This window comes from Harmonia axyridis, chromosome 3 (assembly GCF_914767665.1).
Source record: "Harmonia axyridis chromosome 3, icHarAxyr1.1, whole genome shotgun sequence".
In the NCBI taxonomy this organism is placed as follows: Eukaryota; Metazoa; Arthropoda; class Insecta; order Coleoptera; family Coccinellidae; genus Harmonia; species Harmonia axyridis.
This window is the reverse complement of record NC_059503.1, coordinates 60,967,106-61,111,284: the sequence shown is the minus strand read 5'-3', so window position 1 is coordinate 61,111,284 and position 144,179 is coordinate 60,967,106. Positions and strand designations below refer to the sequence as shown.

Genomic DNA, 144,179 nt, shown 5'->3' with positions numbered 1-144,179 from the left:
GGAGCCCTGTCCTCTTATGTTATGTTTTGATTTTTCAGCTTGTTTGAGCTTTAGGAGAACAATAGACAGGAAGGCTCTTCTAAATAGATTTGGCTCCTTCTGAAGTATTCTGTCTCACGTCTATGTGAGATAAGTCCGCACTGGACGAACATACTATTACCAACATATACAAGATCTTATTCTCAAATACCCTCAGAATGAAAACTGAACTATTTATCCTTTTCTATTAGGGGATGCCTGCATGAATGATCCATCGAAGAGCTATATTATGTTTTGAAACTTCGTTATTAGAATTAAGCATGTTGAAGCCTAAGGATATTATATTCACAACAAATTATTAACTTAGAGCGAATAGATATAAATCGTTACTCAATACGTCTCGGGCTTGGCGCACAGACGGCACAGCCACTGCCATACCACGTTTACTCGTTAGTTTTATTTTATTTAGCGTCTGGTTATCTAGACACAAAAAAAATCATCAGGGTCGCTAAAAGGAAGGTCTATCATTATATGATATCAGACATGTTGGTCTTTAACTTTTAACGTTTTGAGTCTAGTTTGGTCTGAGCTGTGTGTCCTTTATCTTTGGGTTCTCTGGATATCGCTACTACATGTGAAGCAACAGCGTTTGTGCTGACAGTTGTATATTGTCTTTGTTTGGGAGCCCTGCTTCCTAGTTTCCTTAATAGTACCCACCCTTGTCTGCTCGATATCTGGAAGAAAGCTATCCACTGTTCCTGTTTACTTTTGCTGTCTAGCCTCATTTGGGCTATAGAGTAGCTCGTCTGCTGTCTCTTGATCATCAATGTCAAGAAAATTTTGGTGAAGTTTGTGACTGTTTTGCAAACGTTCCGAAATGTATCATTTTGGGTAGCCTCTTGGTATTTTTCAGCACTCCTTATTACGGCGCCAACAAATCTTTTTATAGTGTTTGCTGGTAGAGGGTATGCTGCCTAAGAATCTAGTCTAGTTTCGTGGAGAACCTTGTCCAGTAGGCCAATTTGAAGTTCCACCCTCAGTTATGGAAATATGTAATAAGGGGGATTTCTGTTCCTATTTATATCAGGACTGAACTACGCTGGCTGTGCGGGAAATTGGAAAGAACAGTCCGTAGAACTAGAGGCTGAAATCTGTTGTCTCAAATATGAATTGGTCTTTAGCATCTAACACAAGGATGAGGTGTTCATCTTCTGAACATTTTACAATTGCTATGCCATTTGGGTGACAGTCTTTGTACTTTCATTGTTCATGATGGCTGCTATGATCTCCCACGTATATAGTATGATGGGTGTGTGTTTGGATCACTTTGGATGGCCACAACGCAGCTGACGGCTTGTAAGTGTTGTAGATGTTGATGCTTCCTATTTTATGACGACCTTATGGATGAGCTTCCTGTATAGCAACTAGATTGAAGTTGTAATGAAGGTGTTTTGATACTCGTAGAAACTGGCTCTTCGAGTTACTCATAGTTTCACTTTCTTCGTTCTAGGTTGAAAATTCGAACAGAGGTTTCGAATTATCTAGTCCACAGATCCTGAACAGAATGGTTAGTTCTATCTGGTAGCATGTCTTCCTTTGAAGGTGATGCAGAATGTAAAATGTGATATGTAGAAATGTGTCTTATGGTCAGGAGATCGACTTTATCTGACTGCCAGTTTTTCCAGCTCATTTGGTGTACCAGCTTAACACCTCGTTAGTAGTTAAGTTAAGTCTAGATCGATATATTGAAGGTTCAGTGACGCTACATTGGTGCCGAGCTTGCCCACTACTGATCAAAAGCTGTTTGAAACTATTCAACCGGTATAAACAGTATTTATTGCGTCGATATGGAACATGGACTCTTTACTACACTTCTGAGTCCTGGGAAAGAAATTTTCCCCAATGAAGAAGTGATTGCCGAGGTTGAAGCCGATTGCGAAAGTAAAGACAAATATGTTTACGATAAACGTATTACAGAATTGGAGTACATGCTTGAAGATGTTATGAATGCATTTATACAGAAATTAATTTATTCTTACTTGTTAGGCTAGAGAATTGTTGAGTGACGTGTAAGTTTTTTCAGCTGAAAACAATGCTGACAGAACATTAATTGTTGATGAACTGATGAGTTCTGATGTCGATTATTTTGAAACGAAAACATTTTATTATTTTAGAATTCCAATATAATAATATCATCAGTGCACAATGTTCGTGAAAGGAATTTAGTGAAGGAAGCCTTCGAAGAGGCAGGAATTTGCTTGAAAGAAGAAGATATAACAATTTCTGGACAACAAGGTTTCTGTGATAAAGCCTGTGTAACTGATATTCCTTACGAAACCAGCGATAAGAGCATGCAGGAAAGTTTGGAGAAGGTGGGTGAACTCAAAATATCGATTGAGGACAAATCAGTGGAAGCATTAAAGTTTCCATATTCGTCATCCATATTCCCTTCTTCTTCTTCTTTATGTGCCGTCTCCTTTAAGAAGGTTGGCTATCATCATGGCGATTTTTACCCTTGAAGTTGCGGATCTGAACAATTCAACAGAGCTACTGTTGTACCACTGCCTTAGGTTGTTCAACCAGGAGATGCGTCTTCTTCCTATACTTCTTTTACCCATATTCCCTATTCGTCCAAAACTGACTATATTTGAACAATAAACCTAATATTCAATATCAGTATATTTTAGAATTCAATTGAATTACAGAAGAGTAAACCTCCTATGATTCAATTGAATTTTTGAATATAGTAATACGTGAATATTAGGTTAGTTGTTCAAATATAGAGGATAAACGCCAAATCCATTTATTTTATGTTGTAGAACATTTCGTTTCAATTTTCCCAAGAGCAAATATTCAAAATGAGGCTTGACGAGAATGCCAAACAGAAACTAGGGAAAATTCAATCATTTATTGAATTCGAGGACCTTTTGGAAGCTCGACATTTCTTCTGTACCTGTGAAAAAGAAAGGAAAGAAAACGAAGAAAAGGAAATAGATTATCCTGACGATGAATCGATATTTTCAAATCCTGATCACATCAGTTTCAAGGTGAGAAAAATTTCAAAGGAGTGAATAAAACAACCGAGATTCTCTTGGATTCACCAATTTTTTCTCTCGAGAAAATAGATACACAAATAAGTTTTTCTGAGTGCAATTTCAAAGTTATACTTACCATAACAATGAAGAATAAACTGTATCATAGTTCAAGACTATAAGATAAGATTCAAGACATAAAATATTTTCATTTCTTATGAACAGAAGACATAGAGATGAAGATATTTTTTCATGCTTTTCTTTTTTTGAGATTCGTTCATAATATAATTGAATTTTAATTTATTTTCAGAACTTTACAGTCGGTAAGATCTACTACAAAAAATTGGTCCTGCGAAATAAGACTGGGAGTCCAGTGAAAATAAGGTTCTTCAAATTTTACTTCGAGGATATAAAATATAAAATTTACTTCGAGGTTTGTAATGATTATTTTATTCCAAAATATTGTAGTGACAGTACTCAGCGCACGAGCTCGAATTATTTTTGACTCTAAAGACTGACCCGAAAGTGGTGAAACAATATACCACCCTGTTCTTCAAACGAGATTGTCCGATTTTCATATCATACTCATAATCTCCATGAAATTCTGATTCATCACTTGTCATCATTTATTTGTGGTACTTTTCGACGTAGGTCACTTTTTTCCGAAAATTCGATGGATATAAAGGTTTGAATTGAAGATCATATCTTGAAAAACTTCAGAAATAATCGTACGATTTTTTTAATGAATTCCCGAAAAGTTTTTGAGTTTTCTGCAAATTTAAGTATCACCATCATATAAATTCCAAATATGCATTCACTTGAATGGCAGGCACTAATTTTTTTTACCTGTCGGATACCCAAGTAAGAAGTCTTCACTTTTTGTCGAGACATGTGTCTCAAATGAATAGTTTTTAGAGATCTCCTAGCTGCAACCAACTTTTGGACCCTGGGTCACCAGTCACTGAACATGTGATGCATAAATAGATTAATGAATTCAGATGTTTCCTTTGATAATTCTTCAGATTGACCCCGACGAAATGAAGATTGCACTTCCTGGTTTACCAGTGAACTTGATAGTGAAATTTCGGGCCATCAAAACTTCTGACGTTATACGTGGCAAACTGGTCTTCCTGACTTGTTACAAGTCCACCTATTATAGGTTTATAATAACCATTGAATGCATTCCTGCAACTTCTGATGTAATATTAGAACCACGAACAGTATCTTTTGGAAGAATACCTTTATGGAAATTCCACAAGAGCATACCTCAAATAACCAGACTCATTAAGGTGAATATACGAATATTCGACTTTTGATTCTTAAATAATAACAACCTTGTGAGTTGAAATAGGTGATTTCGATTACAGGTCAAATGTCTGGACAAAAGCCCACATAAAATCAGTATAAAAAGAGTGGAAGATCCCCTAGATCTTGACACTCTTAAGTACGATCTATCTTCTTCAACCTCCGAAGAGTCAGATGAAGGGAAGAAGTCCCCCGATCAGTTAGAAATGGAATTAATTATAAGAGATATCCTTAAAGAGGTAGACAGCCGATTTCGCTTTGACAGGCTATTCATGGTCCTTGATCGCCAATCTGGGGAAAAACATCTTAAGATCTCGCTGACCCAAATTCAGCATCCCGGGTTTTACTTCGAGAAGTACCAGATGGACGTGTATAAGGTACTTGAGGAAGAAGATGAATACGAAGGGATGCAGGTAACGAGTGGTTGCCTTATTTTCTATCAAATCTCCACTGTCTTACTGTATTCAAGATACATATAAATACATGCGTATCTTTTATCTGATATGCTTGCAGTAGTATCTCATTGAGATCTCTAGATATTGGATGGCTAAAAGAAAACCTTCCGCTCCTGGATACATTCCACCTGATTTGGGCCAATATTTCGACGCTTGCAATGTCAACATGATTCTGGTTCAACTGGTTATTTTTTTTCTTTCGTTGAAAGCATCGACTGCTACGGTCATTAGCCTCTAACCTAACAATCTCCAGACATGTACAACATCCATGACCTAGCTAATAATAAGCCTTTATTTCCAACAGGATACCCAATTACAGGAAATCAAAAACAACAATCAATACTAATTTAACAAGAAAAAAAAAATTATTAATGCTATATCATGAACATAATCCAATAAAATCATGAAAATTAAGAGATAAACAACCCATACACACCCCAAAATACAGTTTTCAGGCCCCGGAAAATAAAAACAAAATACAATAAATAAATGGAAATCGAATACAATATAATGTCATGCGTGTTCCCCTCAACTTCAGATGTTTTCATTCAAATACAAATCACATATATGAACCAGAGATTGAGAATGCAGATCACATCTATCCGCTAGAGAGTTAACAACGGAACAAGCAAATCTCAGTGGTGACTGCAACAGCAAATTAGTTCTTGGTGTACTTATGTAGAAAAAATATCTAGTTCTAGCATTCGGGCGAGGTACGAAAAAATCTAGCTTACTCAGCAATTCAACGCAGTCAATTCTACCACCCAGAAGACCATGAAGGAATTTGATGGCATGCAAACCTCTTCTGCATTCGAGGCTTTTTGAATTAAATCTTGATAATAAGATACTATGATCGTATCCCCTAGGTGGGTATAGTCCATCCTCACGATATGAAAGCCACTTCAAAAACCTTCTTTGTACAGTCTCCAGATGGTGAGCATGACAGTTATAGATTGGGCGCCAAATTAGGCAACCATACTCGAGCTTACTTCTGACCAACGCGTTAAATAAGTGAATTATTGTTGACGAATTCTCAAACAATCTCGCGTTTCGTACAATGAAACCATATATTCTACATGCCGATAAGGTTAACTGAGTAATATGTGGTATGAAAGAAAACCTTTGATCAAATACCAAACCCAGGTCCTTGATTTCAGTAAGCCGAGAGAGATTTATACCTCTGATATTGTAGTCAAATAGATGCACTTCCTTCCTCCGTGTGTAAGACACTACGCTACATTTCGATACATTTAAATGAAACCTATTGCAGCTACACCACCTATTCACAACATCTATGTCTTCCTGCAAACTCAAACAGTCATCAGCAGATGAAATTTCCGCATAAATTTTGAAATCATCAGCATAGGCTAACTTCAAATTCTTAATTATCTGTAGAAGGTCATTAATAAACAAGATAAATAATAGCGGTCCTAGGTTAGACCCCTGAGGTACTCCCGAAGTAACGGTAATCTCTCTAGATCTACAATTTTCTATTTGAACAAATTGACGACGATCGCTCAAATAGGATTTAACGAGATCAGCTAATGCACACGAAAAACCAGAAAGTCTTTTAATTTTCGCGGTAAGAATTTCATGATTGATCTTATCGAAAGCCTTTTGAAAATCAGTGTATATAACATCAACCTGTCCTCCCAAATCTAATTTCTCATATACGAACTGCGAAAACGTAATCAAGCTAGTTGAACATGATCTTTTTTTCATGAAACCATGCTGTTCCGCTGCAACACTACTTCTAACTCTAGGATATATGGCGTTAAACAAAATTATCTCAAATAATTTAGAAAAATTACACAATATTGATATAGGTCTATAATTACTTATGATGGAGGAGTCGCCTTTCTTGAGTACTGGAATGATTTTTGCAGCCTTCCACCTGGTCGGAAATGTGCTGGTTTTCAAAATCAAATCATAAATATGTTTGAGTGTGAGCACCAAAACACCAATGCAGTCCTTCACAACGAAGCTAGGAATCAAATCTGGCCCGGCCGTCAATTTGTTACTAAGTTTTCGCGCCGCCAACCTAACCTCACCATCCGATACACTTTCAACTGAAATAAAATTCTGATCACATATTTCCTCAATTCCATCACTATTAACACAGTCATCAGCTGCATAAACCGACCCGAAAAAATCAGCGAATGCACCAACAACTCCAGCCGGACTGCTGTAAGATATGTTGCCATCCTTCACAACACCAGGAATCCTCGTGTATCCCTTTCTGTCCTGAATAAAAGCCCAAAAACTTCTCGGATCATCACTTATTGAGCGTTCCGCCGATGATATGAAATTTCTGTAGAGTATTTTAGTTCTTGACTTAATAATTGATCTGAGAGATCGGAATTGATCAAAATCATTGGCTCTATTATAGCGTTTATACCTTTGATGACAGCGCTCCTTCATGCGAATTAGCTTGATAAGCTCTGACGTATACCAATGCGGAAATCTTCGGGTCCTCAACTTCTTGTAAGGAACAGTGGCAATGAAAATTGTATTCAAGACTGAATAAAGAGCATCGCAAGCCTCATCAGGGTGAGCAGCACCCATCACTCCAGACCAGTCTTGGGCACCTATCATCTCATACATCATCCTAAAGTCCGCTTTCTTGAAATTAAATTCTTTATGGGAATCATGAACTCCAAAATTATGAGGTCTAGGGGATTTAACACCGAAGTATATCAGGAGAGGGGGATGGTATGGATCAACATCAACTAAACCGGCTGCATTCTCCGGTGGTGACAAATATAAATTTGTCAATACAAGATCCAGCATTCTACTGTTACAATTAACGATATCATTAAATTGCTTAAGTTCTAAGATTTCAGAAAACGTTGATACTGTAATGGACCTATCATCAGTACTATGACCGCTGCTGTACAAAGGAGCATTGAAGTCGCCAACAAACAATAAGTCTCTATCCTGCATTAAATCCAGAGAGACAAGAGCATCAAAAAAATGTCCATATATGATATTGTTCACGTTAGGGGGGATATAAATCACAAAAACGAACAAACACATAAATCCCGTAAATAATTTGCAGCCCACTATATCTATGGAAGGAGCCAAGCTACGTAACACCGACAGATCTAAAGTTTCAGAACGATACTTCCTATCAATGGCAAGCAGCACACCTCCTCCCGTGGAAGACTTACACAAAGCCAGATTCCTGTCACAGCGATATACACAATAATTATCGGTAAAAAGTTCTGAATCATACACACTCTCTTGCAACCATGTTTCACTTAGGCAAATAATATCATAATCGGAGGCTGAGATGGAACAGTAAAAATCATGAGTTTTAGAATTCAAACCCCTAACATTCTGATAGAAGCAAGAGAGCTTATTATGCGTGTAATCGGGTATCATCAGTTTAAAGGCTTAATTGTGGGAACACCTCTAACAAATCTCATCTGCACACTTTCACCATCATTTTTTCTGCGCTCGAATTCAGCTTTTACTCGTTTAAAGTATTCATTTTGCCTAGGGGTACAATCGGAGGAAAGAAATAGGTTTGGATGTTTCCTATATTTTTTAAGTTGTCCGGATCTACTCAAGAGCTGCCGCACAGGAGCATCGGAATTCAGAGTTATCTTTAATGGACGCGGTTTGCCAGTAGATGCATAAGATTTTCCAACCCTAAACACCTTCTTAATGTCCAGCTGAACATCAGGATTTACAAATTTCAGTGCTTCTTCCACACTTTTAATATCTGTCTGAGCTCTAACCTCCGCAGCTATATCTTGGGAAGGCTCTGCCAAACCATAAAGCATGATGTTGTTCCTGCGCTGCATTCGATCTTCCAACTCTTGAACGATTTCTTCAAAAGATTCGAACCTGGTACCTTTGGCACCACAGGCGTCTTTTCAGTCCACTGCACTACCGTGGCAGTCTCAACTGGTTATTATTATTACCTTTCAAATATTTACTTCAATGTTCATTGAGGTGTATCGTACCATCTATTCTCTTTGTCCCGATGAAATAACTGACTACAATGATATAGGAAAAAAAAACATATCATTATGTATTACAATTCTTTGATCTCCAAAAGTGCCAGACAGAGAATAGAGTTAAAAATCCCACTTTACACCAATACTTTTCTCATTTCTGTCAATTGATCACCAGATCAGAAATGAAACAATTAGAAATTTTCTGTAGGAAATCAACATCACACTTGAAGTGGAAGATCATTTCATCAAATGTGATCCTGTATGTATAGATTTTGGGATATGCTTTTATGGTACTGCATATCAGGCTGCATTCAACATCAGCAATACATCCACAAGTTCAAAATTTGTCACTGTGAGGATTCCTAGTTTGATAAACTATTACGTTTCATTGAATGACAGCAACATCGTTCTGAAATCTGGAGAGACTAGAAGAGTGGCTATCAAGCTATTACCCAGGTAACATGATGATATATCAAACTGTATGTAGACTCAGTTGAACTTCTGATTGGAACTATCCACTGTAGAACAAGGTTGGGAAAAATTTTGATATTTGCTTTTCTATAATATTTGGTTATTAGACTAAAGAGTTGCCATGATTACTGGTCTTTCAGAAAATTTCCAGTTATATGTTCAAATTCAATGTGATTTGGAAATTCTGTTATTTATTGTGTTCTTTCAAACTGAAACTTTCATCTACAGCCATGACCTCGTGTTGGAAAAATGCAAGTACTTCGATTCCGACACCTTCATCCTGTATTTTCCAATTGAAATCAAATTGAATGATAGGAAGTACCTGAGCGCGCCATCTATCATGGAACATTGTTACGCCATTGTGAACGACTGCTCTGATTTGACTGTAGATCCGCCCAGAGAGCACTATGAGATGTTTGATGGACATATGGTACTTGACATGGGGACATGCTCTGTGAGCGAAGCAGTTGTCGCTCAGATTATTGTTAGAAACTCGTCATACTCCAAGAGATACTACGGATTCACGAATTTGCCAAGGGTAAGTTGTAAGAGGAAATATTAATTTTTATTTTGATTCCGAATTATGGATTGCCAAGACAATCGTATCAATTGAATACTGAATTACCAGGGCAAACTAAAACGGCGACAAATTGAACACCCTTAATTCGAAGACCATGGTGTAAAAGTCGAAGAAATTATTCGCTTCAAATAATGAATTGATCTACTTGCAAATTCTCAACTTGATCCGTCCAGCGGTTACTGAATTATTCAATTATTTTTTCTGTCAATTGCTTTGATTTTTATGGTTCCGCTGACGCTATTAATACTTAATTTCGCAAAACAATTATTCCATATAGATATACGATATATGTAGGATCCAGTCATTGTTCCCTGTAAATAATTGAGATGGTCAACAGGATGCTTGGAGACCTATTAGTTTCTTCAAGTGTCGAGGGCATGACAGTTTCAATGAATTTACAGGGAATTAATTGTTATTGTAAATATAATGTAAAAGGGATGTGTTATTCTTCGAGGTGTCGAAGATATGTCATGGAGTTGTAAATCTTGAAGAGATTTACTGGGGGGTTGGGAAAGTTCGAAGACAACACGGTTATACCAGATGTGTCACATCTGTGTATCAGGTTCTAGTCCTTCGAGAATATTCGATTTCCAGGAATCCGCGAAGATCTTTTTGGGCTGTACGGCAAAACTCTTATTGGACTAAGGGATGGTACTTTCCCTAAGGGTGTGGTCAAGCCGGAAGGAGGGAAGGATATTCAGAGTGGACGGGGTAAGTTACGGCCAGGGGACAAAAAGTTCGGGTCGAGAGTGAGTTCAAGTCAAGTCTAAGACGGGAGACAGAACAAGTTCGGTCGGTCAACTTAAGACGTACGACGTAAAGACGGTTCGCGGACTAGATTAAGACGAGTCACGAACAAGTTAGAGACGAGACGACCGAAAACTTGAAGTACGACGAAAACGTGATAATCGAAGACGTTTCGAGTAATTAACACTCGAGCTAAAGACGAAATTCAGTGCCGTAGTGAGAAACTTGTAAATTAAGACGTAATTAAGATCTTCTCAGTACTGAGTTTGTACTGTATAAGTGTGGCTTTGTAAATAGATGTAAATAATTCAAAAGAGTTTGATTATTACAAATTCAACAAAGTCACGGAGAAGAAGACGAAAGGCCAGGTAATCGAATCATACCTCTAGACGATCGATTAACCAAGCCTACATATATTCCGTACTCAAAGAAATATTGGATATTTTTTCCAATATTTTTCTTGTATTTTCTATGATCACGTGGTCTTCATGAAATATTTCATGTTTCAATTTTCTGTGGTCCTGATAAAATGATCAGATTGATATTTTGCACGTAGCTTTAAATTGGGCGCGTTCAGCACACTCAACAGTTGTGGAACAGTTGTCAATAATCTATGAATTTTCTGCTGAACGCATTCTACCTATATATCAGTTTCCGCTACGGAGCGTATGCTACGGAGCATACGCTCTATCAGACACAACAGGAACAGAAAATATATTTACCTGTGAGTGAAATTATTGTATTAAACTTCCAAATGTTCTGAAAACTTCGGTACTCTCAAAAAATGAAAAAATTATTAATCATTTCCTCAATTTTATGTCATTTCCCACTTCATTTCAGTTCATAACCATCATGCCTAACTATGGCTTCGGATGTATCAACGCATTTCAAGAAATCATACTCAACATTTTCATCCATCCCCAAGTTGTTGATATCGAAACTTCGCTTAAAAACAAAGACAAATTTTTCCTCGCTAGAGAGTGCACCATCGTAGTCGACACAGTTGCAAATCTAGGAAAATACAGAAGGGTGAGACCATTCACCTACTACACATCCTAGTGCTTCTATGAATATCAAATATTTCAATTTTATCTATCTATAGAAACCTAGCATGAACCGTCTTTTGAAACTGATGAGACTCATGATCCAAGAGATGAGACGACTAACAGACATCGAACTTCTAGAGGATATCTTCGAAACCAAGTCAATTATTCGCCAAGAAATTAATCTGTGTACTTGTTCTAATGCCCAACTGGTGAAATCTCAATCTAATGTGACAGTGGAACTATTGGGAGAAGATACAGAATTGAAGAAAGAAGAATCTGAAGCAAGTGAGTAGCTGAATTTATGGTAACACCAATCAAACTTATAATTTCGAAGAACGTTAAGACGAGTTAATTTTTATTTGTAGTGGGGGGCATTTTATGTTTGCAACTTTGTAGGTCATCTCCTTAAGCTGAGGTACATCCTCCCCAGAAATCTTGCATGGCAATAGGGGTATTATTTTTTTTTTTTTATTTGAACTGGGGTCGTTTTGGTTCGGTAAGCCTTCCAGGAACTGCGACCATGCAGATCTTTTGTTCTCTACCCTACTCATTCATAGAAACCCAGGGAGGTCGTCAATGACGTTAATAAAATTGACAATCTCCTTAGGGGCCTTGGCCGTTACCTCTCTGGTATCCAGGACCGGCTTACCCATGTGAATGGTTCTTAGGCCAGCCCGCTCCGGACACTTGCATATCAAGTGTTCGGCTGTTACTGCTTCCGATCCACAGAGCCTGCAAATCTCGTCTGCTGACTTTCCCACACGGTACAAATGATGTTTGTACCTATAGTGCCCTGTCAGCAGTCCCACCATCACCCGAAGCTCGGCTCGCGACAGCTTCAGGAGCTTTTTGGCGTAGATTGGTGAAATCTTCACGAATTTCTTTGCCTAAAGAAGTCTAGGAGTGTTAGTCCAGTGAATTGTCCTGCTGTTCAACTCCCATAGCTGGACCGCAGCTTTATATTGGTCTTTTCCTATCCCACAGAAAAGCTCAGGTCCAGCAGGTGTTAACCTTGATGCACTTTTCGCAAGTTCATCAGCTCTTACATTTCCTTCAGCCCCACAGTGCCCTGGTACCCATAGTAGAGTCACCTTATTTCCTCTGGCCAGTTGCTTTATGGTGTTACGGCACTCTCAAGTCAGCAAAGACCCCTGACAACACGATTCCAGGGATCTCAGCGTGGTTTGGCTGTCCGTGGTGATGTAGAAATGCGCCTCCTTGAGGTTCATTTTGAGATACTCCTCGCCCTCTATGTTACATCTCTGTTAATGTTATAATAGAAGGTGCAAGTAATATTTATTTCCAGATTCTAATTTGAACCTTCAAGAGTCTCAAACTCACGGCAGTAAAACAAGTCATCACCATCACAAAAAGAAACTTAATCATACTACGAGCAAAGAACTCATCAAACAACATAGTGATTACCAGGATCTTGGTGTCGAGAATCCAATTGGTAGTATCCATTCTGGAACTAAACACCTTCGTAGATCGTTGAAGAGTAAGATCTCATCTGAGTTATCGCTGACTCAAATCCCCGAAGAAGTCCCGAAGGAACCGACTGAAATCGATCTGGAGCAGAGGCCTTCTCTACTCCAGAAAAAGGCGGTGAATCAATTCGATCTGGAACCCCGAATTACGGTGCCAATGAATTCTCTGGTGAACTTAGCAGAAACCTTGTCCAGGGAGTTGCGTTTGAGGATGGTTTTCGTGAAACCCTTGTACGAATTTTCCTTCAACTACTTGGAGTTTCCTGTTACACCAGGTGGATCTTATTCGATTACAACAACTGAGCTACGTCCTCTTAAGTACGACAGAAAAGGTTGCAGTCCAGATAAAGATGAGAAAGCACCAAATTACAGAGCAACGTTCAGGATAGCTGGCAGTACTGAAGAGATGAAGATAGAGCCAATGTACGGCATCCTGAAATCTGGGGAGGTGAGAATTAAGTTTATGTATCATATAATATACAGGGTGTCCACTATTATAGGTTACAAAGAGCAAGTAAGTACTTGAAATAGGGAACTCAAGTCAAGAGCTTTTGAGCGAACTTTCATTTATAGTGAATGAAGGAGTGAATGAATAGTCTTGCAAGGAAACTGTTCTTTATTCAATAGGTCGACTATTTGGTCATCGAGTTGGGACTTTCGGTCGGTACTGAGTGATATTATCTCTTGCACCTGTTTTGAAGACTGTTGATTTATTCAGAGCTTGAGTATTTCATGTATCAATTGTGCCCTTGTAGATTACATAATTATATATTTCTGGGCACTTGATAGTTTTGAAATTAGCAGGAAAACAAAGTTTTGAACGACAACATTTACGGAACCTCTGGTCGTAATTTGTCCATTTTAGGACCGGTGTTATGAAAGTACGATTGGACCGAAGGATGGACCGCTAATTGAGATTCAACCGTTATACAGCAGTGTAGCCAACCTAACTATCTGAATTGAACTAACAAGTTCAATTCTGATAGTTTTCTCTTAAATTCCCTAGTTTGAACACAAAAAGAAAAAATCTGATAATTCTATATGCCTCAATGTTTTATAACCTCAAAATTCTGCCTTACTTTCAACCTAATAATATTCAATTCTTATGAGCGATAAATCGAAATGTCTATATTAGAATATGGGACTTGGTTTGTGTGATTAGAAAATATTCTTTATCTCAGATTTTACGAAGTAAAAAAATTAGATAACGTCCTAATCAAACATAATTGAGCTATCATAAATTCTCGGATATGAAATAGTCCCCCAAAGTGTAGAGTTAAAAAGATACAATCCATATACAGTTAATACATACATATTCCATGATATGAATACATAACCAAGAAAAAATACTGGAACGCTATAATTTTATTTCGAAGATTACATTTAATTCAGGTGAAGTAAGTTCAAAAAATATGAAATGAAGTCCTACCGTAAATTATACTCTTCCCCATTTGCAAAATTGATTTGCTCCAAAATTTCAACACTTATATTTGGATCATCCTTTGGATTTAATTCTTTCATTTCTATTCTAAAATTATCCAATATACCACATGCCACAATGAGCAATGTTTCTAGTTCCAATTCCTAATGCAAGTTTTGTTCATTTCCAGTTTTAAGACATCATCTTGATATGAACAATAAATATAGAAAGTAAGGTTATATCCTTATCTTCCTCAAGGGTCAATACTTTCAAGTGTCGGTTAGAGGCAAAACATCTACTCCTTCCACCAGCTGATCAATTTCCAGTTGAGTCCGAGCTCAACCTACGTTTTTACATTTATAATACGCATTTTGATAGTTGACGCTCGGTTGAACCGACGGTCAACCATCCTTTATAACACCGGCCCTTAATAAACTCAATTGCAGCATTCGGAATCTGAATAAACTCTAAAGATTCCGTTCGGTAAATCGACAGAACATTTTAAAATTACATACATTTCGTCAAGAAATTTTACAGTAATCTGCTCCGAGATCGAGTGCTGAAAAAACAACGAAAGTTTGTACTGTCTTCAGAAGGGACTATCGAATGTTATCAGCCTCTTGTGTAAAGCCGTATATTCAGTGACACCTTGTATATTACATATATAACGAGTAAACATTTACAAACAAGCTCCCATCAGTTCGTATTCTGTTTTCACCTAGTCTATAAAACTGACTCTGGTAGCAACACCGAAAATGAACGAAGAAGTAATTGCTGCCTGTGCTTATGAAGATAAGAAGAAAATGTTGTACGAAGCAAAAATGATTGAAGAATTGAGAAAGAGAGAAGAGGCTTTAGCACGTAAAACTAAGAAGTCTAAAACTAAAGTGGGACCTAAAACTGGAAAAAAGAAAGAGAAGAGTATGATGGAAGTCGAAGCAACAAAAGGTTTGTTATCGAAACTTACTTTAGTTCAAACTTCAAATCTATATCTTTTTCGACATTCTGACTGAGCTTTAAAATGAAGGTATTAGGCCAATTAAGTGAAATACTTATATTACCTCTTTTTTTCATACTTCACATTCTTTGTTTGTCAAAATTTCTAATAACTTCTTCTACATGGAACATTACATTCATCAAATATTTCTATCCGTGGATCTTGAAACTAAATAGTTGATCTACGTGTTTGAAGGAAAAGGTGGACGTCCCATGACGTCTGTAATACTTAGAAATTTTAATTTTCAAGTATGTATTTTCGAAAGTGGGCAAGTTCATACCCACGCATTACAGTCGAGAATACTCAAAATAATGAATGAAGTTGGTATTTTCAGTTGTGCATATTTGTGGAGAAAATTTTTTCTATGAGGGCGTTTCAAGTGAGAGTTACGGATACAGTACTAACTTTCCCACTGTAAAATCAATACCTGGTGTATTATACAATATTTTCCAATTAGAGAAAAGTAGGATTCATAAGTGAACAACATATTTTTATGGATTCGTTATTTTCTAGAATTATCTCCTCTCATAACCTCACAAAATTTTATAAGTCAGATACAATCTTCTGGAAAAATTTCTTGGATAGTTTTCAATTTATAGAATTCACAACATATACTTATATCGGGTGTCCCAAGGTGAGTGGCCTATTAGATTATTATGGAAACTATTGATGGTGAAGATTTCAAATTTTGTGGATAGATATTTGGCCATGTGAGGTACATTTTTAAAATAATTTCACATTTCCAGTGTTGCCGGATGTACGACAATTTGGCAACAACTTTGTTATTTTGAATAGGACATCCGGTATTTCTATTTTTTTTATGATACTCCATAAAATATCGAATCTATTCACTCTTACTTGTCCATCCCTATCTTCAACGGTTTTTGAGTTATTAATTATTTTTCGAAATTTTTGATCAAATTGGCGTATTACGAAAATGACTCTAGTTCGTTCAATATTTGAGATTTAAGTCAGAAATTTTGCAACTCGTTAGATATTGATCTGATCTGTGTCACTGCTCTTGAATTATGGTTGTCAATAATACAGGACGGACCAAAAAAATTCATCATTTGCCAAGTTACAAAATTATGAAAAAGTCTATTTTTTCAAATTAGACACCTAGTATATTTTTCAATTTTTGGAATCAGTACAACACACTCTACAATTTTCCTATTCACGTCCCTATACCTATCTCAACTGGATTCCGAGTTATATGCGTTATATGTGTATATCTTCTTGAGCCATTGTATATAGAAAAACCTCGGAACAAAACACCTGTTAGGCAATTATTGTTTATTTTGACATTTATGGATTGAACTGATTCATTGATATATCGATCTATGAACCACATAGAGAACATAACAATACAAAAGATATTAACACTTATTGAATCAATGTGAAATCTAATGAACGCATATAACTCGGAATCCAGTTGAGATAGGTATAGGGACGTGAATAGAAAAATTGTAGAGTGTGTTGTACTGATTCCAAAAATTAAAAAATATACTAGATGTCTAATTTGAAAAAATAGACTTTTTCACAATTTTGTAACTTGGCAAGTGATGAATTTTTTTGGTCCGTCCTGTATTATTGACAACCATAATTCAAGAGCAGTGACACAGATCAGATCAATATCTAACGAGTTGCAAAATTTCTGACTTAAATCTCAAATATTGAACGAACTAGAGTCATTTTCGTAATACGCCAATTTGATCAAAAATTTCGAAAAATAATTAATAACCCAAAAACCGTTTAAGATAGGGATGGACAAGTAAGAGTGAATAGATTCAATATTTTATGGAGTATTATAAAAAAAATAGAAATACCGGATGTCCTATTCAAAATAACAAAGTTGTTGCCAAATTGTCGTACATCCGGCAACACTGGAAATGTGAAATTATTTTAAAAATGTACCTTACATGGCCAAATATCTATCCACAAAATTTGAAATCTTTACCATCAATAGTTTCCATAATAATCTAATAGGCCACTCACCTTGGGACACCCGATATACTTATACCAAAATATATGACAGCTGAAATTTTTAATTTTATAGCTTTCTGCTTGTGTACTCTCAGTAGGTGCTGAGAGTTTTAGAATAAAAAGAAGTTGAACAGAAAGTTTTAAAATTCAAAATCTCAGCTCAAATATTATGACGAAATAAAAACAACAGGGCCGTATTTTAAAAAAATTGACATAAAATATAAATTAATTCGTTTTTTTTTTTTTTCTCTTGAGAAAAAAGTATTCCTCTGAAAGGTGTAAAAAATTTAATCTGGAAGTCTAAAAAAAATCTCAATAATCTGTGTACCGCCCTGGAAATCTTATAAGCCCATGAAACTTTTTGAGGATTTGTATGAAGTGAACAAACCTACAAAATTTAATCAAAATCGCACTGCTTATTTTCAAGTTATGGATACCAGAAGGTCAATTTTCATAAATCACCCTGTATCTCCGAAACGAACAGTCTTAGGATACAAAACAAGTTATTTTTCTGAAAGACTTGGATGACCTGCATTCACCATTACCAACCACTCATGTTAGGCCTTATAGATATTCATTTCACCATATTCAATCTCATCAAACGTTCTCTACCGAATTCTATTTCAGTTATTCAATTTGAAAAAAGTGAATTTACCTTTCAGTTGAAGATGAAGAAATAAACATAGAAATATCCTCTGAGGAAGTGCAGGTAGAATATTCAGACCTCTATCCAGCGGAACTGACTCTATGGCGTAGTATTGAGCCTTATATACTCGAAAATAACTTCGTTTGCCACGTCGAATATGAGATGGATGAACCATGGTAAGGACAATGTGACTTTTCGTCCTTCTATTATAGTAATTCTGAACGCTTTTGATTTCAGGTCCCATGAGCCAGATACATTTTCTCTGAAGGCTGTGTGCAAAGTTATCAGTCCTGATTTCATACACGATCAGAATTCTCAACGTTTGGACTTTGGACATGTGGCTTTAGGCGATAGCAGAAAAAAGATCATAACAATTCAAAACTTAAGATGTAGGTATTCTCTTTGTATACGATTTTCTCTTCACATAAGACTATTTTTGAAATTGTAACGTTATTAACTTTTTCCCAAGAGTTTCCTGAAAGCAAGAAATAAGTGCACCGTTTATAAGAGAAAGGTGAAAATCTATATCAATCCAAATACCCCAACAAATTCCATCAATATCGTATGTTTATGTCTATGTCTATGTTAATGTTTATGTTTATGTTTATTTTTGTTTTTATTTTTATGTTTATGTTTATGTTTATTTTTGTTTTTATTTTTATGTTTATGTTTATGTCTATGTCTATGTCTATGTCTATGTCTATGTCTATGTCTATGTCTATGTTTATGTTTATGTTTATGTTTATGTTCATGTTCATGTTTATGTTTATGTTTATGTTTATGTTTATGTTTATGTTTATATTTATGTTTATGTTTATGTTTATGTTCATGTTTATGTGTATTATTATGTTTATGTTTATGTTTGATAGTCCATCAATGCTCAAAAGTAAAAATATGAGCAATGAAATATTTCAGATCCTGGAAACATATACAGGTTGAATAAATGTTTCAAATTTCCGTATTTGAATTAATTATTTATCAAACAGATCTCAGCTGTCTCAGATCATTTCAAGCAATCATTTGAAACTTTAATCATATCAATATATGTTTTTCAGATCATGATATAAACGTAACAACCAGTATACTCAGACCTGAAGGAGGTTTCTTCTGTCCGAATTTTGATTCTGTGCAGTTACCAAGCGAATGTTTCTTGAAAATTCCCATAACCTATAAACCTCAGGAAGAAGAATCGGTGAGTATTTTTCAATTCAAATTAAATCATGAATTATAAATGTATTTGGGAATTCAATAGATTCTTGTTTGGCTTGAGCCAATATATGAATCTCAAGCAAGAATTTCGAATTCTCTGGATAGAGTTCAAGGTCACTTGATCCAAACAGGAAAAAAACCTGTGAGTAATAATTGAAGTTGGACAATACCAAGGAATCACAAACTGTCCTTTTTACCTCAACAGGCAAAATAGAGCGGTGAGGATAGATAAGCCTCAAGGCATACAGCGAGCGCCTAATACAGCCTGCGATATGTAACCTGAAACGAAAAGAATTGTCCATTATCAAACCCTGGTTACGAACACTCTTTACAATAGGAATCTCATCACCACCAATGGAAAAATGGATATTCTCACTTAACCTATCACATACAGACTCATTGCCGAAAAGTATTGCACAAGATTTACTGAGGTTAATCGAAAGGTTGTGTTGCTCAGATATGTCCTGGATGGTCGCAAGGTCATGATTCAACTTCCTGACCCCTTCGTCAACATCATCATTATCAAAACTGAGATAGAACTGAGTGTCATCAGCATAAAAATGGGCATTACAGAATTGAAGGAACCTCCAAAACATGTGAGTATAGATGATGAAAAGCAGAGGACCCAGAAGGGACACCTTTGGCACCCCTATGAATATAGGCAAAGGATCAGACAGAGAACCATTGATTTTGACACGCTGACTTCTGAAAGAAAGGTAGCTCCGAAACAATGCTACTGCATCATCAGAGAATCCTACGAAAGACAACACGGCGAGTAATAACTTATGAGAGATCATATCAAATGCCAATAATCTAACAAGACTAAAGCTGTTACAAGTCCATTATCAGAATTCTTTATAATATCATCACTTAGTTTTAGAAGAGCAGTCATGCGACTGAATCCACTACGAAAACCTGACTGACATTCCGGAAGTACTTCAAACTCATTTAGATGTTCAATAATCTGGTAATATAAAACCTTCTCGAATATTTTAGAGGCAGCAGGCAAAATGCTAATTTGACATAGATCACTAAAATGTTCAACATTCCGCCTCTTAGGTATTGGTAAAACTATAGAATTTTTCCAAGCCAAAGGATAATATCTACTCAAGATGCAGCTATTCATTATATTCACAAGATACTTCAGAATGAAAGGACAACACAACTTTAGCAATGAAATGCTCAAATTATCCGAACCCGAAGCATTCGACCTGATATCATGTAAATATTTATCAATCAATGCCTCGTCGACCAATGAAAAAGATGTTTTCTCCTCAAATTCGCAAAAAGTGTCAGAAGAGTAGTACCTGAGAAATCTATCCGATGAATTTTTCAGATCATCTGGTATGGAATGAACAAAAAAGTTATTCAATTTATCAGGATCAGAGAGACTACACGGAATCTCAGTACTAGGTTTTCTACCCACATTCATACATCTGAGTTGCAATGGAATAATCAATAAAGATGACTTTCTCCACGTCAAATATATTTCAATTCGGATTCATCAAAGATCAAAAATCGGCATAAGATTCCGGTTTGTTGAAGAATTTCCTCTCTAATTTGCTCAGGAACATCCAAGAAGGTGTGTTTCTTTTCCTGCATGAGGGTGGCTTGATGTAGTATCTCCCTGGACCAGGGTGAATGGGCCACGGGGTCGGAGGTCGTTGATTCATATTTGACGATCCAAATGGATAAATCGTTTGCTCCTCATGTTTGAAGCTGCAGAAAGAAGAAGATTTCATCATTAGAGCACGTATTCCACTGAAAAGTTAGAAGTCGGGTTCATGTAAACCTTCTTTGAAATCGATGATCATATTAAAATCATTACAAATAGCGCTTTATGGTTAATTTTTTATAGGATCAAATCATAAGTTTCTTTAAATCAAATACGTGCAACTGAAACAACTTCATTTTTATATGATTCTAACTATTGGCCAGTCGATTCCCTTGTTATTGTCCTATGTTTCCAAAAATATATCACCACCTTGAATCATTTATAGTGATTTCAGAAAGTTCATGAGCTCTCATGTAGAGTTGAAAACTGAGGTAGTCACGAAACTCATTTTAAGGGACGCATTTTGGACGAAATATATTATAAGTGTAGGATGCAGTTATTGTTCCCTGTAAATAATTGAGGATGCTTGGAGACCTATTAATTTCTTCAAGTGTCGAGGGCATGACAGTTTCAATGAATTCACAGGGAACGAATGGTTATTGTATATATAATGTAAAAAGGAAGTGTTAATTTCTCGGGGTGTCGAAGATGTGTCTTGTCAGTTGTAAAACTTGAGAGATTTACTGAGGTTAGGAAAGATCGAAGACAAGACGATTGTACCAGATGTGTCACATCTGTGTATCAGGTTCTAGTCCTTCGAGAATATTCGATTCCCAGGAATCCGCGAAGAGCTTTGTGGGCGATACGGCAAAACTCTCATTAGACTAGGGGATGTGACTTTCCCTAAGGGTGTGGTCAAGCCGAAAGGAGGGAAAGATATTCAGAGTGGAAGGGGTAAGTTGCAGTTTGGGGACGAATTAAGTTCGAGTCGAGGGTCAGTTCGAATTAAGTCGAAGACGGGTAAAGTTCAAGTTCGGTCTAAGTCGAAGTAAGAGTTAGTTCAGTCGGTTGAAACTTAAGACGAAAAGACGGTTCGCGGACTAGATTGAGACGAGTCGCGAACAAGTTAGAGACGAGACGACCGAAAACTTAAAGTACGACGAAGACGTGATAATCGAAGACGTTTCGAGTAATTAACACTCGAGTTGAAGACGAAATTCAGTACCGTAGTGAGAAACTTGTAATTAAGACGTAATTGAGATCTTCTCAATACTGAGTTTGTACTGTATAAGTGTGGCTTTGTAAATAGATCTAAATAATTCGAAAGAGTTTAATTATTACAAATCCGACAAAGTCACGGAGACAAAAAAAAAGCCAGGTAATCGAATCATACCTCTAGACGATCGATTAACCAAGCCTACATAAGGTTATAGTATACATATAAGTATATGTATCTCAGTATATACAGGGTGAGTCTTTGACTTGTACATATATTTTAACCGTAGATTCTTGAGGTCAAAAGAAACGCTTTTTTCATTTACCATTTTTTCCGATTCGGCTCGGTTGAAAAGATATGGCCATTTTAAGTTTTCATAATGAGCTATGCCGAACCTGGAAATCAGCCCACTGAAGTTTTCCCAAGCATAAATTTATACCATTTGAACTTTGAAAATGGGTTACTATATTAGCAAAACAAGCATAAACTCACTTTTTCCATTCCCTTTGGTGACCGAAGTATAATTTTCAATATAAGTAATAAATGAGTTATAGCAATTTCGTGGGAGATAAATATGTTGATTATTTTTCTCTTGATTTCTATTCGATCATAATAAAAAATTCAGCTTGCAACCACCCATATTAAATCTGATATTCATATCCAATAATTTATTTTCGCTTTTTCACTTCGTTTCATAAAAGAGTTACCTATTCATATAACCTTTCATTTTCATATTGGTAAATAAACATACATGATAATCATCTGTGGACTTCCCACGTTGCCAAGTTTACAATCACAAAACACTATAATGACAAAAAACCTACAGAATAATAAGCTAAATCTATGTACCTATGAATACCAATCATCTCGCATCTGTAATGTTATGTTTAAAGGTTATGTTATGTTTTGTCAATAAAATTCAAGAAACCCAACAAACGGTTGAAGTTTTGTACATTACTAGAAATTTGGGCTAATTGAGTATATTTTGTTATCTAGAGGTCAGCAAAAAAGTGTCCAATTTGAATTCTTATTATCATGGAATCAGTGAGAAAAGTTTTAAATTTTTAGGGTAGCAAGAAGTGTAAGAACGCTTGCATTTAGGATTGAATGAACCCAGAATACTTTATCTAAGTACCTACACAATAACTTAGCTCGAAAATGAAAAGGCAGTTTCATGAATGGATTTATGTGGAAGATGGAATCACCTCTGTATCACACAGAGGTAATTTTGTGATGGAAAAATTCCGATTTTATCTTGTTAAAAATAACAGTAGTATGAGGAGGAATAAATAATTTCCAGAAGGAATTGAATTTTTTTCCTTTCTCATCCTAGAAGCTTATAATTTTCATGAATCTTCAATATTCCATCATTGATTAATTATTGATCTTGATTTTTGTATTAAAAATGAAATGGTGGTATTCAATATGAATATCCACTATTGAATATTCTGCTTCTTTCAACTCACTGAAGTTTTTTATTTATTTTCACGTTAAAACAATTTTGGCCCTCTTAAAAGTATGTCAATCAAATGTTCTAGGATGAAATTATCGAATAGCAAATGTATAGAAGTATTCAATCACGTAAAAATGAAATTTTAGGATGTATTGTTATGTATCGATGAAAGCTCAGAAGACTGGAAGAAGATTATAGTAATGTTTGGTAGCAGCCGTTATTAATGGGATTTCAGATCTTGATAGGTGTTATTTTATAAGGAGCCTAGTTTATGAAAATTCACTTGAAAATGAGTTTCGATCAGAATTATTCAAAGTAGAATATTAACTTTAATGAAATATCCTCATATTATAGGGCTGTGCCAAAGCTCAGTAATTTGTTATCATGAAAATATTTGAAATCCTTTTCTTCTTAGTGTTCATTAATGCCAATATTCTGTCTGAAAATTTGATACCCAATAGGTAACTCCAAAAATAAAGAATTTTCATTACTGAAACAAAAAAATGCATATCAAAAAACAGGAATTGAAGTAGAAACTACCATAATAATAAATTGTCTTTATTTTCATTTAATTTATAAATAACCAGGTTTAACATTTTTTACTCTTATACTTCTTACGTAGATTCATTTAGCCTCAGATGGATTGTGCGAAATAAAAATCATTCAATAATTATTAAATTAGGCCTGCCATTATTCGAATTAATTCTCAATGATTCCTGATCTCAGATGTATTCATTATATTATTATAATAATATAAACCACGGACAGTAACTACAAACCATGTATATGCCTTAAAATATCAATAGCTATTGATTCTGAAACATATGGATTGGATCAGTACATGTACTAGATAATAGGATAGGATCTGCGTTAATGGTGAAATCAGTGACTTTTAAATTATTTTTCAGTACATCGATGAGTATGAAGTTTGAATAAATATTCATTACAGAACTAGGGCTTCACTTATTCAAGTAGTTGAATTTATCAACAGAATCATTGTATTGTAGATTTTTAGATTTTTGGTTATTTCAATTAATCAATTTACTTTTCCATTCATTATATGGAAAAATTATCCTTATGAAATCATGAACACCTCACAGCAAACTGTTTCCGGTTGGATTTAATTTGAAGGGGTTCAAGATTCTCTTTAAATACAGGTCTATCTATCTGTATCTAGTGGGCAATCATCTTCACGTAGGAAAATCGTCGTCCAATTAAATTCATTGTGGTGTTTTTCTGAATGATTCGATGAATTATTAGGAGATCTGAAAAAATACAATAACTATTCAATATATTATTTATATTATATAACTTAGTAACTTACTTACGCCGAACTATGTTGTTTCTTATTGAAACATAAAATATTTTCGAATCATATATCGAATTGTTCCATTTGTTTGCCAAACATAACCACAATTCTTCGAGATTTCTCAAATTTTCAGTTTGGCCATGCGCATAGAGTAATAAACTCTGAGGCCATGCGCAATAGTTCGAATCGTTCATAACATACACATACGGTAATCTAGCATATTATGACTTATTTTACTATACAAAATTCGATTTAACATTTCGGATGATACTAATTATTACATTTAATGAAATTCATAATGAAATAAATTTATTAATTCATAAATTTGATGGTTTGTTTAAACAATTATTCCAGATTCTTCTATGTCGATCGGTCATGCGCATAGAATGATCCGAAAACAATTGAAATTCGAATTTATGGTATTTTGATTTCTGTTGCTTTGTTTAATGTAAATGATAAGTATTAAGTGTATTTAGTTTGTTAAGTGTTACCTAAGTGCGTTCAACTTGTTAAGTGTTAAGTGTGTTTAGCTTGTTTAGTGTAAGGTGTTTGTTTAGTGTAAAGTGTTTGTTTGTGAAGTTCTTTAAGTGTGTTAAGTGGAAATTAGCAGAATGTATTCTAACCAGAAGATGATGGTAGATATGTTGGAATGCTATTTCACAAATGGAAAAATAGCGAGAAGAGCTAAAGAAGCTTATGGATGTTTCCAAATAGGAGACAGCCAAATGAGAGAACTTTCGTAAGGATTGAATTTTCTCAATGGGTGAGCTTATTCAAATCACTTTATTTTCAAACTAAGTCGGCTGGTTCCCTCACTTGTCAATGCAAATTCAGTGTTTCAATCCATGATTTTTGACCTGACAACGTAGCAAATATTCATTTCTGTGAGTCTTTTCTATCAGAGTTGCAATTAGCCAAAGTACCCAATTTTTTGAATTTCACAGATTTTTTTTTTTTTTTAAACACATATTACTCGAAAACGGCTCAATATACGAGAAAATATGAAGAATGCTTTTATTTTTCAAATTAGCTAAATATCCTTCAATGAACGTCCTAGTTACTTTTAAGAGTTCGGTTCTTTGAATTTCTGGTATTTTTATGGGATGAAGTGTTCATAATGAAGAAACGGGGAGATGTGGATAAAATTTTGTGTACGGAGAAGATTCATCACATACATGAAAAACTATATCCCGAAATTCATTTTTTTCTATACAACCATTTCCGAGATATAACGGAAAATGACATTTTTTTATCGATTTTCAACAGCCTGTATCTTTTTAACCGGGCCGAATCGGAAAAAATGGTAAATGAAAAAAGGGTTTCTATTGACCTCAGGAATCTTCGGTTGAAATATATGTACAAGTCAAAGACTCACCCTGTATATATATGAATCTATACATATTTATCTAAAAGCATCTGATGGGCTTCATCAATTTTTTTTCATAATATTCATCGATATTCGAATTTAATTGAACATACCTGAACTCTCTCGACAAATCATAGTGGCCAGGTCCTGGTTCTTCTGGATCTTTATAGCACATCGTCAAATCTGCCAATTGCATTCTCGATGTAGGTTTCTTCGGGAATCTCTCCTCTTGGAAAAACTTTCCATATCTGAATAACAAAAAAGTGTTAAACAAATAGTGGGTTGCATAAAACTTTTATCTTGGTGATTTGCATGATCAATTCAGTTCTATGTGTATGTGTGTATGTGTGTCATGAAATTCCTAGAAGTAGATATGGATAAAACATTTTGCAAACTTACTAAACACTATCAATGAATTAAGTATTTAAGGAAACAAGAAACAAACTGCCTATAGTCTAATATAACATAAATGGTCTACGAGCCCGCAGGCATAAACTAGAACATATTATATCTGAAAAGCAATTTGGCTATAGAAGAGACAAGACTATCTTTCAAGAATAAGATCTCATTTTGGACTTCTCCCTCTTTTGCAGTCAGGTGGTTTGCGTTTCACTGCTACAACTCAGTGTTGTTCACCTCAGGTGAAATATTGAGTCCTGCTCTAACCAGTAGCTGACGCCAGAAATAATTGTCATGTATTTTATGATTATAGTCTCTTTGCCAGCCGATATTTGAAATAACGTCTTAACACGGCCTTCCCGAGGAAATGCCATCTGCGGTCTCTTGTATTTCCCCGAGACTTCTCCATCGTAATCACAAGCCTTCCTTATAAGGGGAATTGCGTGCTTTTTCTTCTTATTCAAAATCATTTAATTCTGTTAGATGTTCGCCAAGGAATGATATTTGCAGATCTTCATGAGTCCGTTCGTTACTAACGAACCATGATGCATTTACAGCTCGTTTCAGGATTGTATTATGCAAAAAGTCTCTGGAAATAGCAACTTATCTCCAAGACGTGCATAAGTAAGTCATCACAGACCAGATGGTGGACTTGTACAGAAGAAACTTTTGCGCGAAAAAGTGGTTGTAGTGATATCGCTGTTGTCTTTCCTCAGCCACTACTGAGAAGAGCTACATTCTCCTCAGGGTTAATTTCGATTCTCCATCAGTTGAACCATTATTGACATCTTGAGATGGCTTTTTGGAGGAACTTTGTTGCCATTTTGAAAAATGACGAGCTGGCAAGAATGGCGGTATCATCAGCGTAAAGTGTGATGAAGGTTTTGCTCTGACCACGGCTAAGAACACAGTCCGTAATTTATTTTCGGTTGAATCCATCTGTGATTGGTTTCACTACTCGGAGCACTTATTGCACAGTGGAATGTTGTTTTTGTGAAGGGAATTTTTCCAACTGCATTATCTTTTTTGTCTCAGTCTTTGTAGAAACTCAGATCTTCTTTTTGTTTAAGGTCCGGAATTTACATTCCCTTCGCCTCTAATTTTATTTCTCCTATTTTTTGCTGTTGTCTGATCGGAAGGCTTTCCTCCCTACTTCATGTCACTTTTTTCACTTCCAGAATTTACATTCCCTTCTAACCTAACCTAACCTAGAGGTTAGCCTCTAATTTCATTTCTCCCATTTTCTGCTGTAGTCTGATCGGAAGGCTTTCCTCTCTACTTCATGTCACTTTTTTCACTTCCGGAATTTACATTCTCTTAGCCTCTAATTTCATTTCTTCTATTTTCTGCTGTAGTCTGATCGGAAGGCTTTCCTCCCTACTTCATGTCCCTTTTTTTTTCTTCTATTTAGTTCTTCGAAAGATGTATTTCCTCTTATCTGTCCTTCTTATTTTGATTTGTATTATCTTTCTTAATTCCTAATTCTCGTGTTCTTTCAGCGTCTCTATTGTCTTCTTGCTTTGTTTATTGACTTCAATAGTTTCAATTTTTAGTTCTTTTCTGATTTGTTGGTTAGTTATATATCATGGGGCGCCAACCACTGTTCTTATTACTGAATTTAGCGTACTTTGCAACTGGTCATTATTATTGTCTTTCGTATAGTACCAGGTAACACCTGCATACGTAATGCTTGGTATTAGCACTATTTTTATTATCTTCAGCTTATTTTCTAAAGAAAGTTTACTTTTAGGGTTGAGCAACGGGTACAGTCTGCCATGCAATTGCCTTGTCTTTTTTCTGTTTTCTTCTATCTGTTTGTTAGAATTCATTCTTTTATCCAGTAATACTTCCAGATATTTTGCTTCCTTTGTCCATTCTATCGTCTGGTTTTCTATTTTGACGTTTCCTGGCTCTCTCTTTCTTTACTGTTGTTCCTCCAAAGTAGATTGCAACTGCTTTCGATGTGTTCACTTTGAATCTCCTTTTCTTGAAGTATTCCATCAGTGTGTCTAGGTCTATCTGTAGCTGCCAAGTGATTGTTTTCCGCATTCTACTGTGATAGTATATGGCAGTGTCATCTGCAAACTGGGCTATCTTGCATCCATTCATTTTCGGTATGTCTGCCATGTATAAGTTAAACAGCAGCGGTCCTATCACCGATCCTTGGGGAACTCCGACTTCTATTTCTCTAATCGTTGACCTGGTTCTATCGATATTCACCCTAAATTTTCTATTTTTTATCAAATGCCTTTTCTATATCCAAGAGAATTGCATCGGTATCTGTAGACAGCTTCATTTGATCCTTAATATTTTCCTTTATTCGTACCAGTAGATGAATCGTTGAATGATCTTTAAAAAACCCAAACTGGTGAATATAATGACCGCTTGAATTATATTCCCTATGTCCGAGAAATTACAGATAATTCTACAGAAATTTGACCTCTTCGCGGTCTTATGAATTGAAACCACCTAATTTTTTTTTGGGGTTTGACACCAGAACTTTTGGGTTGATAAGAGAGTTGATAGACCAAAAGCAATCAGAATAATTCTCACAGTCCCAGCCAATACAGCTTCTGCTGAGAGAAGTATTTTAGGGTCAAAATTTAATAAGACCTATTCAGAAGGACGATTAGGCTAGTGAGACTGTCTGCAATATTATTTGTTAATTGAAGAATAAATAGAGGCTGATGCTAATTATAACATAAAACAATATTGATTGTTTTCTTTCTGACTGGAAAGTGAAAGATGTCTCACAAAGCTGATGTCGTCGAATTCGATAAAATTTTCCACTCACCTAGATTTCATCGGGTGATGGAGCATTATATCAATGTCACTGGGTTCCAGATGGTATCGGTCAGGTACTATAGTATAGGGAGGTGAGAAATGGTTCTTGATTGAGGTGCCATCGCGTTTTCCCGTGAAAAGGTTGTATGGACCTCTGATCGAAACAACTCGTTTCATTAGGGCCTCTAATGAGTTTGGATCTGGTACGTTGTACAGATTCGGAGGCTTCCTAAACGATGGCTCTGTATCCTTGAAGCGCTGTTGCAGTCCGTCCCACTCAAAACGCGCCACGTTGCCGAAGGTTTTCTTCGAGGATGGATGTTTCGAGTAGATGTTCCGAAAGTAGGTGTCTATTTAATAAAAACAAGTTTTTTCACTAAATAATATCAGTGGAACAAAGCAGAATTTGATAATGAAGATAATCCATAGGTTTATTGGTACATGAAAAATAATTATATTTTTTTTTTTATTATTTCATTTTAATATCAGCGTAATAAATTTGCTTTGTTTTTTTTTTGTACAAAAATTTTTCTCCTCGAACGATTCACAGGAGTTCATAACTGGAAACAATGAATCAAAAGGACAGAAAATCATAGTTGACCGATGTGGCTAAAGATTTGAGTTCTTTCAACATATTAATCATTAATCACGTCAACTAAATATACCTAGTAACCATAATACGATTCCTTGAGATTTTACTTACTCATTGGAGGAATATTGTATTTGAAATGTGTGCAGAACTTTCTCTCGGTCGTGAATCCCTTGTTCTCGACTACAGAACAAGATTTTTGCCTATCGATATCTTCCGGAATATTGTAGGTTCCAGGTCCTCGATGTACTCTTTGAAAAGCCCTCGCTTCTAATATAGGAGCATTTCTGAAGCCTAGGAATTTTGAGAATTCCTCAAGTTCTACCATTCGAGCCCATCTGGAATATAGAACCTGTCTTTATATCAACGATTTGGAAATTAACTACCATTACAAGAGATTTCAAGAAACATTTGAGATTGTTTCACTCGTCTTTTAAAGTAGTGGTACTTATCTCAAAAACGCTGAGGGAAGAGGAATAGTTAAACTTTGACAGACCACGAGGATATCACGTTGTATTAACCCCTCTCTTTATGTTGAGTTTGAACTTAATGAATGAAAAGAATGAAAAGCAGTTAAAATGAAATAAGAGATGATTTCTTCAATTGGTTGAATCATAAAATTACCAAGGATCGACAAAAACCTTAATATTATCATAATTCATCAACATGTTTCCTTAAAGAATTGCAAGTACCTACTGCGTTAAGAATTTTTCATTCAGACAGAATAGTTCTAGTTAATTTGAAATCCATCTAACCAATTTAATTAACTATAGTTTTTCTACTTCTGTCTCATTGAACTTCGTGATTAAATTTTCTTAAATACCCTGGTGAACAGACAAAACGGTTCACTTGATCATAAGGCAATGTTCAAATACCTATCTTACAACATGGTTCAGAAGAATTTCCTCTATGTACATTACTGCTGTAAATATCTATTTATAGAAATGAACTCTTTGTGGCCCCCTGAAAACACACCTCCCAGACCATAACAGATCCTCCACCGAATGGAACTAGCTCTCTATCCTATCCAGCTCCTTGAATGCTGAATCTAGATTCATCAGGAAGAACCTGGGCCCACTGAGATTATTTTCTTCAGTTTTTGTGATCTCGTGCATTGAAGACGCGCAATTCGATGCTCTCTGAGAGGTTCATAGACTTACGTTTTACCTCACGTACGTCCATCAATTGGTTTTGAACTTCAACAGCAGTGAGATTGCGATTTTGAAGACTTGTGGAAACCATAAATATGTCATCCCTCAACGATGTGCACCGTCTTCTTCCAAAACCAGGTCTTCTGGTCACTCTGACTGCCTCCTGATGCCTTGTCAATATTCTTAGGACGGTAGATGGACTAACATTCATTTTTCTAGCAGTTTTCTCTGCCACTATTCTCGCACAATCTTCAATTGTTTCTTTCAGAGAGTGGAAAACATATATTTCAATGACCAACGTTGACCCCAACTGATAAACGATGAATTCATCGTGAAGATGGTTTCTGTTATCAAGCTGAAGAACCCATATGTCTAAATTTTTCGCATATTCAGTTGATTTTTCAATGAAAAATAGATGAAGAACAAAATATTATCGAATCAATTTGAACACGTGAGTCTATTCGAATGAACAGAGCAAAATCTTAGTGACTCTTTTCTTCTGCTTGCCAGTGTACTCATTCGCTTTCCGTCTTTGATTTCATATCAAAAATCATTTACGTGGCTATCAAGACTGCACTGATGGAATACTCAAGAAATGAAGATTCAAAGTGAACACATCGAAAACAGTTGCAATCTACTTCGGAGGAACAACAGTTAAGAAAGAGAGAGCAGGAAACGTCAAAATAGAAAACCAGACGATAAAATGGAAAAAGGAAGTAAAATATCTGGGAGTAATACTGGATGAAAGAATGCATTTTAACAAACATATAGAAGAAAACAGAAAAAAGACAAGGCAATTGCACGGCAGATTGTACCCATTGCTCAACCCTAGAAGTGAACTTTCTTTAGAAAACAAGCTGAAGATAATAAAAATAGTGCTAACACCAAGCATTACGTATGCAGGAGTTACCTGGTATAATACGAAGGATAATAATAATGACCTGTCGCTAGGTACACTAAATTCAGTAATAAGAACAGCGGTTGGCGCCCCATGGAATATAACTAACCAACAAATCAGAGAAGAACTGAAAATTGAAACTATTGAAGGAATAGTCAATGAACAAGGAGAGAAGACAATAGAGACGCTGAAAGAGCACGAGAATAAGGAATTAAGACAGATTAAAGTGAGAAAGACCGATAAGAGGAAATACCTCTTTCAAAGAACTAAATAGAAGAAAAAAGTGACATGAGGTAGGGAGGAAAGCCTCCCGATCAGACAACAGCAGAAAATAGGAAAAATGAAATTAGAGGCGAAGGGAATGTAAATTCCGGACCTTAAACCTTAAACAAAAAGAAGATCTGAGCATCGAGACTGCAATATATAGTTCATCCAAACAGTGTTTCAAGTATCCTGAGAGATCAGCACGCGAGTGAAGATGCGGGTAAAACTATTACAATGTTTCATTTTCAATTTATAACATCACTGGGGCACCATTTGTCATTATTTCAAAAATATTTCTTACTTAAGGGTGGTAATTTTGGATATCAAATGCTTACACACTTTGACTCTGTGGGTTCCTTCATAGGGCATCTCAGAAAGTTTACGTCGTATTGTCCGGGGCCTCCTTTACTGGTTACCTTTTTCAAGGCACCAGATTTATCCAGAGATGGATGAAGGCCTAGTCGAGCAAAACGTGGTGTAGAGGTGGAGAAACCGCAAGGTGTTTTCTTTTGACCTCTACCCATCTCCTTAGACTTCTCGACCATTTCGAAAAAAAAAATCCGGAAATCGAGGATGAAAATGTCGTGTTTGATATGACAAATCTGTGATGTATTTGACATTTATTTAGAAAATATTCTTTTTCTTCCTTTTCTACTCCCAAAGGTAATTCCAACTGATTTCGGAGATAAAAACTATTTGAATATTAGTAGTTTGATATTTATTAGTAATTCGAAATGTAGTTGGTAATTATTATTATTATAAAAAAAAAGATTTATGGCAAGCAGGTATTATTATTATTATTGTTAATTTGAAGATGAACTTACCGAGTCTCTGAAAAACTGCTGCATTGAAGAAGGAGTCATATCTTATTTTCCAAATACTCACGCCGGAAAGAGTTCTCTTCACAGATGAGTCTAGATTCTTCCTCTACCATTGTGATCGACGTTCCCTTTTATACAGACATCCACATGAAAGATATGCTCAGTGCAATTCCCTGAATACTACTGGTTTCAGGGGAGGATCGATTATGGTATGGAGTGGAAGATCTTTGACTGCTCGCACAGACCTAGTGGTCGTTGATAATGGAGCTATAAATGCTGATAGGTATATAAGGAACATTCTTGAAGAGCATGTAGTGCCATTTGCCCATACATTGGTGAAAATTTCATTTTTATGGACGATAATGCCAGACCCCATCGTGCGCGCATCGTTCAGGAGTACCTTGAAGAGGTTGAAGTCTCTCGAATGGAATGACCAGCAAGAAGTCCAGATCTCAATCCGATTGAGCAGGTTTGGGACAACCTCAATAGAAGGCTGAGAAGTTCAGAAAATCATCCAGCTACTCTCAATGACTTAGGAATCCAACTCAGAGAAATCTGGGAAGGATTAGATCAGAACATTTTAAGATCACTCATTTTGAGTATGAACCGTCGTTGTCGAGCTGTAATTAACGCGAGGGGTGGAAATACCAAGTATTAAATCACTTATCAGCATTCCAGTATTTTGAAAATTGTTTATTTCTCTTCTTTCACATAAGATTCGGTGAAATCCTGAATTTTTCTTCCATTTAATGTATCTTGTTTCGTTCAAAACCTTCCCGAGAGAACATAAAAAATAATTTATAAAGTCAATGTAGAGTTAACTTTCATTAAAATTGAGATTGCGCAGTGTATAATAAATCAGTAAAAACCTGTATTCTTAAGAAGAAAAGAAAAGAGTAGCAGAACATAAAGAAGCCAATTTTCAGATTAAGCTCTGTCATTATTTATGATTAAGCCAACTATTGAACAGATTATAGTGCAATTTTTTGAGGTGAATAAGGAAAGCTCAATCATCAATAAGGGTTACTTCTGAAAAATAACACTTATCAAAAAATTAAATATTGATTCTAGTTGAAAATGTTACATTCTACATTTACTACTAATGTTTCCTATGTCTGTTAATAAAATATTCAACTCTATTTAAGGTGATAGAATATATGGAGATAAGAGCGGAAAGAACAGTTTATCAATTTCTACTATCAGCAGAGGCAGCTTCTCCAAATGTTCGTATGGAGCCATCATCAAAAGTTTTTCGGGTTTCTGCCAAGAAAGGCAAGATCTTGGATATTCCCTTAGAGGTGAACTTACCGCTAAGTGCAAGAAGCACCTAATAGCTTAATTATATTTCTTTTCAGATAGTCAATGACTCTTGTCAACCAGTAGAGGTATATTTGGAGAAAGTCATCGAATTGGAAGGTAGGATGATTCGTACACCATCTCAGTTGAAATCGAAGAGTAGGACTATCAAAAAAGGAGGGGAAAACAAAGACGCCGATGGTAAGGCGTCTGATGGAACTACAAAGAAGAGAGTCAGTTTCTCTGATGAGCTCACAGATAAAGAGATAAATTCCATTGAAAATGACTTTTCAATTAATACAGGTAAACTCTATGCATCCATTTCCTTAGTCTTAGAGTTTTGAAAACAATATGGTTTCAAATTAATAACAAAAATTCAAAGAGTAACACTGAATCTATTCATTTTTCAAGGAAGAATAGAACAATTTGAAAAAAAAAGCGTTTGTGTGCTGATTCATATCAGTGTCCATGTAATTTAATCCCGGAAATTCATGAACCTTGAACGATTCATTTTATAAATAAAATTTCGAAAGAAATGCCATCACAAGCGATACTGTCATCACTATATCATTTTTCATTTTTGAGTTCTCGTTTGTCAAACTTATCATTGTGCCATTTCGACAGGATAACATTTATCTTAGGATGCTATTCATCCAGCCACAAACACGATAACGATCGACTTATGTCGTCAATAACGGACAATACAGTATATGTGATTCAAAGAGTTATTAGTCCATATGATAGAACTGGAAAAACTTGAAAAAAAGTAATTTGGTTCCTCCAAAATTAGATGGCCTGAGAAAAACTCATAAACCCTGCATCAGAATAAGACTTGTCTATGTTCGTTTACAACATACTGTCAATGGTCAACTCAGCATCAGAATTAAGATTATGATTTAATTGAATTTCCTTTCCACTGCGACCAATGATCTATTGTGCCCCCATTGATCCATTCTTGCCATAGCATGATCTAGAGCTCGTCAGTATCTGGGATGGCTTCAAGGAGGCTTCACACTTCTACAAGTTTCTTGTCCAATGCATATTCTTGGCTAGTGATGGCAAGGTATTCCGTCTCCAGGTGATCTGGAGTTTCCTCCTCCCCACAGAATCTGCACTAGTCATTTTCTGCTAAACCCATTCTCATGAGGTGTTTCCTGACTTTCCAGAGACTTCTTAGATCTCGCAAGAATGATCCAACCTAGGAATATTCCAACCCAGATTGTTCCTCTTTCGGTTTTTTCCAAAATCAGAATACTCTATCAGAAATTCGCTTGAGTTTCTCTCATTAAGTAAGAATGTTATTTTCCCGGAGTTTATTCTTTGTTTTCTTTAGATTTGGTATATCTGATCAACACTATACCAAGAGATCTTATAATATACCTCATACAACTTTATTGAGGTTTACACAAACATGCCAAGAGAAGTATACTTTGAGATTGTAACTTATATCTGATATATGTGATTGGAGTTACTTCCAGTTTGAGAGTGAGTTGTACCTACAGGTTGATGGTTCTGCAATGGGTAACCCTGCTAGTCCATCATCCACGAATGTAGAAATTGACATCAAGCGTCGCCTTCATCAGGGTGTATGTGGATGACAATATACTTGCAATTCCACCTGAAAATGCAAGTGAATTATCAATCCACGCTTCCTGTTCACCTTTGACCATAGGATATTGGATATTAAAAATGGCTGACAAATTTTCTCACAAAATACTTGATTTATTTGGATAAATATTTTTTTATTTGTACTGGAATTCTCGCTCATCCAATTTCGAACATAATTGACAAATAAACTTTGATTTTTAATTAACCATTCTTCTAGGATCTCCATACTTCCAATTACCAGGAGGAGAAGAAAGGATAATCCTCCAAGAGTCTTCGAAAAAGACCATCAAGATACTATTCGGTCCAAGCTGCTGCGACACACCCAAGTCTGCATCCAACTTGAGGAAGAAATCTAAGAAACCGAGTATAGTCGATGTTGATGATGACGACATCGGAAAAACCTTTGTCACAAAATTCAACCTTTTGATTGGATCTTCGAACTTGCTAAGGGACGTAATCATTTTAGGAGATATAAAATGACTGGCCTGTAGGAAACCAGAATTTGGGGCTGTGAACGATCCTAGTTTGAACACTTTTTATGAACCACTGCGTTTTATGACTTTTGTCAATATATATCACTTTTATATTGTATAATAAAAACTCCAAGTAACACTCAGATTTTTTCATGACAGAAAACTAGCTATTTCCAGCACCTGCGCTGGCATGCTGATTTCAATATTTTGAAATATGTAATATTCAATACCTCCTGGGGGTCGTCTACATCCGCCGAAATAAATTTTTCATTCGAGTGAAAATTGTGGATGTAAAGCGCCACTCACAGCATTTTAAATAATGGACTATGAATGGATCGTATCACCTTATATCGTTCATTTGCTTGTTCTGGTTACTTGGGATTGCAAAAAACTTCATCTTATTGGAACCTACAATTAAATTTCATTCACCATATTGATGGATAATTGGTGTTCAATTCCTTCAATTTCTCATCCTATTCTCAGATCCTCTCGTTTTCATTTTGGCTAGTAATTTTATTTACTTCGCTATACTTAGTTCTTTTTTTTAATTTTTTTTCTAAAGAAATGAAATACTTTATTTCAACACATTATTATAGAAAAATTCAAAAGAAATTCATAAATCAGTAAGAAAAATGAATTATGTAGACTCATGGCCAGTTGCACCATTTGCCTAAACATTGATTAAAAATTTAAACATTGATAACTCTCTGATTTCTCAAGAGAAATCAGAAATTAATCGATGTTTAAATTTTAATCAATGTTTAGGCAAATGGTGCAACTGGCCATAAGTCTACATAATTAATTTTTCTTACTGATTTATAAATTTCTTTTGAATTTTTCTATAATGATGTGTTGCAATTAAGTATTTCATTTCTTTGTTTCTTTGGTACAAATACGTTCTACCACCTTGGGGTGATCGAATGTAATTGTTATCAATGTAGTTTGCTAAGATAAGGAAAACATTTTCCAATGAAATATCAATTCCATTACAAAATTAACTTTATTTCATAACTGTACAAAAATAAACAATAATTAGGCGAAAATCAATGATCATAACCAATTAATAGACATGATGGTAAGGGGTGTAGACTGGATGGTTATAGGCGTGGTATGGAGAGTACAATCCAGAGTAGGCTGACAATGCTGGAATGGATGCAACTCTGGAAGAGACATAAGGAGAGTAGGCCACAGGGTGAGCTAGTGGGGTAGCAACAACATGACGGGCAACTGGAGCAGCTACAACATGATGGGCAACTGGAGCAGTAGCAACGTGGTGGACGGCAGGAGTGGCTACAACATGGTGGGCAGCGGGAGCAGCAACAGCGGGTTCTTTGTGTACTACAGCGTTGAAACCGTTTACAGCATCAGCGGTGTATTCAACAACACGTCTGGTACCATCAGATTCAACGAGAGAGTAGCTTCCTTGGACAACATCACCTTCACGGGTTTCCTCCTGGTGTTTTTGATCACCAGTCACAGGGTCGCTTACTTGGTAACCAAACTTGTAGTGAGCTGGTGCTTCATGCTCAGCAACGACATGCACATCAGGAATGAGGGCAGCGTTAGCTACAGCCACCAAGGCGAGAACAACGAATACCTGAAATTTCAAATATTTCATTTCAATGAATTGAATGACAAAAATTTTCAATTTAATAATTTTCGTGATTCTCTGACTCAACTCATGATATTTTTTCGAGTGCACATCAATGAACTCGGTATTGCATTTGTTACTAAATGAAATTTTTATTTGTGTGAAAGTGAAAACATCGTTGTCGAAACGGCTCTGAAGATATTTCGATAACGGTATATGATAGTTATATTTGGTTTGATCTACTTTGATAATTATATCGATAAGTATGATTGTTGAATGGGGAAAATTCAAAAGTTAATTTCTCATTACTTGTGTGATAGGTAAGATGAAATTTTGAAGTACTCACTTTGAAAGACATGATTATGTTTATACCAGACGACCTGATGTAACTGATACAGAAGCGTCCTTTGAAGATTCTTTTATACCAAAATTCTCAAGGTGGATGCTCCATTCTGTAAAAAAAAAATTTAAACAGGATTCTTTTCGGAAACATCGTAAATCTTTAAAGGTTATTCGGAATACACAAGTGACTCTTTAGCATTTTTTTACGTAAAAATCAAGAATGATCGGAATTATGAGATGGAGATGACATTTTCAATCATTCAGATCGATAAGAACCAGATCGAGGATGTGAACTTGTAGGAGGTTGAAGGTCGCGTTTTAGATGGATCTATTTCACGTTTCCAAACAGGAATTTAATAATAGACTGGTCATAAAAAAGTGTGCTCTGTCGTTCTTATCAAGTGATAAGATATATGCAAAACTCAAATATTCATGCGTCATGTGTAAATCATGAAGGTATGATTTTTCTATCAATTCATTTCATCCAGTTGGAAAAAGCAATCAAATAAAGATTTGTAAACTCATAATACTTTCAGAATGGCAATTCAAAAATGCACTTCAATGTTCATTAGATATTTCAAAGACAATCACATTTAGCATAAAAGGAAAAAATTAAAAGAAACAGTGACTCAAAGTCATGCATTTCATCATAAATCAAATAATGATTTATAAACTCATAATCCTTCCAGAATGACAATATAAAAATAAACTTCAATGTACATTAGGTATTTCAAAGATAATCACATTTAACATAAAAAAAAATTAAAAGAAACACCACTCAAAATCTAAAGTATATGTATTATGAATTCATGCATTTTTTTTTTCTAATTTTCGTTACCCGCTTCACCAGAATAATGAAAACTCATAAAGAAATAAAACTAAGTGATAATTAAAGTGAGATATCATTCATCCAGTTTTCAAAACAATTTTCCTTGGTGAATTACTAAAGCTTAATGCTTGAAATAAGTCATCATACAGAGTGTTCACGAATAACTGTACAGGCTTTCAGAGCAGATGCAGGACATTCTGGTGTGTCTGAAACAGTATTCGACATATATCGTAAATATGTTCAAGAGATACAGACTGATTTATGCATTTTATCGAAAACTTTCAATCGCCATAACTCTTGAACGCCTTCATGGATTTTCATGAAAATTTCAAGAAATCAGTATAACATAAAGTCCCATATTCGGACTGAGAAAATAATATTTTTCATAATAGATGTATCATTATTTTATGTACTATTGAATAAAGTATATTCCAATTTAAAATAAACACAGACCTGTGAATCTCAGAATAATGTATTGATACATTGAACGTATTCATGGATTTCCATGAAAATTTCAAGGAATGAGTCTAAGTTCTAGTGATTCATCGAAAGCACAAATCCAGACTGAGGAAACAACAGGTATGTTTTGTGAAACACCTCATACATAATTTTTGTTAAAAACTCAATTATTCTCTATAATAATACTGCACATGTCGTAGCAGTATTTTGTGTTCCTTTGAATATCGGGTGAATTTCAATTGATAATAAACACGAACCTGCGAATCTCCGAATGAAGCTTTAATAAATTTTGCATTACAAAAATATCAAAAATTTCTTATTAAGACCTAAAAGTATCCTAGCATGTCCTAAAATTACGGTTTTCAGATGAAATAAGGTTTATTTATGCATTGTATCAAATGAGTTAAAAATTAACTTAATTTTTTTTCAATTATTCGATGCCAATTATTCTTCGACTTCGCCTCCATAGGTGTTTTGCTAATTATCTCAGATAATTCAGAGTGAAAGCCAAAGATTTGTGTATTCGGGTGAAATAAAAAGAAGTTGATTCCTAAACTGACAAATTCAATTATAACTCATAATGGACATTAACGAATATTGAGGATTATTATTTATTATAAATGTATAGTTACTTGATATTTGATGTCACAGAAAATATTGATACGGGGTGCAACAGTTTTGCCAGTAAGCTTGTTTGATAGGGCATTCAATAACATTTTTTGGATCATTTCGTTTAATGAAAAACAGGGTATTTTTCAAGATGTAACATAAGAAATATATTTTTATCAGTCTGGACCTGTGCTATCAACACGAAAAGTGAATATTGGTTGTTGTCTCAGACTCATTTCTTGAAATTTTTATGGAAATCCATAATGGCGTTCAATGGATCAACGCATTATTCGGAGAGAGAAACAGTTTAAAGTTTATTGTCCATTAAAATATACCCGACATAAAATATTGATCGGAGCACTGAGAGAAATGCATATTTATTTAATCATAAAGCATTTATTTGGAAGTTATTTATCCACAACAGCAGATTTATATTTAATATTTTCATTAATAGTTATATTATGCATTCAAAAAAGTTTCTTAATATAGAATAAAATATTTGTTATCAAGGTATTTGATAATATTTAATATATTTCGGTGATAAATAATTCATATGAACTTACGTTATCCCCACAAAAAAAATGGTAGTTATCGAACATTTGCTATTTATGAATAAACTCTTTCAAGACTTCAATAATTTATTCACGCAGAATATAGGATTTATTGATAATTAACAAACTAATATAATTCTAGCAATCCAATCTGTGGAAAAGATTAAGGACACATCCCTCAAAGAGAAGCGCATCTCCCTGAAGAATCTGTCCTTGAACTTTTCTTTTGATTTGAATTTCCTTTTTGTTTAAAAGGACCTTTTGCCAAACTAGGTAATTTTTCAGAGTTCATATCGAGGGTTTCCGGGTTTGAACCCTAGTCATCTTGATTGCATCTGTTCTGCCAATATCACTAATAACTAAGCAGGTACAAGCGATCTAAACCCAAAATTAAGTACAAATGTGCTAAGCGGCGTTCAATAAGCCCAGAGTAACACAGATTTTATGTTTATAAAAGATTTATGTTAATCATTAATCGTTAATCATTAAATTAACATAAAGATTTATGTTAATGGTTATGGTACAAATCACAATAGCCGTTCAATGCTGGAATGTAATGTTACAATTTTTAGATAACAATATCGTTTACTAAGATGAGGGAAACATTTTCATTGAAATAACAATTCCATTACAAAATTAACTTTATTTGATAACTGTACAAACATAAACAATCATTAAAAGCCGAAATCAATAATCGATAACAAATTAATAGACATGATGGTAAGGGGTGTAGACAGGATGGTTATAGGCGTGGTATGGAGAGTACAATCCAGAGTAGGCTGACAATGCTGGAATGGATGCTACTCTGGAAGAGACATAAGGAGAGTAAGCAACAGGGTGAGCTACTGGGGTAGCAACAACATGACGAGCAACTGGAGCAGCTACAACATGATGGGCAACTGGAGCAGTAGCAACGTGGTGGACGGCAGGAGTGGCTACAACATGGTGGGCAGCAGGAGCAGCAACTGCAGGTTCTTTGTGTACTACAGCGTTGAAACCGTTTACATCATCAGCAGTATATTCAACGATACGTCTGGTACCATCAGATTCAACAAGAGAGTAGCTTCCTTGGACAACATCACCGTCACGGGTTTCCTCCTGGTGCTTTTCATCACCAGTCACAGGGTCGCTTACTTGGTAACCAAACTTGTAATGAGCTGGAGCTTCATGCTCAGCAATGACATGCACGTCAGGAATGAGTGCAGCGTTAGCTACGGCCACCAAGGCAAGGACAGCGAATACCTGGATAATTTTCAATTAGATGGTTGCAAAGAGTCGATCATAGAGGGGTTTTTATATTATATACTTGAAGTTTCATTGAAATTTCATGATTGATATTTTTGACATAATTTGCATATAAGATTTGTTGAAAAGAAAAACTTGTTTCTAAGTTTTTTGAGTGAAAACAGCGAAAATCTACTTTCGCTTTCATCACTTCAAATTTCCATGAAATTAATGTTTGAATTTATTAGAACTTCTGATGGAATGCATTGGAACTTTTTTTTTCAAATTCCACCCTCAATATACAAATAATAAAAAAGATGATTTCATATTATGAAAACTACTTCCTAGTATCTCCACATTATGTAGAAATGGATAAGAGTATGCTTTTCATTGAAATATAGAAAAAAATTGTAGGTATTGCTCTTTTATTGATCTTACCTGGGAAACCATGTCGATGTTTGTGTCAGAAGATCTAGAGAAACTGATACAATATCCAGAAGCACCTGACCTATTTATATGAATCTACTAATGAATACATAACCAGATCTTAACTTGAAAATTATTGAATCTCAAAGGTTAATGGGATGTTCTTGGGTGTTAAAAACTATTTCTGTATCAAAATTCTCTAGGATACAGTGGAATGTAGAAACTGGCTCCCCAAATTAAAATTCAAGATGAAGGAACTCGATTTTAAATTTTATTTATTTACTCTTCAATGCCGAAATGAATGTTCATATGGTATTTCAAAATCATCAGAGTTCTTCAAATCCTTTTTGGCAATTTGATTAATTAATTCCGATAGAAATATATAAATACAACCAGATAAAATCATAAAATCGAATGTTATACCAATAGAAAATAATAAAAATACTTACGATTCTACCAAATTATCTTTGATGGTATTTTTATGTGTTTTACTGATGGCATAGGAAATACTTTGTTACTATTTCTTCCAGGTTCTCATCTGAAAATAAAATGAGAATAATTAGCGAAGAAGATTGTTTTCTTAACTGAATAATAATAATAATAATAATAATAATAATAAATAGAGATAATTGGATATGTTGAATTATTAATGGTAAAATTCGTTGTACCTGTGTTTCCTGATAATTCTTCTTGACAATAAGTTTGTCGATGGTCTCATCAAACTTATCGCATTTGGTTCTCATATCCATCAAATCATGCAGATATAGTTATTTTCAGCATCCGATAATACTTCTTTTTTCATGGAAACAAGAACCAGCAATTTGGCACACCTGTTGAAAATATGATTATAAAAGTTTTTACAGATCAATGGTGGTAATAGGAATACGCAGTGGCTTCACAATTCTTTGTGAATTAAGTCCAAGAAATTTATGTACAAAAGTTAAGGGTAAGCTTTTGATGATGACATTCATCATACCTCTGCAACAATAATTCTTGATTTTCTTTTATCTCCTCATATTTCTCAGCTAGACTTTCAGCCTTCTTCTGTAAAGTTTTTTTCTCCCTATTCATATTATCCAGTTCCTTCAACTGATAATCCTTGAATACTGTCAAAGCCGTAGCCTGTTTTTCTATTTATTTCCAAGCAATTTGATGACACTTGATTTTCTCCTTGAAGATGAGGACGGTTCTTTGGAACAACTAAAATTGAACAGTAAGTATGGTTGGTTAATTGGATAGAATAGAATAGAGTTTATTCAGTACAAATACAAAATAAACTACAGAAAATAAAGCTGTAAGTTATTCACCCTGAGGTAACAACTGTGTACAGCATTCCAATTAATATTCATTCCCTATTTTACGACAACAAAAAAACTGAAAAACTAGCAACTTTACATAATAAATGATAAACAAGTTCCAACTCTAAAAGATGTTCTACCTATGTATGTTTTTTTCAAGAATGTTCCTTGGAGAGATATACTTTGAATAATTGGTATATATTGAGAACCAAATGACATACCTCATTGCACTCCGTCATTGAGTGTTCCTAGTGCCTGGAAAGTTTCAAAATGAGAGTCTGCTCTCTTCAGGAGTTTCAATATATACTGGTTGAACGGCATATTTATCATCTAAAATGAGAATTTATGGTTGATTAAGTTGATCAAATAGTGATTTTCCAAATTCTTATATCTTGCATTGATGGGGCAGAACATTCTGGATCTTCTAAGACTAATTTCTCCAGTTGTGGAAGGCTCATTTCAGTTCCGATCAACGCTAAACTCACGAAATTACCGTTAGCTAACAAGGTAATTATGGAGTTGGGATTGAAGTAAACAGAAAAGTGGGATTGTGGTTCTTGGTGGTGCTAGTTTTAGTACACACAAGGTACTCTACAGCGCTTGAAATTTGGAAGACATCAACTGGAATAAGAAAAAAAAATCAAGTTTCAAGAAGCTAAAATTTGATTTATGTAAAAAAAACATAATTGACTCAGCTCTATACAGGATTAAAATTGTTCCGAATAAACAGAGCAACATCAACCTAATCATGACACGTAAAAATCTGTTGATCTTAACATGAATATTCAACTACTAAGATGTTCCATATCCATATGTATCAAGTGTTCAATAATTTTTTTCACTCGAGTTGATAGGAGAATAATAATAAACTATGCAGTCTATTTTCTTATTTTGACATTATATGCAATTACATCTAGAGGACTACTCAACCTAGATATTAACGCTAATTTCAACTAAGGTGATTTTTATCATTCAATTTTTTAACTGACTCAAAAAAAGTATAGTCTGACTATATGAAAAAGGTTTTTTCATTCAGTATTATTGCCAATTTTCTATTCAACTAGATGAATGATGTGTTGTTATTCATGAAAACATAGGAAAACCACGATTGTCTGGTACCAACTCGATAAATTGCAGATTGAGGGTGAGATAACAGTCTTGTATCACTCAAAATAAATAATACCACACACATTATTCACTAAACATTGACAGTAAAGTTTAAAGTGATGTGGTTGCTCTTTGATCTCTAGAAGAGATACGACCTTCAACTCTGCAAATCAATTGGAGCTTGGCATATGTTAATAATTGTTTGATTATCTAAAAAATGTTTGTATATTGTTATACCTAGTTTTTTGTGAGATGTTCTAAGGAAGTTGATCTGATATTTTCATTTTTGTTGTAGAGAAATTTCAATCTTGCATGAAAAACAAGACTTTATTCAACATAGTTAGAATGATCCAATTTAGTTCAAATATTTGCTGTTTTGATCCATAACTTGTTGCCATTTTGAAGGTGTTATCATTATGCCTCTCTCATAGTCTTCGTCTCTATTGGAAAAAAATTGAGATAGTTGATTTTCACAAGCCTCGGTTGAAGCGAATTTTTCACCTGCGAAATTGTTCGCCATGAACAGGAACAGATAATAATCACTTGGTGCCAGTTTCGGACTATAAAGTGGTTGCATAAACCAACCAAGCTCCCGGAGCTTCCAAAGGGGTTGAAATACCATTAATGCATAAGACTTTTGTGCAGAAATCAATGTTCTTCTTAGGGCCAAAGTTATATAATTTGCTGCCTACCGGTTTATGAGAAATTGCCAATAATAAAAAATTCAAAGTTGAATTGAGGAGGTACCTCAAACATGACGATAATACAAGGTGGAGTAGTGTAATCTGAGTAAGAGCTCCTTTTGTTTTCTCATTTATTGGTCTTTGATAGTAAATGCCTCTTCAGTGATATTCTTTGCTCAGGAAAAATTTAGTAAGATATTAGAAAATAGTAATAGATTTTCCCTTTGAGTTAAATGCTTTTTTTCTCTCGGGGGATGGCGACAAAAAACATAACATCATTACGCTGCCTAGATGTCTCCTCTTGAGGTGAATTATTTCAAAATATTGGGAAATTTATATTTTATATGTGTGTAACTAAACTTGTTTCGATTTGATTTGATTGCCAATCTCTGTTGGAGGTGAATCTCATCTGTTAAATAAGAAAAAAAGAGTCTGGGGATGTATCGATGAGGAGAAGAGTTCAACAGAAAGGCTTGTTATCCCCCTATTATTTAATATCTGATGGATTTGGTCCTTACTCGGCTGAAGTTGATTATAACTTAAATAAAACGAAGCAGTTTCCGCTCAAACTATTTAATTGTTAGCAACAATTGTTTCACCACAATGTGGCTTCATCAGGCTACTGATCAGTCACCTTTATTATGGCGGGATATATAGGTGGCGAATAGATACAAGAAAAAATAAACATTGGACGATGAAGAATATCGTGGTTGAAGAATTTGTGAGTTAGGTTCAAACCAACAACCACAGAACTAGGGCAGCAATTGCTAAGGCCCATGTCATCATCATGTCAGTCAACATCCAAAGTGAATAGGCACCAAAAGAAGATGAAGAATTCATTATCGATCAAACTTGATCGTTCTCAAACAAAAAATTACTACTATCATCTAAAGTTCATTTGATGAAGTGCCTTTCTGTAATCCAGTCAACATTAGTGCAAACTCGAATTAAAATTCTTTGGTTTTTCACATAATCAACTTTATTCAATAACAGTTAAAAACAAACAGTCGTAGCAAAATCCAACAATAAATCACAAGTCGTACATCTTAGAATGCATAGCTTCGTACATGGTTGTAAGGAGAGTATACAGGGTGGTTGTAGGCGTGGTATGGAGAGTACAATCCAGAGTAGGCTGACAATGCTGGAATGGATGCTACTCTGGAAGAGACATAAGGAGAATAGGCAACAGAGTGAGCTACTGGGGTAGCAACAACATGACGAGCAACTGGAGCAGCTACAACATGATGGGCAACTGGAGCAGTAGCAACGTGGTGGACGGCAGGAGTGGCTACAACATGGTGGGCAGCAGGAGCAGCAACTGCGGGTTCTTTGTGTACTACAGCATTGAAACCGTTTACATCATCAGCAGTGTATTCAACGATACGTCTGGTACCATCAGATTCAACGAGAGAGTAGCTTCCTTGGACAACATCACCGTCACGGGTTTCCTCCTGGTGTTTTTCATCACCAGTCACAGGGTCGCTCACTTGGTAACCAAATTTGTAATGAGCTGGAGCTTCATGCTCAGCAATGACATGCACATCAGGAATGAGGGCAGCGTTAGCCACAGCCATCAAGGCGAAGAGAGCGAATACCTGTAAAAGTTTTGATATTACATTATTAACTTAGAGACTCAAATTTTCAAAAAGAGAAGGTTCTGCCACTTATCGCAAATAATTTAATAAAAAAATGCAAATTGAGGGAAGGAGACATTTTCAGGAATATATTGCATTTCGAATGAATATTCCTGTATAATAAACATCTCCTTTAGGTACACTGAAAAGCAATCCATTATAATGTTCTCACTTCATCAAATGTATCAAACTTTATATCTAGTCGATAAATAATTCTTGCTACAATTCCGATATAAATAATGAAACAAAGTTTTAGCACTAAACAATTTGAATGTTCTTCATCAAGTTGAAGTAAGACAACTTCCTTTCAATTAATGCAGCATAATTTCTTGAACTTTGAGTATAGAAACTCACCTGGGAAACCATATTGTTGATTGTGTCAGAAGATCTGTAGATACTGATACAGATTCCACATCAACCCGACCTATTTATACGAATTTATTTGAATAAATTCAGAACACGATCATAATGTATTAAGTGATCAACTCACAAAGGTTAATGGTACATCCTTTGGTGACATTGAATATTTTCAGGGGCAAAGCTCTCAAGATATAGCTGCCGAATTTTAGAAACAAACCTACAATATTCATATTCTTCAATGTTTGGCCGATCGGATAATTTCATTCCCAAAAATTGAAGAAATCGAAAATTAGAATTTGAACTCATTATATCAATCACAATTTATACTCTCATGAATAAATTAAAGGGGACGCTAAACAAGGTATGCCATTTTCGAACAAGCAATTAGCAATATCACACCAATGCAAAGGGTTAAATTTGTCGGTATACCAATCTTTTGGATAGGAAGCTGAATAATTCAGAGCTAGCTCATATGCATTTGAATTTATTAATATATTACAAATTATGAAGTCAAGCTTTTGTCCATTGAGGAAATTGAAATAGCCCCAAACCGATTTTTTAGAATGCTTTAAAATCGAGCTGGATAATAGAGTTTTATATTATTACTGAGGAACTATTAATTATTTGTCAAAGCAATAGCACGATCGCCTCTAAAAAAAACGACATTAATTACATGAAAATATCGTCTTTCGAATGATATGAACTGAAAAGAATTGTTCCTGTATTTAGTTTCGAAAATATCATTAATATATTTCATTGATGAGATTGAATCGAACAAATATGGTGGTTTAATTTTTATCATTTTAAGTTTATTTCCATATCAAAGTTAAATCACCTCACTATCATATAGAAATTGGATTAATTTTTCTCATTCTTCTGACTTTCATTTTCATTTATGTCCATAAAGTAGGCAGGTTCTTTATTCAACAGTTGTTCTGGAGTTGTTGTTGGGTGTATTCAATTAAAACACCCAAAAATGAATATAATTCTTACAATTACAATCTGTAGTGATTCTTTGCACGCTATTGGGATGGAACTTCTTCTGATACAAATTTCATAGTTCAGGTTTTAGCGAGGCGTTCTCAGTCCACTCTCGAAAGAGTTAGTTGTTTTATTCCGGAAACAATGATGGAATCATCTATATATACTCAGTATTCCCTACCAGATACACCTTCCATCTCATGTTCTTTCAAGGGATGCGCAACCCACAACGTCTAACGATCTAGCAAACAATATATTATCTATGTCAGGACAAACAATTTGATAGATTTGGTAGCAATGCAGCGTTCAAAAAATAATAATATAATATACGTGATAAACTAAAGAAAGAATAAACCATAGGGAAAGCAACGAAAGAACAAATCGTGAAAAATAGAAAAGGATCAGGACCAAAGTAATTCTGTCTGTCGGATATTTTCCATACATATGAGAACGGTAGACATAATATTAATATGGAATAAGGGTGAAGACAAGAAGGATCCAAAGCGTTACAGGCTCATAAACTTACTCTCGTCCCTAGTAAGCTTATATAAAAGACTATATGAATTCATTGCAGAAGAAGTAATACTACCCAAATATGAATTTGGAATTTGGAAAGATCACAATTTACGAACTGGCAAAAATAAATGAGTAAATAAAGGAAAATTCAAATCTATTGACAGGTACTGGAGCAGTATTTCTGGACATGAAAGAGGCTTTCGAGTCCTTCGACACTCTTATCTAGCATACAGGAGATCAGAGCCAACAATTGAGAAACAGGATCGACAACAACAAATATAAAACCGGTGTACCACAAGGTTCAGTAATAGGCCTCTTATCTTTTAATATTTCTGTTCAGATATCCTATAGACAATGAACAATTCCCAGACGATACATCGATCTATTAGTCCTGCCGAAAAATCGAGACACAAGTCTAAAAGGCCTAGGTAGAGAACTACTTCGAACGATGGAGAATGAGGATCAACTCAAATTAAACTGAAGCTATATATTTCAGAGCAAGCAAAGTAAAATAAGAAGACCGTGGATTACATATTTATCGAAAATCAGGCAATTGAATGATAAAATAGCTATTATTACAACTAGGGAAATATGAATAGTATATTTCCCGAGGTTGTCAAAGTTACATCCCGAGGGCGGAGCCCGAGGGATGTATAGACAACCGAGGGAAATGTATTCATATTTCCCGTGGTGTAATCAATAGTTTTTTTCTGATTGAAACAATCTGATAAGGAAAAATTATTATTAGATTGTATATTTTTGTAATAATTAAATTTTTAACGTTGCTATGGGCCATGTTTCTGAGAATCTTGGTTGACTGGTTTCATTTTGACGTCTTGTCAAAAATAAAATTAATGAAAAAATGTCGAACTACGTCGAAACTCAAGCGGCAAAGGCCCGTGAATCTTTGGTTCCAGCCAAATCTCAAGCTGCCTACAGTAAAGAGTACGAATGCTTTCAGGAGTGGAAAAGAAAAAAATTGGTGGACGGTGTGAGCGATAGTATTTTGTTAGCATATTTCCAAGATTTGGTATGTTGCTCTGATTCTTGTTATTCTTGATGTATGATTAATTCATTCGATCCCCAGTCCCAGAAATATTCTCCAAACACGTTATGGCCGAAACTATCGATGTTAAGATCAATGCTACATTTGAAGGAAAAAACTGATGTCAAATTATTCGATGAAGTCGAAGCATTTGTTAAGAACAAAAATAAAGGATACGTTCCTAAAAAATCATCAGTGTTGTCCCGGGAGCAGCTCAAGACATTCTTGAGTGAAGCTCCTAATGACGTTTTTTTGATGTATAAGGTAAAAGTTTCATTTTGATTTCCTCTGTTGATAAGATTTTTACATTCATAATTTTGAAGGTTGTTTTAATAATGGAAATCTTTGGCGCCTGCAGAACACGAGAGTTGGTGAATATGCTATCTTCAGATATCGAAGATCGTGGTTCGGTAATCATAATCAAAGTCTCAAAGACTAAGAATGATATAAACAGAATATTCACTATAATTGATGAAGAAGATCTGGGTGCTGCTCGTTTGGTGAGGGAGTATTCAGCGTTGCGCCCGCAAGGCGTTCTTAGGTTCTTCGTAGCTTATAGGAATAAGAAGTGTACTCTTCAGCCTGTCGGCAAAAATACCTTCGGAAAAATTCCGAGTAAGGTTGCTGAATGGTTGGGTTTAGATAATCCGAAAACCTATACAGGTCATTGTGGAAGACGAACATCCGCGACATTGGTTGCCGATGCGGGAGCCTCAATGACAACACTCAAGAGACATGGTGGTTGGAAAAGTTCGTCTGTTGCAGAAGGCTATCTGGCGGACAGTATGCTGCACAAAAATAAGGTAGCGAAGATGATAGCAGGTGTGGAGGGTGAGCCATCTGCAGCATCACAATCTTTGAAGACCGTTTTGGGAGAATCGTCCGAGACTGCTGCTGCAAGGAATGTTCTCAAGAAAACTGTAGTCTCGTCGTCGAATAATTATGAACAAGATATTTCTTCTTCCTTTGTATCTGGTGGAAATACTTTTAGTGGAAATTTCAACAATTGCAGTTTCCATTTTGTTACTAAATAAAGAAATAGTTTCATATTTCCCTAGGGAAATATGAACTGACGTTTCATATTTCCCTTGGGAAATATGAGTGTGTTATGACACATGGTAACTAAGGCGATATAGCTCAATATTGGTTCGATCAGAAAAAAAAGCCAATTATCTACCTATAGGTTATTCCCGATTAAATACTATATTTCACATAGCAATTGGAACAAAATAAGATGCATACGAAGTAATTGCACGAATGTCAAAATCCATTATTGAACCCGATGAGCAGATCAACTTTGGATTTCGAGCATCACATATGCAGAAAATTCATGTCACCCTAAGAAGAAGACTTTGCAGAGTGGTTTCAACGAGATGACAAGATATGCTATAAGAGCTTCAGGATACGTGATCAACTAACATATGGAGTTAGAAACCACACAAAATATTATTAAAAAAGGACAGAGAACCTAATTGTAAGGAAAAAAAAAACACTTAAACAGTGAAATGAACATAATATTGGAGATTCCGTCAAGGAGACTAATAATTAGGCACCACCTTCCAAAGAGAAAGGATAATAGCTGAGATCAGTAGAGAACCAAGACAAGGGCAGTTAAGCTCACATTGAAAATAAATGAGGAGGATGAAAAAAAATAGACAAGAGGAGTAAAGAAGAAATTTTGGTCCTACACAAAGGAAAAGCATCTATGATAATGTCTTTTGATGAAACGAATTTTTTTCTTGTTTCCTCTGAATGAGTTAATTATTAATATATTACCTCAAAAATTTTTTGTTATTATTTGAGTTAATAATGGAAATTCCTGTGCCTCTTGAATTCACAGTTTCCTTTCTGATGAAGAGGATGGACTTATTAAACTCACTTAAAAGCTTATGTTATTCGATTTTTCTTTCTGATAAAATCAATCTGACCTTATTCATGTTCAAAAACTCAATTATTTTTAAACAGTTCCAGTTCTTCGAAGAAGTTGCTACTCGTTATGGAAACATCATAGGTAGAAAAGAATTAACTTCATTCATGAATGTTGTTATGTCTCTTGATAAATAAGGGAGGCTATTTAATCCAGAAGAAAACTTGTAAAAGCACTGGTTTGACGCTTGAAGCTTTTATGCCCGCCACTCACGAAGCATTTCTTCCAGCGTTTGGTAGCAAGCGTCGAAGAGATTCCAGTCGGGCAGTCAAGTTCATACTCTGATTTACAGTCGTACGGCCGTGTCCCGAGCTGTCTGACTGGAATCTCTTCGACGCTAGCTACCACACGCTGGAAGAAACGCTTCGTGAGTGGCGGGCATTAGAAGCTCACTCATAATATCCCTGAAAGTTGGTTTGAAACTTCTAGTGAATATCACAGATAATGCAAACCAAATTTCAGATTCTTTTCTGCGTGATTTCTAGTTTTTAGATTTTTCTCCTCGGGAGTTATCGTGTTCACGATCGGATAGACCAACAGAATTAAATTTGTTTACGGAATTGTCATCAGTAAAGTGAACATCATCGTTAACAACCATTTCCTGCTCAAAATTATAATATTATAGACATCGTGATGAATGATATATTGTTGAAACTACGGCGTTCAAATAGGCAAAATTAGATTAGATAAATGAGAATTATGAATGAACAATTTTAATTGCTAGTGCATATTGACTTTTTCAAAATAAAATTGGAAGACCATGAGATATAGAGAAGGAGATGATGATTTCATCAGGATAGTCGTACTTATCACTAATTTTTTGTCTATTAAATGATATATGGATATTCGACAAGGAATCAATCAAACTCCATTGTTTTCACCAAATGATGTCAATTATATCATATCAGGTTCATTGAATCAGGTTTAAGGCAAACTCCATTTTTTTTTTCTCAGTCAATCTTATTTTATTTTATTTATTCAATAAAGATTCAACATAAAAGTTTTAACTAAAAGAAACAATAAATCACAAGTCGTACATCTTAGAATGCATAGCTTCGTACATGGTTGTAAGGAGAGTATACAGGGTGGTTGTAAGCGTGGTATGGAGAGTACAAACCAGAGTAGGCTGACAATGCTGGAATGGATGCTACTCTGGTGGAGACATAAGGAGAGTATGCAACAGGGTGAGCTACTGGGGTGGCAACAACATGACGGGCAACTGGAGCAGCTACAACATGATGGGCAACTGGAGCAGTAGCAACGTGGTGGACTGCAGGTGTGGCTACAACATGGTGGGCAGCAGGAGCAGCAACTGCGGGTTCTTTGTGTACTACAGCGTTGAAACCGTTTACAGCATCAGCGGTGTATTCAACGATACGTCTGGTACCATCAGATTCAACGAGAGAGTAGCTTCCTTGGACAACATCACCTTCACGGGTTTCCTCCTGGTGCTTTTCATCACCAGTCACAGGGTCGCTTACTTGGTAACCGAACTTGTAGTGAGCTGGAGCTTCATGCTCAGCAACGACATGCACATCAGGAATGAGTGCAGCATTAGCTACGGCCATCAAGGCAAAGACAGCGAATACCTAAAAATGTTTGGGTTTTTGGTTATTGATTGCTCAAAGTTTTTGGTGGGATGGAGAGATCATCAGACTTCATGAAAACTTTTTTTTTCATTTTGGGGTATTTTCCATTTTAATTCATTAAATAATGGTTGTCAACGTCTGTGATGATTAAATAATAATATTATATCATTACATAACAGACAATTACACAACTTTTAAATTCGGAGTTTGTGGGTTCGAGTCTTGCTCGAGGAGGTACTTTATCTGGAATTAAAAAAGTGTCTGCTATGCCGCGATATATTATTATTTATTAACCTTATGTGCCAAAGAGAATTCTTGACATGAAATGAAGCCTGTTGGTCCGATTTCTATGAATATAATGATCTACTACTTTTGACACTCAACAATTGGAACTTTTTTGTGAACTGAAATTAAAAATTATCTTTTTCAATTAAACTTACCTGGGAAACCATATTGAATATTGTGTCAGCAGATCTGTAGATACTGATACTGATTCTAAATCAACCCGTTCTATTTATACGAATCTCGTTGAATTTATTCGGAACAAGTTTATAAAAATTATACATTCTTAAAGGTTAAGGGTACACTTCGATGATATTAAATATTTTAGGGGGCAAAGCTCTCAAAATATATCAGCTCTGCTTGAAGATCTAAACTACATGGGAAGGTCTATATCCATTATAGTAGGTGGAAAATAAATTCATGCAGGGCATTAGAATGCAATTATTCAATCATTCTCAATCAATTAACAGATCCTTCAATTATTAACAAATGTTTTTCACGAAATTTTGCATGAATATAATTCTCAATGATTATCAATAAGTCATTAGTGAGGGAAACTGGGGAGGGTTGATGCAAGGGGAGGTTTGATACACGTTCAAATTTCCCGCTCTATGAGTGGAAATAATTGTGTCTGTTGAAATCTGGCTAAAAGTGTGTTTTCTACATATTCGATTCAAGAATTTGCATAACAAACGTAAGGATTTATCTCTTCATAACGCCAGTAGTACAAATCTTCAATCGAATATCATAATATGTTTCCATCCTATATTTTCTAAATTTGTCTTTTAGGGAGGTTTGATAGATAGATATGATCAAGCAGAAATCTAAATCTACTATTCTTTTGCAAAATAACATTTTATGTGAAATTGAGGAAAAAATTACATGTTTTTGAAAAAATGCTCAAAATCTTTCTAGTTTATCTTCGCTGTCTCTCTTTGTCCCTTTTTCAATACATATATGTGATTCAATGTTTTGTTTTTCTCGGGATTCATAAAATTATATCTAATTACCTGCGTTTAAAAAAAAAATATTTCAAGATTTACAATTTTATGAAATCAAAATTGATAACGGTACATCAAAGGCCAATTTTCAATATATAATCTTCTTTAATTAATGCACATGAAATACCATGCAAGCAGTAATTCAGAGTGACTTTTTTATAATAATAATAATAATAATATTTATTTATTTCACAGTATAAACATACAGGAAAACGTCGAAAATAGCAATAATATCAAAATGTCAAAAAGGACAGTTTAACAGTTTCACAAATAACAATATTTTTGTACAAACATAAAATATCAAACATCAAAAATATCACAGTCGAAAAGTTCAGTCACCTCATACATCGCCGTCCTCAATAGCACCCTCTTCACCTCCGTGCTGAAACGTTTTTCATTTAGAGCCTTTATACGATCAGGTACCATATTGTAGAATACAGGACCCCAGTGATCAACAAATCGCTGAGTAGATGCCAGACGATGGAAAGGTGTCTCCAGGGCTGCCTTGTTTCGCGTATTATAGGCATGTCTGTTTGAATTTCTGGGAAACTGGTGGATGTTTTTGTGTACATATTTGAGGCAGGTGTGAATGTACATACATGGCACGGTCAGAATTTCTCCGGTTACAAAAGTTTCCCTGCAGCTATCCCTAGGTGCAAGACCATATAGTGCTCTTACTGCTCTCTTTTGAAGTCTCAATACCCTCAATGCCTCGGATGTCACTCCCCATAAAAGGATACTCTGGGAGGCTACTGCGTGAAAGTTGGCAAAATACGCTTGACGAGCTACTACAGTTGAAGCACACATTTTCATTCTTCGGATTGTGAAAACTGCCACTGATAACTTTGATATTAGAGAATCTATGTTGGTCTTCCAACCTAACCTATTTTCCAGATGGACTCCGAGAAACTTGATGGGTTCAGATGTTGGTACCGAATGTGAAAGCAAGAGGTGTTGTGTTTTGCTCTCATTCACCTTCAGTTTGTTGGCCTGAAACCACTCCGCCATGCGCTCCAAGACTGTTATCACATGATTTTGTATCTCCGCAGCGTTCGCGCCTCTGACCATAATTGAAGCATCGTCGGCATATAGGGTGCCTCCATAAGTTTCAACACTGCACATCAAATCATTGATGTATACCAGAAATAAGATCGGCCCGAGCACCGAACCCTGTGGAACACCTATCCTGACACTTCCAACACTCGATCTTTGATCTAACCACGTTACTATCTGCTCCCGATTTGACAAGTATGAAGTTATCAGTTTATGGGCCACCCCTCTCACTCCATAATGGTGTAATTTGTCGAGTAGCACATCATGATCGACGGTGTCAAAGGCCTTCGTTAAATCTAGACACACCAATTCCACCATATCATGATCATCCCAAGCTGATGTTGTGAGCTTTATTACTTCCCAAATCGCAGACATTACTGATTTTCCTTTCCTATAACCATGCTGCCGTTGTGAAAAGAAATTGTTTTTTTCAAAGAAATTTACCAGCCTCTTCTTGATCACCACCTCTACCACCTTGGAGAACACCGGTAATATTGATATTGGCCTATAATTCTGCTGTAGACCCGCATCTCCACTTTTATATACAGGAACCACTCGTGCTCTCTTTAGGCTACTCGGAAATATCCCCTCCTCTAAACATTTATTTATAATCTGTACCAGGGGGTATGATATCTGTTGTTTCACCTTCTTTAATAATATCGTCGAGAGATCATCTATATCTTTTGTTTCCTTTGCTCTAAGACCATCTATAACTAGCTCAATTTCGTGAGGCGTGGTAGGATGCAAGAAACATGAACGTGAGTTATTAATTTTTGTATCTTGTAGATATTCATGGGCTGTTTTAGTCGTTGGTAGTATTTCCTTCGCAATAGTTTCTCCCAACTCGCAAAAGTAGTTATTGAAATCTTCTGCGTTGAGAGCCGTATCCGGTATTTGCTTCCGCTCTCTAGTGGTTTCTTTCCTTATGACGTTCCATATAGCTTTCTGTTTGTTACTGGAACTTTCAATATGTGAGGCATTTCTTTCTTTGGTAACTATCGTAATCTCTTGATGGTATTTTTGTTTATGCAGCCTGTACACCTGATAGTGTTCTAACTTCTTCCCTCTTTGTAGTCACCGCTCGAACGGCCAGTGCATCCAGATTGTTTTTCATCTTTTTCAATTTCTCTGTCAAGTAAAATCCATCGCATTTCTTCGTAGCATATTTGTAAGGAAAACACTCATAGAATTCTTTAATGAGGATGTTGTACATCTTATCAAATGCATCTTCTGCTGACGCTTCTGTTGAAAAGTCCCGCCATGAATATCGAATCAACCTTTCTCTGTATGCTTTTATATTGTCATCATTAATTATCCTTGTTGTTTTTCTCCCCTTGGTACATACTTTTCGGTTTTTTAATATTGTGAGTATTTGCGCTTTATGGTCTGAGAGGTGCACTTCTGTAGTTTCCATCACAATATTTTCTATACCGTTATTGGTAAATATATTATCTATACAGGTAGAACTAACCCTAGTTATTCTCGACGGTAGCAATGTTGTTATTTTCAAGCCATAAGACTTCAAGAGATCTGTCAAGTCTTTCACTTCAGCGTTATCTAGCAGAAAATTTACATTGAAGTCACCAGCAATGTAGATATCGTGCTTGCTATATTTTTCCGATATAATCGACAATATTCCATCCACCACTTCCAAAAATAGTTCATAATCTCCTGTTGGTGGTCTGTACACTGCTACTGCGATGGATTTCTGTTTCATTAACTCAACCGCAGCAATTTCCACATGTTGTTCTATTGTGGTATTCACTATTTCTAGAATATTTCTGTATTTCAATTTTTCATTGACCAAAATGACTGCTCCGCCATGTCTTGCATTTTTCCTGCAATATGCGGAACCTACTTCGTAGTTTTTTACTTTCAATGCATTCATTTCTTCGCCTTTTAGCCAGTGCTCCGTCAAACATACCACATCTGCCTTTTTCTCCGCTAAACATGCACTTAACGAGTCAATTTTTCTAGAAATACTCTGTATGTTCAAGTTCAAGAGTTTGAAATTGCAGCTCAAATTCTCTGCTCTCTTTTTTCCTTGTGGTGAAAAAATCTGTATTTCCTAACTAAAATGCCTTTTGGCCATATTTCATGTCGTCTTACCTCCTCCAACATTTTCGCATCAAACCCAATTTTGAAAGATTTATTTTTACTGTGGTTGTTCTCATGCTTTTCAATTTCATCCACTAAAAATTTATTTTCGGGAAATTGATTTTCAAGGAAATTTTGTATGCTGACTAGAGTTGTATTTTCATTAACGTTTCCCACATAGAGCCATGACAGACGATCAGCACCCCTAAATTCACCCTCAACATTTCTACTACCTATAATTGAGCCAGTAGTATTTTTTCGATGTAGTCTATCTCGCAAGAATTTATCATTTGCACTGTGCATTACATTTGGAGCATTCTGTGATCCAACTGGTTTTTGTTTGCCAACATGCTCTATATCTGTAGTCAGATTTGAATCTCGATCAGCGGATGGTAAACAGATGTCGCCCGACCGAACTCCTCGACTGTTTCGTCCATTTTCCTCTACATTATCGAATGTACTCTTCTTTCTTACAATCTTTCCACTTTTGGAATTTTCACTTTCATTTACAGATGGCGCTTTTTTTAAGTTTTCATTCACAATAAGAGATGGTGCTTCTCTTACAGGATTTGACTTTGATATTGGGTCGGCAATTCCTGCTTTTTCTGACAAAATTTTTGTTTCCAGTTTTTCTAAAAGATTGTTATGCCTTTTCAGTATACTTATTTTATCCTTAAGTTCATCAATCAATATGTTCTTTTGTTCAATTATTAGTTCTTGGTATGAAGACTTACATTTTTCTTTTTCGTACTCAACTATTATCGATGGGTTATAGCCGCTACTTTCTTCTGCTTCCAAGTCTCCATCTACATCTTGCATAATGGATTTGTCATATAATGATTCGTTTATGTTGGATATTCTCATTTTTAGCAGTTTTATTTCTTCATCTTTGTTTTTACATTCACATTTTTTCTTGGTTATGTTATCACAACAAACAATAATACCCTCTGAATCAACGTATGTACCTTTTATTTTCAGTACACAACTGGGATGATACTTTAAGCTACATTTTCCACAAACAATGAAGACTTTTACCTCCTTTGAACACTTTCTACATGTTATATCAGAATTCACACTACCTTTCGACGCCATCTTATTACTTATTCTCGATCCATGAAAATTTCATTTTAAATGGAATATAATTGTTCGTTATTCATTTTGAAATGAAAATTATTATCTTTCCACTTTTTAATTCTTTATATTACAATTAATTCGTTACACATTAGCGTCTTCAGATTCCACCGTTTTAATAAATTATTACGGAAGCTTAGGTGTGGCGAAACAATTGTAATTTATGGAATTAAAAAATGGAAATATAATAAAAGACATTTAAATTTTGATCTCAAATCAATTTCCATCAAGCTGAAAACTTTTTTTTTTTGGTCTTATGGTTTGTTATTGGACATAAATTTAGAAAAACTTTCAGTTGAGGAGTGTGTTTTATTGGTTCATATTCGATTGGAATATTCATAAAGCACTAAATTCATCTCGGTATGTTCTAGATCCATAAAACGTTGATGCTATTCCGCATATAATTATAATAAACGATCTACATATTAAAGAATGTTTCTATAATTTTTATAGGTATGCCACTCACATTTCGATACAGGTATTGGATTTATCGAAAAATCTACATTTTTAAAACTCATTTATCTGAACTGGTGAAATATTTAACTGAATTTAAATCTGTTTCAATTATGAATGAGTTTCCTTTCGTAGTGTGATCTTCAGACTAATCCATTCATCACAATTATAATTATATTCATTCGAAAGAAATCCTATGAAATGGTTTAATGAAAAAACAATTTCGGAATCTACCGAAATGCCCATTGATCGGACCAGGCTTTTCTTTGATTAGATATAATTGAAAATTTTAATGAAAAAAGAATAAATAAATCATTTTATAATTTCGATGAGTAGATAAGATTTTCCAAGGTAGGAGCCTCCACCACGACTACAACGACGAGTCGCCACTGAAATGAAGAAATTAAAGATTCCAAACAAATTTCTGTTCGTATTTGAGGGGTCTGTGACAAATATTTCAGGAGATATAACGATTTTTGTACACAACTTCTTCTTTTACGGTTTTTTTCCCAAATTTCGAGTTCAGTTTCGTAAATGTATTAGATCTACGAAAATTCAGTCAACGTTGTTGAAATAAAAGATACCTACCTAGTTAGCCAATTTTCGTACTCACCCGAAAATTTTTATATTGGAAAATTTCACTTCGAATTCACTTCAAATTAAAAAAAGGTACATCATGAGTAGTTCACATCATTCATTCAATTCAAATGATTACGTAGATCACGAAAATGCTTACAGTTGGGCGATTAGTCTATCATTTCTGAAATTATAGGTTTTAAACTGAAATTTCCAAAAAAAAAAATCGATAACTTTCTCGAAGCTGCCACTTCTTCTGGACGCAAGATACGGACTTGAAACCTCATAATGTTTCAGAGTAGAGTTCGGTCTTCAAAAAACATTTTATTTGAGTGGTCTGTGACAAATATTTTAGGAGATATAATGATTTTTGTATAAAGATTCAATTTTTATGGTTTTTCCCCAAACTTCGAATTCATTTTCGAAAAATCGGTGAACGGTGTTAGAATTGGCAATTCCTAGTAGTAGTAGTAGTAGTAGTAGAGTGTCGCATCAAAATCACGCATTAAAGGGTTATTCTCAAAATTAATTTTCCACTTTTTATTTCAAAAAAAAATATCATCAGTTATTAACCGAAACTAAGGCTAATTATAACCATGTAAAATCATAGGAATCGTGGGAAGTCATGGAAAGTCATTATACAATTTTGAGGTACTTGTTGGCTCCTCGATCTGGATTCAACACAGAAAAATTAAATAAAAAAAAAACAAAGTATCATTTCGATCTTTCATAGCGATATATTGCCATTGCGACTCCCAAGAAACAAATATAAATACCACTATATTCAAATGTAAAATGAAAATGGGATATTATAAAATACATTGGGCAAATGAGTGTATAACAGTTGTTGTATAAAAATGGATAGCTTTCAAATATTATCCATAACATCCTGGCTGAGAGACGACGCAGTTTCGTCGAGAAGAACAGAAACCTCGGTTTGTAAGTCGCTATCTTTTCTACGGGTTTCTTTGAATACTGAAGCCATCTGAAAAATATACACACACAATCAGTAAGAAAAATGAATCGATTATAGGAATATTCTGGGTTATCCAAAATCTCAATTCTTATATTTGCAAGCTAGGTGATACAAGACAGTTTTCTTATAAATATGAGATTAATTCATGTAAATACATGAATTTCTCTTGCTATTCTTGGAAAAGTTAACGTAAAACAGCTTGATCAACAGAGAAGTCACTCGGTAACAGAGTAACTATAGTAGATTGTGTATCTAATAGTAAGAAAGAAAGAAAGTTTATTCAGAAGTAGGTAACCGAAAATCATTCAAAATTTCTTACAATTACTTAAAAGTGATATACACTGATCCACAATTGCTAGGGATCACTTATGAACTTCTCTTCATTTGTATTTTTTTCAAGTTATCTCGTGAATATCTGTACATTATATGTTCTCTAAGGAAAAAGTAAGATGTTTTGAGTTGATTATATCAAAGTCTTCCTCACTTCATCGGCTCTTGTTCACAAAATCGATTATTATCTGTAGGCTGTTACAGGTGGAGTGAAAAGCAATGTGGTATTTGTTATTAAATCTGTTTTTTTCTCTCGTTCAAACACATAAGGTGACAATAATTGAAGAAATGAGAACAATATCAGCTTATCAGTCATGCCGAGAAGACGTTTGGCTCCTGTGCAACTGGACCAAATCATACGGTGGATACAGGAAGGTTTGTCCCAGCGAGAAGTGTCCCGGCGGTTGAATGTTTCGCAAAGTGTCGTGAGTCGGGCTTGGAATAGATTCATCCAAAACGACTCAGTAGCTTATGTTCATGGGGGAGGTCGGCAGCGCAGTACAACAGCTGCCCAAGATCGTCTTTTGATCCTCAATGCTAGGAGAAATCCCACTTACCCGGCGTCGCGGCTCAATAGATCACTGAGAGTTGCAACAGGAGTTCTAATTTCGAACCAGACTGTAAGACGACAACTACATGTTCGTGGTTTGAGAGCACGTTTGAATAGGGAACACCGGGTTCATCGACGGCAATGGGCTGAGCAGCACCGCAATTGGACACTTGAAGATTGGAGCCGATGTTTATTTACGGATGAGTCTAGATTTCGTTTGGTCAACTCCGATGGACGTATTCTTGCTTGGAGGGAAAGAGGTCGAAGGTATGCAGAACAGTTTATGGTACCCACAACAGCTTTTGGCGAATGTTCTATATGTGTATGGGGAGGCATTTGTTTGAACCAACGCACAGAGTTGGTTGTTCTGCAGAACACCACCATGACCAACCAGAGATATCACGATATGATTATTGAACCCATAATTGTTCTGTTTGCGGCTGCCGTGGGCGAGAATTTCATTTTAATTGACGATAATGCCCGTCCACACCGTAGTCGTCTGGTTAATGAAGCGCTAGAAACTCATGCTATTGATAGGATGGACAGGCCAGCTCGCTCTCCAGACATGAATTGCATAGAACATGTCTGGTCTGAGATGTCTAGACAATTGTCAACCTTAGAACAACCGATCAATAACCTGGAGGACCTTTCTAACGCTTAACGGGATATTTGGACGAATTTGCCCCAAAATTTTATAAATAGTTTGATCGAAAGTATGCCTCGTAGGGTAGAATGCTTGAGACGAGCTCGTGGGGGACCAACTAGGTATGTACTAGCTTAACCGAAACTTCAGCCTTTTTGTGGTTTCATCATAAAAATTTTATGTTATTCAAACACAGAATTTTGAGTGTTCCTAATAAAGTCTTTTTTTCTCTCCAACTTTCCATTTTTTCATTCTTTTCTCAAGTGAACCATATTATCAACTGAAAATACTCTGATATCTGACTAAATTTATAATCTTGGAGCGAATATTTCAGAAATAAATTTAGAACAAGTAAGTGATCCCTATCAATTATTGAGCAGTGTATTACCGGACGGTAAACGGAATTGTTGATCGTTGAAGTGTTGGAACATAATTAGATCGAAATTTCTTGGTATTTTATCGAACTTACAGTAATACTGTAATCCAACATTGGTTTCGCGCCATCTGCTGGCTTGGGGTTTGTACTCGAATGGGTCTAGCAGTAGGAATCTGTTTTTAATAATAGATAGACTCTCAACATATTTTGCTAATTTTTTAAATTTTTGTTGATACAAATATGAGTGCATATTTGGTGTTAACACATTTACCATAAGTCTTCAAGATCGCCAGATGCGGACTGATCCAAGCACTTTATTATTATTTCGGCGGAATTCACCGAATTTTAGTTACAGGCATCATACAGCGTCATCTATTGACCACACATTGAAAAAACCTTCAGTTCACCCCTAGCCAGAAGAGAGCGCATAAATACTCTTTCGGCTCTTAGTATGAGACTTCCTTTCGGTACATTAGTATCCTTAGCTATAATAATAATAATTACATTCTTCTTTTTAAATTTGACCATTATGGTCAATTTTCTCCATGCTGAAATCTACATTTTGAACAAAATAATAGGTTTATATTTCTGAGTATTCTAAATAACGTTCTTTCTTTCAACTAGAATTATAAATATAGATCCAAAAAATTAGAAAATTTGTGGAATTAACAAATCAAGGCATTTATTCGCAAGCACCCTATCACATTCAACCAATTAATAAGGTACCTCTAGTATCTGAGACTTTAAAAGTTAGATATTCATATAGTATTTACTTTTTAGGAGAACTCTATATTTGGTGGTGCTGAGCATATTGCCGTGGTATGATATAAACAAGCAAATGGAAAGTCTCAACGTTTGCCGAAGGATATAATGCAGAATCTTTCAGAAATAAAGTGGATATAGCTGATAAAATATTTGTTGGAGGAAGTGTCGAAGAGAAATCTATTAGTGGTATTATAACCGAAGAAAGAAAAGCAATGTTACTTAATATTCAGTTAATATAATGAATAAATTTAGAGCTGCTAGCGAAAAAGTGAATGACGATTCAGATAGCTTCCAACCTATGTTCAATAACTGTGCAAACTACAACATAACTACAAACATACAAAAATAGTTATTGCAACGATTTTGCACGCTTTATGTTACGTTACTGGAACTTTCAAAAGCGCGGTTATTCGTCGATTCGTCGTATGTGATTGGTGTCCGATGAGGGGGTACGCATAATCGAAGCTAGAGGGAAATACTGAAATAATCTTCTGAAAGAGTCAATCAGGACTTTCAACAGAGACGTACGCTGTTTTAGATTTCAGACATTACTGGTTGTATTTGTAATGTATAATTTGATTTATAGACGAGAATTTTGTTAGTATTTTCTCATCGCCCTTAGTGATAAATAAAAAGCTCCCTTGGGATTGGGATTGGAATATCACAGGCAAGAATATTCCTTGAGATTGGAATATTAGACAACAAGAACCTTCCTTCAAACAGGGATAGTACATACATCAAAAGGAATATTAGTCAACAAGAACCTTCCTTGGTTCTTGGTGTTGTTTACTGTTGAGATTAGGCATTTTAAAGGCAGAAAATCATCGGCTGCAGAAGGTTGATTTTATTCATAGTCTGAGGTAGAAGTGGCACCCGATTTATTGAAGATAAGTTTTATAGTTTTGTATAGAGTGGAAAGGTAGAACATTGTAAATTCTGATTTTATTGAATTTGTAAGAACCTCTGAATGGGTTTCTTTGCCAAATAAGCCAAACCACTTCTAGAAATTTGTTTTAGGGTCTCAGGTCGACAATTTTTACCCAAGCATAATAATCGTTCCGTAGGTATATCTATCTGATAATATATTTGACTCATGTTCTTGATGCGAGCAAGTTTTGAGTGTGAATTCACTTGAATAAAAACCAGTACCGAGAACTTAGAGAAGGTTTTTTTTTCGAAGAGCCTCTAGAGTCTAGACAGAGATTAAGGTTATCCCAGACTGAATTCGTCCAGAAATCAAGTTCTTATAAATTACCTGTGGTGAATATTGTTCCACTTTCTCCAAAAGAGTTTCAGGGTATCCGGGAGAATAATATCGCACAATTTCATCTGGGAAAGACGCATTAATGACACTTATGTACTCTAGCAAAGTACTACCAGGTTTGGCATCGATCTCTTGTATCCTCTTCAAGGCCCCTGTGGTTACAAACAATCTTCTAGCTTTCGGATCGTGTGGTAAAACCTTTAAAATAAGAAAACTAGTTTGAAAGCAATTACTGATAAATAATAATTTCAACAAGTGAATATGTTACGAAATAATATCTTGATGAATATTGATGTCAATTTGCCAATTTCAATTATTTTGTTAGCCTTACACATACTCGTAAGATTCGACTAATCCTCAATTCGATAAAAATGAAGGTATTTTATAAAGGGTGGTTTTTTTAAAGTTATAGAACTTTAAATTGCAATAAAACAACGATGGATTATTCGATTGACATGAATTCTATTCATCCGCAAGATAATCTTGTGACATTACATTTCAAATATGATTTCTGGCATATGACCGCTGGCTCGGATGTAGTCCAATCTGGACGTCCAATTTTCGATGACTTTTTCCAACATTTGTGGCCGTATATCGGCAATAACAAGGCGAAAGTTGTCTTCCAAATGGTCAAGGGTTTGTGGCTTATCCGCATAGACCAATGACTTTACATAGCCCCACAGAAAGTAGTCTAGCGGTGTTAAATCACAAGATCTTGGAGGCCAATTCACAGGTCCAAAATGTGAATTTAGGCGGTCAGCAAACGTGTCTTTCAATAAATCGATTGTGGCACGAGCTGTGTGACATGTTGCGTCGTCTTGTTGGAACCACAGCGCCTGGACATCATGGTTGTTCAATTCAGGAATGAAAAAGTTAGTAATCATGGCTCTATACCGATCACCATTGACTTTATCGTTCTGGCCATCATCGTTTTTGAAGAAGTACGGACCAATGATTCCACCAGCCCATAAAGCGCACCAAACTCAACTTAAATTATATACCTCGAAAAAAACACCCGTTATATCCGCTTATAGGGAAACCAGTGTACAGAATTTTATTCCTAACGCCAGTAATTTCTACGCCATTTTTGCCTTTATTTTCATTTAGGAAAATAAACCAAAACACATGATCATGAAAAACGTTGTAGTACCTACAAAAAAAATGCTTTCTATTCAATCTCGACAAAATGCCTCAATAGTTTTATTTTTCTTACATTCAAGTTCAAGGTAATGCAGTTGCACAAGAATACATACCTGAATAGCTGATCGTGGAATATGAATGAATCAAAGAAAATATAGGTATCTCATTTCGAATTAGATGTGAGAATTCCATCTAAATATAGAATAAAACACCTCTTTCGAATCATTCGAAAAATTAGTCTTTAATTAGGAGTAATGTGCGCCTTTTTTTATATAGAGACTGGATGTTTGACCATTCATGTCGAGCCAAAAAAAATACTTCTCTCGGTATGAATCATTCTATTTCCTTCGCAAATGACAATCAAACGATATAATTAACAGAATAACAAAATCGGACAAAATATAGGTCAAAAGTTAATCACAGGAAATCGTGCTGTCATCGAGCAGAGTAGCGATAGATTGAGTGAAAGCCAGAAGCACATCAGCTTTGTATGAATAGTCACCTGACGTCCAAACTCCTAAGCTTTCTCCCTAATGCTGAATCAAAAACTAGATTATCTTCGTGTATTTTTCTTCCCATTCGCTGTGTGTGGCGATAAATGTTATCGAATTTATAATGCGTTTCAGCGATGGGAGACGAAAAGGTCTTTATATGAAATATCTACAGGAGAAAGACAAGCTAACAGTCGATATACAGCGTGATTCATCGATGGCCTGTTAACGTTTATGGAAAACTGATCATAATTTTCTGCTGAAAACTATTTTCAGACCACTACAACTTCCGGTTATACCGGAAACAGACTACTACTTTCTTATTTCAAATGGCACACCTAGTATATTATTGCATTATTAATAGATAGCTTATTTGATGACAATTTCAGCAATATCCGTTAACTTGGATATAAACTCAACGATTCATGAGTTAATGAGATTCTTAAGAAAAAAATGGTTGGGACGGGGAATCCTATTTTTTAAAATATTTTTGTAGGAAAAATCCTTTTTCTATTTCTATTCTGCCAATATGTATTATTATAAGACTGTTTGCGGTTTGGACCAAAAATGTACAGGGTATTCATGAAAAGAACTTGGACAACTTAAAGTCATCAAAACTCATTATTTCCAAATTAAAATGTATATTTTTTACTATTTAAGTCAATGCTACTTTTAAAGAGGGGGGTTACTTCAGCAAATCCTATACATGGAATGAAAACTTTAAGAGTTATCGAGGAAAACATTGAACTGAGAAAAAAGCCTATATTTAGGTATACGAGTATTTGATCTCTAAGAGCGCAATTTGCGAGTGAATGGACGAGTGGTCAAAAGCTCCTGACATCACCAGAGGTATTTCGTAATTTTTTTCAATTATTTACTTGTTAATCGAATAACAACACTTTGATGAAACAATTCTCATAAATTATTATTCCGTTCAGGGACTTCCTCGATTATAACGGGTGTTTTTTTCGAGGTATATAACTTTAATTTGGCATTACTGTTCGAGATATCGACCGATTTAACAGCTGTCAAATGATTTATTCTCAGTTTGGTTCGGCAATTCATCATGAATAGACTCACGCCTGAACAACGCTTGCAAATAGTGCAATTTCATTTCGAAAATAATGGTTCTGTGCGGAATACGTCTCGCGCAGTACGTCCATTTCATTTTGTTTAGCGATGAAGCGCACTTCTGGTTGAATGGCTACGTCAACAAACAAAACTGCCGCATTTGGAGTGAAGCTAATCCTCAAGTGTATGTCGAAACACCGTTACATCCAGAAAAACTGACTGTTTAGTGCGCTTTATGGGCTGGTGGAATCATTGGTCCGTACTTCTTCAAAAACGATGATGGCCAAAACGTTACAGTCAATGGTGATCGGTAAAGAGCCATGATTACTAATTTTTTCATTCCTGAATTGAACAACCATGATGTCCAGGAGCTGTGGTTCCAACAAGACGGCGCAACATGTCACACAGCTCGTGCCACAATCGATTTATTGAAAGACACGTTTGATGTCCGCCTAATTTCACGTTTTGTACCTGTGAATTGGCCTCCAAGATCTTGTGATTTAACACCGCTAGACTACTTTCTGTGGGGCTATGTAAAGTCATTGGTCTATGCGGATAAGCCACAAACCCTTGACCGTTTGGAAGACAATATTCGCCGTGTTATTGCCGATATACGTCCACAAATGTTGGAAAAAGTAATCGAAAATTGGACGTCCAGATTGGACTACATCCGAGCGAGCCGTGGCGGTCAAATGCCAGAAATCATATTCAAAATGTAATGCCACAAGACTATCTTGCGGATAAATAAAATTCATGTCAATCGAATAATCGATCTTTGTTTTATTGCAATTCAAAGTTCTATAGCTATAAAAAAAACACCCTTCGTCTAATTGTTCGTATTTGAGTTGGAATACGTTTTTCCGCACACGCGCTTTCCCTTCCTTCACTTGCGCATCAGTTTTGATCATTCGAAATATAAATGTACAAACTTAACAAAATGCTTCATAGATTTTTCCTGCAAAACAACCCTGTAATAATGCAGATATCGTGACATCCGACATTTATAGTAAATCAGGCCAACGCTACAAATTCTGACTAAACATTTATGCGTTTCTAACTGTAACCTTAATTCTGCTGACTTCCAACGCATGGCCTAGTTCTCATCCTCAATTAAGTGTTATAATTCGTAACAAGGTCTAATAAAGATTGTCGAATTATGAAGGCGATGAATCTCATGTTTGATGTTTAGAGATTGAATGAAGATTTTTAAAATTTCTATTTTTATCAGTGAATACATGAAAAACATTTAGTTTCAGTTTATTTTCAACTTAGCTCTCATTCGCGAATATGATCTGAAAAAAGTGAAAAAAAGAACTATTCCTCTGGTTATGATTTTCGTCAATTACATATTTTCACATTATTTAATTTTTTTTTTCAATATAAATTTAAATTTGTCCTATAGAGTTGAGGTGTTCAAATTTTACTACATTACCATTCATTATTTCGTCATATTTCTCAGAATTAAAAAGACTAATTCGATGTCGTGTTTGCAAAATTTCCGAAGATTCATTTTCATGAATTGTCTTGATCGAAGAAGAACACAAAAAACATATCAAACGAAAAAATCAATGTCGAATCGTGTGTAGTGAGACAGATTATACTCTATATCACATTGAAAGATACAAAATAATTAAACAATTTTAAACGATGAAGTCAACAGAATAATACATGTGAAAACGCAAATTATCAAATTTTGTAGCACTATTCTCTCCAATGGTTTTCAAATTTTTTTACTTAGTAGGAAAGCGATTTCAAGCTTCATACACATTTTATGTTGATCTCATTTGCGGAACCAGAAAAAATTCAAGAATAATTCAAAAGAAATTATGCCAAATATTTTCATAACAATGGATTCGATCGAGTTGAGATTTTGAGTGCAGATATAAAACAGCATTCTCAAACTCAGAGTGCGAAATTTCGTCCTGATCGCGTCTTCATAATCATAGAAAATTAAGGCAGCAAAAAACAATTTGATGTTTCTGTGACAACAAATCCGACCGAGTTGATATTTTGCCTTTTTATATAGAACAAAATTTCACGCTTGATGAAAAAATTTCATATTGATCGCATAACCAGGTCGATCTGAAATTTTTCAGGTAGGAAGACGATTTAAAGCTTCGTACAAAATTTCATAATTCCGGAACCAGAAATAAAGAAAATTAAAGCAGAATATCGAGGAACAGAGTACCTTCATTAGATGAATCAGATTTGATTGGAAACTTTGTTGTATGTATTCGTTTTGTTTTTCCTAATTCGCTCCTCTATGTCGCTTTCGTTCAACGATAAACATTCGCCTGATATGTGTAAATATTGACGGAACCCACCCCCTTTGGCCAAGGTATCAACAGATGAAATTCTTAACGTAAAGTGTGGTTGTGTTGAATCGATCAGATTTTTGGGCAGATGCACACTAAAGGATTTGAACGATATTGCAAGTCAGAACAATGAGGACCCCTACAAACATTGAAAGTGCATTGCACAATTGTTTTTTGGATATTCTGAAATTGTTAAAGATAAAACTATGTTTTTTTATGAAGTATCATTCAACATGCTAGAGAGTATTTTTCTCACTGACTTAAAAATTCGGACACACTCTTAGTTCTTATAAACATTATTCAAAGAATTGCTTCAGAAATATATATACAGGGTATCCCGTAAAGTCCAGGTCAAACCGAGGGAGAATGTAGATCAAAGGATAACCCATCAGCTATGACAAAATTCCCATTATAAAAGTCTTACCGTTTTAGAGATATTTTTTTTTTTTTGAAAATAATGAATTTTTGCCCCTTTCAATAGTTTTGCCCTTACGGTTGGTACAATTTCACATCTTTCTGGTTAATTTTTTCTGTAAAATATTGCTGAAGAATGATTTTAACGTTTACATTAAAAACATCCTCCGAAAATTTTAAGGAGGGGCTATGAGAAATATTTTTATTCAAAAAGTTTAGCCCATCGTAGTGGAAAAAAATGTGCTGCACATTACACCAATAAATTGTCTATTTCATAATGATTTCAAAGAGGTATCACACAAGTCATTTGTTATTCAAAGAAAAAAGATATGGCTGTTTTTATTCAAATGGGTACGTTTCTGACAAAATCAAGTTTGTCAATTCTGTTAGGAAATCTCCGATGTTGCATTACTTAGTGAACAATGGCAATTGTTTACGTGCGAAAATATTACTCGCATAATTATTCACCTCAACGAAATTCAATTTTGCCGGCAAATTTTGGAAAACATCATGCAGATCCAGATTTTTTTAATAAGATCATTTGGAGCGACGAGTCTTCCTGTACCAATGCAGTTTTTAAGCCGCTGCTTTGTCGAAAAGTATCCAGTTATCGGTTTTCAAGAAATGTTATTCGTTACAAAGAAATTGAGTTTTTCGATTTAATTTTTTTGATGGAAAACCAATATATACAACTTTCGTATTCATTTCGAGATTGGTTCATTTTGTGTACATTGTATTAATATAATCAAGTTAAATAGAGTGTGTTCCATTTAAAAAACATCAACTCTTCTCTATATCTGTAAAACGATAATTAATTTTTAATTAAATGGGGCGCCCTATATATGGTTTGATTTCAATCCGATTTTCAATAATACAATTGACACAAAATGAATTAACTCTCGAACAAAAAACTATTAAAAGGAAGGAATCCCCTATAGATCCTAACAAGTATCTGTTGAAATGGGCATTCAACAGGGTAGTATAGTTGGTCCAATTTTGTTCATTGGTTATATAAATGATGCTCCTATTTCCGTTTCCAATAGGAATTGGTTTTTTTGTGATTATGCTGATAAAAAATTTTAAGTAACTGCAAGAGACCTTGATTGCAAAGTTGAATGATATTTTCAAAGCTTTATCAGATTGGATTTCAAATGAGGGGATACTATTGAAACAAAATAAAACTGAGATAAAACTAAGAGAAGTAATGTTGACCATCCGGATCAGATTAGCTTAAATGGGGTAGAGATTGGTGTGAGCACAAATGCAAGGCTATTAGGATTTACAATTGATGAAACTTCATCATGGGAGGTTCACATTGATAAACTTAATAAGACATTAAACTCGGTGTGCTATACTTTAAGGGTCACAGTATTGGGGTGAACGTGGTCTGACGACGATTTATTTCACAAGTTTTGAATCACTCCTTTAGATATGGAGTAATTTTTTGTGAAATATTCAGAACTCAAAAGAGAGCTATAAGAATTAGCAACAAACTCGACTATAGAGCATCTTTTAGTGTTTTTTTAGGAGTAGTGGTTTGTTAACTCTTGCTGCAGTATATATTGAGGAATGTGTCATGTTTCTTGTCAGAAATTAAGGATATTTCAGTGGAAATCTACCCTCTCACTCTTACAATAATGGAATCTGCAATTTTGTGTACCCTATCCATAGACTGACGGTTACAAAGAAAGGGGTCAAGTACGTTTGTTTGAAAATTTTTGATAGACTACCTCTAAGACTCAAGCAAATGGACAACACATATGTTTTGAAAAGGGAATTACATGGACTATTAATTGATCTAGAGTTGTACACAGTGCTGGAGTACCTAAATGCCTCTCTGGAGCAATTTTTTCGTTTTTGGCTGTATTTCGTTCTGATAATGTATATGTGTAGGCTTGGTTAATCGATCGTCTAGAGGTATGATTCGATTACCTGGCCTTTCGTCTTTTTCTCCGTGACTTTGTTCGGGTTTGTAATAATTAAACTCTTTTCAATTATTTACATCTATTTACAAAGCCACAATTATACAGTACAAACTCAGTATTGAGAAGATCCTAATTACGTCTTAATTACAAGTTTCTCACTACGGTTCTGAATTTCGTCTTTAACTCGTTGTTGATTACTCGAAACGTCTTCGTTTATCACGTTTTTGTCGTACTTCAAGTTTTCGGTCGTCTCGTCTCTAACTTGTTCGCGACTCGTCTTAATCTAGTCCGCGAACCGTCTTTACGTCGTACATCTTAAGTTGACCGACCGAACTTGTTCTGTCTCATGTCTTAGACTTGCCTTGAACTTACTCTCGACCCGAACTCACTTCGTCCCCTGAACGCAACTCACCCCGTCGACTCTGAATATCCTTCTCTCCTTCCGGCTTGACCACACCCTTAGGGAAAGTACCATCTCCTAGTCCAATAAGAATTTTGCCGTACCGCTCACAAAGATCTTCGCGGATTCCTGGAAATCGAATATTCTCGAAGGACTAGAACCAGATACACAGATGTGATACATCTGGTACAACCGTGTTGTCTTCGAACTTTCCCAACCCCCCAGTAAATCTCTTCAAGATTTACAACTCCATGACATATCTTCGACACCTCGAAGAATAACACACCCTTTTTACATTATATGTACAATAACAATTCGTTCCCTGTAAATTCATTGAAACTGTCATGCCCTCGACACTTGAAGAAACTAATAGGTCTTCAAGCTTCCTGTTGACCATCTCAATTATTTACAGGAAACAATAACTGGATCCTACATATGTAGATGTTGGACTTTCGGGATAAACGTTATTACTTACTTACCAAATAAAAGAAAAATGTTTATACACAGGGTGTCCCGTAAAGACCACGTCAAACCGAGGGAGAATGTAGATCAAAGGATAACCCACCTGCTATGACAAATTTCCCATTATAAAAGTCTTACCGTTTTCGAGATATATATTTTTTTTTAAATAATGAATTTTTGCCTCTTTCAATAGTTTTGCCCTTACGGTTGGTACAATTTTACATCTTTCTGGTTAATTTTTTCAGTAAAATATTGCTGAAGAATGATTTCAACGTTTACATTAAAAACATCCTCCGAAAATTTTAAAGAGGGACTATGAGAAATATATTTATTGGAAATTTTGGTAGTGGATTATTTTGTTCATGAAGTTTAGCCCATCGTAGTGGAAAAAAAATGTATCGAGCTACTGCTGCACATAACACCAATAAATTGTCTATTTTATAGTGATTTCAAAGAGGTATCACACAAGTCATTTGTTATTCAAAGAAAAGAGATATGGCTGTTTTTATCCAAATGGGTACGTTTCTGACATAAATCAAGTTTGTCAATTCTGTTGAGAAATCTTCGATGTTGCATTACTTAGTGAACAATGGCAATTGTTCACGTGTGATAATGTTACTCGTATAATTATTCACCTCAACGAAATTCAATTTTGCCAGCAAATTTTGGAAAACATCATGCAGATCCAGATTTTTTATGTAAACGTTAAAATCATTCTTCAGCAATATTTCACTGAAAAAATTAACCAGAAAGATGTAAAATTGTACCAACCGTAAGGGCAAAACTATTGAAAGGGGCAAAAATTCATTATTTTAAAAAAAATATATATCTCGAAAACGGTAAGACTTTTATAATGGAAAATTTGTCATAGCAGGTGGGTTATCCTTTGATCTACATTCTCCCTCGGTTTGACGTGGTCTTTACGGGACACTCTGTATAAGTTGTCCCATAAAAAAAAAGTTGAAATATTCTCGAAACGGATGGCATTTTTGAAAAACCGATAACAGGATGCTTTTCGTTAAATCTTCGGCCAAAAAACTATATTAATCTGTTATAAGTATCATATAGACCATAAAAATTACCAAAAAAAAAAGTTTTTCGACTATCCCTAAAAGAAACCAAGATATAGCGAAATATTTGAAACGGTCATTTTTCAGAAACGCCTTGTAACTCGACAACAAATCAAGACATTTACGGTCTGATCTTTGATATCTCATTATTTCTAAAAAAGAGATCGGGGGTCCTCAAAGATTTTTATTCTTACGAGAGATAGAATAATATTCCCGTTCACGAAAAACTACCTTCAAAACCGTCCGTCGGTGTCACCCTTTACCCTCCCGGAAAAATCGATAAAAACGCGCGCCGCAAGTCGCGACCGACGCTCCGTGTCATGCCGTCGCGTAAGTCGTAGCCAGTAGGTCTCCTTTCCGCGCCAACAGATGATCGTATTGATTTCCGGAAATCCGTTAGGTAACGTCGAGGACGCACTCGACCGACGTTCGCGAGACCGCGTACAGAGGAATTCCAACATGCCGGAAACGTCGTCGATAAAATGAGAAAAGTGCATGCGGCAAATCCGGAAACAGATCGGCTGTTCGTCACCGGCTCGTCCTTGCGTCCGCTCAGACCTCCGGTGTCCGAGAGGACCAGGTGGGGCACCAGGAACGTGCGGCTCTTCTCCGAGGACCCGGAGGTCGACTCCTCCGCGGCGTCGTTTTCCGACGCCAGCAGCAACCATCGCGGACCATCCAGAAGGACAGACAAGAAAGTGCTGGCGCTGAACGTGACCACCTGCAAATCTGCAGGTGTCAGGAGCGGCTTGCTGAGACAAATCCACGAAACCGTAGAAGTCGACGATTTTCGAAGGCTTCTCCATAAGCTGGTGAAGGTGGGAGACGCCGGGAGGGAGGTAGAACGTCGGGACGGCCTCCTGTCGCGAGCCTACATCGACGCCTTGCACCGCGACCTCAACCGGCACATGGAGGTGTTGAAACGGCTGGCCGAGTCGCAGGAAGACGAAACTTTCAAAACAACAACAAACGCTTGAGCACGTCATCATCCGTCAATCGGGTCGACCAAAGCGGCTCCACTTAAACTCAGTGCGATGAACCTTTCGAACACCGTCGGTCGGTTCGAGTCGTCCGATTTTCCGATGTTTTCTTAACGACTTTCCAATGCCAACTTGATCGGATCGGATGTCAATCGACAATTAGCGAGTGTGATCTAAACAGTCCAAGTTCACGATGGAACTGTTGCCGTTTCCATAACTAAATTTTTGTTCGCATCAATAAAAGTTGCCTTCGAATCCGTACAGACTGCCAGTGCTTTGGAATCAACTGTGATATTCCCGTTGTCGCGATGGACAGCAGCACCCCTCCGACACAGATGCCTGTTGCCAAGTCCAGGGACCTGGACAGGAAGGTGCTGAGAGAAACCCTCTACTCCGAGATCTTGCAGAGGCACAGAAGGACCATCTTCGCGTTGGGTTCCTTCCTGAGAATGTTGAAATCGAAAAAGTCCAACTATAACGTCATAAAGCAGGACGGCGAATCCGAGTAGAAGGATGAGAGGAACCGACGGTGTATACAGGGTGAAACATACTGCTCAGGTTAAAGAGTGTTCCAGGGTAAATTCCTCCAACTCGTGAAATTCATTCAATTTTCAATTAATTTTTTTTGTGAAATATGTTTTCACGAGCATGGTTGTACTGCAAAACCTTCGGAACCCCTACAATTTTGACCAGTTATGGGATTGAGTCGTTGTTGCTTTTTCATTTTATTTATTGATATTTTAAAGATTGTTACATAGATTAAACGATATTTTTTTGCTGTTGTGAATCATTAGGAAAATTTAAGGTAGGTTAGATTTGAAACGTTGTTTTTGTCCAGTTGTTCATCTGGGTATCAATCGATTCGTTTGCGAATGAAGTTTTTAGGAATAATAATAAAATATTAGGTTATAAAGTGAAGATGGTCAGTAGATTGCTTTATTTATTTGGTAAAAGGATCTAGCGAAAAGCTCAAAAAACTATTATTCACATCATTAATCAAATGAGTTAGATCATTATTCTCAAAAAGAAAAATTTGGCTCAACTCATGATTGATATGTTCACATCGAAATATATTTCTCAAAATATTTTTAAAAGTGGATTCATTTCTCATTTGGGACCAATAAGATTTTTTAAAGCTTGATTTTTGTAAGATGTGAAAATGAGAAATTTTAAGTTGAATCGAAAATTATATTGGAAATATGAAACTTTCACGTCATTGTTATATTAAAACAATGTTGGGGACTCAAGTTTACTTTCTTCTTCTTATTTTTTCTGATTCATTCAGGTTTATTGCAAAAATGATTTTAAAAAAAAATATATTTTCAGATAGGTTAATTTGAGTTGAGATACTTAATCATGAAGAGAATTGTAAAAAAAATTGAGAGCATTCGATTCATTCGCCATATCACCACAATGAAAATAAAAATGACAAAATGTCGCAGAGCTGTTTCATAAAATCATCTCTTTAACATAAAGGTTGATTAAAATTTTCATTAAAGTTGTGAAAGAAAGATTCCAATCCACAATGAGAAATTTGCGCTAAATGAAGGAAATCACAACAATAAGTAATAATTATCAAGATATTTTCATGTTCATCATTCAGTCTCTTCGATATGATGGTTTATAATATTGCAAATTTGCGGACACATGTTTCAAAATTACATTCACTTTTTCATGAGCAAAAATTACATCCTTTTTGGAAGTAGTCAAAAATAATACTGTTCTTCCTGAAAAATGATCGATTGTGCCCAAGAAACGTTGAGATTATATATTTATACTTTTGTAACTGGCCCAAACACCAAATATTCAGTTGAAGCTGTATTTGAAATATAGTGACAACAATAAGCAGAAATGTCCCTTGAACTGAAAAAACTTTTGTAACTAATTGAGTACCTAACGTAGAAATTTTGCTTTATTTTGTTGTTTGTACATTCCTTGAATATTTTTATATTAATGTGGTTGTATAGTTTACCTTTCAGTTAAGCATCTCACTAAAATTTGAGATTTCTTTCTAGATGAAAATTCATTATATTTCGATTGAAACCCCATTGGGAGAGATTGATAAATATCTATTCGAAAGTGTTTGAAAGCAACACAATCTTACATAATTATAGTACAGGGTCTCTATAAATCATTTTAATATCTTAGTGGCCTTAACAATATTCTTCAAGGATTTTCACTAATGTTGGCAATATGATAAAATTCCAAAATTGACAATCATAAATTCTTAATCAAATTTTGTGAACTCTTCATTTCAAATATCGCGATAAGTGAATTGAAAATATTTGCAAGGCTACTACGATGGTTCAATCTTTTTTTAGAGATCCTGTACTAGATTGTGAATCAGTTCTCGTTTATTCTCAGAACTAGCAATAAATCCATTAACGCATATAAAACCCAAACCCAAAATTTTAACACCAATAATTAGTTGTTCTTTAAAATTGTTGAAATTTTTACATTCTTCAGACACATTTTTCATACAGGTCGCAATACATAGGTCAAATCAAAACCATTAAAAAAAGGAACAAACCTTGAGCAGCCAATTCAATAAAAACCCACAATTAAATAGTATAATTAGTAAAAATACTGAATATGTACCTATTTTAATTCCACACTTCGCGAACCGAAGCTTAACCTATATTTTTTATTAAAATAGAATAAATTAACCATTGGATTTTTATATAATTAAAGAATCCATGTGTATGGCTAAAGTGGAACTTTTAGTACAAATATAAAAAAATTCTACGCAGAGTGGCATCGTTACGTCAGTCAATATCAAAGAGTCGCCTATCCCACAAAATTATTCCAATTGATAAGCCAATTTCCATTGCTGCTATTGATTCAACTAATTGATTACAGTTCAATTTTCTTTTCACAACCCAACCTTGCCTCAAATTCAATAGCAATTCAATTCCGATCATGTTATGTAAGTTCAATTATGGTATTTCCATCAGTTCTGAAATTAAGTGGAACATCGGTTCAGAATATTTAAGACAAAAATCAGGAAGACAGAGATTGATGGCAATTTGTTGATTTTGAAATCAGTTAATATTACAATAAGATTTACATTACAAAAGGCAGTATATCGGATTGAATCATTAATAATAATTTCATTAAAAAAAATATTGATCATTTCAACCTTTCGATTGATATACTGAAAACATAATGCCGAAAAAAGGGTTGATTCTATATATTTTCACATCAATAAGTTTTTCAACGAGCTTGAGTATAGTTAAGGCAAAAATTTAACGTTGAAGATCCATTCAACATCCAAAAATTACTCCCCATCTCATCCTAATTTGACAGTTAAACAAGAAGAATTCTAAATCATCGGAGGAAACTCCAAGTATAGACTGTAAAGTGAGATAAAATTTTCAATTCGATTTCATATTTCTGAGTACTTGCATGAGTGTCCCTACTCACCCCAATATGATTTAAGTTAAGGTCTACAAACCTTAAATTGCATGTGTTCATTTTCATTCTAAGAACGGTAGACCTCAATTTAAAATCATATAGGGGTAAGTAGGGAAACCCATTCAAGTGCACATAAATTTATTGTTATATACCTAGAGTGTTTTTAACTTGATGCAAAAGTAAAAGATATTAGGATACTCTAACGGAAATAAACGGATCTTTTATATACATTTTTTAAATCCTTTTTTCTTGAGGTTATGGGATGCAAAAGTTGGATTCCCCCAGAATTCAACAAAATTGAACGATCAATACATTTGTCTTCAAGACTTTATTTGACATCAACATACTTGATGATATGACGCTTTAGTAATATTACGTAGAATTTTACACAGTATAATTTTTTCGCCCAATTATAACATCTCGAATTCACGTGGAAAGAATCTGAACATTATTCAGTTTTTGGTAATGAAATCAAAAATTTTAGGAGGAAAATACAGTAAAGTTGCTATTTGAATTTTTCTATAAAAAAATTTTCAAATTGAAAAATATGGAAGCATAATAGAGACCAAATACGAAATATTAGGAACTGAGTTTTCATCCTTTCATTGCAAAAGGAACATTGAATTAGAATCAGCTGACTGCCAAACTTTATTCTCCTGAATTGTTACATATAGAGGGTAATATTCTTGCCAAATTCCAAAGGGAACTAACTTGGAGAGGAGCTTAGAACTTAAAATTATATTAAAGACAACCTCAATTATCGTCAAACTGTTCATTAATATTTTGTATCGAATGAGAAACACCTATATCGTCCTTCATGTGAAACAAATATTTATATCGGTCAAAAATATATGTCCCCTCAAATTATCTCGAATTTTGTGCCAGTCTCAAAAAAACATAATGAGACATATTCAAAACATTACAGAACTGCATCAAATTTTGGGAAATTGTTTACTATTATAATAATCTTTTCATCGTAGAATGCTCAATATCTCCAAAATTAAGAAATTGTGTTTTCGAAAACAAAATTTATCAATATCGCCTTCATAAATGTTTTCAAATTCCTTATAATTGAATCCTGTTTGTCTCCGACTGACCTTCAGTTAGTAAATAAATTTCTGTCTTCAATTTTATGTGTGTAATAAGACAGTGTTAACATGGAAATTTATTATTATCTCGCACTCCTCTCTCAAATTGGGATAAGCGATTTCGAAAATAGAGACGCATTTATAGTTATCGATTATAATCGATAACTATAAATGCGTCTAAAGATAATTATCTTTAGAATTAAATTGGTTTTCTACTGATTTCAGACATAATTAATAAAGAACTGCAGATCTGATATGAACCAAAAATGAAAAATGCTATTTCGAAATAGAAAATTATAAATATCCAAAAATAATTTCGCTTTGCTTGCACGATTTTTTTTTTTGATTCGTCGCACTCTTTGTTCATCTTTAAAACCATCAGTGTTGTATGTGAATCCACAAATTTCGTCAATATTCTTTCCACGTGATCAATCATATTGCACAAATGCAGTATTTACTTCATGAGATTCACTGTTTATATTTGTCTCTTATTGAAATGACTCATCACAGCTTTCAAGCGTAAAATATACAGATTACCCAAATATAACAGTCCAGCGGAATATTTCCATAAGTATACACCGTAACAGGTCAATTTTTATTTGAAGTTGAAGAGTTACATGTTGGCTCCTTGAGGGTACACTACCTTTTTCACTACTTCAGGGCAGATTCATTATGATTCTGTGCGGAAATCACTTGATCGATTTTTTCATTATTTGGAAAAAACTTTCGTAAGACACAAATTGTTTTTATTCACAAAAAAATTTGTAGTTTTATATCACTCTCAATTATTTCAAAGATTAATTCAAAAATGCTATACGAAGGTTTATTTCAAAAAAATGAATCTACACTGAAAAACCTAGTAAACAGGGCAGTATACACTCGTAAGCATGGTGCCAATGTCCTTCAAAATATTAAATGCCAAAAAGAGTCAAGTGACACATATTTTTCTGATGTTTTTTTATTATTTATTGAAAGTGTTAAAAAAATTCTGCCTTATGTTCCTTTCGGTGTAAAAAGCTGGTTGAAAATGATGGTGACGAGTATTAAGAGGGATTACCACCTCTTGGCTTTCCGCGTATCAGTCAAACTTTGGTACCCATTCATTTCTCCTCTGGTGCTTCTGATGCGATGGCCAAACTTTGCATAATGTAGGATGTTGTTCATTCACTTTATCCTCTTTCTCTTTTCGAAAAAAGTTACCAATTTTTTTTCCATTCGCAAATTAAAAATATTTACTTTCTACAATTTAGATTAATCGGCGATTTGTGAGAGGAAATATTTCTAATTTCGTTTTGAACTGATAAGCCAAGTAGTGGGGTTCCCTCTTAAGAGGGATTACCACGACGTGGTTTTTCGCGTATCGGTCGAACTTTGGTACACATACATTTCTACTCTGGCGCTACTGTGATGACCAAACTCTGTACAGTGTACGCAGTTGTACAGTCACTTCATCTTATTTCTTCTTTGGAAGCAAATAGGTAGAGGGCGCCACTATACGACGACTTTCACGAAATTAGTTTCAACTCTTTCGCAACGATTTTTGGTTGTTTTTTGTCACGAATATTTTCAAAATATATCAGTGCTTTGTACAAAGTTCATGTCATCAATTTTTTTGATGACGAAAATTTACTATTTTTTTTTCATCCACAAATTAAAAATATTTATTATCTTCCATGTAAGAAATTATGTGAAAACCCCTGAAAAATCGATGATTTGTAAAAAAAATATTTCTCATTTGGTTTTGAACTGAGCAGCCACTTGGTTGTGTTCCCTCTCAAGACGATGGGATAAATTCGAAAATCTTGAAAACTATAATAATGAATCACTCGTCTGTATTGCCAGTTCGCTACAAAGGATGCTCGTACACCAGCATAATTTAAATCACAAAATGTACACCTTAGATAAAAATTGTCCCTTCTAATTGAATTTTTCCGAAAAACTCATAGGTACTTACAGAAATATCTGACGAAACTCTTCTATTTGTATCACCACAACACAGTATGTTATATGTAGAAGTTATATTATATCACATTTTTGATCGTTGTTTCTATGTTACAGTAGAATATTTAACAATATTCTGAATTTGATCAGATAAAACTGGTAATATTAATATATGTTTGCTATGAAGAAGGCTTGAAGTAGATGACAAATGGGTACATCGAAATATAATGAAATTTCACATATTTTTAGTTAGACGAAAAACGAATTGCCTGCTGCTTCGTTAAGAAAATCCGTATCATATTGGATGAAATCCTGAAATACGGGAGTTGTTCAAAAATTGAAACCTACATCTTCAAAGACTTTCTCGACCATTCTTCCGGTCGAATTTGGGCCTTATTACGATGGTAACTTTTCGAACAACTTTCCCCTGCCTTGTAAAAATGTAAATCTAATTTTCTATGTTGACTTTTTTACCTGTCAAAATTTATACATAATATACACATACATGAATATTCTAAATCGCACCTTTGAAACAGTTTTCACACAGCATAATGTAATGTAACAAAAGCCTGCATTTGCATTTTGAATATAAAATTTTTGATTAAAATCGTCTTTTTGTGCCAACACCTACCAAAATTCTACGAATACCAACCCTGAGGAGATTTCTGGCGGAGTTTCAGCCTTGCAGAGTGTTTGTAGGAGGTTCTTCAAAGGTCCATCCTTGGACCTGTTCTTTTCATTCTGCATTTAAGCAATAAAGTATGCCGTAAAGAATGGAATGCGTCAAACTCTGTAATTATGCTGATGACACATCTTTGAATAATAATCGTTAAGGAACCACAAGTGATTATTTCAAAGGTTTTCTACACCATTTTTTTGTGTTTCATTTCTACCCTAACATATTTCCAATTTTATCTTACCTCCCAGATACTAGAACTGCCAGATTAGAGTCACGCAAACCTTTATCCTAATGAAAGTGACAAGGAAATTTGGCGTTCGGAATGAATTTTTGGAGTGTCTTCAACAAAAGTATTATCATTGATCCTTCAGAAAAAGTTCTGGGTTTCAATCTACCTTATGAAATTTGGTGTATTTTAAATCGACTTAGGACTGGTCATGATCGTTGCAATAGTATGCTCTTCAAATGGCACTCTATTGAAAGCCCACTATGTGAGTGTGGTTTAGAAGAAACCATTGACCACTTGGTGAATACCTCTCCAATTTAAAAATTTCATTGTGGTTTTCAAGCTATCCTTTCAATTTCAGATTCTTTTCTAGAATATGTCGCTAACTTGAAATCAATATAACTAACATTTATTATTCTTTTCTGGTTTTTTTCTATTTTGTTTTCAGATTAAATTATAATGTCAACCGTTGGTGAAGAGAAAGGAGGGATAAATTTTGTTTGGATGAAGAGGAAGACCTTCAATAAAAATTGTCAGCTTATTTTATAAACAAATACACAAACCAGTAACTGCAATTTTACGGGGAGACAGAGTTTCTGCTGAGGTTTGTATCTGTGCTCTTGCATCATACGTTAAAATGTATGATACGTACTTCGTTTACATTTTCTCTGCTTATACTGACATTACATCTATATATGCTTTGTTGTTCGAAGATGATAATTTTTTGTATTGCTCTATATCAAAAGAATATATTAGGTGTAGGTACAATTTTGCTTCCGTTCTGCAATAGATGGCTGTAGCGTGGTAGTCGAAATAAATAGATCGTAGATGTCATACAATAAGCTTTGATGTTTGTAAATATAACGCCATCGGAATATTAGTCGATTTGTGACGGCATCATGAAGTTATTCTCGATTAAACATGTCAGCTTCAATACATGAAGAACGTCGAAGACCAGCATGTCGGAGGAAGAAGGAAGGTTTTCGAAGATGTAGAATTGAAGGCATCACTTGATCAAGACTCGTGTCAAACGCAAGAAGAATTGGCAGGATGGTTGGGAGTGACGCAACAAGCCATTTCAAAACGCCTGAAAGTCATTGAAATGATTCAGAAATTAGGAAATTGCCGTTCGAGTTCAAGCCTAGACATGTTGAACAACATTTGCTTGCTTTTGAACATCTGCTGGCAAGGCAAAGACGGAAGAGGTTTCCGCATCGCATTGTGACTGTAGACAAAAATGGGCTCATTACGATAATCCCAAGCGCTGGAAATCATGGGGATATCCCGGCCATGCTTTAGTTGTTAACCCCGACTGAATCAATAACAGACGATCGTTATCGAACGCAATTAATACGTTTGAGCCGAGCATTGAAAGACAAACGGCCGATTTACAACGAGAGACCTAATAAAATGATTTTACAGCATGACAATACTCGGCCCCATGTTGCGAAAGAGGTCAAGACATATTTGAAAACGTTGAAATGGGAAGTCCTACCCCACCCGCCGTATTCTCCAGACGTTGCTCCCTCGGACTATCACTTGTTTCGATCAATGGCTGATCAGCACTTCCTGTCTTATAAAGAAGTGAAAAATTGGATCGATTCGTGGATCACCTCATAAGATGACCAGTTTTTTCAACGCGGGATTCGCACGCTTTCCGAAAAATGGGAGAAATTAGTGGCCAGCGATAGACGATACTTTGAATCATAAATGTATAACCAGTTTTTCTAATAGAGCCTCGAATTTCTGAAAAGACGGCGGAAGCAAAGTGGTACGCTTATGTATCTATGTATATTAATTAAGGAACATCTCATACACTGCGCAAAAAAATTAACGCACATTATGGAAATCTCAAATTTATTCTACAATTGAAGGTGTTCTCAATGATAATTATTTTTATCAGAAGTATGCATGCATATGTTATCCACTTTCAACGTTTTTCTCCAATACAGATGTTTTTTCCCAGCAGGAATAAAAAAAGATGAGATTATCAGGTTTTGAATGTATTGGCTCCATTCTGAAATCAGTTGTTCTCGATCAATCCTAGTGATCAATAGTTTTTCTTTCGTTTGATTTTATACACTCGATCGCTATGCAACACGAAACACGCAATTTGACCCAAGTGGAATGTGCCCAAGCGGTAGTTTTGCGAGAAGAAGGTTGGACATACACAAGAATTGCTGAAAGGTTTGGAGTTTCCCATACAAGTGTGTCCAGAATGTTGCAGCGATTCAGGGAGACAGGTATGAATGTCCGAAGACCAGGACAGGGTAGACCACGGGTAACAACTGCCATTCAAGACCGTTACTTGAGGGTTTCTTCGTTGAGACAACGGTTTGCAACCGCTCGCCTCCTTCAAAATCAGCTTGAGCAAACTCATGGGGTGCAAATTAGCACTCAGACAATAAGAAATCGCCTCAGAGAATATGATTTAAGGCCTCGTGTCGCAGCGAGAGGCCCAGTTCTCACCCCAACCCATCGAAGGGCGCATTTGGATTTGGCGAGAGAGCATATCCATTGGAAAGAGGCTGATTGGGAAACAGTTCTCTTCCCAGATGAGTCTAGATTCTGCCTCTACTGTGATCGACGTTCCCTCATATACAGACGTCCACATGAAATATATGCTCAGTGCAATTTCCTGAATACTACTGGTTTCGGGGGAGGATCGATTATGGTATGGGGTGGAATATCTTTGACTGCTCGCACAGACCTAGTGGTCGTTGATAATGGAGCTATGAATGCTGATAGGTATATAAGGAACATTCTTGAAGAGCATGTAGTGCCATTTGCCCCATACATTGGTGAAAATTTCATTTTTATGAACGATAATGCCAGACCCCATAGTGCGCTCATCGTTCAGGAGTACCTTGAAGAGGTTGAAGTCTCTCGAATGGAATGGCCAGCAAGAAGTCCAGATCTCAATCCGATTGAGCAGGTTTGGGACAACCTCATTAGAAGGCTGAGAAGTTCAGAAAATCATCAAGCTACTCTTAATGACTCAGGAATCCAACTCAGAGAAATCTGGGAAGGATTAGATCAGAACATTTTAAGATCACTCATTTTGAGTAGGAACCGTCGTTGTCGAGCTGTAATTAACGCAAGGAGTGGAAATACTAAGTATTAAATCAATTATCAGCATTCCAGTATTTGTAAAATTGTTTATTTCTCTTTTTTCACATAAGATTCGGTGAAATCCTGAATTTTTCTTCCATTTAATGTGTCTTGTTTCGTTCAAAACCTTCCCGAGAGAACATAAAAAATAAGTTATAAAGTCAATGTAGAGTTAACTTTCATTAAAATTGAGATTTTCAGAATGTGCGTTAATTTTTTTGCGCAGTGTATTTTCAAAAGAAGAGCTGTATCATCTACGAGGCACTGATCCCTTCAATCCGTGTACCAATTCGAAGACAATCAAGAAATATTTTCCACATCGATTGGTAACGTCCACTTTTCGAAACGCTAGAAATTCTGCATCGGACCGAATCGATAAACTTGTGGAATGCCCCGGCACAATCGTTATGCAACTTCGTTCGCGATTACGACGTGTGTTAACAGAAATTCGAGACAATGTCACGGAGTCTATCATCTTCGTGCCTCTCGCCCACCCCCAAAACGACGGGAGCCGAAGTTTCTGATACGATTAAGCCTGTTGAGGTGCGGAAAATTCAGTTTGTATTCCCTTTTGTCGAAACTTGCCCGAAACTGCGGAGTCTGAAAGTAAAATTGAGGGTTGATAACTTTGTCCGCGACAGGTCTTCGATTGTTTGAAATTTGTGCCGTAGACTGTTTCGACCCTTAAAAGACATTTCATTCGATATTGTAGTCGAGTGGTGAACATGATTGATTGAGATCGCATACGTTTACTCTCGTGAGTTGACACAACGAATAGGTATTCTGTTGTATATGGCTTATTTATTATATATCGATTTTTAGAATCTAAATACAAAATATCACTCATTTTCACTCCCCTCTTTATTTTCCAATATTCAACAATAAACAAGACTGCTGTCTCAAATATCAATTCACAATCTCGATACAAGGTAGTCAATATCTGAGAAGGAATCCTTTGAAACACTCTTCTACTATCATAGCCATCCTCAGGGATCTACAATTTGTTTTTAACAAACATCAAGTAAACATCAACAAACTAACAATAAGACTCACCGAAAATTTAGTTGTTCCCCAAGAAACTTTCCATCCAAAAAAAAATTTTCCTTTAATGAAAAGACAACAAGTATCCAAAAAATGTTCCTGAATCTAATATCTCATAGTCCGGGAGCCAGTAACAGATATACATGACCAAGTTCCTCTCCAACGGTAATTAGTAGAATGCATCAGATAGTAATAATAAAAAGCCTCGTGAATGTCAGCTACGACTCGGCTGGGGGGGAGAGCGGCGGCAGCCCCCCAAATACGAAGAAAAAAATACATTCAGTCATTTCCTCCGAACTGAAAATTTGTCAAATTGTAGCTAACCCAATATCTGGACGAAATGGCTTTAGCATAGTGTATTATACGTTCAAAAACAAACTGAAGGCATATTAAATCCAAATTTCGCTCAAATATAGGGGACAGTTCCGCTGATACATCTGCAACAAATTTGCACGCTTCAATTCATATTAGGCTAACGGAAGTTGCAAAGACAAGGTAATTTGTCAATTCATCGTACGTGATTGGTAGCCGATGAAGCGGCTACGGGTGCTCGTATCTAGAGAAAGAAACAGAGAGAATTTTATGGAATATTTTTAATGATTGTTGAGACTTCAGGAAAGATACGTACGTTTTTTTAGATTCAAGCCATTATTAGCTCAAATTGAGATTTAAAATTCAATTTATCAGCGAGAATTGTTTTGAGATTCTCGGTAACTGTTCACATCAATATTTGCATTTATCGAGTAATAATCTCACCAGGAGGAATGAATTAAATTCGATATAGTAGTCACTCATCTCGTAGAAACATATTGCAGTTTTAGTAACATTCTTGAATGTGTCAAATAACTTCAGAGAAACTCCTTCCCAGGTTTATATTATAATAAATGTAATCATTTCATTTATAATTTCTTGGTAACAATTCCGAGACGGAGTTTTAAATTCAGCTTAATGTACTTATTCTAATATCGTTGTTCATTTTCCCAAAGCACCTCCCTTGGTATTGAAACATTACAGAGAACAACCTCCCTTGATGGGATTGGAGTATCGCAAAGGAGAACCTTCCTTGAGTTTTGGAACAACAACATAAATCTCCCTTAGGATTGAAAAATCGCAGAAAGAACCTCCCTTCGGATTGAAAAATTACAGAGAAGCACCTCCCTTGGGATTAAAAAATTACAAATACCTTTGGGATTGGAACATCACGTGCAAGAACATCCCTTAGAGCTACAATAACACATACATCTAATCAATCTTGTTCCTGAATTACTTTCCCGTTGGAGCATATTATAGGTTCCTCCTTATGAAATTGAATCTGAAGTTTCTGGCGTTATAACATCAACTTTACTGAATGGAAATTGGAGTAGTGTAGTTTCCCCCCGAGATCTGGTATTTTAAAGGTTTCATCCTAGTCATCGTGAAAACTAAGTTTATTATTATTATAACATGATGCGGAGTTGAGGCTTTGCCTGTAAACTGTAAAATATGTTCAAATAATTAATGTCACATATTACAAGATTAAAAAAATATAAAAAAATTATAAGAAGGAAGGGATGAAAACAAAATTCGAGTTATTGAATGAAAAATAACACAAAAAAAATAATTCGATTTCACAATCACAGCATTCTTAAAACTGTTCACACTAGGCGCACAAACTATCTCGGTCGGCAATCTGTTCCAAACCTCGAATACTCTATTGGAGATGAATTACTGCCTGGTGGTGATAAAGAATCTCTCACGTGAGAGTTTGAACATATGTCCTCTGAAATTATTTGAGTTGAGCACAAAAAGATGACTGAGGTTACAACCGAAGAGACTATGTAGCGATCTATAAGTTATTATGAGATCGTCCCTCAACTTCCTCAACGAGAACCTGGAGATATTCATTAGGGCTAATCTACTTTCATAGTCTGGACGCACAAAGCCATATGGTATTCGGGTGGCCCTCCGCTGAACCGATTCTAGTAGAGTAACATCCCTGATGAGCCAGGGATACCAGACAGGACCGGCGAACTCCAGAACTGGACGAATGTATGTCTTGTACAATTGCGCTGCAGTCATTGGATCGCAACCAGCGAAGGACCTCCCGATGAGATAGAGAAGAGAATCATACCCAGATCGTTGTGAGCGGATTCATTTTCAATCAGCTGCCCCTCAACATTATAAGAAAGTCTTGGATTCTTCTTTCCTAAATGTAACACCTTACACTTTTCAACATTTGCAGTCATTACACCACCTCGCCAGGGTGTTGAGATCCTCCTGTAGGACAGAACGATAGGAAGTTGGATAATTGAACAGCTTTGTATCGTCCGCGTATGAACAACACTGAGAACTCACAGATGCCGGCAGATCCGAAATATATACAAGGAACAGAATGTGACCCAGAACTGAACCCTCCAACACTCCATAAATTACTGATTATAGACCTACCCGAAATGAATCCATGCTGACCCTGAGGTAAGATATTATTGGACATTAAAAAGGGCAGCATAACATTAGAAATGATCTTCTCCATTACTTTAACGGATATTGCAGTTAGAGAGATAGGTCTATAATTTTCAGAAGACAGTCGATCACCTCTCTTGTATATAGGTTAAGTAGTTAGATATATAAGTTAAGTTTTTTATTTCAATTTTGTATAGAGTGAGAAAGGTCGACGTTTGTGAATTTTGATTTTATTAAATCTGTAGAAACGTAGGTAGTAGTTTGTATACCAACTAAGCCAAACCACCTCTTGAAATTTGTCTTAAAGTCTCATCTCGACTATTTTTGCCAAGTGGACGATTGTAACGGTATCTACACATCATCAAATAAAATAATGTCTGTAATGTCACAAAGCGACTTTTTGAAAATAATTAATATGTTATTCAATACTCACTTTGCTATACTGACCCAGCACATACTTGAGTATCTCTTGCGGAGCCTCGTACAACAATGGCTCTAGAGCAGACAACAAAACGCATCTCTGCAGAATCGTTTTCAGTGTGGATTTCGTCTTGAATTTCAAGTCCTCTGACGATAATCTGGAGTTGTAGAGTTGCAGAAAACGTACCAGGGTATTGCCATTTGCTACCTCTTGAGCATGGTCGGGACTATGCTTACCCAGCTGTCCCAAGGCCCAGACAGTGACAGCTAGTATGGAATCATCCTGACACTCGTTAAGTATCTTGGTCAGTTCGTTGACGCCTTGGCTGGAGATGATAGACTTGGCTAACTGCTCCGAGTGAGCTTAAACAAAAATTATTTGTCATAAAATAATTAAAATACACTGCGCAAAAAAATTAACGCACATTCTGAAAATCTCAATTTTAATGAAAGTTAACTCTACATTGACTTTATAACTTATTTTTATGTTCTCTCGGGAAGGTTTTGAACGAAACAAGACAAAAATGGAAGAAAAATTCAGGATTTCACTGAATCTTATGTGAAAGAAGAGAAATAAACAATTTTCAAAATACTGGAATGCTGATAAGTGATTTAATACTTGGTAGTTCCACCCCTTGCGTTAATTACAGCTCGGCAACGACGGTTCATACTCAAAATGAGTGATCTTAAAACAGGCGCGGATCCACGGGGGGGGAACTGGGGGAACGTTCCCCCCCCCAAATGGCCCGGGCACCTCTTAAATTTTGCCGGCCCTCTTAGAATTTGACATACTGAGGCTCGAATAATTACAAGATCAGCAAAAATTTCACTTTCAATACATTTTGTGGAAAACCATATTGTTGAACGGCAAAAAATGGCGTCCCAAAATGGCGGAGGTGTCTGGGGTCCACATTTTCAGTATTTTTAGTATCTAAAAGTTCCCCCCCCAAAAGTGGGGCCTGGATCCGCGCCTGTCTTAAAATGTTCTGCTCTAATCCTTCCCAGATTTCTCTGAGTTGGATTCCTAAGTCATTAAGAGTAGCTGGATGATTTTCTGAACTTCTCAGCCTTCTATTGAGGTTGTCCCCAACCTGCTCAATCGGATTGAGATCTGGACTTCTTGCTGGCTATTCCATTCGAGAGACTTCAACCTCTTCAAAGTACTCCTGAACGATGCGCGCACGATGGGGTCTGGCATTATCGTCCATAAAAATGAAATTTTCACCAATGTATGGGGCAAATGGCACTACATGCTCTTCAAGAATGTTCCTTATATACCTATTAGCATTCATAGCTCCATTATCAACGACCACTAGGTCTGTGCGAGCAGTCAAAGATATTCCACCCCGTACCATAATCGATCCTCCTCCGAAACCACTAGTATTCAGGAAATTGCACTGAGCATATCCTTCATGTGGACGTCTGTATACAAGGGAACGTCAATCACAATGGTAGAGGCAGAATCTAGACTCATCTGTGAAGAGAACTCCTTCCCAATCAGCCTCTTCCCAATGGATATGCTCTCTCGCAAAATCCAAACGCGCCCTTCGATGGGCTGGGGTAAGGCCTCTTGCTGCGACACGAGGCCTTGAATCATATTGTCTGAGTGCTAATTTGCACCCCATGAGTTTGCTCAAGCTGATTTTGAAGGAGGCGAGCGGTTGCAAACCGTTGTCTCAACGGAGAAACTCTCAAGTAACGTTCTTGAATGGCAGTTGTTACCCTAGGTCTACCCTGTCCTGGTCTTCGGACATTCATACCTGTCTCCCTGAATCGCTGCAACATTCTGGACACACTTGTATGGGAAACTCCAAACCTTTCTGCAATTCTTGTGTATGTCCACCCTTCTTCTCGCAAAACTACCGCTTGGGCACATTCATCTTGGGTCAAATTGCGTGTTTCGCCTTGCATAGCGATCTAGTGTAGAAAATCAAACGAAAGAAAAACTATTGATCACTAGAATTGATCGAGAACAACTGATTTCAGAATGGAGCCAATACTTTCAAAATCTAATAATCTCATCTTTTTTTATTCCTGCTGGGATAAAACATCTGTATTGAAGAAAAACGTTGAAAGTGGATAACATATGCATGCATAATTCTGATAAAAATAATTATCCTTGAGAACACCTTCAGCTGTAGAATAAATTTGAGATTTCCATAATGTGCGTTAATTTTTTTGCGCAGTTGCTAAATATCTAGGCATAACCCTAGACCGAAAACTCCTATTGAATAAGCATGTTGAGAAGAGTAAGTTCATTCATGCTGATATAAAGTAATTGTATTTACTGTCCATTATTTTTCTTTTGAATATTTTCAGATGTAGCTCTCGAAAATTTAAAGGTAACACATTGTAAAACTTCGGCAAAAGGAAATCAAGTGCGCCCAGTGATTTCTTCAAACGTAACACTCTGTGCCGAGGGCAAATACCAATTGGTATCTGATCAGTATTATATATTATCTATGACTATCGACAATGATGTACGTTAAAGGATTGTTTGTCAACGTCAAAATCTGCGTTGTTACTTTATTAAAATTGTTAGTTCCATTGTTGAAGTAAGGTAAGAAGGTTTATAAGCTTAAAACTAAAAGCTCCTATATTTAGGAATATCCTTAATGATGAGAGCAATTAAATAGATAAAGATTTAGTACGTAGTTAGACAATTTTGTTTTGTTTTTATTGCACCTTCAACAAAACGCGAATGTTTGGATTTTGCTTAGTTTCATAAAATCTTACCAGCCATATAACCAAGGGCGGTAATGCTAGGTATCCTGCAGTCTCCTTCAGTATGTTGGATGACCTCCAGCAGAGCACCAACTCCTCCTGTGTTTGCAACCAATTGTGCCAATTCCAAAGAATGCTTCACCACATCCCTGACCAGACAAGCAGCGTTCTTCGCCACTAAAGCACAGGAATGTGCTAAGTGTATAAGAACCAAAGGGAACAACTCTGCTTCTACGATGACCTCCGCCATTTCCGTAGAGTGCTTTGCGCACGAGCCTTCAAATACAGATCATTATAGCATGTATTTAATACAAAATATTCAGGATACGTGTTGTGAACCCTCGTTGACATATTCTCGTCCAGAATAAAAAACTGACCGTGAGAAAATAGTGTAAGCGTACTAACAGTAACTGTAAGTTATTGACATCTATGTTGAATGTAAAAATGAACTGTAATCGAACACAGAAATGATTGGATAATTGTCGAAGTAACAAATATTTTTAAAATATAACGTAAATAAGCCTATTTTTTTCCAGTGTCATTATACAGCAGAGACTTGCAAGAGCCAATTTGCAATCCAGTAGACCATTTAAAGTACCTAGGTTCCTTCACAGAGACATACACTCTTCTACAATGGGCACAGGAACATAGAGACTGGCTGTTGGGTCTGTGGTCATATGTTCTTTTTCCTACAACTGCTATGAAAAGTAGCGTTTTTATTATTTTTTTCAATCAAGATTAAATTCAGCTATCGCATTGATTTTACATAAACGAATTAAATGTACTTTGTTATAAACTTCTTGACTTATACTTATCAATAATGCCTCATTTCGGCAAACATAAGGGTTTCTAAGAATTTTGGCAATACGTGTACATACAAAAATTTTCATATACTATAACGTAAGTCTGATTTCATATTATGCCAACCACCTACGATTTTGAAACGCCCTTTGAAACGGTTATAAATGACCGTCGTAGTGTAATAAGACTCGTAAATTGTCTGGACAAAAAGTCATCCATATGGTTCACAGATGGATCAAAAACAGAGAAGGGCACCGGCATTGGGATATATGGACCTTAACTGAGGATCTCTAAAGCCCTGGGAAGTGAGCCCTCGATTCTACTGACCGAGATAATGACTGTTTATGTATGCGCCCAGGAGAGTCTCAAAATGAACCTCAAGGGGGCGCATATCTACATCACCACGGACAGCCAAACCACGCTGAGATCCCTGGAATCGTGTTGTCAGGGGTCTCTGCTGACTTGGGAGTGCCGTAACACCATAAAGCAACTGGCCAGAGGAAATAAGGTGACTCTACTATGGGGCACTGTGGGGTTGAAGGAAATGAAAGAGCTGATGAACTTGCAAAAAGTGCATCAAGCTTAACACCTGCTGGACCTGAGCCTTTCTGTGGGATAGGAAAATACCAATATAAAGCTGCGGTCCAGCTATGGGAGTTGAACAGCAGGACAATCCACTGGACTAACACTCCTACACTTGTTCAGGCAAAGAAATTCGTGAAGATTTCACCTACCTACGCCAAAAAGCTCCTGAAGCTGTCGCGAGCCGAGCTTCGGGTGATGGTGGGACTGCTGACGGGGCACTGTCGGTACAAACATCATTTGTACCGTATGGGAAAGTCAGCAGACGAGATTTGCAGGCTCTGTGGAACGGAAGCAGAAACAGCCGAACACTTGATATTCAAGTGTCCGGAGCTGGATACCAGAGAGGTAACGGCCAAGGCCCCTAAGAAGGTTGTCAATTTTATTAACGTCGTTGACGACCTCGCTGGGTTTCTATGAATGCGTAGGGTAGTGAGTCGCAGTTCCCGAAATGCTTACTGAACCAAAACGACCCCAGTTCAAATAATAATAACAAGTCTGACGTCAACGGTCCACAGGTTATTAGACTATTAGTTTTAGTGTTAAAATAATATTAATTATATTATCCATCTTGATTTGAAACTATTCGTTAGATCTATTTTGTAATAAATACTCACTTAGGGCGTAAAGCACTTGCCTCTTCAATTTTTCGTCAGAGTTACTCAGGTTCCTTGCCAAATGAGGAATGGCGCCGGCGTCTTCTATAGTTTGTGCCATCTCCAAACTATGCTTGGCGATGTCGGCAAGGGCGCTAGCTGCGATTTGTTTTAAAGATAAGTCTGGTTCTTGGAGACACAGAATTAGAAGCGGTACTGCCCCAGACTGAACGCACATGTGTGCCAATTCCTTGCTGGTTCTTGCAACGTAGCCTACAACCCAAGCTGCAGACTCTTTGACCTTAAAATGACCAAGCAATAGTAAAATTATGCATTCAAAATATGGGTTATGCGATTCTCGAATGGTCAAATATTTAAATCTAAAACAAGTTGATATTCTGCTTGTAAAACGTCCTGAACCATTTATTGGTTATTGCTGGAATTCCCAAGATCCCTTTTACCTACCCCATATTAACCCATACAATAAGAAGCATTTTCAGTTTTGAAATTCTACATATTGAAAATATGCAGAACTACTAAACATGATGTTTTCAACTGAATCTGGTCACGATGAATCTGGATTTTCGTCTTATGGAACTAGAGCATAATATGTTTCGTGTGGTCAAAATCATAATGCAAAATATTAAAAAATATCGAATTTGACATTTTCAAATAAATATCGAGTATTGTCGATATGTATAATTTCAGAACTAAAGTATCTACTTCATTTTGAAAATATTCTATAGATAGGAAGCAAAATACTAAATGTGTTTTCAACTGAATCTGGTCACGACAAATGCGAAATATTGAAAATATCGAATTTGAAACTCTGAAAATACCTACCTAAATATCGAAATGTAGAATCACAAAACTGAAATTCTGCATATCGAAAATATTCCATGAAATTAAACTACTAAAAATCTGGATTTTCGACTAATGGAAGTAGATCAAAATATGTTTCGTGTGGTCGAAATCATAATGCCAAATATTGAAAACTACTAAATATGTCGTTTTCAACTGAATCTCGTCACCTGAATCTTATTATTCTCTTCTATGATAGAAAAACTTTATTGAATTCAACAAAATTTTCCCACACTAAAAAATTACAGCGATATATACAGGGTGTTTCCTAAACATGCGGCAAAAATTCAGGGGGTTGTTCCTTGGACTATTCTAAGAATATTTTGTCCTCTGATGATTTTTGAAAAACCTATTTGTTTCGAAGATATAGGGGAAACAAAATTTCAGATAATAACATTTTATTATGAAAAATTACATGAAAATTCAACTCAACCTACAAAAACTGTTGAAAATGACCACCTCTAGCCAGCATACAAGCATCCAATCTTCTCCTCATTGACTGCCGAACCCTTTCAAAAACACCAGGATCATTTCTTATTAAGTTACACCCAGCAAACGAATTCAAATGAAAACCGTGTTTAATCTGTATTCCTTTACCATCTGCACTTATCAATTTTCAGTCAAAAAACTGGCCGTTTTTAGTAATTGGAATGTTGTTAAACAAATTTAAAAATAAATTGTACCTACTTAGTAAACACAGTGCGGTACGCATTTTTATTTAAACTATTATTAATTTTAAAAATATGAAAAATGTTGTTCGCCCTGTATCTTCGAAACAAAGAGGTTTTTCAAAAATCATCCAAGGACAAAACATGCTTAAAATAGTCCAAGGAACAACCCCCTGAATTTTTGCCGCATGTTTAGGAAACACCCTGTATATCGATAAATATCGATATTTTTACTCTAACATATTTCGATACATTTCGATAGTGTCAGAAAATATCGATACAATATATATCGATAGTGCCCATCCTTAGCACAAAACAAGAAAACCACTGGAAACACGTCTTGCAACAACATCCGGAAAACGAATAGACCAATTGACCATATTCACCGTCGCCATATTGTTGTGCGACAATACCAACTACCCAGTGTTCCCAACGAAGAAATATTGAGTTTATTAGAAAAATTCCACAATATAAAGTTTATAAGTGAAGTTTATGTGTACCTTTTCTGGCTGCTACGCCAGATAGGCTTGTTTGGGACAATATTTTGCAAAAATTTCACCTTTTGGAAATAAAAACATTAGTGAAAGGTGGTTTTATGAACAAATTAACTGTGGCCCATTGTATAAATGAAGGCTCCGCTGACCGCTCCATTTTTGGAAATAGTCAGTGGAAGAATAATCTCTATGGCTGATAGTATTTTTGATATTAGCGGTATTTTTCTAGTAAACTCAATATTTCTCCATTGGGAACACTGGGTAGTTGGTATTTTCGCACAACAATATGGCGACGGTGAATATGGTCAATTGACCATATTGTTGTGCGACAATACCAACTACCCAGTGTTCCCAACGGAGAAATATTGAGTTTACTAGTAAAATTCCACAATATGAAGTTTATAATTGTGGTTTATGTGTAAATTCCGGAGTACCTTTTCTGGCTGCTACGCCAGATAGGCTTGTTTGGGACAATATTTCGCAAAAATTTTACCTTTTGGAAATAAAAACATTAGTGAAAGTTAGTTCTATATATAAATTAACTGTGGCCGAGTGTAAAAATGAAGGTTTCGCTCTATTTTTAGAAATAATCAGTGGAAGAATGATCTCTATGGCTAATAGTATTTTTGATATAAGCAGTATTTTTCTAGTAAACTCAATATTTCTCCGTTGGGAACACTGGGTAGTTGGTATTGTCGCACAACAATATGGCGACGGTGAAGATGGGCACCATTTCTCCTCTCTCTTGCGGAGAGAACAATTATATAACATCCTTGAAATCCGCTCTTCTACAGCAGCTGAATATTTAGAAGTAGATTTCTAAGCCGAGGTTATAATTGCGAATATTGGAGCTAACATTGATTGCATGAATAAAATTATAATACCTACATATGTATAATTTTCACAAAGACCCTTACAATTGGTTCAAAATCTTCTAAACAGTACAATACGGCTGGCATACCACCACTATTTACAACATTTCTGCAAAGGTCTTCACCGTGCTTACAAATAGATCTAAGCACGAACAGAATCGCCTTCTTCTGGTATTTCTATAAAGCAAAGAATTTATAAAACCTTCCATTCATCAAATGATGACAACTTACATTTTTATTTTGTATATTTGTTAATAATATTGGTAGGAAATTCAGATTCAATGCTTTCAATGCCATTTCTTCCTTTTGGTGCAATATTCTTCCTAAGCCTATGGCTGCACATTGCTGCACCTGGACGCAGACATCGGTGAGCAAAGGTTTCAACAGATCTAGTAGATAGTTATTAGTTGAGTATTTCATCAACAATATTAAATTTGTTATAATTACTTGCCTAATATATTCCCACTATCCAGTACATCCACATTTTGAGGTCTTAATGCCAAATCTGCTATCTGTTGAACAAATACAATTCTAGCCCTTTGATAATTTTCAAAAACCTGCACAATTGCTTTATGACTAGCCATTATGGGTAAGTGAACATAATATTGACGTTAACAAGTAGAAAATCCAAATTTTCTCAGTCTACTCAATCTCTTAATTTTGCTGGTTATGTAGTTTGTTTTCTTGAGTCCAATAAGTCATTAAGAAACATCAGAAGGATTGTGGGAGGTTATATTTCCAAATTTTATTCATAATAGGGGAAAATATAAAATTAGCAGTGAAGATGGGTTCTAGACACTAGAAATATCATAAATAATCGATAAATGAAGAATAGCTCTTAAATACTGTCTGTCCATTCGGTTAATTCCATAGATTTAATTTTCTTGCGAAAGTTCTATGCTCACTTCAATAACCTCTCTATTTCGCTGTCAAGTTCAAAATTCAGGGTTAATTTGTTCAAAACAAAAAATCCTTAAAATACTCTAATTTTCGATGTGAGATGGCGAAATATATAGCCCAAATAATAGTCGTTGGAGCTCAAGTGGTGGGTAGAGCATTTGCAAGAGCTATAAAGCAGGAGATTGAGGCCTCGCAAGAAGCGGCGAAACGCATGGGAAATGGTAAAACGAGAACTGAAAGATTGGCAAATCACAAATTGGGCCTATCTCTAGATGAAGCTAAGCAAATATTGGACGTATCAAACTTAGATAAAGAAGAAATATTAAAAAGATACGATCATTTATTCAAAGTTAATGATAAATCCACCGGTTGTGGTTCATTCTATTTGCAATCAAAAATAGTTAGAGCCAAGGAGAGATTAGATTTAGAATTGAATAGTCAAGGAAAAGACAAGGAGCCTCAAAAAGAAACTGATGATACTTCACAAGCAAAGACCTAAATGAAAATGCATAGTAGTACGCTGTAGGCAAAATAATTTTGAATTCTTTCAAAATATCATTTGGAAGACATCTGTTGTATATATTTGAAAGATTGTATATACAATTGAGCTAAGTCTATTATATATTTATTTTAAAAATATGGTTTATTATTTATTTCACATATTTTACTAAAAAAAAATTTTCCTCTACCTTGTCAATTAAAGTCATTCACAAAATTAAATATTCAACAGCCAAAATTTAGCTTTTGATGACATTTATGTATGTGAGCTTTGATTCTTGGAAGACTTTTGAAAACTCCCTAACATATTATTGAATTAAACCAAGTTAAAAATTTTTAAACGAAAAACCACACCTAAAATATTTGAAATGAAAATTAATAAACATTAATATTATATTATTATTGATTAATAACATGAATTGTGCATCATAGATTTGAAAGGAAAGGCAACTCAACTAAGCAAAAATTTTGGGAGAATTTTGTCTGTACCATTTTATGTTCAGCTAAAGCTTAATAGCACGACAATTCACATCCAAATTTTCCTGTGAAGTGCTACGAAAAACTTTCTTTTTGTCTCAAAATGTTGTTGAGTTAGTAGTAGTAGTAGATATTTATTCATTTATTTGATCAGACGGCTACTAGAAGTTTCAAAAAACAGTCAGATCTAAGGAAGTCTTGAATACTATAGAAATTTTCTTCAATCGCAAATTATTTCAGATTTAATTAGCCTGTGTTTGTATCACTATGTATGTGGAGATCATTACAGATCACACGCTTTTTCATCTTGGGTCATTCTGAGACTATGAAAATATGGTATAGCAATATATTCTGAGTCAGGTTTCAATCCAAGATTTGAGCTCACATATCATTGATTCTAAGATGGTATTGAAGTGTTGAAATAAACTCAATGAAATAGGCAAGAATAACAAGGTCTCTTTAGTCTAGGTTTCCAGTCACTCGGGAATTAAAGGAAATGTAGAGGTCAACACACTTGCCCAAAAAAGAGCATAAACCCCTCTCATTGTTTGACATTTGAACAGTTCATACATATTTCCCTAGGAGTGAGATATTCAAGAATTTTCTGTTTTTCTTGGTAATGAATCCTATTACAATAACGAAATAAAAATCTAGAATACATCAAAAACTGAATATTTATTCCAAGCTTTTTATCTTCATACATTTAAATTAAACCATGTTCTTACTCTAACAGAGTGTGACGTATATTATCTACAAAGAACATCTACATAAGTGACTTATGATTTGCGGGCCTCAAATGAACATTTTGAATTTGCAGCCCAATCTTTGGAAAAATAAGAAACAAAATATCAAAATAACATTCTAGAAACGTTAAGGATAAGAAAATTGGGTACATTAGTATTCACCGAAATTTTCAAATCCTTGCGTTTTTGGTTCATAGAGATAAGCAGTGTCATTCAACCAAAACAAAATACCAAAAGACATTCGAAGGTGAAATCTCTCGCAAGGAAGAATGATTTTGTAAACTTTTAAAAAATGAATCAAATAATTTATATATTCCTGTGAAAGATATCATTTGAATAATGAATGGTATAAAATATGCGAAAAAGATTTCTAGAATTGTTGAAATAAGAATGAAACAATATTGTTGAATCAGTTGTCTAAAAGCACTCTAGCTATGAACAAACACAAAAACTTTCTTTAATTAATCATAAGGTAATGAAGAATAGTTTCAAATATCAGACTTATCAATTCATTTTCATTATGAAAACATTTGAGATAATCCTTAATCTAAATTTCTGTATAGAGTTAATACTTGTATTCATAGATTAATTCAACATCAAAAGATTGTTACCGATTTATTTCAAATTCTCTGTGTATCTATTCGGATATCCTTTATTAGTGATCAACAATCTCACTATTCATTCCGATAATGTATAAATCCAAATTAAAATTAGAAAATAAATTTTTTTAAAGCTCTCATCAGAAATAACACAGTGAAATTTCTGATTAAAAAAGAATAGTTTATTCTTAAGAAACATTCAGAATCTTCAGTTTCAAGTAGTGTATTTCCATGTTCCTACTAAAATTTTGGAACAATTTATCCAACACCAATCTAATTCTGAGAAAATTGGAAAATCAACAATTGATATAGATAACGTCTTGCAAGTTGAACTTTAAACTAGGCATCTGACATATTTATTTTCATATAAAGATGAATGTATTTTTCAATTAACAAATCAGAGATATTACATATTTTTTCAGGGAAAAACTTGAAATATTTCATTTCTTTTAATGTTGAATCCATTCTAGTGGATAGTTGAAAAAGTTGAGAGTTACATGAAACACTTAGAACTTTATAAAGAAACATATTTCACAGCAAGTCTTTTTTGATAAACTAATTTGGTTTTCTATCTACAATTATTATCCAAGTGATTTTCAATTACAATTATTATTCAAGAGTATTTTCAAAAACATTTATTAAAAAAAGAAACTAGGCAATGGAGATTATACCAAATAAAAACATTTAGTGTGTTATGATACACACTTAGAAATCAATAAAAATGGTTAATATCTCAAAAATGACTGAAAATAAATAAATAAACACTTAAATATACAGTTCTTAAACAATTACCAAACATTATCATTGCTATTCTCATTTTCTACATATACAGTACCAACTATTTCTTGCTGCTTCAACTTTTTCAAAGCAAGAGCAGTTTGTTCTTCAGCTGTTCGTTCCTTTCGAAATTCATAAACTAAAGGAAATATATATTCAATCGCTGCTTGTACGCCTGCAACACTGGGAGCTGTTACTGTTACACTTCCAGTAGAGAATATCTTAAGAGTAGCTTTGGGCTCTTTGAGTTTGTAAGTAACTCCAGGATGGAGTTCAGGCTCATATTCAGCTTCTTTATGATGTTCAGAAAACGAAGTTATTTTAATTGCGAAAGGCATTGAACAAGTACCCAAAACGTTAACCACTCTATAATTGCTGAACCTTATGTTAAAACCTAATTTCTGCAAACACCTAGCAAATCTCCTTGCAGCAATCCTGGCCTGATCTTCACTGGTTGATCCTGTACATGTTATTTTACCAGATGACCATATACTTGCAGTTGTATAGGGTCTACGCAGTTTCATAGTTAGCATACCATTCTCTCTTCGATATTCAACATTCATTCCATTCAATGCTATCTCACGCAAGTTCAAATGACACTTTACACTAAAACTACACACCACATTATTGATTATAATGTCTATTTCTGGATCACCTGTTGAAATTTCTTCTGGTATTGGTAATTCCTGTGGTTCATCTTTAACAGTTGCATCTTCACATAGGGCATAGTCTAAATTCTGTACTTGATGATTTATATTATGGTGTAAACTATTGTTTCCATTTTGCAATGTTTTCATTCCATTCTTTTGTAATAACGTAGTCATTTTTATTTATTCTTTGAGAAATCAGTCAGGTATTGAGAAAAAAAGCTGGATTAAACTCCTTTCTTTGATAAAACACTACACTTTGCACTAGAGAATACTAAATGACTTCCTATTGTCGAACTACAGATGTTGCATTAATAACATCATCTGCTTTGTGTGTACCATCACAGAAAGGTCTTTTAGAAGTTTGTTTGCAGTTACAGAGCCAATAGTCCTTTGATTCTTCCACTTGAAATCTGATAGGCCTGAAAAAATAATCATTTTGAAATAATCATTCATAAAAAATTAATCTTGGATAAGATTGAATAAACTTCATTTTTTTTATTATACAAAATTACAGCTATACTAGCCTTTGGGTGATTTTGAGATGTATATTTTTATGAGTGCCGTCACAAAACGGTTGGTTATGACTTCTTCCACAAAGACACCATAAATAACTCTTCCCTAAAATTTAAAGGTACTGTAAAATGAAAATTTAATTTTAAAATATTTCTATAATACCCTTTACAAGCGCAATTTTGAATGGTTTTTTATCGTAAACAATGCCGTTTTCTTGTTGATGTTGAGCAGATATCACATTTTCCAGAGCATTTTTTGGAAACTTAGATGAGTAACCCCTCTGAAAAGAAACGAATCGAATTACTTACATTGGCGATTAATCTAAACTTACTACACTAAATTTCAATAAATTAGCACTTCTAATGATATATCTCAACATTTTTTTGTTACTTTAAAAGTATTTAAATCGTGTAAATTAAATTTAGTAAAATTAACCTTACTTAAGACTATTTCCTCTTCCTCTATGTCAAACTCCCACTTTATATCAGATCACAGAACAGTAGTCACTCTATCTAGGATAACCCAATAATAACTGAACTATAGAACAAACTGTAGTCAGTGAATATATATATATTTATATGAATATACATAGATACATACATACATATAGGTTATTTGAATTTCAGAACATACAATCATCTTTTTTTCTAATCGAAAATTGGGCTTAGTTTTCGAATTAAAAATTCTACTTCCGTTTCACGTGTAGACTGCACCCTCTACACCATTCGTTTTCAAGTATAGGGAAGAAAATTTTAAACAATGATTGCATATTTCGTGATTATTTTTGATGTTTTTTTATTCAGGAAAAAAATGATTAAGAATGAAAATACCTTTTTTTCTAATGGTGGATTTATGCACCGTACCTAAGAACTAAGGACTAAGAACTATGAACTAAGAACTAAACCTAAGAATTCATACTTTCAAACTTCCAATAATGCAAAATGCAATTATTCGAATAATCATTCAATGAATATTCGAATATTCAAATCAAATAAAATAAATTTATTATTATTATTATTCATGATTCCCAGCCCTAGTAGGAATATGTATATGTATATACAGGGTGTTTCATTATAAACTAAATAAACATATATAATCGTGTTGATGACACCATGAGAATCATTTTTGCCTTATGACATAATATACCTCGCAAGCGAGATACAGGGTGATGAGCAACGTCACTTCTGAGCAATATTCTATTGAGTGTTGTCAGTTATGTATAACCTTCAACGTTAGTATTTCCGGTCAAATCAGAGTATTTTTGAGTGCTAAATTCAGACGAGGATGTAGAAATGGAGGGGTACTAGCCACTGGGGGTAATTACCCCCCAAGATTTCCAAATTATAAAATTTCAAAATTCTCTCAAACACAAAGAACAAAAATTTTTCTATAAAATAAACCAATAATCTTTTTACTCTTCTTTAAAATCGACACGACAGGTTTCTACGTCAGGTATTTTTTTAAAAAACCAACTTTCAAGAAAAAACGAAAAAAAATTGTTAGAAGATATTTCAACAATCATGACAAAGAAACCAAACGAAGAAAAAATAGCCCTGATAAAAACTAAAAATAAAGTTGAAACTAGTAGGTCTTCTTTCAAAGAAGGTGGCCTATGAAAAGTGACTTAATTGATAAAGATAATATATATTTATAATATACTGGGTGTCTCAGGTTCGACTGCCTATTAAACGTTTCTGGAGATCCGAGCCTATTTGAAATTGTAAAATGAGGAATATGATATTATTCTTCATTCCTTATTCAGCTAAAATATTTTCGAAGCTCCGGCACTTTTTTTCATTTTATTCATTAGATATTATGAAGATTTTCATTCGCAATCACTCCTTCCTCGAATTCTTGTTTTAAAACTTCTCAAAATGTTAAAAAAAAACGAAAACAGACAAAATTTCCATTGACTATTATGTGAATTATTTTCACTCCAAATATCCTATGCGTAAACTCAATTCAATTTATCGAAGTAAAATGATGTAAGAATATAATATCGTGCATCTCTTGAATTAGAGAAATATCATTACTGGTTGTTTTAAATATTGTGTCAAAAATTGTAAATAAAATTTCATCATAACTTTCGGCTTTTAAATTAGAAACATATTTCTTTATGATTGACTTGGATTCTACGAAGAAAAATGGTGTTCAAACATGATTTGGCTCCCATATTCAATAATTCAAGAGTTATTCGAGTTGGGTCAAAATTATCCAATTTGTTTCTAGAGTGCGTTTCAGATCAGTATTCTATGATGTATGATAAGCCACAGCACAGACCGCTTATAGCTACAGTATCAATCCTATATTGAAGTTCTTCTTTGTGTAATTATTCAAATTTAAAATTAATGATAATAATTCAAACTAACCTCCGAGTAATTTTCTTCTTCTTCTTATATCCTTTACTATGAACTTACTCCTAATTCATAGAATCTTAATATTCCAAAGAAGAATTTTCTAATGTTCTATGGGTCCAATGTCAATTTTTTAAGTTGAACCTTTTTTTATTTCAATTGTTCCTATCAATTAGTTCAAAATTATTTTTCGTCGATTGCAAATCCACATTCTGTAATTGTTATCAATTAAATCAAATAATACAAAAAGTGTTATATATTGAGAAGAAGCAGAAAAGCACTAAGCAATCTTCGAACAACCTCAAGATGAATACATGATATCGTTGTTGGCTGCATTGCTTATTTCATTGTCAAAATTTGCGAGCGCATGCGGTTTAACCATAAATATGGCGAGTCGAGGTGGTTATGATGATCGCGACAATAGGTAAATATTATAATATTACATAATTATTAGAGTGAAATTGAATTATGCCTTGTTTAAAATCTATTTTATATTTCATTCCTTGTATTAAACCTAATGATTCCGACTTCTGTCGTTCATATTTCCGAAAAAACTCAATAGGCGGTAAAACCTCAGTAAGATGCACATGCTTATTTTGGTATGTAATTTATCATTCTTTTCAGAGATTTCCATTCTGGAGGGCGAAGGGGCACCCGAAAGCCATTTCCCACTGAGCCCCCTTTCACAGCTTACGTTGGTAACCTACCTAATGGCTTCATCCAAGGAGATGTCGACAAAATATTCCCAAATCAAACTATCAAAAATATAAGATTGGTTATGGATAAAGAGACGGACAAATTTAAAGGATTCTGCTATGTCGAATTCGACACCCTTCAGGATTTAGAAGAGGCAGTTGCACTGAACGGACTTATTGATGTAGAGGGTACAACAATAAAAATTGATGTTGCAGAGGGTAAGCTCATTGACATTAATCATTACTTGTTGATAATTCTGAATGACATGTTTCTATTTGTATTTGTTCAAATATGTATTTGCCTTTGCACACTTTGAGATTGGCTCTTCATATTGTGGTGAAGATAGGGAACAGTGTAATTTTTTCTATTTCAGGGAAACGTAATGAAAGGGGAGGAGGAGGATTTGATAGAAACAGAGGCAGAGGTGGTGGAGGAGGTGGTGGTTTCAGAGGTGGAAGATCTGGTGGAGATCATCGCTATGGTAGCAACGACGATTTCGAAAGGGGAAATAGAAGAGGTGGAGGCGCTGGTCATTTCAATGGTGAGTAATAATCACCGTAATAATCTTTAGTTTATTAAAATATAAGCTATGGATCATCATATATTAATCTATGAAGTAGCACAAAATATATTTATTTAGTTATTGAACATTATGGATCAGGAAAATATCCAGTTAACATTGCGCATGTACTTCTACATTGGCTAATTTTTGAGATGTCTCTTAAAAACTTCATGAGAATAATAGGTATAAAATTGTTTATTGCTTTAAAAATCAATAAATCCACAATTTGTGCAGATTATACAGTTTTGTTTATATTTTTCCAGTTTCTGCTTATACCTGAAAAATTCAAAACAAATTGCTTAATCAATATTCTATATTTGAGAAGTTGATTACATCAGAACAACTCGATTATTTTTTCTAAAATGAACATTGTTATTCACCAAAAAGTGCGAGAAATTGATGAAATAATAGTAGGACACTTATGGGCTACCTTTATTGAATAACTTGCATCTGTCTAGAATTTTTTATGGCATACTACCTTCAAGCCCATGTTAAATATTAAAAAAAAATTATGGTGGAAAATTACCCCTATTAGAGAATTGCCCATCATTCTTCTATTGGAGCTTGCATTGTCTGCCCTTCCGATTGTTGCAACGATTTTTGCTGATGTATTCTTCGACACAATTGAATGAGTACGGTACTTTCAAAAATTTACAAATCATCTTGAAAAATTTATATCTATAAAGTACGAATGAATACGCCTAGTATTTGCGAAAAATAAACTTATTTCCTCAATTAATTTCACAAAATTGTAGTTTTAACTCTTTTGTATTGGTTTTTTGTAGGTCTTTTCTCACGAATATTTTAAGCTCCTGATGCTTAAATGTTCCTTTCCTTAAATTTCATTATAAAAAGCCTATTTTCACAATTGTTCCTGATATTGTATACTGTAGGAATACATCATAGACCCATTAGGTAACATTTATATACACTGCGCAAAAATATTAACGCACATTCTGAAAATCTCAATTTTAATGAAAGTTAACTCTACATTGAATTTATAACTTACTTTTTATATTGTCTCGGGAAGGTTTTGAACGAAACAAGACACATTAAACGGAAAAAAAATTCAGGACTACACCGAATCTTATGTGAAAGAAGAGAAATAAACAATTTTCAAAATACTGGAATGCTAATAAGTGATTTAATACTTGGTATTTTCACCCCTTGCGTTAATTACAGCTCGGCAACGACGGTTCATACTCAAAATGAGTGATCTTAAAATGTTCTGATCTAATCCTTCCCAGATTTCTCTGAGTTGGATTCCTAAGTCATTAAGAGTAGCTGGATGATTTTCTGAACTTCTCAGCCTTCTATTGAGGTTGTCCCAAACCTGCTCAATCGGGTTGAGATCTGGACTTCTTGCTGGCCATTCCATTCGAGAGACTTCAACCTCTTCAAGGTACTCCTGATAATGCGCTCACGATGGCGTCTGGCATTATCGTCCCTAAAAATTTTCACCAATGTATGGGGCAAATGGCACTACATGCTCTTCAAGAATATTCCTTATATACCTATCAGCATTCATAGCTCCATTATCAACAACCACTAGGTCTGTGCAAGCAGTCAAAGATATTCCACCCCATACCATAATCGATCCTCCCCCGAATCCAGTAGTATTCAGGAAATTGCACTGAGCATATCTTTCATGTGGACGTCTGTATACAAGTGAACGTCGATCACAATGGTAGAGGCAGAATCTAGACTCATCTGTGAAGAGAACTCTTTCCCAATCAGCCTCTTCCCAATGGATATGCTCTCTTGCAAAATCCAAACGCGCCGATCGATGGGCTGGGGTAAGAGCTGGGCCTCTTGCCACGACACGAGGCCTCAAATCATATTCTCTGAGGCGATTTCTTATTGTCTGAGTGCTAATTTGCACCCCATGAGTTTGTTCAAGCTGATTTTGAAGGAGGCGAGCGGTTGCAAACCGTTGTCTCAACGAAGAAACTCTCAAGTAACGTTCTTGAATGGCAGTTGTTACCCTGTCCTGGTCTTCGGACATTCATACCTGTCTTCCTGAATCGCTGCAACATTCTGGACACACTTGTATGGGAAACTCCAAACCTTTCTGCAATTCTTGTGTATGTCCACCTTTCTTCTCGCAAAACTACCGCTTGGGCACATTCCTCTTGGGTCAAATTGCGTGTTTCGCGTTGCATAGCGATCGAGTGTAGAAAATCAAACGAAAGAAAAACTATTGATCACTAGAATTGATCGAGAACAACTGATTTCAGAATGGAGCTAATACATTCAAAGTCTGATAATCTCATCTTTTTTTATTCCTGCTGGGAAAAAACATATGTATTGAAGAAAAACGTTGAAAGTGGATAACATATGCATGCATAATTCTGATAAAAATAATTATCATTGAGAACACCTTCAGTTGTAGAATAAATTTGAGATTTCCATAATGTGCGTTAATTTTTTTGCGCAGAGTATATAACCTGTTACCTTTCGGTGTATGGGTTTCATTGTCTACATTCTCTAACTTAACAATAATTCTAATTCGATCTAATGAATTTCTTTCATTCTGGCCTATTTGATGTCATCATCTTAACTTCCTTAATGATGTTCCCTCTCTTCCTTATTTCTATTTGTAGTTTTTTTCTCTTGAAAAATATACAGGATGAGCCAAAGTTACCTGAAAACTTATCCTTAACATTTGACTGTTTAATACTGTATACTATTCTTATTCTAACATTTATTAATATCATCATTTTCATGTAAATAATTTTTTTTTTTTTCAGATCGCGACAGAGGTGGTCATCGTGGCAACTATGGTAATTTTACTCCGGCCGACGATGGCGGCAACGCCCCCAACCGCGATTGGAATCAGAGGGGAGGCGGAATGGGCGGGCCCAACCGCAACAACTCAAATTTCAACAGCGGTCCTCCTAGGCGCGGTAATGTCAATGACGAAATTCCAAATTCCGCTCCAGGTAATTAAAATTTTTGCTATGTATTTTCTATAATGGGAGAATAAAAGAGGAACGGATCAAATCCCATAAGTATATAGGGCGTCCCGAACTCGTTAGTTTGGGTTATTATTATTAAACAATTGATGGAGTCAAGGAAGAACTTGTACGACTCGTAAAACAACTATCAATTCCATGTACACATTAATCTCAAAACAGAGAAACTACATCAAAAAAAGGAATGATAAAGGAAATTGATTACTCCGAAGTCATTAGTGACAGCTTAAAGTGCTTCAAGATTTATTGAAAAATGAACATGAACCGATTCACCCAAAAGAATATTAATAATAATAACCTTTATTCAACAAATACAAAAAGATAATGTTTCACAATAAAATAAAATGAATGAACAAGGTTGATGAGCGATAAGTGTTCTTTCACTTGTTTCGCAATTTGAACATTTAAATTGTTGAAAAAAATAATTTTCCCAAATAAAACCTGTTCTTCTAACTTATTTATTTGGTGCCAAAACATTCAAACAAACCGAATTTAGTAAAATCACTCTTCCTTGTGATTTTATCAATCGGTTGGTTTTTATATTTTTACCAGTGGTCCACTTGAAACAGTTTCGGAGGAAAAAAGCGGCCACTGCTCCAGAAAAAATCACCTCGTAGATTTTCAACCAAAATTGACATATCACGTGATGAAAATTTGAAAAAAACTTTTACATCCTGTATGTCCAAAACAAAGCCTTTGCGGGTCCATGTTTATAGGACTTTTTCTTAAAATTTTCTAAGGAATCTCCCATTTTGTATTTGGTAAGGATGGTAGGAACACCCTTGATCTGATAGTGATGTTCGATTTCGCCTTGCCTCTTCTATAGGGTGTTTTTTTTCGAGGTATATAACTTAAAGTTGGCATTACTGTTCAATATGGCGACCGATTTAACAGCTGTCAAGTGATTTATTCTCAGTTTGGTTTGGCAATTCATCATGAATAGACTCACGCCTGAACAACGCTTGCAAATAGTGCAATTTTATTTCGAAAATAATGATTCTGTGCGGAATACGTATCGCGCACTACGTCCATTTTATTTTGTTTACCGATGAAGCGCACTTCTGGTTGAATGGCTACGTCAACAAACAAAACTGCCGCATTTGGAGTGAAACTAATCCTCAAGTGTATGTCGAAACACCGTTACATCCAGAAAAACGGACGTTTTGGTGCACTTTATGGGCTGGTGGAATCATTGGTTCGTACTTCTTCAAAAACGGTGATGGCCAGAACGTTAGTCAATGGTGATCGGTATAGAGCCATGATTACTAACTTTTTCATTCCTGAATTGAACAACCATGATGTCCAGGAGCTGTGGTTCCAACAAGACGGCGCAACATGTCACACAGCTCGTGCCACAATCGATTTATTGAAAGACACGTTTGGTGACCGCCTAAGTTCACGTTTTGGACCTGTGAATTGGCCTCCAAGATCTTGTGATTTAACACCTCTAGACTACTTTCTGTGGGGCTATGTAAAGTCATTGGTCTATGGGGATAAGCCACAAACCCTTGACCATTTGGAAGACAACATTCGCCGTGTTATTGGCGATATACGGCCACAAATGTTGGAAAAAGTAATCGAAAATTGGTCGTCCAGATTGGACTACATCCGAGCCAGCCGTGGCGGTCATATGCCAGAAATCATATTTGAAATGTAATGCCACAAGATAATCTTGCGGATAAATAAAATTCATGTCAATCGAATAATCCATTGTTCTTTTATTGCAATGTAAAGTTCTATAGCTCTAAAAAAAACACCCTTCACATTGTAAGTCACTTCTTAGACGCTTAAGCTGTTCAAACTGTAAAGGAGTTAAGTTGTCTGATAACTTTACATTCCTTGACTTGTGCCAAGCAAACCCTTCTGTTGGGAACAATTTTGGTTTCTACCAAACCATCTCCACATCTTTGAACATGGAGAACTTCATCAGATCTGTCTTCAATGGTTCTGTAGACCATTGGACAGATTATAATGATTTGAATTAGTTGTCAATATTGTTTTCCATTTTCACTTGTATTTAATGATCGTCAGTTTCAATTATTTGTTATTTCAGATACATCAGGAAGACCAAAGTTAAAACTCAAACCCAGGACTGTAAAGGATCCAGTTAATGCAATTGCTGAGACCTCACAGTCCTCCACCATTTTTGGGGGGGCACGACCGAGAGAGGAAAAACCGGAAAAAAATTAACTTTAAACTTAGATTTTCTGATAAATATTTACATTTTTCGAATGTAATTTGAAAATTGGAATTAAATGAGAAATTTATACTATTAAATATAATATATATATGAATGTATGTACATACATATATATTTGATTTTTTTTTTCTAGCTAGAGATCATTTGTTTATATTTTGTATTTGACTATTAATTTGAAATATTGTTGATGTTTTTCATTTTCCGGAAAAGTGTCGTGAAAATTTTATAATTATAAGAATCATTTTTATCTTTGGCGAGTTTTTATCGCTTGCTTGTTTTCCTCTTTTAATTATTTTCCTATATCTGTTTTTACAAAACATACATGTTACTTTCGTGCCCTATCTGTTTTCTCACATTTCATAACAGCAATAAAAGTTTTATTCTCTAGTTGAAAGAAAATGATTTGGGTGTTGTATGTTTTGAAAAGGCATTCTCAACTCTCTCTTTAATAGTAATCAGTTTACGAAAATATTTATTGAATTTCAATTAAGCATTGTAGAAATGGTACATTAATGTTAACGTATTTCTCTTGAAAACTTACCAAATTTTTACAATGCTTCTAAAAGGATTTACACATATTGTGTATGAAATCTATGGATGAATATATTAATAAAATATAATTCAAATGATTTGATGTTTTTATGAATTGACGAATGTTTATTACCGGCGGGTGATTATGTGCATCTTTATCTATATTTTGAAAAATATAGGCTGATCCATTGGAAAAATGAAAACTCTATATCTCTAAAACTGTAATTAATTTCTAAAATCTGTTATGAGGATCATATAAACATAAACCATAAAAAATTTTAGAATTCATCGAATATCTCGAAAAGATATAGCGAAATATTTGAAACAGGTAAAATATAGAGGGGCGCGTGCGCCGCATAGAATTCCAATATTAACGAGTACCAGATTCTATCATTATTCGTGTTAATCGATTAAAAGTATTAGGTGTATCTGAAAAAATTAAATTTAATTTCTTCAATATCAATGTTAAACATCAAAGTAAGGAACAAATAGAAAGTAGTTCGAGCACGTGCGCATAAACGCCACTGAATTCTTTGGTTTAGTTCTTACGAATGGTGCATAAACCCACCATTAGTTTTTTGTTCTTACATAGGTAAAGTGCATAAAACCCCTCAATCATTTGTTAGCGTTCAATTGTTAGGTTTAGTCTTTAGTTTAACTTCGGTTAAAACCTCATCTCTCGGATTTTCTTCGCCAATATTTACAGATCCGAGATTTTTCTTATCACCTCGGGTGTTCCACAGGGCTCTCACCTGGGTCTACTTTTTTTCTTGATTTATGACGGAGACATCTCGGATTGCTTTCATTATTCTGAATTTCCATTGTCAAACTTTTCAGGAGGATTGAGGGTTTTGAGGATTGAATATTGGTTCAAGGAGACGTGGTCAATTATATATCTAACCTAAATTATAAATTAAATCAATAATAGTCCCTCCACGAATGAGTAATAAATTTATTGGTGAACTTAGAGGATATATTATTCATCGTTTTTCAATTTTTTCTACTCTACTCTCCCTTTTACTTTTCTTCCTCATAAGGCTGTATATTTTTCCATAACCCACCATAGAGTGATTTATTTCTAACAATTGATTTATAAGTCCCTTCTTCCTGTACTTTTCAATGATCCTATGTTTCAAGCATATTTGATTGTATAGATTTTCGATGCAGTCCTTGTTGGATGAAAGATCGGTGGAATATTTCAGGATAGTTGTTTTCAAATTGACCACCATGTTGTCCAATTCTATGGTACGATTGATTGCATCGTCGTATTTGTATTGAAGGGCAGCTATGGTGTTGTTCAGACCTATTATTTGAAGAATTTCGGATTCCATGAATTGACCCTGAAATATGAAAATAAGGACGTTAGAGAGAACTAAAAAATCGTTTTTATGAACAATTAGTAAAGAAATTATTATTTTTATTTAAATTCGTTGTTATATACAGTTAAAAGTTTATTCTATCATTCGTTATTCTCGAAACAGGTAAAATAGTATATATAAAGGGTGTTTTTTTAGAGCTATAATACTTTAAATTATTGCAATAAAACAACGATGGATTATTCGATCGACATGAATTTTATATATCCGCAAGATAATCTTGTGGCATTACATTTTAAATATGATTTCTGGCATATGACCCCCATGACTGGCTCGGATGTAGTCCAATCTGGACGTCCAATTTTCGATGACTTTTTCCAACATTTGTGGCCGTATATCGGCAATAACACGGCGAATATTGTCTTCCAAATGGTCAAGGGTTTGTGGCTTATCCGCATAGACTAATGACTTTACATAGCCCCACAGAAAGTAGTCTAGCGGTGCTAAATCACAAGATCTTGGAGGCCAATTCACAGGTCCAAAACGTGAAATTAGGCGGTCACCAAACGTGTCTTTCAATAAATGGATTGTGGCACGAGCTGTGTGACATGTTGCGCCGTCTTGTTGGAACCACAGCTCCTGGACATCATGGTTGTTCAATTCAGGAATGAAAAAGTTAGTAATCATGGCTCTATACCGATCACCATTGACTGTAACGTTCTGGCCATCATCGTTTTTGAAGAAGTACGGACCAATGATTCCACCAGCCCATAAAGCGCACCAAACAGTCAGTTTTTCTGGATGTAACGGTGTTTCGACATACACTTAAGTGTATGTTTGTTGACGTAGCCATTCAACCAGAAGTGCGATTCATCACTAAACAAAATTCGCTTATGAAAATCGGAAACAACGGCAATCTCATTTTGGGCCATTTCGACGAATCTACACCTTACTTGATGATCGTTTAGCTTCAATTCTTGCACGAGTTGGATTTTGTAAGCACGCAAACCAAGATCCTTCCGCAAAATCTTCCATAAAGTAGATGGACACAGATCCAATTCCTGTGCTCGATGGCGCATAGACTCATTCGGGTCTTCCTCAATGCTACGCTCTACAGCAGCAATAGCTTCTTCTGTAATGTACGGCGTCTCTGGGGATGCGAGTTATCAAACGTATTATCAAACGAGTAAACGTGGTGCGAAAACGTTCCATGGTTAATCGAATTAACGTGAATGTATTCATGATGAATTGCCAAACCAAACTGAGAATAAATCACTTGGCAGCTGTTAAATCGATCGCCATCTTGAACAGTAATGCCAACTTAATAGTATATTATTCAACGAGCGGTAATGTAGGTCATAACTCACGCAGATGATGTTTGCAGCACGAGCCGCAGGCGAGTGCTGTAATTCATCAAGTGAGTTATGACCATTACCGCAAGTTGAATACTATACTTTATCTACGACTATATCAATAAATACTAAGAAAAAAATACAGACTTAGAATAAAGACAGAAGGAACGGGAAATAAACATAATGTGCTCGATCCCGTACAAGAGAGATGGAAATTTACTGACATAGAAATTTATTGAAAAACCTTAATAATTGCCTATAAAAATGCATTAAAATATACCAAAAAATATTCCCTGTGAACGATTACTTAATGATCTTACTGCTACACCAATCTTGAAAATTTTTTCAAACTCCTTTATATTTTTTCGGGCAATTAATTCTGTATGGTAACTTTAGCTGTTTGTCTTTTGGAAATGTATACCTTTATAATATTTCATCTTCACTATCTGAATCAATCGTTTTCAGCAAAACATTCACAATAATTAGATATCAACTTAATTTGAAAACGTCAAAAGTGACATTCCCTCGGACATTCCTCCCCTCAATAACAATAATGGAATGTTCCCTTTCGGCCAATCGAAGAGAAGCAGAGAAGTATAGAAGCACAGATCCATATTTTCCGATTTATAATAGTGAGTTATAGTAGTGAGTTATTATAAATCACGCTGTTTGTTAATAGATACTATTAATTGTTCAAAAGCAGTTGAATAATGAGTTTATAATTCAATAGGAGTAGATAAAGTTATATACCTCGAAAAAAAACCACCCGTTACAACTCTAGTTTCATCTACTCACCATTACTTTCTTGGATTTTTCGAAACGATTGAGTTGGTCAGCCTGAATCGTCTGTAATCTCTCCTTAGCTAGCAGAAGGACCTCCATACGCTTAGGAAGATCTTCTATAGTCTTGAATTCACCACTGGCCAAATAGATAACTTTTTCTAAGAACCGCTGTAATGAATCTTTTGATTTCAAAAAACATATGAAATCTAAATGACATACTCACTTCGTATATCGAATGTTTCTGTATTTCCCGTTTCATTGTCAGAAATTCTTGTCTTCTGCAATCATATCTACATTTCAGCTGATCAATTTCTACTGTACGGTTGTGAACTGTTTCTGTGTCGTTTTGTATCTTTCTGAAGGCTCTTTCTCTTTTTTCTAGGTTTGTTTTTAGGAACTGTGGCATAAGTGAAAACATGACTAGAGTATTTTCATATCTGATTGAAATTAAATTAATTTCTGGTGAAAAATCACGGGAAATCTATATTTCAGTGTAAAAAATCGTGAAATAAAAAAAAAATTAATCCTTCGGATTTTTTTCTGTTAAAAATGAGAGATAATTTCAATATACCTATAGACATACTTCATTCTGAATTTTGAACATAGGGGGAGGCAGCATCTCCTCCACCCCCATGGACGCAAAAAAATCAATCGTTATCAAATTTTGTTGCAGGAATTCAATAAAGTTCTATTTCAATAATAGAAAAATATTTACTCTATTGAAAATTATGGAATTAGGGTAGTTTATTGTTATTTTTATAAAATGTCACAACCTGGACGATCATGGTTTGAACCCATAAAAGCTTTTAATTTATTATCCCTATGAAAATTGAAAGGCTTCACAATCGTATCTCAATTATTTCAATGATGAATTTCAAAACTTTTGGAATATATACATTCTGATGACAAATACATACAATCTATTTAGAGTTGAAAAAAATTATACGTTCTCATGAATTTCAATTGGAAATTTCAGAATATCGATAAATAAAATAAATAAATATTACCAAATAAGAAAGCGATAAATGATAATGATAAAATGATAAATGAATTGGTGTACCTAAGTAAATATGGGGGTTTAGAAAAATTTGTAGTTCTAAGGAAAAATTTGAAATTCGAAATAACTGAGATACGATTGTAGAACCATTAAAGAGAAAAAAAAAGAGAGATATAAAACGAAACTATGAATTTTCTCGGGAATAGAAATAAGTGAGTTTATTCTAAACTGCCATTCCAAGGTTTCTTACAAAAACTGAATGAATCTATAAAGCAGTTTCGGTACAGAATCAAAATGAATCTGCATTGAAGAACTTAATGAAAAGATAGTGTATCTGGTGTCCCAAATTCGTTGTCTAGTGAGAGGATCTTTGAGGAAGAAAAAAATGAATGGCACATTTTCAACCTCGATTTTTGAGAGAATTAATTTTGTGAAAACCGCGATCTCATTAATTCAACTGTTTTCATTTCAAGCCATAAGAGAAAATTGTAAAATGGCGTGAAATGAAATATTCTCATAACTTCTTCATTACTGGTGCTATAAACACGAAACAAAAACTTTGTATGAGAATTTTTTTCTGTAGAATCCATTGGCAATAAATTATTTTTTATTGAAATCAGTTTTGAAGATGAACTTGTGTTTTTCGATGTTAAATCCGGAGATTTTGGTGACCACCCAATATTTTAATTATCTGAAGTTCACTGATAATCATAGATAGGCACTAAGTTGATATGCTGGGCGAAACTGAAACTTTTGATGAATTTTATAGTTTGATAAGAAATTCATATATCATGTTATATATTTTTGAAAAGGGAAAAATTAAGCGATTTTATTTGTTAGAGAAATTTTTATGGTTGACGCTGAAAGAAACACAAGTTTTTGTCATAATTTCAGAACTAATTCCAATAAAAAACAATTGATTACACCAATGGATTCTTCCAAAACAAGTGCCTGTAGAATATATTCGTTTCATTTATAGCGCCAGTAATAAAGAAATTATGAGAAATTTCATTTCACATAATTTTCCACTTTTCTCTTAAGTTTGAGAAGAGCTGAACATATAAAGTTGCGGGGTATTCTGAGATCCCCTCACTAAACAACGAATTTGGGATACTCTTAAGACATTCTGTGTATTGAACGAAGAATGATATTTTATTGAAATATCACTTCATTCTATATTTTTATGGAAGGTTATAGTACTGAAAATGGAAGTTTTCAACAACAAAGTACGAGGCGTGTATTTAAAGTAAGGTCTCCAAGGCCATTGTATCGCCGCAAGTAGCGCTAGATGAAATTCGGCAACACTGTTGTATACGTTAGGCCCCCCTCCACCAATCGACACCTGGTGGAGCTCATTAGGACGCTCAGTCTTGACGTAGCAGCCATTTGCAATGGAAGTGCTGGTTGTCGCTCCCGCTAGGTGCGAGTTACGTTCAGTCATTAAGTTTTTGCACTCAAAAAAACTCATAGAAATTCATCGTCAATTGGAAGAAGTGTATGGTGAGAAATGTATGGACGTGAAAAACGTTCGAAAATGGTGTAGAGAATTTTCTCCTGGCCGACTAAACGTTCACGACGAGGAGCGCAGCGGCAGGTTGTCACACTCGGACGAAACAGTGCGGAAAGTTGAGGCGCTTGTGCTGAAAGATCGCAGGTTGACTCCCAATGAGTTGGCCGAAAAACTCCAAGATGTGTGCAGTAGAGACTCTATTCATTCAATTTTGGTGAATAACCTGCAATACCGAAAATGGTCAGCCAGTACGATTTCATCACGACAACGCGCGTTCTCATGTGGCCAACAAAACAACGTCACTCATTACGGAATTTGGTTGGGATGTGTTGGACCACCCTCCTTACAGTCCCGACGTCGCCCCTAGTGACTTCCACATGTTTCCTTTCCTTAAAAAACATCTAGGAGGAATGAAATTTGCGAACGATGAAGAAGTTCATGAAGCGGTCATTTCGTTCTTGCGCGAGGCGGCGGTATCGTGGTTCGAGGAGGGGATACAAAAGTTTGTCGTACGAATGAGGAAGCTCATCGAAGTGAATGACGATTACGTAGAAAAATAGCTTAGATTTCAAGCTTTGCAGCAATGTACAAAACTTAGTAAATAAATGTTATTTAATGTGAAAAAAATAAATGGAGACCTTACTTTAAATACACGCCTCGTATATTGAGCAGAAATGTAAATGAAAAATTGAAAAACAGAAATTGAACAAGCGAAAAAGCTCCACTTCAGTGCTTTCATAATTTTTCAATATTCACCTTGGAGAATGAAATGAAATTCTCTCTCAATGCCTTTTCTCTCTGTCCAAGTTGCAACCATTGCGAGCCCAGATAATTTTGTCTAATAACTAAATCCCTTCTTCTCTTCCATAGACGTCGATCAGTGGTCTCCAAATCATTCCAAGTATTTCTCTGTTCAAGGAACGGGGAAATTGGTGGTGAATCCATTGTAGCGAATCTACCCGTACAAATTGGAATGAAGTCAATGAGAAAAGAATTAATGAAAGGTACAAAAATATAATTCAGAAGTTTTTCAGGGCCGTATTAATAATAATAATAATAATCTTTTTCTACATTCATGCAAAAAGCAAAACTTTATTGAACTATATTTAGTGGAAAAAGAAGTTCTTTATTGCACTCATCTGTCATTCTACTTCAACGTGCTGATGGAAATCGTCGACAGTAGCGGAGGGATACGTAGAGGAATCACATGCAAACAAACTCAGTGTTGCAAACAAATATTTCAGCCTGAAGGAAATAACGATGTACAGTTACCAAGTACTAGTACGTTTACAGCAGTAACAAATCAAGAAGTGGATTTAAAAAGTACTTCACTACGAAATATTCATATTGAAAATTGCACCAATTGTTAATTCACTTTCAACATTGAGGGTAAAAATAAAGTTTGAGTTAAATTGTTCGTAACGTATTAGTTTCTGTTTCAATGCAAATCGATATTAATAATAAAGTATTCAAGTTGCGCTTTTCATTTTCCTACACCTAGTGCCGCACCTCAATAAATCATTTTTTGCTTTTTGCATGAACGTAGAAAAAATGTTGTATGCAACTCGTGCAAAAATTGTTTATTGCACTCGACGTGAAATTGTCCGACGAGGCCGTTAGGCCGAGAGAAGTGAATGAGAACTGACTATTCCATATGAGTGGTTTTTAGGCCAGTCAGCTCCAGGCATTTGCACACTATGTGTGCAGTATTCCTTTCAAGGCTTTTCCTATTGTCCCTCTCCCATTAGTCCCATTGTTGGACCGCTGTCTTGTATTGGTACCATGGAAACATACCACGGAATTTTCGAATTCTGAACAAGTGCGTGACTAGTTTCATTACAAATCGTAATATGATTGTTAGAGTGGGTCCTGCTTCGTCCCCTACATGTAAAATCAATTTAGGAGTTCCTCAGAGCTCTGTGCGGGGACCGCTCCTATTTCTTTTGTTTATAAAGGATCTACCGGATTATATTGATCCAGTTATCCTGTATTAACAGAAAACTAGATGTAGATGAAGATCGTCGCTCAACCTGGAATGATTTTTAAAGCAGTACTCTGCTTTATCCTTTCCTTAATCGCCTAAAATTTGTTGAATCGTCTGCTGGGCATAAGTTATCAACAAATAATTTGCTCGTACGTAATTTTTGATATCTACCTGTACGTAATATGATTTGAAGACATCACTTAAAATATTACCTTTTCAATTAAATGAACCAATGTATGAATATACCTATTTAGCATTGCTTTGAGATGCTACTTACTTAACTCTTTTAATTTGAGTGTGCTGCAGCTTGTAAGCATCATGAACGTCTTTAATAGCATCTGCATCGAACTTAACTGCTTCTTTTCCCAAACCCTTTTCCTTCGATAACGCACCCTTGGCAATATTAGTTGTGCTATCCATTTTCGCGGAATTTTGTTCCAAATTACGAATTCTTAAAAATAAAACGAAGAACCCGACGTATGAAATATTCGAGGAATGACAACTGACAGGTTAGAAAGTAGGCCACTTGGAAACTCATCTCTGTGTTCATGAATTTCTGTCATATTAGCTCTTTATTTTGATTGTATTTTTATCAATATCATTTTTATACCCTTGGGCATAATCTGAACACTTCATGACCTATGAGCATGATGTGAATAGAAAATGTTTTATATTTATTCAATAACTTTTATTTACAAAATTATAAAAAATTATGGAGAATATCAATTTTTTTATTCGAATTAATATGACATTGATAATTCTAAAAAGATTCCGGGAATGTTTGATGGCAATTATTTTTCATTGTCAGGTTATTCAGTTTCTAAGAAGCACCTGACTCAGAAGGTGTACCAGCAATCATTCTCAAAACCTTTTATGAAGGTTCGAACATAAACTACAGGCCTCTGCGTCTGAAGAACAAGACCTAACCTGCTCTTTTGCATTTACGAGTTTGACACCCAGTCGAGAAATGGGATTGCTTGTCATCATTCAGGGATTTCAAAAAGGATGCATCAGCTGAACGGACCTTTTGAGAAGGGATTGAGCAGTATGGTGCACCATGTATTTTGGAGGCTTGCATCTGGTAGAAGATTTGCCTTAGTTGAGAGATTTTCTGACTATTGGTTGAGGTGTTCTTCCGATCTTTCCCAAACGTTTTGGAAGCAAAATCATAAAGAAATTTCTTCATCTTCATCTGCGCAAAAAAATTAACGCACATTATGGAAATCTCAAATTTATTCTACAACTGAAGGTGTTCTCAATGATAATTATTTTTATCAGAATTATGTATGCATATGTTATTCACTTTCAACGTTTTTCTTCAATACAGATGTTTTTTCCCAGCAGGAATAAAAAAAGATGAGATTATCAGATTTTGAATGTATTGGCTCCATTCTGAAATCAGTTGTTCTCGATCAATTCTAGTGATCAATAGTTTTTCTTTCGTTTGATTTACTACACTCGATCGCTATGCAACGCGAAACACGCAATTTGACCCAAGAGGAATGTGCCCAAGCGGCATGGGCGCCCGCAGGGAGGGGCCAGGGGGGGCCGTGGCCCCCCCTGAGATTTCGATCGCCTCATGTTTCAGCACAACACCGTCACTATAACCTTCTCAATCCAAAGGGCAAGGAAAAACGAAAAGTAATGGATTCACAACAATTTTCTTGTTTTCAATGACAATCATGGACGCCTTATCGTTTTTCAATAATTTTCATTTTGCCCCCCCTGAGAAAAATTTCTGCGGGCGCCCATGCCAAGCGGTAGTTTTGCGAGAAGAAGGGTGGACATACACAAGAATTGCAGGTTTGGAGTTTCCCATACAAGTGTGTCCAGAAAGTTGCAGCGATTCAGGGAGACAGGTATGAATGTCCGAAGACCAGGACAGGGTAGACCACGGGTAACAACTGCCATTCAAGAACGTTACTTGAGAGTTTCTTCGTTGAGACAACGGTTTGCAACCGCTCGCCTTCTTCAAAATCAGCTTGAGCAAACTCATGGGGTGCAAATTAGCACTCAGACAAGAAAGAAATCACCTCAGAGAATATGATTTAAGGCCTCGTGTCGCGGAAAGAGGCCCAGCTCTTACCCCAGCCCATCGAAGGGCGCGTTTGGATTTTGCGAGAGAGCATATCCATTGGGAAGAGGCTGATTGGGAAAGAGTTCTCTTCACAGATGAGTCTAGATTCTGCCTTTACCATTGTGATCGACGTTCCCTTGTATACAGACGTTCACATGAAAGATATGCTCAATGCAATTTCCTGAATACTACTGGTTTCGGGGGAGGATCGATTATGGTATGGGGTGGAATATCTTTGACTGCTCGCACAGACCTAGTGGTCGTTGATAATGGAGCTATGAATGCTGATAGATATATAAGGAACATTCTTGAAGAGCATGTAGTGCCATTTGCCCCATACACATTGGTGAAAATTTCATTTTTATGGACGATAATGCCAGACCCCATCGTGCGCGCATCGTTCAGGAGTACCTTGAAGAGGTTGCAGTCTCTCGAATGGAATGGCCAGCAAGAAGTCCAGATCTCAATCCGATTGAGCAGGTTTGGGACAACCTCAATAAAAGGCTGAGTAGTTCAGAAAATCATCCAGCTACTCTCAATGGCTTAGGAATCCAACTCAGAGAAATCTGGAAAGGATTAGATCAGAACATTTTGAGATCACTCATTTTGAGTTTGAACCGTCGTTGCCGAGCTGTAATTAAAGCAAGGGGTAGAAATACTAAGTATTAAATCACTTATCACTTCTTTCACATAAGATTCGGTGAGATCCTGAATTTTTCTTCCATTTAATGTGTCTTGTTTCGTTCAAAACCTACCCGAGAGAACATAAAAAATAAGTTATAAAGTCAATGTAGAGTTAACTTTCATTAAAATTGAGATTTTCAGAATGTGCGTTAATTTTTTTGCGCAGTGTATTTCAGAATGTCGTTATATTCTCTGGATAAGGCAGTGGTCATTTCTTCAACTTAAACAAAGTTGAAAAATAATCAAGCTTTAGCGAAAATGAGGGTTTATTAATGAAAGGTAAAGGAACGGGACTAGATGTTTGGCACTATTTATTATCATGAAATATTCTTCAATTCCAATAAGAACTCCTTGTCATCTTCGGTGAAAATCTGAAACAAAAATAGCAGTATGTAATATTTATCCTTTGGGAAATGAAAATTATTTAGTACTATTAAGAATAATTAATGAGTGTTCTTCTAAATGAATACTTTTTTCTTCAGATCCGACGTAGTTTCATACATTTTTCCAATGTTCTTATAATACATATAGATACTCCCAATGCCGTTGAGCATTGACTCCAACATTACAGAGAGAATCATTGAACCTCATGTAAGGTGACCACGAGGGATCTGTTAAAGATGAATTAGGTTTAACGAATGATAACGAATCACGTGATCTTCAATGATTGATTAGGTTAACATGTTCAACAACATACCAAAAACATTATTGAGTGGAAATGAAGATACCTACTGTGTTTTGCAATTTAAGAGTATATTCAAAGACAGAAAATAAGTTAAGTTAATTTTAAGAATAATTTATAGATTTGTTTATTTTCTGATATTTTTATGCTTGTTATAATTTGTTAGTTAAAGGACTTAGTCTCAGTTTTGTTCAACTAATTTGAGGCCTGAAATAAATTATTTAAAAAAACAGACCTAAATATCGGTTGGTTGAGCACGAGGTGTAAACAAAGCGCGTCTCACCTTTTTGTTAGAGCCGATTCATCTTTCTCTCTATGACTATGTGCTATCTACTTATCATGAGATCATTGGTTTTTGCTCATCAAATAAAACTTTGAAAATAATACTTACTGTAGCATCAGTGACAAATGCCAAGGTCACAAGCTCGGAAAGTCTCTTTTCTATCAAACTGAGATAGATCATGACATTATTGGAATTGATTTTTGCATTGTCACCTTCAATAAAAATAATTGAATAAGTACAAAATAATACCACAGATAAATGAGTTAAGAGTTAGTTTTGAAACTTAAAAATGCAGCAATCAGAATTCATGAGCTATTCATCCCAAATAATTAACTATAAAAACTGTGTGTGAGGCTCGGAATTTTTGAAATACTCAAATTCGAATTCGATTAATCGAGTACCTATTGTATAAAATTATAATTTTGGATATAGAATTCAATTAAAAATTATGTCGAGAGAAATTACCTATAAGTTGTAAGATTGGCACATGGTTGCAATCCAAAATGTTAAACATTTCAAAAACTCCATCCTTTATTATTTGAAGCTTTTCATCGTTTTTCTTTGAGCACATTTCGGCCTGTTCAACCTAAAAAATATTTGTTGTTTTTCAATATCAGAAGGAGGAACAATTTCTATTTATCACATAACAATAGATTATAATTATAAATACAAAGGGTTGTCCAAAATGGGATACTGTAAATAAACGAAATCTTAAGTGAAGTTTGTATTGTAAGTAACATGTACCACCTGTCATTGAAGAATGACATAATAACAATAAGTAAACGCCAATGTTTCTCTTACTGTTGCTCCTTATGAAATCTTTATTGTATACAACTTTTTGACAAATTTAGTACCTAATAACGGTGGCCCCTCCTCATATATTACCTACCCTTTGTATCTAAGAAAAATGATCAATTAAACGAATTTTTTTTGAATAACGTTTGACTCACCACGTATCTAACAATAATTTTTATCGAAAACCATTCTTAAATTATGACCTTATGGGTAAGCAATATTTGTCGCGCCAAAGTGTTTCTTTCAAGTTGTTTTCTTACGAGAAATATGATTCTCTAAGAAAATTTTTAGAAAATTGAGTTAATTTAGGAAATGAAATTTAATTTGGAAATCGAAATAAATCACAAACATTGCAGGTTTCCCGCCATTAGATATGAATTTTTTTCAAAATTCTTCGCCTTTTTTTGAATTGAGCATCAAAAATACTTTGATGTTACCAGAAATCAAACGTTATTCATAACTGACAAACCCAATGGAATATTGATCAAAAATGACGTTGCACGACCTGTATCTCGATTAAGTTTCGGAAACGAGGTATATCATAAGACAAAAATGATTCTCCCGTTCTTATCTACAGGACTATGCATATATTTTTGTCCAGTTTATGAAGAAATACCTTGTATAATTTCTCATGTGAAATATAGGTTTGAAATTTTTTAAGCTAATTCTAGGTCGATATTATTGAGAAATTTCATTCCTACCTCCACCTTGATATTTTCTAAAGATTCGTCAATCATCTTGATATTGGAACGTTTATCTTTAGCATCGTTTTCACTTGATGCTCTTTGCTCTTCTGTAAAAAAAGTGACAATTTTATTCATAATGGTTATTCGAATCGAATAATTCAATAAATTACCAAGCTTCACCTTAAGGTCATCCAATTCCATATTTAAGCATTCCAGTTCGTGGTGCAACTCATTGACATAGTTGAACAAGGCAAAATTTTCTTCGTCCTGTTTCAAATACTTCGCAGCTATACGATCAATATCTTTTTCTTCACAGAAAACCTATCGGAAAATTTAGAGGTCATGATAACATTTTCAAGCTGATAATTCTACATTACAAATCTTGTATAGGTGCTGATAAACCTACTTGTATTTGTTTTAAGGTTGTTTCATATATTTCAATTTGTTTCGCCTCATTCTTCATTATTTCTTCTCTTCTGAATTGTTCTTTTATTTCCAGATCTTTCATAATCCTTTTCTGACCTTTAACTGACAGAAAATCCTTCAGTTTGTCATCGTGATCCAATATTCTCTGCATTTCACGAAGGCCCTGTGAAAATTTGAATTCCACATAAACTCATTGAATTGAATTCGTTTATACTTGCAGAAAATTCATTTTGAATCGAAACTAAATCACAGTTATTCTATTTTCACTTTTTAATTCTATAAATTACATAATTGTTTTGGCTACACAAAAGCTTCTTTGGATTCTACATTTTCAATAAATTATTAAAAATTCAAAATCTGAAGAAGCTATTGTTCAGCGAAACAATTGTAATTTAGAGAACTGAACATTCAATTTCGAAATAAAACCAACTGATTTCAGAATTTAGAATTTTAGAATTCACTTGATTAAAGTATCTTATGCATTAATGTACCTATGTATATTAGAAGCGAATTGATTTTCAAAATGCAATGAGCAACCAACTTTATTCTTTCAAATATCGAAATGATTTTGATCCATTCCTTGAAAATTTTGTAAATTTTTTTTGCACCGTATTTTATTTGAGAAGTGAAAAGTTGCAAAGTATAATTGTATTTGAAATAGGAGGCATATGTAGTACGATTTGTCTTTCGCTTCAAAATAGGCCTCAGTTTCGGCGAATACTTGTTCGAAGGCGCAAAATTTCTTTCCAGCGAGCATTCTTTTGATGTCTGCGAACAGGAAAATGTCGCTGGGGGCAGATCTGGCGAATACGGTGGATGCAGAAGCAATTCGAAGCCCAATTAATGCAATTTTGCCATTGTTTTCATTGATTTGTAACACGGCGCATTGTATTGATGAAAAAGAATCTCTTTTTTCTGCGAATGGGGCTGTTTTTTTAACGATTTCATCCATTAAACGATCCAATATCACTAAATAATAATCGATGTTGATGGACTGGCCCTTTTGGAGGTAATCAATGAATATTATACCTTGCGCATCCCAGAATACTGATGCCATAATATTTCCAGCTAACAGTTGTGTTTTCCTCGCTTTGGATTTGGTTCATCGAGTGCAGTCCACTCAGCTTAATGTCGATTGAACTCCGGAACAAAATGATGGAGCTATGTTCCATCCATTGTCCAAAAATTCAGGTTTATGGCACTTAAATAGCTTCAAGCACTGCTCAGAAGCATTAACACGTTGTTGCTTTTGATCGATTGTGAGCTCGCGCGGTACCCATTTTGCAGACAGCTTTATCATGTACAAATATTCATGAATGATATGATGTACACGTTCAGATGATATATTCACAATGTCTGCTATCTCGATCAACTTTACTTTACGGTCATTCAAAATTATTTTGTGAACTTTTTTGATTCTTTCGTCGGTGACAGCCTCTTTTGGGCGTCCACTACGTTCGCCGTCTTCAGTGCTCATTTCACCACATTTAAACTTAGCATACCAATCAATGATGGTTGATTTTCCTGGTGCAGATCCCGGAAACTCTTCATCAAGCCAAGATTTTGCTTCAACTGTATTTTTTCCTTTCAAAAAGCAATATTTTATCAGCACACGCTTTTTTCCATCTTTCTTCAAATAACAAAAGTAGCTGCACTCACAACGCAATATCTCACAAACTAATGGTCGGACTGTTGTCAAATTATGACTCGTATCGTTTGAAGTTTGGTATTAACTAAAAATCAAATGCCATCTGTGCATCAGACCGGGGATTTTTCAATTGGCCTAATATATGTTTTTGATATTGCATAAAATATCCTCTGTTGATGTTTACTAAAAATTTCATCCCCCAATTATTTTTTTTTGAGATAAATTTTGATTCCTTGTGGAAATATAATAAAAAAAATTAAAAGATGGCTATACAAAAGAGTGATATATCACCTGGGTATGCAGAAGTTCTTCGTTTTTTGCTCTCATCTTTAAGGCGTGAAGTTTCGCACACCATTCTTCTCTTGTATCGTAGGCTAATGTAGCTTCCTCAATTATATTGAGCATGAATTTTTTACCATCTGCCAATTTTTCTAAAAGACTCTGCCATATTGTGTTGAAATTAGATCTAAAAAATAAGTCGTTGTAAATAGGTGATAATATATTCATTCATAGAATTTATTGAGTTTGTGCTTGAAATTGGCAAGTTTTTATAATGGGGGTATATAGATATTCAAATTATATATTTTCTGATTATTATGATTTTTTGATATCTGTAAACATGGGAAGAATTAAATTGTACTATTATTATTGAATTAGAAACATTTTCAAAAGATAGAATTCAATTAATTTACAGGAAGAGAAACTCAAATCTACATCGAATAAGCTACGGAGAATCCACCAATAAATAATGCACTAAAGAACAACGAACATTCTCTCAGAAATTAAAAACACCCTTATTTTTATATTATCATATGGCACGTTCCAAACCGATGGTATACTTATATCAATTTCCTTTTGACAGATGTAGACTAACATCTTTCCAGATGTGCATCTCAAATTCGAACACCCGCTATTAACAATTTCATTAGTCCTGAAAGGAAGCACCTGGATATATATATTTCCGGTTCCGAAATAATCACAATGGGGATGTTTGGAGGGTTTGGATTGTTCGCAGTATAGGTACCGCTTTATAATGAATTTATAGTCTATTTATAGTAGTTATTTTCTATATTTTTTTAACAATTTAAGTGGAAAAACGATATTAGATTAAATTTTTATTCATCCGATAAAAAAGTTCTTGTGCTTCCATACAAAAAAAATAAGAGACTAAAACCCTTCACTTCTGGATCTCGAATCAAGCTCTCTGGAAGTTAAATTAGACAGATTCCACTCATGTTAATTTTCGTTACCAACAACGCATTTTACAATAGCTAGATACATTCGAATGTAACTGAATATAATTTCATTTGATATCTTGAATATTGCGATTATGTGTAATTTTTGTAATTATGACATTTTGAAAATATAATTCCTTGATATTTTTATAAATCGCTTTCTCATTCCAGAAGAACTAATAATAATATAATAATAATAAATCGCTCCTTTGGATTTCACACATTCTTCAGTAGGGAGTTAAATACATTTTCCCCCAACTGATTCCTAAGTTATTGTTGAACTTTTTAAAACAAAATACATTTCATGCGAAAAATCCCAATTTTGAAGAAATTTGAACTAGCCTTTCTTTCAGAAGATGATCAATGTCTTCTCTTAGCTTCTTATTCTCGCTTAGAACACAACAGAATCGCTTGATCGAGTTTTGCAGTCTGTTTTCTAGGAGTTCTATACTCTTTTTGCCCGATTGTAACCTTGTCTTGAACTGCGTTTCTGTTATGTCGTTGCTTCTTATTTGATCGATCTTTTTCTCCAACTGAAAATAAAACATTAAGGTGGGAATTCTTCTAAATCTCTTGAATATTTAGAGTATTTAATATGGTTAGATTGCGTAATCAGCATAAATATATTCATTATCTATTTGATGCTTTTCAACTTCATATTGTAACTGTAAGGTGAAGACGAAAGCATCAGATTATAATTTTTCAGTCAATTTTTGGTGCAGAATGCAAAACCACTAAGTCTACATCATTATTACCTTAATAAATAAATATTTCTACCGAAATATTTCTACCTAGGACTCACAGAGGCCTAGGAGATTTGGCATAGAAAACATTGACATTGGGTAACCTAAATGAATCCTGATGAAATCTAAATGTAATATTTGATCACATATGATTAGTATGCGATACGGGTATTCAGGGTATTCCTAAATTGGAGGTAAAACGAAATTAAGAGATGCCTTCGTTAATTTTATGAATGAAAAGTCCTATAAACATGTGCCCGAAAACGCTTTGTTTTCGAATTCCTTGAAGTCCCCTTTTGTTGTGACGATTATACAAGTTTATCGAATCTTAATCAATCATTGCTACATATCAGGAAAATAAGCAACAAAACTAATAATTAATTTAGTCATCACAGCCTACTGATTGGATTCTCATGATAATTTCAACTTTACCGAGGATTTCGACAGAATTATTTGAAATTTTCTTCTTACAATCGTTAGCAGATACGAAAAAACTAAAGGGTGTTTTTTTTCGAGGTATATAACTTTAAGTTGGCATTACTGTTCAAGATGGCGACCGATTTAACAGCTGTCCAGTGATTTATTCTCAGTTTGGTTCGGTAATTCATCATGAATAGACTCACGACTGAACAACGCTTGCAAATAGTGCAAAAGATATTGCCGTTGTTTCCGATTTTCATAAGCGAATTTTGTTTAGCGATGAAGCGCACTTCTGATTGAATGGCTACGTCAACAAACAAAACTGCCGCATTTGGAGTGAAGCTAATCCTCAAGTGTTTGTCGAAACACCGTTATATCCAGAAAAACTGACTGTTTGGTGCGCTTTATGGGCTGGTGGAATCATTGGTCCTTACTTCTTCAAAAACGATGATGGCCAGAACGTTACAGTCAATGGTGATCGGTATAGAGCCATGATTACTAACTTTTTCATTACTGAATTGAACAACCATGATGTCCAGGAGCTGTGGTTCCAACAAGACGGCGCAACATGTCACACAGCTCGTGCCACAATCAATTTATTGAAAGACATGTTTGGTTTTGGACCTGTGAATTGGCCTCCAAGATCTTGTGATGTAAAGTCATTGGTCTATGCGGATAAGCCACAAACCCTTGACCATTTGGAAGACAACATTCGCCGTGTTATTGCCGATATACGGCCACAAATTTTGGAAAAAGTCATCGAAAATTGGACGTCCAGATTAGACTACATCCGAGCCAGCCGTGGCGGTCATATGCCAGAAATCATATTTAAAATGTAATTCCATAAGATTATCTTGCGGATAAATAAAATGCATGTCAATCGAATAATCCATCGTTATTTTATTGCAATTTGAAGTTCTATAGCTCTAAAAAAAACACCCCCTTTATCATTCTGTAAATTTGCAATCGAAATTGGCAATATCTTATGTTTTGCAGATGCTATGAGAAAAAAACTTGAAAAAATATCAAACTTCAAGACCATGTAGGTATTTTGAAAACAAAGCGTTTGCGGGGACATGTTTATAGCACTTTTTCTTTTTAAAATTGCCCGGGGAATCTTTCATTATAATTTGTACCTCTAATTTAATATTAGATAAGTTAGAAATATTATTTCTACCTTTCTTATCTGCCCATTTAACTCCCTCAAATCATGCCTTTCCTTTTCGATTATCTCCATGTATGTTTCGTAGCTGGTATACATTTTATTGAGTTTCGCTGAGAGTGACCTAATGGTCCTCTTTTTAGATGCACTAGTAGCTACTTTCAGATCAGCCAATAATTGATTTCTTTCGTTTCTCAATGTTTGTATAATTGCTCTCTGTTTGGCCAGCTTGGTGTTCATCTCTTCGAAGAAGGCTTTTCGGTCCCCTTCCATGATTCTGTACTGGAAAAATCATAGTGTGATTTTAAGATATGATGACATTTCCATTTAAATTATTTGGTGTAATTCCCAACTATGGAGGTCAATACAATTTCTTGGAAAGATAATACAGGGTGTTTCATTGGGAAACGGAAATACTTCACAGGTGGCACCAAGGCGGTTCTGGAGATACCCCATTTATTGGGTCTTACTGTCTTCGTAGCCGAGGTACAGTGTGTTTTATGAATTTTGCCCGTTTTTTTCTGAGGCCATGTCAAACGAACCACCCTGTATATTTTCTTCATATTTGGCAAATATGTTCCTAATTGAGAGCCCAAACGTATCAGGCAATAACCGCCTTGAAAATCCAGGTCCGGGTTAACAAAAAATTATGAATCGTTCGAATCCTCGAAACAACACCCTGTACATCGGAATTTTGAAAATCTGTTTTAATATTAGGAAACACCACTAAAAACTCAACTGAGACGTGTAATTCAAATTTTCGCGCAGACAGTTTTACTGCACACATTTTCAACGTAAAAGTGAAGTTTTTGAGAACTTGGATACCTGAAAGTGGTTTGAAGTGACTTTTTACAAAAATATTGAATCCATAACTATTTCAACATCACATTGTAATTCATTTTTACATTGGTTTTCCTTCTCAGCTCAGACGGATGCTAAATACCGGGGTCAACTTTGGAATTTCAGATTTTCATTACTGATTTGTATTCTACGGCAAAAAATACAAAGGTTATGTATGAACAATTTTTAACGATTCAGATAGCTCAGCAATAAAATTGAAATTTTCGGTCTGAACCAACTTAACGTATACGTTTCATATAAAAAACAGGGATTCCCATTTGAAATTTAAAAGTTGACCAACGTTCCCACAACAAGGGTGAAGAAATACAGCATAATTGAACCTCAAAATCATAAACCTTTACGAACATTTCTCCGTAAGATGTTTCATCAGCGAGATCTTTCCCTAATTCATCTCAAAAAATTCACCTGGGTTACAAATCTGACCGTATTATTTCAAGCTCACACAATATAAGTGTTAATTATTGTCCAAAATATCCTTTTACCATGGGAATACTGCCTGTGTATCAAAAATAACCAAATAGAAAGTATCAAAACAGCGGTTGGCGCCCCATGGTATAAGCAACCAACAAATCAGAGTAGAATTGAATATTGAAACTATTGAGGAAATATCTAACAAACTTGTGCAGAAGATGATAGAGACTGATGGAATACTTCAAGAAATGGAGATTCAAAGTAAACACATCGAAAACAGTTGCAATCTACTTCGGAGGAACAACAGTAAAGAAAGAAAGAGCAGGAAACGTCAAAATAGATAACCAGACGATAGAATGGAAAAAAGAAGCAAAATATCTGGAAGTAATACTGGATGAAAGAATGAATTTTAACAAACAGATAGAAGAAAACAGAAAAAAGACAAGGCAATTGCACGGAAGATTGTACCCATTGCCCAACCCTAAAAGTAAACTTTCATTAGAAAACAAGCTGAAGATAATAAAAATAGTGCTTATACCATTACGTATGCAGGAGTTACCTGGTACAATACGAAGGACAATAATAATGATCAGTTGCAAAGTACAGTGCATCCCATTTTGGGTGAGACAGCCAGGTTTATCGCTTGTTATTTAAGATAGAGCCTTGCGGTTTTCACGTTCCTGTCCTACTTTTTCATGAAACTCAAGTTGGTCTAATCAGATTGTGCATAACTGTTTCCGTTCAAAAGATACAGGGTGATTTTGGAAATTGATACTTTTCGGACCCCTTCTTTATCTCCGAAGTTATTAGAATTAATGCTTAGGTAAAAACTACTTCTGAATTAGAATTCTGCGTAGAATCCAGTGGCGTACTCATTATTTTTTTTCTGGGTATGGTTTAGAAGATTCAACACAAACTTATGTTTTTTTAAATGGAACACTATGTGTATCATTACTTCGTTGAATTCGTTATTTTTTTCCCTTCAAAATGATATATGACACTATGTAGGTAGGATGTTCAGAAATGTTAAAAAAACACTAAAACATCAAATAATGATGATTTTTTGTTAATAGGCAATGGATTTACCATAGAAAAGAAGAATCAATAATGATAAAAATAATTTATAGCGATGAAAGCTAGATCAGATTGGTTTTTTCCCTCCAATGCCTACTTGATAAAACAATGCTCCCAAATGCATAGTAGCCATAATAACAACAAGGATGTTTGTGTCATCAATGACCTACTACTTTTAAAAATCGAAAGTAATAATCCTCTTATTGAAACATAGAATATTCATGGCCCATTTACAAAAAAATCATCATTATTTTATATTATATATATCATTATATTATTTGACGTTTTAGTGTTTTTTTAACATTTCTCAACATCCTACCTACATAGTATCATATATCATTTTGAAGGGAAAAAAATAGCGAATTCAACGAAGTAAAGATATATAGGGTGTTCCATTAAAAAAAATATAGGTTTGTGTTTAATCTTCAAAACCATACCCCGAAAAAAAATAATGAGTACGCCACTGGATTCTACGCAGAATTCTGATTCAGACGTAGTTTTCAGCTCAGCATTATTTCTAATAATTTCGGAGATAAAGAAGGGGTCCGAAAAGTATCAATTTCCAAAATCACCCTGTATCTTTTGAACGGAAACAGTTATACAGAATCTGATTAGACCAACTTGAGTTTCACGAAAAAGTAGGACAGGAACGTGAAAACCGCAAGGTTCTATCTTAAATAACAAGCGAGAAACCTGGCTGTCTCACCCAAAATGGGATGCACTGTACACTAAATTCACTAATAAGAACAGCGGTTGGCGACCCATGGTATATAACTAACCAACAAATCAGAGAAGAACTGAAAATTGAAACTATTGAAGAAATAGTCAATAAGCATAGAAAGAAGACATTAGAGACGCTGAAAGAGCACGAGAACAAGGAATTAAGGAAGATAATACAAATTAAAGTAAGAAAGACCGATAAGAGGAAATACCTCTTTCAAAGAACTAGATAGAAAAAAAAAGTGACATGAAGTAGGGAGGAAAGCCTCCTGATCAGATAAAAGCAGAAAATAGGAGAAATGAAATTAGAGGCGAAGGGAATGTAAATTCCTGACCTTAAACAAAAAGAAGATCTGAAAAGATGATAGAGACGCTAAAAGAGCACGAGAATAGTGACAGGAGGAAGATAATACAAATCCCAACAAAAATACCTCTTTCATGGAACCAAATAGAAGAAAAAAGTCACATGCAGAATGGAGAAAACTATCCCAAATAAACAACAGTAGAAATTGTAGAAATTATGATAGAGGTGGAGTGAAATAAATTACAGTCCTCAAACAAAAAAAGCAATACGAAAAATAACCAAATCAGTACACACAGTACCACTAACCACAACCCTCAAATTGAAATCCACATGATCTTCAAATGATAAAATAATTCAGGAAACAGCCGAACACTAATTCTAAAAATCTTCATGTTATCGTTGTCATAGAGTACGTCACATAATCTTTATTACAGGATACCCTGTCTAATATCCTTTACATACTCGAAAAACAGAAACAAAATACTTGGTGGGAAGCTTATACGAGTGGAGTAACCAAATATAAAACAAACCTCCTTACCAGACGTCACTCAAAAAGTTGAAAGATGCAAAATGAAAAAAAAAAAACGTTACAAGCTATATAGGTATAAACTAGTGCTGAAGTTATAAATTGTTGAAGAAGATTAACAATTTCAACATTCAGCGCATTCTTTCTCATAAAATATATGGAAAATCAATTTTACATTTTAGTCCCCAAAAATTAATTGCAACAATTGTTACTCCAATATAAGATTCTTCTCAACAAAATTGGAATGTGCCATCGAAAATTCGTATGAATGATGAAGAATTTATCCCCACCTGTCTTTTGAGTCTAGCCAATTCAGATTCTACCAGGTTGTCCATATCGAGGTCTTCTGCTTGCTTTGGTCCTTTGGATTTGTGCATCTTTACGAGGTTTCTTCACGGAAGTATTCCTTGAAACTGGTATAATATTCCCGACCAACAGTTGTTAGTTTCTGTTGATCCGAAGTTTGATCAATAAGTAAATTAAAGCTCAAACTTGCGACTGTTCAACTCCATGCCAAGGGATTGCTTACGATATTTCAGTTTCTTATACGAAACACACATTATCGATTGGTGAATACTAATTGGTTTGAAACGTTTAAATGAGAAAAATGATATTTTTAGTTGGTTTCAATTAGTTCGTGTTTAATAATCTCAATTACCTATCTTTACTAGATAATTTTAATTAACCTACCAGTTAAATTTTTATGTTCTAGTACAGCAGTAAATTAAATATGATGGATGCTATTGAAATTTTCATATTCGTCATTATTTCTTTATAATTAAATGAAATATATGTTAACATTTCAGTTCTCTTGATTTTATTCTTTCAGTTCATTATTTTAATTTCCTATAATAAATAAATCTTTCGAATCGCTGGAGGAAACATGTTAATCTAATCTTCCACCAAAATGTTCACAGTCTATGTTTCGAAATGTGCAGAATACAATTTTGAAAGCGTAGTGCCTTGAATACATATATATGTAACGGATGTTTTTTTTCGAGGTATATAACTTTAAGTTGGCATTACTTTCAAGATGGCGACCGATTTAACAGCTGTCAAGTGATTTATTCTCAGTGTGGTTTGGCAATTCATCATGAATAGACTCACGCCTGAACAACGCTTGCAAATAGTGCAATTTTATTTCGAAAATAGTGGTTCTGTAAGGAATACGTATCGCGCACTAGGTCCAATTTATCGTCGACAAAATCGTCCATCAAAGCAGTTAATTCGATTAACCATGGAACGTTTTCGCACCACGTTTACTCTTTTTGATAAGTCGCATCCCCAGAGACGTCGTACGGTGCGTACAGAAGAAGCTATTGCTGCTGTAGAGCGTAGCATTGAGGAAGACCCGAATGAGTCTATCCGCCATCGAGCACAGGAATTGGATCTAGGACCGTATTCTCGACAGGTGATCTTTCAAAACGTATACGTACTTTCAGTGCTCTGAACATTGAATGTACGTATACGTTTTGAAAGATCACTTGTCGAGAATACGGACCCTGTGTCCATCCACTTTATGGAAGATTTTGCGGAGAGATCTTGGTTTGCGTGCTTACAAAATCCAACTCGTGCAAGAATTGAAGCCAAACAATCATCAAGTAAGGCGTAGATTCGTCGAATGGGACCAAAATGAGATTGCCGTTGTTCCCGATTTTCATAAGCGAATTTTGTTTAGCGATGAAGCGCACTTCTGGTTGAATGGCTACTTTAACAAGCAGAACTGCCGCATTTGGAGTGAAGCTAAACCTCAAGTGTATGTCGAAACACCGTTACATCCAGAAAAACTGACTGTTTGGTGCGCTTTATGGGCCGGTGGAATCATTGGTCCGTACTTCTTCAAAAACGATGACGGCCAGAACGTTACAGTCAATGGTGATCGGTATAGAGCCATGATTACTAACTTTTTCATTCCAGAATTGAACAACCATGATGTCCAGGAGCTGTGGTTCCAACAAGACGGCGCAACATGTCACACAGCTCGTGCCACAATCGATTTATTGAAAGACACTTTTGGTGACCGCCTAATTTCACGTTTTGGACTTGTGAATTGGCCTCCAAGATCTTGTGATTTAACACCGCTAGACTACTTTCTGTGGGGGCTATATAAAGTCATTGTTCTATACGGATAAGCCACAAACCCTTGACCATTTGGAAGACAACATTCGCCGTGTTATTGCCGATATACGGCCAAAAATGTTGGAAAAAGTCATCGAAAATTGGACGTCCAGATTGAACTACATCCGAGCTAGCCGTGGCGGTCATATGCCAGAAATCATATTCAAAATGTAATGCCACTAGATTATCTCGCGGATAAATAAAATTCATGTCAATCGAATAATCCATCGTTGTTTTATTGCAATTTAAAGTTCTATAGCTCTAAAAAAAACACCCTTTACATATTAATTTTTGAAGGCGGTAGTGCCTTGAATACACTATGTATGTATTTGCATAATTATCCAAATAAATATTTTTGATTTTGATTTTTTGCTTGAACCTTTAGCGTGAAAGACTTGTGTCCAAATCCACCGTGATTCGTGATTTTCTCAATTTTTTTAAACCCTTTTTTAGTAAGATATTCAACGAGGAAATAATAGGTACACCATAATGAATTATTTTAAGTGTTTTATTGTATGAACTATCAACATTTCTTAAATCTTACATGATTTTCGACTATATCTAGGTCAGATAATTGGCATTTTCGCATAATGTGTTGAACTTGAATTCTCGAAAACTGGATAACAATGATAACGCAATACTTAAACGCGATATTTTAAATACCCTTAGCGCAGTTCCTAGAATTTTTCCAGTTTTCCGACCTAAGCGTGTAAATTAAAAGGTTCCTCAAGGCCATAACCTTCGTCATTAATTCACCAAAATTTAGATATGTGTGTTATTATTTTTAAGGACATTCATGATGTGTTTTCCGTGGAAATCGATCATTTCCACCATTCGTTATCGCTCACCAAAATACGTATGACCATCATCTCTTATCGCACTTACGTACTTACTCAAGGTATATACTTGCATTAGTTGCATTTAATTCCCATATCTATGCTATGTATCCATTCATCATTACACTGAGTGGAAAATCGATAATAAAACATTTTATACCTTTGTTCAGATCGGTTTTAGATTGACGGCTATCAATGGCGGCGCAGATAGTGGAAAAATGGGAAAGGGTTTGAAAAGAACTGTGAATCTCATTTACACGAAAAAATTTAACAAAAAATTAATCATTCACAAAGCCATTCAATGGTCGAAATTAATTCTGCCGTTAATTTGAAACCATTGTCTTCTTTATTATGGCGTAATTCCTACAACATTTGTTTTTTAGTTTTCAAGTTGTCGTCCGCCGAAAAGATCACCGACACAATGTCTGTAATTTTCAATTTTTCAGCAAGGAATGATCTCAAACAATAACATAGGCCAACAAAATGAAAAAGAATTATCTGATTTAAATGCTTCTTTAAAAACGCCACCAGATTTTTTTTTATCTGCTCTAGTTTTGCGGATGCAGCTTAATTGATATACGTTCTGATATTAGCCAAAACTACAGTAATAAGTTTACCTTTATGTATTTCAAGGATTAAATTGGTAGTTTATATCCTCAATATCATGGACTAAAATGATACTCCATAGGGATTAATAGAGGTTAACTCTCGTTACTAGGGTATAACAATACTACTAAATATTACTCCTACAAGGCTACCTACTAGTCTGACACATTTTTAATAGAGGTATTATTTTTTATTGAAGGCATAATTTTCAACTGGTTATAGATAAATATGATATGATTTTTTGAATATTTTTCGAAAGTGCATAAAATGGCGTATAAATATGAACCGCGTATATTTTTTAATCCCTCAGCGAATTGTAGCCTGAGCGTAGCGAACTTTTCGCCTCGTGATTAAATATACATACCACTTTCTCCCTAGGTAACCTAGGTTTAAAATATATCTTCTCATAACGACCAAAAATTGGAATCTAATAAGACAAAGATATCTTGGAATTATACCTGAATCAAGGATAATAATCGGGTAGTCTGTGAGAATGTAAGAGGAATCTTATCAAAAATAGGTTTAATAATATAATAATAATAATAATAGAATTCTCTTTCAGTATAATTCCATGGAGCAAAACAGATATAGAAAACCTGCAACGCAAAATGAGAACCTTGATGACAAAAGCACGCAAGCACCATCCGAAAAGTAGCATTGAGAGGACGACACTGCCGAGGAATAAAGGAGGCAGAGGTCTGCTAGACATCATGAAACTTGCCCATGGGCAAATTGAATGCCTACGAACATATTTCAAAGACAAATCAGGCACGTCAGAGGTCTACAAAGTACTGTGTGGAGCAGACGAATCAACACCTTTACAACTGCACAAGGAGCAATTGTCATACAACCACCAGACAATCCAAGAAAAACTGCAAAGAGGGAGAGAAAAGCCCCTACATAGACGACATTTCAACGAGGTGAACCAGGATCATGTCGACATTGAAGCGTCGAACTATTGGCTCACATCAGGTGCGATGTACCCAGAAACGGAAGGATTTCTTTTAGCCATCCAAGACCTAGTGATCTCAACGAGAAATTACTGCAATCATATCATAAAGGATCGAACTATTACTGACGATCGATGTCCAACGAATGAGACAATCCAACATATCACGGGAGGATGTCAAATGTTTGCAGGAAAAGAATATAAAGAGAGACACGATGCAGTAGGAAAGATACTACACCTAGAACTGGCAACCAAATTAAAACTAATTCATTCTGAAAAAGTACCATACTACAAGTACCAACCGGAAACCATCCTGGAAAACGAACGCTATAAACTGTACTGGGATCGTGCAGTTTTGACTGATAAAACAGTTCCTCACAACAGGCCAGATATACTGCTAGTCGATAAACATAAAAAAACAGCAATACTCATCGACGTAGCAATACCAAATAACAACAACATGCGTCAAAAAGAGGTCGAAAAAATTTCAAAATATAGGGACCTGGAATTTCAGATAAAGCATCAGTGGGGAATGATATCAACGAAAACTATTTCAATTATCATCTCAACAACTGGAATAGTGCCCAAAAATCTCAAGAGGAATATCAAGCTACTGGAAGTTAGTGAGTATGTATGTAATATAATTCAAAAAGCTGTTCTTTTTGGGTACTGTAAGGACGGTGAGAAAATTCCTAGGAAGCGAAGGACATGTCCAAGGGTCATGAGTAAGAGGACCAGAAGTTCGAAGAGAACCAGGGGGACCACAAGGACCGGACACGACCGAGCTCTTCCCTTCTGATATTTTAAATATTTGAGTTTGAGTGAATATTCCTTTTAGCGGGGAGTGAGAAGCCGACGTCGAGGAGAAATCCTACGCGTATAGGCAAAAGTCAGGAATTATAGATAATAATAATATATCTTTATTTAGTAAAAATAAATAGTTATTTATTTGAAATTGTTTTTAATAATCTACAAATATGGTCCATATTGGTCATTCTACTTCCATGAAAGAGGAAAATGAACAATTGCACTAAATTGCAAATTGAAGAATATCAATAGGCAATTTGTGTTGATTTAAAAATGGTATACTTAAACAGCAAAGTGGATAAAGGTACAAATTCCAAAGCACTATCGTGACAGTACTATCACCGTGGGAAAAAGCGTTAAGTTCTTATTTCATTTCCATTCCACTTATATCGAATATATCGTTTTCAAATTTTCAGAAAAACATACTTGGAAATATCGTTTTCAAATTTTCAGAAAAACATACTTGGAAATATCGTTTTCAAATTTTCAGAAAAACATACTTGGAAATATGCACGGGACCCAAAGTTGAATTTTTTCTCATCAATAAACTCCTTCACAAACCCAAACCCGAACGACCCCATAAGTTGAGAACTGTCAAAAATTCAGCCCCTGCAAAGCCTTCATCCACTCTTGGTTTTACCTAACAAGTGTACCTTTCATTTTCACCGCCTCAGGATAATATGATTTTGACAAGTTTCAAGTGGGCATTATAGTAATGGAGGCCTAAATAGTTGTTTCATCCCTATTGTGTTGAAAACTTTGAGCGAAGATTTAATGCGGGGAATTCCAAATATTTTGACATTCTATTGTTTAGTTTTAGTGAATACCATTATATTAGTAATATATATTCATTATTTCAATATACGAGCTAACTATCTACCCATTTTGAGTTCATTATGTAAATGCTACATGTCTTGAACAAATTATCATTATCTTTCTATCGTATTTTAATATGTTATAATGTTACGGGTATTTGATAAATCCTCTCAAATTGTTTAGTGATGTTTGTTAAGAGTATTAGAAGTGGATGTTTTTAATTCGCATGAAGATATCTAAAAAAAATTACAATCAATACAGTATAATTCACAGATTCACAGCAAAAAAGTTTTAAACAATTATTTTTCTTCTTCTCTCATTGACAGCAGATTCGATCGTGTTGAGATTTTGCGTTTAGACAAAAAATTTTGAACTTGATGCAAATTTTAATTTTGATGGCGATCCTTTTCCTTCCTCTATCAGCTCATTACGATGTCTGTAATTTTCGGATTTTGAGCCAGGTATGGTCTTAAAAGATATAGTTCAACTAACGAATCTTCAATTATGTTCCTCTGCAATCACATTAACTCTCGAACAGAAAAAACTTAAAAATCCAGGATATGTGTGGATCTCGAATGATGTGGTTTAGTTCGTCGATGATTAGGGGTTCCGCAAATATGACTTTTTTCCTGATAATTTAAAAATTTATATTGATGGAATGCTGCATTTAGATGTTGAAGCTCAGTGCAATATTTCAAGTTCATTGCTTTACCAGAAAATTTAAAAAAATATCGAAAAAAACCAATTATCTCAGTAACAATAGACTTGATCGTGTTGACATTTTGTGTGTAGTTTTAAAATTACAATTTCAAACTTCATGTAAAATTTCATGTTGATCGCCTCATCAGAACCATAGAAAATATAGAAAAAAATGAGCAATAGGCCCCATATATAGGTAATAAGGTTGAAATTTAGTTTTTAAATGTTAAATCGTTTCAACAGAAATTCTCATCTAGATAAAGTAATCGACATCAATCATAATAAATCACATCTTACATAATACCGTGATCTCCAATAAGCGCATGAATGAACCTCCTCACATCAATTTACTGCTTTTCATCAATTTTTTCCATACCTATGTGCCGAAATTGTTTGCGATGATAGAGGAAATATTAAATCATAGTAAAATATATGCACTATACCGGGTGTAACAGAATCATGGTACACCCCTCGTATCTCCGTTAGTTTTGAAGGTAATAGATTGGAATTTGATCATTATTGTATGATTACTTTACAGTTTTTTGTGGTTTTTATTTGATATTTTTATAGTTTCATTCGATTGATTGTAATGTGTGAGTGTATAGGCTCAGTTGTCTCAACTTCGTGAATTCATCAATAATAATAATTATAAAATTCTGTTCAATTGTTCTGACGAAATTCAAAGATGATCGTGGGTTCTGATAGATCCCATCAAGAGAACACAATAAAATAAGTATGTTCCATAAATAACTATTATGGCTAATGAGTTGGACAGAATGTTGATTGTCCCATCACGAAACGCAGATTGAAACTCAAGCTGTGAATATCGTAAAAAATTTAAAAGGTCTTGCAGTTTTGGAAATTCGATCATAAAAATTTTGACTAACTCTAAATGTTGAAACGACTCTGAAATGTATTCAATATCGGAAACTGTTTTGAACAATGTTTTCGGGATCTTTAATCTTTAAACCATCTTATGCTGATCCCATGAAATCCAATGCTTGTTGCAATCCTTGATTTCATTTCAAAGAAGTCTAGTTTTTTGGTTTTTCCAAATTTTGGTCGTTGAAATTTTGGAATGAAAGCAGGTAGGTAACACTGAAGAGATCGTTGAGTTGAGACATAATTCATTTCGACACATTATGATAATAAAACATATGCATATAGGAACATTTCTGTTTGTATTCAATTCTTCATATTTATACAGGGCGGCCGCCTGACATTTTGGCGCACCGTCAAAATAAAATTTCTCCCGAACTGTCTACTTGTATTTTTTTGTTTGTACCTTTATTGACAGCTATTATGTATGTTGATATGTTTTGTTATTAACCAGATAAAATTGTTTTTGGCAGCTGAGAGCTCTGTAGGACAACTTCTTACTATACTAAATATTTCTCAGTGTTTCGATTCGATAAATCGTATTTGAATTTCCTTTGAAGGAGCCTTTATAATTGCTCTCAGGCATCTTTTCAATTCCATATGAAATTGTATTTTTGAATCCGAAATCTCCTTGTCAAATTCATCAGAGAACTCATCGAGTTCATTGAAAAATTGTTCAAAAGTACGACTATTGACTTTTTATATTTTCATAACTAGTTGAGAGCACCTGTTCGATTTCAATGAAATTGGTGCTATTCAACTTTTTTATTTTACTACAAAGAGTGTTATTTAAACTATGAAAACATTTTTGTGTGAAAAGTATGTCTTGGTTCTTTAACTAACTTAGCGCCTCTACAATTTGACGCCCCGGCAAAATGTCTTCGATTTAGATTGCATACATTGTACAATTGCTGCATTAGTTTGTTTTTTCGTCTTGTTTTTCATTTATCCAGAATTATTCACACTTTGACATGAGAACGGTAAAATCTTATTTTTTTTTCTCGAATTAATTGATCTTGAAATGAATTGACAAAATTAAAAATAAATTAATTGAAAAAATACTCTATACAGGCTGGTCAATTCCATATATCCAGGGGTATTTGTATAGGGTGTTTTTTTTCGAGGTATATAACTTTGAGTTGTCATTTCTGTTCAAGATGGCGACCGATTTAACAGCTGTCAAGTGATTTATTCTCAGTTTGGTTTGGCAATTCATCATGAATAGACTCACGACTGAACAACGCTTGCAAATAGTGCAATTTTATTTCGAAAATAATAGTTCTGTGCGGAATACGTATCGCGCATTACGTCCATTAGCGATGAAGCGCACTTATGGTTGAATGGCTACGTCAACAAACAATACTGCCGCATTCGGAGTGAAGCTAATCCTCAAGTGTATGTCGAAACACCGTTACATCCAGAAAAACTGACTGTTTGGTGCGCTTTATGGGCTGGTGGAATCATTGGTCCGTACTTCTTCAAAAACGATGATGGCTAGAACGTTACAGTCAATGGTGATCGGTATATAGCCATGATTACTAACTTTTTCATTCCTGAATTGAAAAAGCATGATGTCCAGGAGCTGTGGTTCCAACAAGACGGCGCAACATGTCACACAGCTCGTGCCACAATCGATTTATTGAAAGACACGTTTGGTGACCGCCTAATTTCGAGTTTTGGACCTGTGAATTGGCCTCCAAGATCTTGTTATTTAACACCGCTAGACTATTTTCTGTGGGGTTATGTAAAGTCATTGGTCTATGCGGATAAGCCACAAACCCTTGACCATTTGGAAGACAACATTCGCCGTGTTATTGCCGATATACGGCCACAAATGTTGGAAAAAGTCATCGAAAATTGGAAGTCCAGATTGGACTACATCCGAGCGAGCCGTGGCGGTCATATGCCAGAAATC

General features: G+C 35.0%; 13 protein-coding genes across 14 annotated transcripts in view; 3 read left to right on the top strand and 10 right to left on the bottom strand.

Moving 5' to 3' along the window:
- The window catches only part of LOC123674595, a 42,837-nt gene extending 6,196 nt beyond the window's left edge, over positions 1-36,641 (top strand). Inside the window, exons 3-19 of the mRNA XM_045609518.1 lie at positions 2,154-2,351; positions 2,799-3,026; positions 3,322-3,444; positions 4,034-4,300; positions 4,379-4,729; positions 8,945-9,192; positions 9,436-9,745; positions 11,375-11,563; positions 11,637-11,865; positions 12,887-13,515; positions 15,210-15,435; positions 18,130-18,289; positions 18,351-18,502; positions 19,169-19,305; positions 34,273-34,425; positions 34,483-34,726; positions 36,249-36,641. Of these exons, the coding sequence (XP_045465474.1) occupies positions 2,154-2,351; positions 2,799-3,026; positions 3,322-3,444; positions 4,034-4,300; positions 4,379-4,729; positions 8,945-9,192; positions 9,436-9,745; positions 11,375-11,563; positions 11,637-11,865; positions 12,887-13,515; positions 15,210-15,435; positions 18,130-18,289; positions 18,351-18,502; positions 19,169-19,305; positions 34,273-34,425; positions 34,483-34,726; positions 36,249-36,511 (4,107 nt within the window). The 3' untranslated portion in view covers positions 36,512-36,641. The remainder of the gene's footprint in view (positions 1-2,153; positions 2,352-2,798; positions 3,027-3,321; positions 3,445-4,033; positions 4,301-4,378; positions 4,730-8,944; positions 9,193-9,435; positions 9,746-11,374; positions 11,564-11,636; positions 11,866-12,886; positions 13,516-15,209; positions 15,436-18,129; positions 18,290-18,350; positions 18,503-19,168; positions 19,306-34,272; positions 34,426-34,482; positions 34,727-36,248) is intronic.
- LOC123674596 (lymphocyte expansion molecule-like) lies at positions 20,788-32,909 on the bottom strand. Of its 2 annotated transcripts, none has more exons than XM_045609519.1 (5): positions 32,646-32,909; positions 30,108-30,331; positions 29,415-29,754; positions 26,335-26,469; positions 20,788-21,041 (listed from the first exon to the last, which is right to left on the bottom strand). In XM_045609519.1, the coding sequence occupies exons 1-5, from the start codon at positions 32,849-32,851 to the stop codon at positions 20,834-20,836; spliced, it is 1,113 nt and encodes a 370-aa protein (XP_045465475.1). In that variant the 5' UTR covers positions 32,852-32,909; the 3' UTR covers positions 20,788-20,833. The 2 variants fall into 2 exon arrangements, with proteins under 2 accessions (XP_045465475.1, XP_045465476.1); XM_045609520.1 differs by having other exon boundaries at positions 32,642-32,779.
- Positions 36,642-37,485: 844 nt separating the features above from the next.
- On the bottom strand, positions 37,486-38,593 carry LOC123676472 (larval cuticle protein A2B-like). Its single transcript, XM_045612375.1, has 2 exons — positions 38,442-38,593; positions 37,486-38,101 (listed from the first exon to the last, which is right to left on the bottom strand). The coding sequence occupies exons 1-2, from the start codon at positions 38,451-38,453 to the stop codon at positions 37,565-37,567; spliced, it is 549 nt and encodes a 182-aa protein (XP_045468331.1). The 5' UTR covers positions 38,454-38,593; the 3' UTR covers positions 37,486-37,564.
- A 2,915-nt stretch (positions 38,594-41,508) lies between these two features.
- LOC123675490 (larval cuticle protein A2B-like) lies at positions 41,509-42,133 on the bottom strand (the record flags this gene model as incomplete). The annotated part of the gene is made up of 1 exon (XM_045610846.1): positions 41,509-42,133. A coding segment is annotated over one exon (543 nt), but the record flags the coding sequence as incomplete, so codon positions are not given.
- A 4,455-nt stretch (positions 42,134-46,588) lies between these two features.
- Positions 46,589-47,732, bottom strand: LOC123674965 (larval cuticle protein A2B-like). The gene is made up of 2 exons (XM_045610153.1): positions 47,612-47,732; positions 46,589-47,218 (listed from the first exon to the last, which is right to left on the bottom strand). The coding sequence occupies exons 1-2, from the start codon at positions 47,621-47,623 to the stop codon at positions 46,670-46,672; spliced, it is 561 nt and encodes a 186-aa protein (XP_045466109.1). The 5' UTR covers positions 47,624-47,732; the 3' UTR covers positions 46,589-46,669.
- A 5,333-nt stretch (positions 47,733-53,065) lies between these two features.
- Positions 53,066-54,213, bottom strand: LOC123675057 (larval cuticle protein A2B-like). The gene is made up of 2 exons (XM_045610296.1): positions 54,116-54,213; positions 53,066-53,675 (listed from the first exon to the last, which is right to left on the bottom strand). Exons 1-2 carry the CDS (start codon positions 54,125-54,127, stop codon positions 53,127-53,129), a joined length of 561 nt encoding a protein of 186 aa, XP_045466252.1. The 5' UTR covers positions 54,128-54,213; the 3' UTR covers positions 53,066-53,126.
- A 6,769-nt stretch (positions 54,214-60,982) lies between these two features.
- On the bottom strand, positions 60,983-98,020 carry LOC123674837 (sperm-associated antigen 6-like). Its single transcript, XM_045609939.1, has 8 exons — positions 97,852-98,020; positions 97,632-97,789; positions 97,446-97,577; positions 94,527-94,806; positions 92,539-92,802; positions 89,816-90,165; positions 65,164-65,370; positions 60,983-61,253 (listed from the first exon to the last, which is right to left on the bottom strand). The coding sequence occupies exons 1-8, from the start codon at positions 97,982-97,984 to the stop codon at positions 61,137-61,139; spliced, it is 1,641 nt and encodes a 546-aa protein (XP_045465895.1). The 5' UTR covers positions 97,985-98,020; the 3' UTR covers positions 60,983-61,136.
- Positions 98,021-98,299: 279 nt separating this feature from the next.
- LOC123674838 (mitochondrial import inner membrane translocase subunit tim16-B) lies at positions 98,300-98,937 on the top strand. The gene has a single exon (XM_045609940.1). It carries the CDS (start codon positions 98,401-98,403, stop codon positions 98,797-98,799), a length of 399 nt encoding a protein of 132 aa, XP_045465896.1. The 5' UTR covers positions 98,300-98,400; the 3' UTR covers positions 98,800-98,937.
- Positions 98,938-99,931: 994 nt separating this feature from the next.
- On the bottom strand, positions 99,932-102,218 carry LOC123675634 (TATA box-binding protein-like 1). Its single transcript, XM_045611074.1, has one exon. It carries the CDS (start codon positions 102,216-102,218, stop codon positions 101,406-101,408), a length of 813 nt encoding a protein of 270 aa, XP_045467030.1. The 3' UTR covers positions 99,932-101,405.
- Positions 99,932-103,029, bottom strand: LOC123675635 (CDGSH iron-sulfur domain-containing protein 3, mitochondrial). The gene is made up of 4 exons (XM_045611075.1): positions 102,889-103,029; positions 102,720-102,837; positions 102,569-102,662; positions 99,932-102,463 (listed from the first exon to the last, which is right to left on the bottom strand). The coding sequence occupies exons 1-4, from the start codon at positions 102,934-102,936 to the stop codon at positions 102,328-102,330; spliced, it is 396 nt and encodes a 131-aa protein (XP_045467031.1). The 5' UTR covers positions 102,937-103,029; the 3' UTR covers positions 99,932-102,327.
- A 2,052-nt stretch (positions 103,030-105,081) lies between these two features.
- LOC123676259 (eukaryotic translation initiation factor 4H-like) lies at positions 105,082-111,973 on the top strand. The gene is made up of 5 exons (XM_045612047.1): positions 105,082-105,335; positions 105,536-105,825; positions 105,981-106,148; positions 108,920-109,111; positions 111,198-111,973. The coding sequence occupies exons 1-5, from the start codon at positions 105,226-105,228 to the stop codon at positions 111,332-111,334; spliced, it is 897 nt and encodes a 298-aa protein (XP_045468003.1). The 5' UTR covers positions 105,082-105,225; the 3' UTR covers positions 111,335-111,973.
- An 840-nt stretch (positions 111,974-112,813) lies between these two features.
- LOC123674949 (coiled-coil domain-containing protein 42 like-2-like) lies at positions 112,814-120,330 on the bottom strand. The gene is made up of 5 exons (XM_045610134.1): positions 120,095-120,330; positions 118,590-118,788; positions 115,550-115,723; positions 115,339-115,494; positions 112,814-113,215 (listed from the first exon to the last, which is right to left on the bottom strand). Exons 1-5 carry the CDS (start codon positions 120,235-120,237, stop codon positions 112,856-112,858), a joined length of 1,032 nt encoding a protein of 343 aa, XP_045466090.1. The 5' UTR covers positions 120,238-120,330; the 3' UTR covers positions 112,814-112,855.
- A 2,517-nt stretch (positions 120,331-122,847) lies between these two features.
- On the bottom strand, positions 122,848-134,989 carry LOC123675693 (coiled-coil domain-containing protein 63). The gene is made up of 10 exons (XM_045611152.1): positions 134,845-134,989; positions 130,674-130,940; positions 128,676-128,866; positions 127,390-127,564; positions 125,431-125,613; positions 125,195-125,345; positions 125,040-125,131; positions 124,009-124,129; positions 123,652-123,755; positions 122,848-122,949 (listed from the first exon to the last, which is right to left on the bottom strand). The coding sequence occupies exons 1-10, from the start codon at positions 134,929-134,931 to the stop codon at positions 122,896-122,898; spliced, it is 1,425 nt and encodes a 474-aa protein (XP_045467108.1). The 5' UTR covers positions 134,932-134,989; the 3' UTR covers positions 122,848-122,895.
- Positions 134,990-144,179: the final 9,190 nt, after the last annotated feature.

Excerpts from the sequence above, each read along its gene's own strand:
- LOC123674596 (XM_045609519.1), bottom strand. The coding sequence starts at position 32,851 with ATGGTCGAGAAGTCTAAGGAGATGGGTAGAGGTCAAAAGAAAACACCT. Across the intron at positions 26,470-29,414 it reads CATCACCCGATGAAATCTAG|ATATGGAAAGTTTTTCCAAG; the intron begins GTGAGTGGAAAA and ends TTTGTTATTCAG. Across the intron at positions 21,042-26,334 it reads GATTTGTCGAGAGAGTTCAG|CTTCAAACATGAGGAGCAAA; the intron begins GTATGTTCAATT and ends TTCTTTCTGCAG.
- LOC123674837 (XM_045609939.1), bottom strand. The coding sequence starts at position 97,984 with ATGGCTAGTCATAAAGCAATTGTGCAGGTTTTTGAAAATTATCAAAGG. Across the intron at positions 97,790-97,851 it reads GGATAGTGGGAATATATTAG|ATCTGTTGAAACCTTTGCTC; the intron begins GCAAGTAATTAT and ends ACTATCTACTAG. Across the intron at positions 61,254-65,163 it reads TGGAACAATATTCACCACAG|ATGGCTTCAGTATTCAAAGA; the intron begins GTAATTTATAAG and ends TATATTTTTCAG.
- LOC123674838 (XM_045609940.1), top strand. The coding sequence starts at position 98,401 with ATGGCGAAATATATAGCCCAAATAATAGTCGTTGGAGCTCAAGTGGTG.
- LOC123675634 (XM_045611074.1), bottom strand. The coding sequence starts at position 102,218 with ATGACTACGTTATTACAAAAGAATGGAATGAAAACATTGCAAAATGGA.
- LOC123675635 (XM_045611075.1), bottom strand. The coding sequence starts at position 102,936 with ATGTTGAGATATATCATTAGAAGTGCTAATTTATTGAAATTTAGTGTA. Across the intron at positions 102,838-102,888 it reads ATTTATTGAAATTTAGTGTA|AGGGGTTACTCATCTAAGTT; the intron begins GTAAGTTTAGAT and ends GTTTCTTTTCAG. Across the intron at positions 102,464-102,568 it reads CATCTCAAAATCACCCAAAG|GCCTATCAGATTTCAAGTGG; the intron begins GCTAGTATAGCT and ends TTATTTTTTCAG.
- LOC123676259 (XM_045612047.1), top strand. The coding sequence starts at position 105,226 with ATGATATCGTTGTTGGCTGCATTGCTTATTTCATTGTCAAAATTTGCG. Across the intron at positions 106,149-108,919 it reads AGGCGCTGGTCATTTCAATG|ATCGCGACAGAGGTGGTCAT; the intron begins GTGAGTAATAAT and ends TTTTTTTTTCAG. Across the intron at positions 109,112-111,197 it reads AATTCCAAATTCCGCTCCAG|ATACATCAGGAAGACCAAAG; the intron begins GTAATTAAAATT and ends TTGTTATTTCAG.
- LOC123674949 (XM_045610134.1), bottom strand. The coding sequence starts at position 120,237 with ATGGATAGCACAACTAATATTGCCAAGGGTGCGTTATCGAAGGAAAAG. Across the intron at positions 115,724-118,589 it reads ATTTCATTTCATTCTCCAAG|TTCCTAAAAACAAACCTAGA; the intron begins GTGAATATTGAA and ends CTTATGCCACAG. Across the intron at positions 115,495-115,549 it reads AGAAACATTCGATATACGAA|CGGTTCTTAGAAAAAGTTAT; the intron begins GTGAGTATGTCA and ends GATTCATTACAG.
- LOC123675693 (XM_045611152.1), bottom strand. The coding sequence starts at position 134,931 with ATGCACAAATCCAAAGGACCAAAGCAAGCAGAAGACCTCGATATGGAC. Across the intron at positions 128,867-130,673 it reads TAAATGGGCAGATAAGAAAG|TTGGAGAAAAAGATCGATCA; the intron begins GTAGAAATAATA and ends TTTTATTTTCAG. Across the intron at positions 127,565-128,675 it reads GATCATCTTCTGAAAGAAAG|ATCTAATTTCAACACAATAT; the intron begins GCTAGTTCAAAT and ends CTTATTTTTTAG.